The following is a 141283-nucleotide window of genomic DNA, read 5'->3' as shown; positions in this document are numbered from 1 at the left end:
CTTGTCAAAGTTTGGCCAAGAGGGGTGTGCTCAGTGTCCCAGAAACGAGAAATTAAGGAGAAGACCCCCCCTCCAACGAGGGAAAAAACCAGAAGGGGAACAGAATAGCTGGCTTGGGGGAGGAACACACACCTCTGATTTCCAACTTCCAGTGGATTTAGAAACCAAGAATCGTGAATGTTGGAACCGTATGGAAAGCAGTGTCGCAGAAATGATGTCAAATTCATCTGAGAAGAGTGAAAGGCGGCTCTGACGCAGCCCGAGGCATCTCGGCTTAGAAGAGGGCAGGGTGGAAAGGGTAACTGCAGGAATCAGACACGTAGGAGGTTTTTTAAATAGGCAGAGTAAAGACCACAGCACTGCCACTAGGTTTCAGCCTGCCTCAGCCCACACCAGCCACCGCCATTTGGCACAAAACTTTCAATTAGGTGTTGCGGAGAGGGGAAGGAGGTTGTGGCGTGAGCACTGCTGATTCCTCTAATAGCTAAGCCGCAAGCACACGTCAGTTCTCCTCCCTAAGGGGACTCTGAGTCAGACTTCCTTATCCTCCCTCCCTGCTAAAATCTGAGCTGAAGAAGACAGAGAGATGCAAACGTGGAGGCCCAGAGAGTGTGGCAGGAAAGATGGTGTCCTGTCGCCTTTGGAAAAGGCCAGTGTTCTACCCAGACCATCGTAGGAATTCCTTGACCCTGTTACCCATCCCCTGAGGTCTGACACCCTCAAAGGTCTGAAGCGGCAGCGCGCCCCCCTGAGGCCCACCGTGGCAGTTTTGCTGCGCGCAGAGGTTCGCGCCGCTGAACCAGGTCGCGCGGGCCCGCCGTGGGGCGGGGCACCGGGGGTGTGGACGAACCCCGCCAAATGTCCTTACCTCCGCGCGGGCATCCGTCCGACCAAGCGCAGTTTGCTGCTGGGACTGCGGAGCCCGGGAGGCTCCCACGGGCTCAGACCGCGCCTCCCCCGCCCCCCGCCCCCCGCCCCCCATCCCCCATCCCCACCCGGACCTCAGACCCTTCGGTGGCCCTGGGCAGGGTCGCTGGGACCCGGGCACGGGCGCCGCGCGGGCGGGAGGAGGCGGCTCCTGCGGGGCGCGGCGGGGCGGGGCGGGGGTATCTGCTGAGCCCCGCCCGGAAGGGGGACATGGGAGTGCTTATCCCGGAGAACAAAGGCAGCTGGGGATGGCTCCCCCCCCCCCCTTGCCCCTTCCTCCTGGGGCCTGCCCCTGAACTTGAACTTGTACTTGACACTTTGTCCGGAAGGTGGCGAGGAAGCCTGTCTGAGCCGGGACGGGACTCCACCGCCACCTTCGGTCTTGGAGACCTGGAGAGCACGCACACGGTTGAACCCCTAGGGAGTCCGACTCTCCAGGGCCGCGACTTGCCCCAAACTGCCCAGTTCTCCAGGGCTCTAGGGTTCAGGGGTCCCTAGATGCGGAGGCCCTGAGTGTCGGGGCCTCGAGCCACAGCAGGCGGAGCACCGCGCCCCGCCGCGCCCCTCCTCCCGATCCCGCGCCCAGCCCGCCGCCGAGCTGCGCGGGGCAGGCAGGATTCTCTGCACGTCGCGTCGGCAGCTACTATTCAGCCGCTAATTGAACGTTAATGGCAGGTGCGGATGAGGTCACTGGAGCTGGCTTTTCTCACACATTTTTCATGCAAATTCGCGAAACTCTAAACAAATTTAAATAAAAAGCTCTTTGTGCCGCCCGCCTCCTAGTCCTCTCCTCTAGGCCTAGGATTGTGGCTCCTCCCGGTGCCCTGGGGCTCCAGCCGGCAGACTCGGCCACAGGATCCGGGCGCCCCGGGGAGTGCCGCCTGGTAGTCCGTGGTTCTGGCTTTGACTACCCTGTTGGTTCCGGCTGCTGTGAGCCGGCGAGATAGTTTTCTCTTTGGAATCTTGGGGCCAAATCAGGCTGGCCAGCCACCGATATTTATGGAGTAAGCGCCTGGCATCTGGATAGACAAGCATTCCACTGCTGACGTGTCACATCTTTCACACCCACACTGACCACCTTAAGCAGCTTTCTTGGTCCTTACCCTCTCCGTAGCTTATTTGGGAATAAGGTTGGGTGGTGACCAGCTATACGCACCAACGTCTGAGGAGTAAATGCGATTTGGGACTGCGCACGCACTTAGAGCTGGGCTGGGATCAAGAAAGTGTTAATTATTGTCTCGGGTCCAAGGGCCTGTGAGAATGAAAACTGATGAGAGCATGGTTGTGATTTTGCGCATACATGAAAAAACTTGTCAAAGGCTTTCCGAGCCTCATGACCCACTGTTTCTCCCCACCCCCTTTCCCATTCCAACCATAGAGAGCCCCTCGCCCGGCCAGTTTCCTAACTGTAGGGCTCTGCCTGTTTCTAAGCCTCTCTGAGCCTTGAGTTTCCTAGTGTGGCAAATGTGATTGTCTCATGGGATCTTGGTGAACACGGAGAAGACTTTTCTGGAGGCTGGGGAGCGGACGGGGACCCGGGCCCCAGTTCAGAACCTCTTAGCACTTCTCTTATGATGGCAGGACACCTATGCTCCCCAGCTTCAAAACAAGATAGGTTTCTGGGGGCCCTGGTGACCCTAGGCCACATCAGAGAGACAGACTTCCTAAAGCTTACAATCTAATCTCACAATCACACCTCAATATACCATGAGCTGTCTTTGTTGGTGGCTGAACTTGCATTCCTCCTTCTCAGTCTACCCAGAATTGGGGGAAGGGTTGATTAAAGACATAGATTTTTTTTTCAAACTTTTATTTGTTGTGATCTGAGGTAAAAACAGCAGAGGATTCCCAGGGCTAGAAGAACCCTTTCTCTCTCTTGGAATTTGTCTTAACCCTCCCTCAGGGTTATCCTGAAAGAAACCTGAAGAGTTTCAGTGATTCACGAACCTGACTCTGGCCTCTCTTACCTGCTCCACCAGCCCCAGCCTTGCTGCAGCCCCCAGCAGGTCTACCTCAGAGAAGCATGAGTCTAGGCTCTGGAGCATCCTACACCCATCAGGCTTGACCCACTGGGCTCTCAGGTCAAGGACCCCTGAAGGAAGAGACAGCATCTACAGAATGCAGGTGACCAGCCTCCAGGAGGCAGATAGCACAGTCCTCAGTAGCAATCCCAGCTGAAGTCTGTATATGGCTCTGAATTCCTCCTCCATCTCTAAGCGCAACCTCCAAGGGTTGGCATACCCCAGAGATGAGACTAGATGAGACTAGACCCCAGAGAATTAGGGGAGGCTCCAAGAAATATCTTATATGAACCTTAAAGAGAGGTTAATGTTTCTGACATATGGGACTGGCCACGAAGAGTTGGGGCTTAGGAGACTTTTTTAAGTGGCCCAGGCAAACAGGATATATTTGGGGTTAGGAGTCCAGACTGCAACCAATGAGATAGGTACTAAGTCTCAGTTCTGGCACACTTTAGCTGTGATTTGGAACATGTAACAACATTTCTGAACTTCAGTGTTGTCTGTAAAATGAGCATCCCAGTGGTTCCCACAGTAGGAAACTAGGTAGGGCTCACTGGACCAAAGCCAGGAGACTGGGCACCTGACAAGCCCTACCCCCAGCTGCTTTCCTGACTTCCAAAGCTGCCATCCAAGTCCAGGGACCCCCATGGGTTTCCCAGCTCTGTCTGGTCAGCTCTACTACGAATCTTTCCTGCCCAGTCCCAGGCCCCAGGATCCAACGCAGAGCTCTATGAGATGTTGTGCCTGGACCTAGGTTGGATCCCAAGCCTCAGTGCTCAGCTCCATGTTGCTGTTTATACACATCCTCTAACAATTAATCTTTTTGAGGGTAAAGCCAGATCGGGTGGTGTCTCTCTGGACACACGCTGCGTATGCAGATAGAGCTTTTCAGAGCCAGTCCACTCCTTTTCAGAGCCAGCCTGTCCTCAGCAGGGCACCCCCACTGGGCTAAAGCAAGTAGAGGTGTGGGTACTCCTAATCAGTGCAGCCCATAAGCCTCCTCCCCCCCTCCCCTCTGAATAGCTCCTCCCGGAGGGAAATCAGAGGCCACACTTGCCTTACCTACTCTAGGATACTGACTCTGCCCTTCATTTGCCAGGCAGGTTGGAGAAACCTACTGATTTCCCTGCTCTGTCCCCTGCATAGGTGAGATTGAAATAATAGGATGCTCGCCTAAGCAAGAACCAGAGGACCTAAGGCCTGAGCCAAGTGGGCTTTTGACTAACAGTGGCAGCCATGATGATGACATGTGATTATTAGGGAGGAGAAACGCCAGTGGCCAGAGGCTGCCTGCACTGTCAAGACACTTCCCTGCCACATCACCACCTTGTCTTGGAGGTGCCTACCCTTCATGGCTTGAGAGACGTTAAGCCTATTAAGTGACTACTAGCCTTCTCTTTTTCAGTAAGAGCATTTCACAAACACAGAAACACAGGAAGAAATCCTTCCCACTGCCCAGCAGTTGCTGTGCAGAACTTACTTTCAGGACCATACAAACACAGGCACAGTGTGGCTGATATAGTTTTATTTGGCTCTAGGCCTCTTGTATGCTGTGTGTATTTTACCACTGAGCCTCACATACCCCTGACTCCATGAATGACTTTTAACTGTATACAAATAAGAACACATGACTGCTTTGTGGTTTATTCTACTCACTTAAGTACATTAGCAGCCTTCCACATCAGCCTGCACGCAGAGATCTACCACATTTTTACAGCTGTGTAGTATTCCATGGTATGAACTGACCTATTGTTCACAGTTTTTGTTTTGTTTTGTTTTGGTTTGGTTTGGTTTGGTTTTTTTGAGACAGGGTTTCTCTGTGTATAGACCAGGCTGGCCTCGAACTCACAGCAATCCGCCTGCCTCTGCCTCCGGAGTGCTGGGATTAAAGGTGTGAGCCACCACACCCGGCTAGTTCATGGTTCTTTGCCCATGCTTCTTAGCAAACTTCTCCAGTGTGTCTGGGGCAAATTCCTAGTCATGAAATTAGTAATCAAGTATATGTGCCTTTTACATTTTGACATTTCAGAAAAGTTTGTTGGTTCTATTCTCCAATGAACTGCACAAAAATATCCAGCCAGTGGGGACAGAGGCACCAAGGGCCCCACCGAGAATAGCCCTGCACTGGCCTGCTGTGTAGGGTAGTACTTAGTGGCCTGCTCCTGTCCAGGCATGTGCAATCTGGGGGTCCACAGGTGCCCTGAGTCACAGCAGAGAGGGCCACTGGGAGTAGAGAGCAGGCAAGTGTGGCTGGGGTCCCGCCTGAATGGTTTCTTGAAGCCATTGTCTCTGTCCTGCCTGGTCTTCCTAACAGGAGTTGATTCAGGGTTTGGGTGGAGGGGGCTGTGCAGGAGGGGGTGTGCTGTCCTCACCACAGGCACCCAGGAATGTGTCATAGGAGGGAGAGAAAGAGGAAGGGGGGAACCCATCCCTGGGAGAGACAGGACGTCAAGAACCCCTGACTAATGAATAGCGAGTGTGCCCTTGAACCTCACTGGGCTTCGCCCCGTTCTCAGGCACAGAACAAGAGCCGAGACGCATCTGAGCCCAGCTGCACAGGGATGGCGGTGGTTCATCTCAGACACTTTGACAGGCCGAGCCCTTTGCCTGCATAGCTCCGTTCTGCCTCCCAGCTCCCCTGGCAACAGCACAGCAGCATGGCTCCTGGTTCCAGGCCCTGCCTGCTGTGAGCAGGAGGAGGGAGGAAAAGGAGCACCAAGGGGAGGACAGCTGCAGGGAAGTGCTGTTAACTCCTGGGAGGCTGGAGTCCCTCCTTTGGCAGCTTCACAGTGTGCTGCCTACTTCTTTAGGGGTGGGAATGCTGGCTGCGATGACAACGGTTCCATTTCCCAAGTGCCCAGACAGAGTGTTCCACAGCACAGCAGACCCAGAACAGGCCTGAAAGGTGAGGAACAGGCAGGAACGGAGGAGGCCAGCGGGCCAGTGATGAAGACCCTCTAGAGGCTGTGGAGCACGTCCCCTGGTCTCTTGCCAATCCCTAAGTGGCAGGATTGCTTCCTGTACAGAAGCCTCAGGATGGTGGCTACTGCATTTTCCTCTCCTGCTCGACTCTTCTGGTTCTGGTTCTTGGCTCTGTGTTTGTCCTGTGACCTCGGCAGGAATGGCCACTTCTCTGTCTGGTTCCATAAAAGCGGAACAGAGCCTGTCCCGTCACTTCCCTCCACAGGGCAATCTAAGACAAGGAAAGGTCTGTAAGCAGCTTCTACTTGGAAGGCTGGCGTCCTATGAGCCCCATTCGGGTATTATGAGGGCTGAGACCGGGAAATGTTGCTCCCAGGGAAGTTAGAAAGGGGAGGGGAGAGGCTAGTCCAAGGGTGTCTTCAGACCTCCCCAGCAGGGAAGTCCTGAAGCTTGGGGAAAGGACTTAGTTACAAACCATGGCCTTTGGAACCTGTGGGTGCAGCTGGGCTCAGGAGATAAAAGAGACTGAACTTATTATCATTCCAAAGCATTTTTCTATATTATTTATATGTCTTTGTGTACAGTTATATGAAAGTATGGTTATTATGTTGTTATTATATTTTGAGTCTAAGGAGAGATCCCAAAGCCTTGAGCATGCTCAGAAAGCTCTGTATCACTGACGTATACCCCAGCCCCTTTCTCATTTTAGGAACATGGAAACAGTGGCTAGGAGAGGCTATGTAGGCACTGTCCCAGGGTCACCCTGGCATACCAGGATACTGGTTCTATGTCCTCTAGACTCCACAGCCACACTTGTTCCAGCTGTGTCTGTAGCAGAGTCACCTGGCTGGGGAAGCCAGGCGTAGGGACCGGACATCAAGAAGAAGTGGTGCCTTCATGGATGACTCAGGGTAGGAAGCCTTTGAGCCTGAGGGCTTTGATCTGGGGAAGGTCCCCAATATATGACAAACCATTCCTGAAGCCGCCAGGACACTGTTCAGAGCATTTGGAACTAGACAAGAAGGCAAAGGCTCCAGACTCAGGCTGGAAGCATACCCAGCCGGACACATGCTGCCCGGCCCAGGCCTTCACTCCAGGACAGGCCACTTCCCAGTCCAAGTCCCAGGTCAGCAGTGCTGCAAGCTTCTGCGTTTGTTGTTTGTTCATTTGGTCGCTTGGTTGTTTCATTGTAGGCTTTATGTAGAGGTGTCTACCTGTGTCCCAGGGCAGCTTGAAGGAGAAAACGCTCACCGAGTTTCCTGAAAGTCAGGGAGCAGGAGGTAGGGTGACTCACAGGTGATAAAACAGAAAAACAAAAAACAAAAACAAAAACAAAAAAACCAAGAATTCCCAAATTACAAAATGTAGGGGCTGAGTGACTGCACACAGCATCATATTCGGTGTTGCTTTTCCAGGCCCAGGGAGGGAAGAGGCCCGCCTAAGACCACTAAGCAGGACGGTGGGCTGCAGAGCCAAGTCTCTGACTTCCTAGTGTGTGGGGCTGGCCTTCTTATGGCCTTGCTTCTTTACCAGGCCATCTTGGACACTGAAAGGGAAAGAGTTCAGTAAGAAAAAGAGAAAACGCAGTAGAAGCCACTGCAGTCAAGGTGTACATGTCCTGGGGAGGGGACAGTCTCCAAAATCCTGGGGGTGTCCTGAGGCTAGAAGCTTTCTTCAGTGACATAATACTGATGCCCACCTCTGGCCTAGCCTTCTCAGATACCAGGAGCACTAACCTCCCCTAGAGAAACAGAGGAGGCATGAGGAGGAAGCCCAGAATGAGCACAGGCCTCTACTCCTTGGCCCACAGGGCTTCTGAAAAGGGGCACCGGGAAGGTGAGAGGTCCAAGAGAAGCCTCATCCCCACAGAAAGACTGGGCCAGGTTTTCAGCCAGGATGGAGCGTGGAGCTTGGATCTGATGGGGTGTGCCCCCTGGGAGGCGGGCCTGACTTGGCGAGAGAGAGAAGGAGACCCTGGGATTCCGAATCCTGCCATCTTGTCAGGAATTGGCCTCGGGGAGGTTTGTGTGCTTGATGAACAGACACCTATGTGATGGAACGGAGAGACAGAAAGACAAATGGATTGATTTGAGTCCAGCTGTGTCCTCTTCCCTGGGCTGCTGGCTCAGGCCAGTTGCCATACTGGTACCTAGGCCATACTGGTAGTTAACACTCTGAACATCATCTCTGTGGCCACCCCCAACCCCCACTCCCCACCTCCCAGCCCCCATACCCCCCACCCCTGCCAAATCATAGCCATATTAAATGATCTTCCTATCTGTCACACAGTCAAGAAGAAGAGCATGTGTGTCTGGCACCAGTCACAGCAACTCCACGCTATGGGATTTTTCCAACATCACAGATGAGACTTTATCAGCCTCAGGACATTCAGGCTCTAAGTGCCCATTAATCCAGGCCAGAGTGTCTGCCCACAGCATCTCTTCCTCTGCAGCCTCTCTCCGGCCAGGGTTTTGCCTGCCTCCTGGTGGCCACAAACTCCCAGAACTATCTGGGCCTATGGTCAGCATCCTGACTTCAATTTCTAAACTCTGAGTTTCCTCAGAGCCACTCAAACTAATATGGAGGGCGTACTGTCCAGGATGGTCACTCAGCTGTAGAGTAAATCTCTTCCCCTGGCCAGCTCTCATAGCACTCTCCTGGCTGACCAAGAGAATGCCTACCTGTAACATACAGAGACTACTTCTAATTAGGATTGGCAGCTGGGAGATCTAGGAGCTGGAACACACCCAAGAGCAGCTACTGAAAAATAAAAAGCCTAGCAATGTAGAGAGGATTAGAAAGGACCAGTCTTGGGAAGTTTCCTTCTCAGGAACAGAGAGCAAGGTGCTGTGTTGCCCCAGGCAGTGCCGATGCCCCAGCCTTCACTGGGAACCATCCTGGGTCCAGCCAAGCAAAGGCTGCAGCCTCTAGAGGAGCCGGAGCCAGAGCCGGAGCCAGAGGTGCGCTTGGAATGTGATTCCCCAGCTTTGCCATGACACTTGGTGATGCTCTATTAGCAGAGTGTGACTCCTAAGATCCCTTGTCACCTCCTAAAGCCCCTACCAGCCCGCCCTCCCAGCACCACACTGATCACCAGATTAAGGAGCTCAGAGACACAGCTGAGGCAGCAGCTGAGGCAGCTAAGAGAGGGATGGGGCAGGGAGGGCAGTAGGCAGCTCCCCCAAGGTCCTGCTATCTTTTCTCTCCCCTCACCCTACTGCGGGCAGTTGGCTCACTGCACCTGACTTCTGTAGCCTTCTTCACCAAGCTTTGGACTCCACCAGACTCCCAGCGAGACTGAGAAACACCTCAGGGAGGCAGGTGAAGGGCTATTGAGGTAGAGAGAGGTGGGAAGTGGGAAGCTGGCTAGAGAGAGCCCTGCCACAAGAGGAGAGAGGCCTGGGCTCACCTGTTGTCCTCAAGGCCATCTGAGGCCAATCATAGAGCTGCCTGCTCTGGATTGGGGAACATCCCACCTTGTCTGAGGAAAGAAGGTTGGCAAAGAAAGAATAAGAGAGGGAATTGGGCATTAGAACATTTCCCCCAAAGACACCCCAACTTATTTAAGACACACAGAGTGGCTGGACGTGGTGATATATGCTTTTAATCCCAGTACTTAGGAAAGAGAGGCAGGGAAATCTCTTTGAATTCAAGGCCAGCCTGGAGTACTCAGGGAATGAGGAGAGAGAGAGAGAGAGAGAGAGAGAGAGAGAGAGAGAGAGAGAGAGAGAGAGAGAGAGATCTTTCCTGTCTATAAAGAATGGCACAGGCTTGTCTTGTCTGTGACAGAATGAATCAGAAGGGATCAGGTAGTCGGGCCTGACTAGTCCTAGGCCGCATATGTCACAAGAGGGCAAGACTGGTGGCAGTGAATGGCGGGAAGAGACCAACAAAGAAAGAGCTCAGGTCAGATGTGCGGACACTTGTACATGAGTGAGAGCAGCAAGTCGCACCCCTGCCCCTCATTTCCTGGGGTTCCTGTGGGGCTCCAGGGGGTAGACACTCTGAAGGCATGACCTGCTAGGAGGCCTGGCTCAACTTAGCCTGGCAGGCAGGGATCCAGCCTGTCTGAGGCCTGTGCCCCATCCCTGGGTCTGCAGGGTGTGAATGGGACACACCCAGCAGCAGCTACCTTCCACCCAGCTTCTCCTGTGCTGGGCTGATGGCTCTCCACCACTGCAGCATGCAGGCCAGAGGGAGACTCAGGCTTGGGAGTGGGCTCTGTGAGGACAAGGGGAGACAGGACCTGGTGATTCCTGATTCTCCATCAGTTGCTCAAAAAGAGACACAATCACACTTGAGCCTATGCAGCCATCAAATTCTTCCTTTCATGTCCCCACCCACTGCTATTCAGAATTCACTGGTGTCATCCTCACCATTGTCCTAAAGGAGCACAAGCTGAAGTGGTCACCCCCCCAGCAAAGATTTCCTCAGCTAGGAGGGAGCCAGGAGTACTCGAAGCTCAGCTTCATCATTTTGCTGCTGGGATTAGGAGTCAAAGGGACTTGCGCTGTCCAAGGTCATACAGCAAGCCGGTGGTGGCAAGGCCATGACTGTACCCTGTCTACCACTCTACTTCAAGGTCCTAAAAAGAAGCTTCTCCATCATATCCTAAACGAGATGCTGACCTGCTATGGACGGCAGGGGTCTGGGGACAGAGGAGGCCAGTAATGCGATAAGCCGACCGGCCATCTGGCTCTGGGACAGAGGACAGCCCAGACTGGTCGCTTTTGCTGCCTGGTCCCAAGGGGCCCTGTGTCGCAAGAGACAGACTGCCAGATGGACAGGCAGTGGCCTAGGTCTGGGTAGAAGCCAATGAGTCCCCTGGAGTCAGAGCTCACAACTTTCCAGGGGTAGGGGAAGGAACGGAGAGAGTACAGAGAGCAAGGCCAGGCTCCCTACAGGCCAAAGAACAGCAGGACAGGGAAGGTGGGATTCCCCATCCAGAGCGGAGCCTAGCTCCCCAGGTAGGCCCATCCCATCCCTGCCAAGCTCAACTCCACAGCCTCCAGCCCACTGGCCAGCTACAAACAGGGCCCCCTCCTGGGGGAGGAGGAAGGCAAACACATCTCCCCTGGCACCTTCTCAGACATGCATGCAAAACTAATTAACATGGGGAGACATGCGAGCAGCCGGCCAGCTCCACACCCTTGAGTCCATGCAGACAAGGCGAGCCCTTGTCCGGGGGACCTGCACAAAGCTTTGTTGCTAATTTAGGCATCTGTCTCTGTCTGGTCTGGTCCTCCTGCCTGCACTGGGGTTTTTCCCAGCCCCTCGGACAATGCTGGGAACAGGCCCGCAGATCCCTTATTCAAATCACACCCGGGACAATAAGCTCATTGTGCAGGCCACAGAAAGGGGGATGCTGGGGGGGTGGGAGTGTGCAATGGGCATCGGGGAGTGGAGAAGGGTGGGGGGTGTGTGTGAAGAAAATAGGAAGCCAGTAAAGTGTTTACTAACATAGCCCCTGCAGCTGCCTTGGGCCCCTTGCCCCTCCCTTGCTAGGCTGGGAGCTGGGACTGAGCTGTGGGAGCCCCAGAGTGGATGAAGGACCTGGTGCCTATGGGCCCAGCAATAGCTACAAAGCCTGACTCAAGCCTTCATCCTGGTGGCTTCTCCTTCAACAATCTACTCCGCATGTGCAAGGGGCAGGCGTAATTTTTTTAAAAGCATAGTTTGGGGGGGGGGCTCTTTTCTTTCTCACCTCAGGCTTAGCAGAGCAGCCTGCAGACTCACTGCATAGGAGACAGGGTTAGGGATAGAGGCGCTGGCGGCTGTGCTGGGTGGGACGGGCTGTCTCGGCCATTGTCTTCCGGCAACATTTCATTTTCTCCTCCTTCCCATCTAATAAATTAGAGAGTAGATGGTAAACCGCCAAGAGGCATGCTCTCCACGGACATGGCGGACAGGAAGGCAACCCTGCGAGCTCGTGGCAGATGGGGCTCCCCCAGCCCAGCCACTGCTCAGGCCATACCTGGCCAGACACTTGAATGCATCCCCACACCATGAACAGCATGAGAGAGAGAGAGAGAGAGAGAGAGAGAGAGAGAGAGAGAGAGAGAGAGAGAGAGAGAGAGAAACCCTATATCTGTACGTGTACAAGTACGTATATACCAGCATCCTGATGTCCCTGAGGGGGAGAGCTGAGGCTTTGAAATGTCTTCCTTTTGCCAACACCGCCCCCAGCTCTCTGTCACACTGAGCACGCCTAGACAGGCCGACATAAATAGACACACACAGCCTGACACTGACACGGAGATACAAAAAGAAACACACACACCCAGAGGCGGCCACAGACCCACACTGACAATGGTAGAGTGAGCGCTGGATGGCAAGTGCATTCAGTCAGAAGCTTCCAGCCGCTGGGGTGGCCAAAAGGTTATGGTGTGGCTGCAAGGCAGCACTCCCGCACCCTCCTTCCTCTGCTGCATCTCAGGCTTCTATGATGGAGAAGTGAAATACAATGTCACCACCCAGAATCAAATGAAGCAAAGGACTCTTGAGAGAGGAAAGTTTGCAACTGGTCCAGCCCCCAGTCAGGGTTGGCCAGGCTATCTCAAGAGATAAAAGGAAAGGTAGTAAAAAGCCACTCTGTCCTTCCTTTTCTTCCTTTGTTTTCTGAGGCAGGATCTAATCTCGCCCCTGGGCTCCTTCTGAGCTGCCACCCATCCCCCAGGTACTAGGGCTAGAGGTGTGAATCACCATATTTGGGCTTCAAAAATTATCTTCATTGTCCTGCATCTCAAAACAGCATGGCCTGAAGCTGGGGCAAAGCAGAGCTCTGATGGGTTAGTTTTCTTTGCAGGGCTACTTCAGGCTCCGGTTTCTTGCCGTTACAGTAATTCTGAGAAGGGCATCGTAGGATGAAGAACATAAATTGGTTAATATGTACCATCCTGTGATGGAAAAACATTGGCTTGAACCAGTCAACAGTTGACTGGCCCCACAAGAAGGGAACATTCCATTTATTTATTTATTTAATATTACTGTATTATATTTTGAGATGGGGTCTTATTAGTTGTTCTAACTGACTGACCTTGAGCTCCTGGGCTGTCAACAGTTGACTGGCCCCACAAGAAGGGAACATTCCATTTATTTATTTATTTAATATTACTGTATTATATTTTGAGATGGGGTCTTATTAGTTGTTCTAACTGACTGACCTTGAGCTTCCTGCCTCAGCCTCCTGAGTACCCAGTACTGCAAGTGTATGTCCCCACACCTAGCTTTCCTATTTCAATATCTCACCCACATGGGCGGCTTTTGTCCCGGTGAAGGAAAACAGTAGCAACAACAGTAAAGAGTGGACCTGACCTGGACCTCTCTCTCATCTATAGCCACAGTACACATGGAGAAAGGAACAGCTGCTGGAAAGAGCTGTGAGCGTATATGTGGGGCCTATGGCCTGTGTTGGGAAGGAACCCACCTTTTTTGTCATCACCAAGCTGCCTTTTCTCCTTTCTCTTCTTCTGACTCTGGGGCATGTCCTGAAAGAAAGACAAGGCCAGTGAGAGGGAGAGCAGACAAGGAAACGAGACAACTGAGCACCTACTTCAGCACAGGGGTCTGTGAGCCACTCCGCCACAGAGGAGCCTTTCTCCACAGCCTCATGACTGAAGTGTGTGCTGTCAACTGGCTCCCATATTTAAACTCTTGGCAAGTCTCTGTGGATGTAACATTTACTCAGGAAACTGCCTCCAGAAATCTAAGCAAAGGGAGCTGCAAGGGAGCCGAGGCCACCCAGTGCAAGGAAGACCCACTTGCTGTTAGGCCCCGAGCATCCATCCGCTTGCTCTGTTGCTCACTTGTAAGAACATGCTGTCTTCCCAGGAAGGCATCCTCACTGACTTCCAGGTTTCCTAAGTGACAGGCAGAAGTTTCAGGAAGAATCCTGCACTGCCCTCTCACTAGCTACTACTCACCTGCGTCCATCGAAGAAAGCCTGTTTCCAGTGTGTTCACCTTGCCCACCAGCAACAGCTGGACTGAACATATGAAGCCGAGGGCAGGACATACCCCTCTAGTTCTCTGGTGGCTCAATCATTCAAAGATTTAGAAAGAATTTCCGTGCAACCAAAAGCGGCATGGACTCTCCTATGTGCTTTGATAACCACTATACAGTAACTAAGAGCTTTATACACACACACACACACACACACACACACACACACGCACATGCCCATGCCCATGCACACATGCACATGCACACACACACATACACACATGCTCATGGACACATGCATGCACACACACACATACACACATGCCCATGGACACATGCATACACACACACATACACACACACACACACACACACACACACACACACACACACACACCAGTAACAAGCCCACCAGAATAGAAGTAATCAGAAGAAACCCATTTGTCTTTCCTGTCCCTGGAAGGCAAGGGATATAAAAAGCCTGTAGTCAGCAACAGAGGATGAGGATTCCTTTGCAGGGCTGGGCCACAATCTAGCTGTGTGGGGAGGTGGTGGCCACGTGCTCACCACTGTCAGTTTATATGCACACCTAACTGCCAAAAAACGGTGCTCAGGATCCAGCCTGAGCGGAGCCAGGAGAGAATACTGAACCTGATGCTCCAGACAAGCTTCTGGTGCCTAAGGAGGAGAAAGCATGGACCCCAGGTGCCGTTTATTATTTTATTGCACTTAAGATGTTTCCTACTAAAAAAGTAAAACATTTTTTTCAAAAGGTGTTTCCTACTAGTTTCACACATAAATCTCAGTAAGTTATTGATATTCTGACTCTTTAAGATCCAGTTTGCTTTAAAAGGAGAAGAGGAAGCTATAGAACCAGTGGGATCTAGAGCATTGAAGTCTAGCTTGAAACTAAGTGACAGCTGATGGTCACCATGGGCAAAGCATGAGCTGGCCTCTGACCTTGCTCTCGCAGGTCCTTGAGGAATGGGGGGGTGGGGGGGGGGTGGCGATAGGGGCGGCTAGAAGCCACAGACTGATGATAACTGTCACACCCCATGCCTGCTAACTCAGCATCCCTCCCCTCAGCCTGACCTTCCTGTTGTGGATGGATATGTGAAGTTCCATATTACAGGAGCTATTGGGCTCCGTGGAGGACTGTGGTTTCTTCCCCTATGTCCCCAAGGCCTAGCTTGACACATAATGCGCAGTCAATAAATGTTGAATGAATAAATGATTGTGGTAGGGGAAAAAAAAATAATGTGGCATGGGAAGATGTCCAATTTCTGAGCTCCATAATTCCCTTGCAAACTTGGAAATGGTTCCATGAGCTACCAGAGTCCAAGCCAAGTGCTGTGAGGTGACAGGCACAGAGTGGGTATGCCTGCTCAGCTCCAGCTGGCCTAGGTGGCACAGGGCCTAACAGCCTCCATCTCACCCATCTTGTACCCATGGTGACCAGACCAGTTCCTTTAGCTGGCTCCCTGCCTTGTTATTCTCAGCTTCCTCCATAGGATGTGATGTTCCATGCCTAAATCTCAGGCCCTGTCCAGCACCACTCCCCCAGATTCTCTGAACCTCTGGCCAGAGAATATCACCCTCTGGCACAGTTACCCTGTCCTGCCCTCTTGGTGGTCTAAAAGACAAGTTTGGGCACAGGAAGCCTTCTCTGGTATTTCTATCTGCAGAAAAAAATTCCTCTTTTCTTAACTTCCTGGACCCCAAGTAAATCACATACCCCTGTATGTGTGCTCATATACCCGTACATCTGTGCCTGCTAGGAGTGTTCAAGGCATTCTTTCTGACCCAGACCAGGAAGCAGATCAGAGTTCTCCCTACACTATGGGGTTTACCAACCATCAGGAGACACACAATTAGTGCAGTGTCACTGACAGAGAGTAGGCTTGGTCCCTTGCTTGCCATCTTCCAGGAATTTTATTCATGAAATGTGTGACATGACATCAAGATGGGATAGAGTCTCTCTCTCTCTCTCTCTCTCTCTCTCTCTCTCTCTCTCTCTCTCTCTCTCATCACCTTCTCCTCTTCTCCCTTTCCTTTCTCTCCTTCTTTCTCAGATCAAGGGATTGAACTTGGGCCCTGGTCTTTCTTTTTTATCTTTTTTTCTTTTTCGGGAGGGGGTGCAGGGGAGGTTTAAGACAGGGTTTCTCTGTGCCACCTCGGCTGTCTTGGAACTCGCTTTGTAGTCTAGGCTGTCCTCGAACTCTGCCTGCCTCTGCCTCCTGAGTGCTGGGATTAAAGGCGTGTGCCACCACCACCTAGCTGTCCTGGTATTTCTTGAGCGCTATTCCCAAAGGCTGCAGATGATAATAGTAGCTCACAAAGAGGAAAAGCTGGATGCTCGTAGTTTCTGAGCTAGATCAGAAAGGCCCCAGAACCTGGGTCCTGTTGAGCCTTATGGCTTCTGCCTCTCTGCTGTACTCTAATGTAAGGGAGAAGTGGCAGTTGGAATGGAATCGAGAGGTTGGCTAGATGGCTCAGGGAGGCTGCCAAGCCTGGCAACCTGAGTTTGATCGCCAGGCTCACACAGTAGAGAGAACCAGCTCCTGCAAATTGTCCTCCGGTCTGGACACATGCGCACACACACCATACAAATGAACATACATAAGTGTTAGTATGTATTTGAATACACTCGGGTATCAGAGGTCGCAGGCTCATAAGGGTAGGTAAACTGAGACCTTATCCCTCTCTTTGCTGTCTTGTAGCACTAGGGAAGGAAACGACACTCTCAGGGGTGATGGCCACTCTCCTAGCCAGCAGGTTTTTGGTCTGCCAAACTGGCAGACAGAAGGAAGGCCTGGCATTCTCTGCCCTTCAGAGCCCTTCTTGCTCTTCCAGAGGACCAGGTAGAGATCTGCACACTCTTGTTGGACACCTTACAGCACCTGTAATTCCGTTTCCAGGGAACCTGAACCCTCTTTTGGGTTCTGCAGGCATCTATACACACACACAGCATCCATACACACACACCACACCACACCCTGCCCCCTGCAAAGACACAAATCTTAGAAAGAAAACAAGATTGAACAGAGGACACAGACCCTAGTCTTTCCCCATAGGAGTGTGTGCCACTTCTAGGAACGGAAACAAGGCCCGCGTTCACCCTGACCCGCTAGTCTCTTGCAATTGTGGGAGCTGGTGGAGTGGGGGCTACCTTGGTTTGTTTTGTTTTATTTTATTTTATTTATTTGAGACAGGGCTTCTCTGTGTAGCCTTGGCTGTCCTGGACTCACAGCAATCCACCTGCCTCTGCCTCCCAAGTGCTGGGATTAAAGGCATGCGCCCCCCACGCCCCGGCCCACCACCATGATTTTTATAAGCTGAAGCATAGCAAGGCTTTGGCTGACAGACAATATCAAGACAAGTCAGGACCGGATGAGGTGTTTCCCGAGTCTCTAATTCCTTACTGGGGTTCCTGGGGGCCTCGCACTGAGCTCTTCCGTGTGTGTTATCCAGATGTATTGCCCGATGAAGCAGGAGATGCTGCAGAGACATCTTCTGGAAGCCCAAACAACCCCTTGCTGCTTTCTAAGACCCAGTAGATTCCTTGGGAGACAAGGACCCTATGACAACCGAGACAGCTCCCCAAGAATGACAGCTTCTGCGACATACCTCATGCAGTTCCCCCACATGACATTTGCCTAAGAAAAGAAGGATGGACCTTGAATTATATTTACTCCTCTGAGCCACGTGTCAAAGATCCAGCATGCACAGATCGGCGTAGAACCTGGCCCAGTGCAAGTGCCCGATAAATGCTTGTGCCACCATCACCATGACTCATTAGGATTTCTAGGCCCCATCTCTCAGGCTCCTGTGAGGAGCTGCCTCTCAGACATTCCGAGAGTATGGAAATTGGAAGGCCCTTAACCCAGACCAGGTTTTCCCGGGGGGGGGGGGGGGAACAAGAAACAAAACAAAACAAAAACCAAAAACCTGAATATTCTGAAAGGTGGCAAGGCTGGCCAGCAGCCTGGAGTCTTCCAAGGTGAAAAGGCTGAGCAGGTCTCTACCCTCTGACAGCAGGATGAGCCTAGCACCTCCCCTGGGGTTGGGGGGGGGGGGCGGGAATCTCTCTGGAGACCAGAGTCCTGGCAGGGAGCCAAGGCAGGAGCCTCTCCAAGAAAATGCTGGCTTTGAGCCAAGGAGCATCCCATAAGCTCCAGCCTGAACATTGGCTGAGGGGGAGGAGGGACAGAGGCCCCAGCCATCTTCTAAAGGAACCTAGCCCAAAGCGGGTTTGACACAAACCTAGGACACACAGCTGTCTTTCCTTGTTTAGTGGTTTCTATGTATCTGGGAAAGATACAAAGATACACTGCCAGGTGTGGGCCCCACTTTTGGAACAACGACCCTGTCAGCTCCAGCTCTGCCCACACGAACCCTCTAGGGTCCTGCTGGCCCTTTATCTAAAGGTCCCTCCAGGTTATCCTCACCCTAAACACTGAAAACCACAATATTGCCTGTAGATTCAAGGCTCCAACCTCCATCTCCAAGGATGGAGGGGCAATCCCCACCCAACAGGCTCTTCTAGGCCTGAAATTCTCTACCTGGTTTTTCTACTATACTTTATGCATAGACCTCAGTGATTAGACACCTCCTGGGCAAGATCAGAACAATCAGTCACAAGTGTCAGGTCCGTAAGGGGGCTCCACCCTCTGATTTAGACCAGCCATTTCCAGCAGAACTGTAGGAGAGAGATCCCTGTGTAATCTTACATGTTCTCAAAGCCTCATTCCAAAGACAGAAGGAACCTGTCATTTTAATTATGTAGTTAGTTAGGTGTTACTTAAATGTGCCATGCTGCCCACATTTATGAGATTAACCATTTGTATCTATTGGGTATCACACTGGACAGGACAATATAGCTCTTGACTCCGGCAGCAGGTCCCCATTTTCAGACGAGGATCTGTGTGGCCAAAGAATCTATGGAGAGAGCACAAAGGATAGAAAGCAAAGCCACAGACTCCATCCTTACAGATGGGCCCACCAGCCTCTCCTTCCAGCCTCCAGATGCCTAGCCGTGGACTATTAGGTAGATGACTGTATGATCAAGCAAGTTCAGAGAGACTGCAATGCAAACCTATGTGAAAGAGGCAACCCAAGGAGGGCTAGAAATGGATACCGTTGGTGCTACAAGGCTGGGAAACAAAGACAGCAGAAAGGAACTGGACGGAGGCTCTGGGAGAGCTCTGTGTCAGACCCAAGTCTTGTTGAGCAGCTCTGTTTGTGCCATCCCGCTCAGGGCCACCTGGCTCCCATGGTGTGTCACTACCCATGCTCCATCCAGCAGAGGGTCTGGTGAATTTTCCACCACGTCTCACTGGAAGAACACCCACAAAAGCTCCTCTCTGCTTTAGAAGGCGAGAACAAGTCGTGCATTTACCCACTGCCTCTAGTCTTCTTACTCTGAGTCGCCATGCCAACACACAGTCATAATTACCAAGGAACGCGTCAATAGTGGCAGCATTGACAAAGACACTATATCAGGGCCTGTGAGCTAAGCAAGGTCAGGCTCTTCACAGCTCCCTAGCTTCCTGCCCACTTCCTTTATTCCAGTCGGATCCATCCCTTTCCTTCATTCTTTCTCTCCCACCCAGATGGTCTGATTTCATTTTCTCTGCAGAGAAAGGAGCTATGGCTCAGTGTATAAAACACTTTTATAGCAATTAGAAGACAGGTTCTTCTTTGAGTACTGATTTTTAACTTGTGGGAAAGAGTCACTTTAACATCCAGGCCTCAGGATTGTTGTTAGAATTTTTTGTTTGTTTGTTTTTGTTTTAGTTTAGGTTTTGTTTTTAGTTTTTTTCTTTTTCTGTGAATGGAGAGAACATTTCTGGACACTGCCTATTCAATAAGGGGGTGCCTGCATTTAATTTGCTTTCTAAATTCAGAGGCTGATTAAGTGTCATGTAGTCATCTCTAAAATCATCTTTATGATCAACAACAGAAGCTGGGGCAGGGTGGTGGGGGGGCGCATGACAAAAGAAGATCAGAGAGGGAGTTAGTCCTAAGGCCTGGGAACAGCAGGGCTTGCATCTCCCCCCCCCCCACCCCAGGAAGAGTGAACATCTCAGAAAAGGAGCCAGGAGCAGCTGAATGGTGGCCTCTATCAGATTATGAAAAGATGCAGCATGGGATGGGTGACAACTACCGGGCTAAGTGACAAGCGTCCTGAGGCCCCCAGTGAGAAACAGGACATGCACCCATTTAAAATGGGCGGTCAGAAAAGGAAGACAGACAGCCCCTCGCTGGAGCCCCACACAGGAGCGCCCCAATTTCAGAACACCCAGTGCACCAACATCTGAACTTACAAAGGAGATAAATTGGAGGCTGATGATTAGCATCACAAAAATGATTATTCCCTTTGTAAAAGGCTTCACTGCAGGACTGCTTTAAATAGTGCATTTAAAACCATGATCTGATTTGCTAAATTCCATTTATCCACATCTACTGCCTAGGCTGGCGTGCGGCTGTATTTACATGTCTTCCCTTGGCACAGAGGAGGGAGAAGCCAGCCATTATTTGGGGCCTTTAATCCTTGCAGACAGTAACTAATCTGGGGAGCTGAACCCTGTTTTTCTTCTGCAGCTGGGGCTTTAGCTGCAAACTGGCCCCAAGTTCTGCTGTTTTGCCCATGGAGACCCTGCTGGACCCAGACCCTTAGGACTGGGACAAGATCTGTGGGAGCCCTTCTGGAAATAGGGGCTCCCTACTAAGAAAAATACCCATCCCCGTGTTCAGGAGTGACACTTTTTGGTACAGGTTTCCGGGTTGTTAAACTATTTCGTACAGTCCTCAAGCCCAGGATTCAAATCCCACCTTTGGAGTTCTCTGACATTCACTAAGCTGAGGCACATAGAAAAGAAGCTGGCACTCCACCAAGGAAGACAAAAGATCCCCTGACACGACAGGGGAAACCTTCCTTGCTTCACCTAGAGGGATTTGTAGGCCTCGCTGACAAGTCCCCCTGAAAGACAAATGACCCTTTTCTGTGAGGGCTAGTGCATGTGACAGTGCAGCTAGGAGTCAGGCCCATCCTACAGGGAAACATGCTGCCCCCTCACACCATTGGCTGGGGGGGGGGGGCGAGGGCTCAGGGGAGGTTATATTACTAGGCACAGGAACTCTACACTGAGAAAACCAAACTGCCCCCACGCCTCTTAAGTCAGTGTGTCCACCCCCCACCCTCATCTCAGCACTAGGTTTAGCTTGTTTCCCACCTATTTACAGATTCCTACAACAATAAGTCCAGCTGAGCACTCTGAACCAGGGGAAAGTACGAGGCAGCACCCAGGTCGAAAGTACAGTAAGGAGGAGAGGTTCAGATGCCACCAGTAAATTACCTCCCCGTTGACAAGGCCAGTGAAGCCTAGTTTCTGGAAGATGGGGCCTGGACTTGGAGTCAGGATCCCTGGTCCTAATCCTTGTTTCACTAGTCTAGTGGCCTCTAGGAAAATCAAGTTTTGGGGGGAATTATATCCCGATCTGTGACATATGCATGCAACCTACACAATCACCAAGCTTTATTAATACTTTTTTTTTTTCTGGTGCTGGGTATTCAACCACTAGGCAAGAGAACTACCACTGAGCTACCTCGCCAGCTCACCAAGCTCTACATTTTATATAAATCATAAAAGGGGGGGGGGGCGGGACACACGTTTGTCTCTCACAGATCCTGACGAGCTTCCTTTTTGAGCAAGATTATAAAGTTATTGTGTTTTCTTTGTCTTGGCCGCCAGGAAGCTCAGAGCAACTGCAATAGTTCATCATAAGTTCTAGTCTAGGCCAGGGCATTGTGGGCAGACACTGGGGTGTGATGAGAGAGCCCTCAAATATGAGGTAGGGCTGAATAAGAAGGGACACGGGTTGGGGGCGGCAGGGGTGGGGGGGTGCTGGTGGCTATTGGAAAAGAGCACAGACAAGATAAACCTTTGTGCTTATGTTTGTGCACTTGCAGAGACATAAATTAAAAACAAAACAAAAACCCAAAGCCTCAGGCTTAACAGCTCTGGATCCCCACTCTACCATGTCAAAGGTCACTATTTAAGGAGGTCCAAGCTCATAAGAAGCACTTAGCCCTGGCAGAAGGCAGAATTCAACGAACATAAATTGATAACTGAAGTTTTGGGTGACTCTGCACACAAACACACAAGTGTAGGGCGGCCATAGCTTAAGACAGACAGACCAATGATTGATGGTTTAGGGGTGTGGGAAAAAGAAAAGCAGTTGTGACTCTTGGGCTGAAGTCTGGAGAGGGCAAGTCCAAAGATGGGGCCTATGGCTCCCATCCTGCCACCTTCATCCTTGGACTGACTCACCTCAGCCTGAGCGGTAAGGATGGGGTCTCTAGGTCACCCTCAGCACCAACCACACTTTCACTGGTCTTACATAGGGATGCTGGACTCTCTTTGCCTTAGGGTCATGCCAGGGGCTTGGATAATGCTCACCCACCTCCTATATCACAGTTTCAAGGAAATGTAGCCACTAGCCACACAGGTTAACACACTGCTTGGAAATAACTCTCCAAGAGCTTACTGGTCCAAACTACAAAAACCAAAAGCCCCATGTCAGCGTTGGTCAGCTAGGCTACATCTCAGCTTGGAGGAGATGGCCCTACCAGGACGCCCTGCTTTCTCCACATAGGCCAGGAAAGGCACCGTGGCCTCGGGGACAGGGTCCTGGGACCTCGGAATACTTGTTGAGGGGATGGCCCACAGCAGGCAGCTTTCCGGACTCCCAGGCCGGGTGCACTCTCTGTGCCTGCCGCTTCCGTGGGATGTGCAACAGGGCCGGAGCGAGGAAGAGCTAGGCGGACCCGGTGGCGGCGCGACCTACCTCGTGCCCACGTAGCCATCTTGCCGCCTCTCGTTCGCTCTCAAAATGGCCTCCCGGTCCTGTGGCGCGCCCCGCTGGAGGCTTGGTGCAGGCCCAGGGGACGCGGCTCATCCTCGGGTTCTTCTCTCCCGCACCAGACGTCATCGGGTGTTCGCTCCGCTCCAAGGCAATCTCCGCACGGTTTCGCCGCGGGCGCCCAGGACTTTCCGTTGGCTCAGGGTGAGCTGGAAGTCGAGGTGTGATGTCGCCAAAGGGGAGGGAGGGAGTGTCTTTGCTTAAGCTCTCACGGCATCGGTCTGAGGGTGACCAAGCCCTGAGCCCCACTGTGAGGCTAACCTGACCCACTCGCCTTTACCAGCTGAGACCCAGACTTGTCCACCTCGGAAGCCAGAATCATTCCACCATGCCTGTGTGCTCTGCACTCATGCAGTGAGCTCTCCGCAGCCAGCTCAGCGTTACAAAGCACAAGCCAGCAGGTGTATTATTAAAGCCATCGCACACTTGGGAGTGAGGGGGTGACTTGTACATTAGATTCTGGCCTAGAGAGGGAAAGGGTCGCCTTTCAGGGGACTCTGGTAGAAACACACTCGCCTTACCAACACGGTCCTGGAATCTTCCAACCTTCTTGATCTGTTTTGGAGACTCGCCAGGTCCTCTTTCCCTGGCTACAGCCACTCACCTCTTCCACAGCGGTGCTGCTCCCTCCTTCGTGCTGAGGGTGAGGAATTGCCAGAGAAGGGGACGAGGAGCCCAGGTAGGAAGAGCAGGAGTCTGGAGTACCTGCCAGTGAGCAACTGTAACACAGAGAGAAGACATCAGGTGCCCCTAGAAGTGTGCGCAGCTGATTAGAAACCTCAGGGCCCTGTAGCGCTGCCCTGGAGGTAAGGAAAAGTGTCCTCCAGGTCAAGATCCCAGCCTGGTTGGGAAATGCTGGATGCTCTGGGCTCCAACTTCCCTGCCGGGAATCTGGGATAGACATCTATCTGGTAGGGGGTACTGCTATGGAAGGGAGCGGATTCTGTCTAGTCCCCATAGTTGGTACTAGACAGGACACCTGGATGCGTGGCAGAAAGCCTGAGCTCAACCTAACCAAGGCACAAATGTGGTTTTTCCCAATGTCACAACTAGTGAGACTTCGACCCCAGGAGGTTTTCCTGAAGAGCAAATCCATGCACAGAGCTACCACCGCCCTCCAGGAGGTGCCACCTCAGGCTTTCAGCACCAACCCTCTTTGCTGGGGTAGTCAAAGTTGGTTTTCTGCTGACTGCAAATGTCTCAAGACAGATGTCCCTCTAAGCTCAGAACTTATACCTGTCTCTCCCTGATCTACCACACACAAGGTGTGGTTTGTGGCCCTTGGGACTCAGCAGATATGCTACACTCTGGGGGAGGTAGGCAGCCTGTGGGCCGTTTGGTGACACTTTGTGCATCAATTGGGGCTTTCATTCTGTCTTCAGGAGGAGAAGTTTTGGATTTTAGACTTAGATGAATGGGTACCCCTGCCATTTGAGCCACCATTCGATCCCTGCCCATTGTATGCCAGACACTGTATTTGTATGTTTTATATAAATTCGCATGGCCCCTGTAGGCACTATTGTCCCTACTTCACCCAGAGAGGAGAACGTCACACCTAAGGATTCTCGGAAGGTAGAGAAGGGTTAAAAGCCCTGGAAAGAACCCTGCATCACAGTAGATCACTCCCAGCTCCCAGCAGCTCAGCCTTTCTAAAATTTAGAATGTGAGGGTTTTTTTTGTGTGTGTGTTTGTTTGTCTGCTTGGTTTTGTTTTGTTTTGTCTCAATCCTGCATCTTGAACTCTAGAACTTCAAATGAGGAGTTATCGCTCTCAGGGGCAGGAAAAAGCCACACAACCACGCCAGTCCTACCTTCCTTATACCTGTAAGCAGGGGATTTCTGCACCGCCACCCACACGGCCCCAACGCTTCTTTAGTGTAGGTGCAAAACCTTGAGGGAATCTGGAAAAGCCCCTCAATGGCCACCAGTCTCCTCACAGTCAGCAAGGATATTATCAGGACAACCCAACCAGAACAAGATGAGATGCATTGGTATATGGGCGTGGTATTTTTGCACACAATCCCAAGGAGAGCTGAGCAGATACAGGAGTTAAAAGGAACATTCGTGGAAATGCCCCCCCACTCTTTCCCCTTGATATTTAGGCAAGAAGCTCTCTCAAGCTCCATTTGGAGAGCTGCTTTTTCTTTAAGTATGGTGACATTATATTAATGTTTTTTTCTTCAATGAAACCTTCATAGGAGGCAAAATATGCACTAGGCTTGAAGTGAAATAATACATTTTAAAAGTTTATTTTAAATCTCTTCTATTTATGAGGGGGTAAGAAACATGGCTCTCCGCCTTGGCTGTCTGGGGCAGCAAAGATTGGTTGGTTGTAGGGTAAGGTTAGGTGGGTAGGAACGATGACAAGACTAGATCAGACTGGATTTAAGAGAGATCCAGTAATAACAAGGGACAAGGGACTGGAGTCCCTTACAGAAGTCCTTTACAAAACAGTTTCAAACAGACACTGTACCATCAGTCTACCCTGGAGAGCGGCCTTGGTTCCCAAACCTCCACCTTGCAATCCAACTACTCCCTAACAAGAGGGAGAAGGTCCGAGAAATTCTACCCTGTGCATTTCTAAAATACATAAAGACTAGGGATCTGGCCTAAGCCAGAGAGAGCAGAGCAAGTCTGCTCACAGCACCTCCTAATTCATGGGGGGTAACAGAAACTAGGTTGCAAGCTGGGGTGGGAGTGGTGAGGCTGACCAGTGAGGGGGGGACGTGCTCCAATGTCTGCACAGATGGAAGCTGCAGAGTTCTAATTAGCACAAAGCCTGCACCTTCCATTAATAGCTCACCACCAGCTCCTGGATGCCGCTGAAGGCAGTCAAGTTGGAATGTGTGAGGCTCACCTGTCCCTAGCTCATTAACAGACCTAGGGTGAGAATAGGGCTCTCCTGTGGAAGGACTAGCCCAAACCAGGCCCCAACTCCATCTAATTACAGGTTTGACTTCTGGGTCCATCTGTGGGGGAGAGTGCCTGACCCAAGTCTTGGATACACGCTCAGCCAGTCCTCCAAGGACAACGTTTTCCCTCCAGACTTGAAATAAATTCTTTCTTTAAAAGTGCTGGCATACATTCCATTTATATGAAACCCTAGATAGGTAAAACTGACTGAGACCTCAAAAGGGGCGGGGGAGGGAGCAGGCAGGCTAGAAAGAAGCAAGAGGGAAGTTTCTGGAAAGGGGCAACAACTGCTGTCTTGGATGTAAATGCATTTGTCAGAATTCATAGAACTGTACACCTATAATCTCCTTCCAGATGAAAAGCATGCCTTTGGGAATTCTCCCCCCCCCTCTCTGTGCACGCTTGTGTGTGTGTGTGTGTGTGTGTGTGTGTGTGTGTGTGTGTGTCTCACATATTCACCTAAAGGTGTCGGCCCCTGACTGATCTCTCCAGAGCTTGCAATCTGCTTGACGTACAGGTTCACACCCTTTTCCAAGGGTCACAGTGGAGAAAGGGGCCACAGCAGATGGGGAAACAGGGCTGTGCACATCTCACAAACATGAGGCCTCCGCTGGCCAAGTGGGGAGGAGGAATGTCTGAATTGAATCAATTAGCTGCAGAAAACTTCAGAAAAGAAGTAAGGCCCTTCATAAAAACAAAGCCCACTCCTTAATCCCCAAAGGCAATCCTCTCCCCATTCCCATAGCCGTTCCTCAGTAAACAAAGAAATCCCCCCCTTCCACATCCACACCTCAATATTCATTATGAGCTGACGTCTGAGGCTGCATTCCAGCCTCCCAGAGTGCCCTAATGACTGGAAACCCAATGGCAGATGACTGAGGGGTTTCCCTCTCCTCTCCACAGCTCTGCCCTTCCCATGGCAGTCTGTTCTTTCTTTTCTCCTTCTCTTTCTTCTTTTCTTCAAATTAGTGAATAAGCAAACCCTTAGCAAGCAAATCAAAGCAAAGACATCACTAACTCTACTTTGTTCATTTATTTTGACAAGTGCAGTTTAATTTTAATTATTTATGATAATACTTCATAGTAGACGAGTAAATGTGCCAGGGTATATTTGGTAACATTAATGAAGTCTGCCTAATAGGGACCTTCAGTCCAGCACCCTGCCTGGAGAGCTGCCTGCTGAAGGAGCAGGGTGAGGCCACTGGTCTGTAGTAGGGTTTGCTTTTTTTTTTTTTTTTTTTTTTTTTTTTTGGTGGGGGTGGGGAGAGGAGAACTTAATGGGTCTGAGGATTAGCCAAGGGAAAATTAACCTGATTCTAGAGAACAGGCAAATAGTAAGCCCATAATCATGTGTCGATGTGGATTGTGTGTATTTAAACACCAAGAACACACGCTTGGTGATAAGAAGGCCCAGGCGTGCCCACATGCCACATGCATATTTACACATGAATCTCCAATGTGCAAATCAACAGAGGCCCAGAGAAATTAGGCTCTGGGCAATTAAAAGTAGAAATAAAAATAGAGAACGGAATAGATAGAGTTCTCTATCTCTCCAAAGTACCTTTCTCCTACTTATATGCGTTGAGTGGGCAAACACAGGGCAAAATTTAGAAGATTGGGGGAGGAATTTCTTCAGCTAGTGATCACACTGGAATGTTCTATCCAACACACAATGGAGATGATATACAGGTCTTTGTGGATGCAATGTCACTTTAAATAGGGCTGGACTAGGGCTGTGGCTCAGTGATAGAGCATTTGCCCAGCATTCAGCTGGTCTGGGGTTCCAGCCATAGCACTAATAAAATAAAATAAAATAAATAGGGCTAACCCTTCACCTCCCCCTGGCTTTGCCTTCCTACATAAGGACAGGATTCTACATATCAACAAAATATATACATATGCACACATAAGAATGGGTGTATTATACACCACTTGTGCACACACATAGGTATCTGAAACATTCTGAGATACAAACTGCAAAGCATTTACAATAAAGCTTTCTACAGTCATAATAGATTTAAGGCATATTACAATGAATGTAGTTCAAGGCCAGCCTGGTCTACAAAGTGAGTCTAGGACAGCCAAGGCTACACACAGAGAAACCCTGTCTTGAAAAAACAAAAACAAAACAAACAATTAATGCTTGATTTTTGAAACTGTAAAGAAATTATGGCCCTCCATTTATTTATTTACTTTTCCAAATACTGAGGAGTTCCTAGTTTGGTTTTCTTTTTCTTCCTTCCTTTTTTCTTTCTTAAAATTTCTGAAGTGTCTGCTAGTGCCCAAGGTAGTTTAAAGACATATCAAGGGACAGGTAGGTTTTCTTGAGACCAACTGTAGTACTGGCTCAGGACAAAGACCAGATTTAGCTTTCGAGACAGGGACAAGAACTATTAACTCCATCATCTCTGGGTTTGTGTTTTTGTTTGTTTGTTTTCTTTCTTTCTTTTCTGAATGAGCCCAGCAGGGAAAGGGGGCCCACTTCTCAAGGACGGTTAGCCAGAGGGTAAGAGGTGGAAGACTTTTCTTGGAACAGTCCAGGCACGCAGGGTCTCCAGGACCTACTTGTCCCTAAACACAGGTGCTCCTGAAATCCCTCATATTCCTTACTCTTCAAGCAGAGGGGCATTTTGGATAGCACAAGAGGATCAGCCATAGGCACCTGGCTCCCAGATTTCTCCCCTGGCCCCAAGCTCTTCCAACCTTTCTCCTTAAAGCTGTGACCTGGCTCTGGCGTGGGAAAGGCGGTTTGGAGCTTTTCACAAATCCAGTATCCCCTTGAACCAAAACCAATTAGCCTGGCCCAAGGTCCTGTCATTGAGGCCCTGGCCCTCTTTTCAAACCCCTGCGGCTCAATTGCGGTGAGGGGCTGGCCAGTGAATGCCGGGACCACTTAAAGTGGTGCTTAAGCCGGACCGGGGTGGAAGGATGGAGACAGCGCTGTAGGAGCTGTGGCCGCCCATTCTCGGAGCCACTGGCCAAGGTTTTGTTCCGGTCACAGCCCCCACCCTGGCTCTACTTTTAACGGCCCTCCCTTCTCTCTCCACTTCCCAGCTGTCTGGAGGAGAAATCAAAAGCTAGCTCTAGGAATTTGAGAGACACCCACATTTGGTTACCCTGGCTAGAAAGGGCACCCCAGCGTTTGAGTCTTACCCACACACAAGTCCTATCCTCGAATATGTTAAACACAATAAAGCACCCACTATATGTTTGATGTTTTTCTCGGATGCAGCTGAACAATTCATCTTCTGGATGAGAAAACTGACTGGCCTGAAATCACAGAACTTAACCTTAGGGCAGTTTTGGGGAAAGCTTTTTGGGACTCCTGAACACAACTCTCTTAGGAAGAGATGGGGAACTTCGGACTGAGAAAGACCGTGGAGAGCTCATCTTCAGTGAATGAAAAAACTGACTTTAAAAAAGCAGGAACAAGCTCAGATACCTATCGAGATAGGGTCTACATCTACATAGGGTCTAGAATGGGGTAAGTGTGAGGATAAAGTGTCAGAGCCTTCCTTCAGTCCTTTGCCTCTCCTTGTCCCCAATTTCCTTTCACACCCTTCCAGGTGGAGAGAAAACTCATCCTCCGCTGGGTAGCACTGCTAGGGGGCTCTGGCCGTCGCCATGGTAACGCGCATCCCACCCTAGGTTAGATCTGATTGGTCATTTAATCCAGGGTGGAGGAAGGTAGGGTGGGCGCGAGTCTGGGTGAAATAGGGGACAAGGACACCCCACCCCACTCGCGTGGGAGAAGCCAAGGGAGAAGAGAATGCGATTAAAATGGCGTCACAGCCTCCAAAGGGTTGCCGCTTTAGGTGTAGACTCCCGGGTGGGAGAAAGCCTAGCGGCTCTCCCGGCCGCGACGCCTTCCGGGGTCCTGGAGGGCGCATCAGTCTGGGCAAGGCTGTCCCGGGCCTCGCGGCTGAGCGCTCCCCGCCCGGCTCCGCAGGCCGGTCTGCACGCTCGGGCGGGCCAAACGAAGGTGGCGGCTTAGCGGGATCCGCGGACCCCGGGGCGCAGAGCTGCGCATTGGGGACGAGGGCGGGGCGGACGGCGGCCGCGCCTCTAATCCCGGCGCTGCGTGTGGGAGCGGCGGGATCAGGGAATTAGCGCTGTAACTTCGGATTAGTAACGCTCGCTAAATGAGCGCCTAATTCCGACCCTTCATGCTTTTCAGCGTCGCGCTGGGTCCTGGGAGGCCTCCTGGCCCGGCTGCTTCGTCCTCTGTTCCCATTTCCCGGGAGGTCCGACTGCGGTCGAGAACTCACGAACCAGTCTAGAGCCGGCCTCTGGCCTCGCAGCAGCCTGCGTTTCTGTGATGCCTGCTGATGCCAGCTTTTCATTGGTCGGGCTGAGGCCCATATGGCGGTACGGTTCAGTGTTGAAATTCCTTGGACAAGGGAGGAAGAAGCCCTCGAAGCCTCCTCATCAAGGAGAGCTGCTCGCAACCCTGCCCTGCCAAGTGGCCTGCAGTGCGACCTTCTGCGAAAGGCTCCGTGTTTCTAGTTGTAAAATGAAAGGTGTTGACATCTTTGAGATCTCAACCAATTCTGGCTTCCAACTGTACTTTCAGCGCGCTTTCAGGACCCGCAAGCCTTTTCTTATAGAAAGAGACTAGTTAGTGCAAGTTGAAACAGCATAGCCCAAACTTGGGCAGCCAGGACAGTGGAGACATAGGGAACAAATGGGAAGGGGGTGGGGTGGGGTGGGGAGCAAAGGCTTCCCAGTGCTAGGCTAGTTAGGAAGGTTGACAAGGGACACACTTTTGAACCTGTGTCTTAGACTCCAGTAACCGGGGGTGGGATTTGAACATCTATTAGGAGGAAATGGATAGGCTGGGCACTTCTGAAAGCCGGTTCTAATGGGTGTGTGTGTGTGTGTGTGTATGAAACTCTGTGAATTAGAATCAGTATACCCGTCCCATCACCACCACAACCTCCCTTGAAGCCTCCATCCTTTCCCTTAGGTGCAAGGTTTGTATCAGCACATTTTCCCTTCGTAGAAAGGAAGAAGTCCAGCACTTTCTCAGGCTCTGGCTCTTAATGCCCCAACAGCAAAGGAACCCAGAGCGACACACATTTGACCTGCACAGACACAGTCGTGAAGCTATAAAGCCACCCTGGCTTATGAAGGACTGGTGCTTGCAAAATAGCCAAACGGAGGCATAGGAGTGGTGGGAAAGAAGGGTCTAAGCCCTGGGGCAGGGTCTGTGGATGCCCCAGCCCAGCTGTGAGGTGTGGAGGCAGGGAGTGCTGGGCAAGCAGGCGGGGAGCTGCTCCGGTTTCCTCTGAAATGAGGTCACCACCAGCACACAGGCTCCCAGGTGCACCAGGAAGGGAGGGCAGGCCCAGGAGATGCAGTTGGGGGTAGGCGGGGGTGGGGGGGGGGCAGGGTGTGCTTCTGGGTCCCCCAAACATGTGTGTGACCCTTCACTGGCTGAGGAAAGAAGACTTGGCTTTTCAAAATGGAAAAGAATTACACAGAATCTTGAAGACCTCCCTTCCACCTCTGAGAACCTTTCTTCATCTCTGAGAACAGTGCAATAGAAATAGTTGCTTTCCTGTTCCTGCCTGCCTGCTCTTAATTTTGTCAATAGCTAAAATTCAAAAGGCTATATAGTGAAAAGTCTCCCTCTGCCATAAGAAGCCACACCTTGCCTTTCCCCAGAGCCAGTGGTTTCCCCTTTTGTACCATTGAAAAATTTTACTTTTACACATTTAACCTTTTTTTTTACGCTGTTGTTAAAATAATTTTGCTAAGCAAAGGAAAAAAACAGCTTATAGGCACAAAGATGGAAAATTATTTCTATTATTGCAAGGGGGCTGGGCAGGTTCTGGGTAGAGGCTGAGAGACCAATCTTATAAATAACTAAGGCAGAGGCTCTTGGGATTGAACTGGGCCAAGATGGAAGTAAGGTGACCTAGGTAATGCCCACCCCTGCACTTCTGAGCTGTGTGACCCTGAAGGAGTCGGTTCTCACCCTCCCCCCCAAAACCTGCTTCCTTATTTGTTCAAGGAGAGAGGGGTTGATGAGTCAAGTCAGGATGGTGGTGGCCCTAGTCTTTCCCAGGCAATGTGTTAAAGCATCCCTACGCTGGCGTTCCTCCCAAAGAACCTCAAGCCTTCAAGGAATGTGAACTGACTTTGGATCCTTTCTTCTCTACGGTTGATAGGGTCCCTAGCTGCGTCTGCATCCACCATGTGGGAGCCACAATGGTTTCCCAACTTGCAGGGGCCCCAAACTTCAATATAAGGAAAGAGAGTGGAGGGGGTGTCAGGAAGGAGAATGACTAGAAGGCAGATAAACCTCAAAGGGGGACCTTCCTCACCGAGTGGGGCTATGAACCTCATACACCGAGCAGCGGCACGCCCCACTCGCTGCGCCCAGCTAAGAGGGACCTGGAGCCTGAGTGGCCGGTGTGCAGCATTGGGTTGCCATGGGAACGGAATTCAGATTTTCCCCAATTGCTTTTTTATTTGCTAGACATTGTAATACATCTTATGTTGCCACTTATTGGGGCGGGAAGAAGAGGAGCTCCAGAAAGCCTGGCTGCCCCTTAACCAGTGGGGAAGTTGGGGAGGTTCCGGCTCCAGCAGTCGAACTAGGCAGGCTTAGAGGTTTAGAGGAACTGGGCTAGGTCTCTCCCGCCCACCAGCCTGCTCTTGGTTTGTATGCAGGGCAGGGCCGGTCGGTCGGGGCAGGAGGCCCCCGCCTAGGCCTCTTGCCATTGAGCACACTCCCCGCCAGTTCTGCTCCGCTTCACGCTGCACACAGACCCCCCAACCGCACACAAAGGCAGCTGCCAGAGCCGGTGAAAAGTGATCAAATTATCAAGAACTTGACCTCACCGAGGGGCGAAGCTCCAGCAACCCCCCAGCCGTATGCTAATGGCGCTCAGGGGCTGACTCGTCGAATAATTCGATAAAGGCCGCATTGTTAGCGGCAGGGCAGCCCCCTGCCCACCCTTTTACTCCCCCCACCTCCTCCCGCCTACCAGTCTCTCTCTCTCTCTCTCTCTCTCTCTCTCTCTCTCTCTCTCTCTCTCTCTCTCTCTCTCCTCTCTCTCCTCTCTCTCCCTCCCTTTCCCTCTCTCACCCCCTCTCCTTCTCTTTCTCATCGCATTTGCATCCCAAAATCCCCGTCCGCAGCTCCGGGCGTGGATTGTTCTTGCCTGATTTATGGGGTGAAGGCAATGGCTGGCGCCTTCCCCGCCAGCGACCCCTCTGCAACCCCAGCCTGCTCCCCGCCCCCAGCATACTCCACTTCGGGGTTCCAGCCCTGGGAGCTGGGGAGTGGGGATGTGAGGCAGGGGGAAAGGAGGAGGTGAAGGGAGTGCCTCCTGGACACTGCAAGTGTCTCCCGGAGAGCCGAGGTCGGATACCTGGTCCGGGCGCGGCCGCTCCGTCGAGCTGGAGTTCCTGAGTGGCGTGGGCTTCCCTGGGCTCCTCTGGCTCCTGCGGCCAGGGCGGCCGGCCGGGCGATCGCTCGCAGAAGTTGTGAGAGTCATTTCTACTTTCGGTTATCTAGCTTTATGACGGCTCTGTGGCACTCATACAGCTAGATAACCAAAGAGAGAAACGGGCCTCCCTTCGCCGGCACCGCTACCGCGCTGTGGGCCCCCACGTGCCGCTGCCGACCCGGCGCGGGGGCCTGAGCGGGCGCCGCTCCCGCAGCCCTCCCGGGCGCACGCGGAGAGCCAGAGGGGACCGACAGACACACAAGACACACGGACTCCCGCTACCCGGGTCGCCCAGCTTTCTTCCTCCCTCGCCCTCCGGGTTTCTCCATCCCCAGTTTCCCGTTCAGTGCGTCCGCTGCCAGCTTCGACGGCATCCCGGGGCGCACTCGGGGCACGGGCGCTCAGTGCTTGGGCAGCCTCAGGCGCCCCGGCGGCCCCCAGCGCACTGGACCGTCAACCCTCCTCTCGCAGGCTAATCGCCCCGCGGGGAAGTGACGTCAATCCAGAGATTAGCCTATCACTGGCTTCCATTCAAATCCCAGCCCCCTTCCCGCGCTCGGCACCACCCAGCCTTACAATGGCCTCGCGTTCACAGCTTCTGCGCCGCGAGGACTGGGGAGCGCCCCTTCTGCCCTCAGAAGCATTAGGCCTGCTTCCCTAGTTGCACACAGTCTGGTCTTTCTCTCGAGCCTCTCTAATCTCCTCCCAAGGTCTCGAGTGCCCGGCAGCCACCGCAATCCACCAGAGTTAAGAGTTTGAGGGAAGAGGTTTATGGTCGTGGTCTCGCCAGGGCAACCAAGTGAGCGCACAAGAAGCTGCGAACCAGTCACTTCATCTTTAACGTCCCTCTTCCTTTTCCTTTACCCAGCACTGTGCATACTACGCGGAAAAGTCTGAGGATTCAGGGAGGGGATGGGTGTCCTCCTGTGTCTAGATCGGTGTGTCCCATACATAAGTGCCTGACTTATAGAGATTCCTGAGGCATGCAACGCTCAAACCAGGCCCTAGATGTCCGCACCGGCCTGCTGGGTCCCTTCTCTCCGACTGGTCCTAGACACAGCCAAGAATATGCCATCGATTGTGCCCCAGTGTCTTGAAGATATCCAATGCCGAAGTTGGGCTCCTATTCACCTATCACAAAATAACCAGCACCTGCCACTTCCTGCTCCCAGCACACAACTGGTCCACTCACTCCAAGCGGCTTCACAGGGCATAAAGATTGCCACCTTAGGTTTCCCAGAGCCACGGTAGAATTGAGCCTGACTACTAAATTGATGGCCCCATCTCAGTCTCCCAAAAGTGAGTGCTTCGTAGGTATCCACCTGAAATCCCTCCCTCCTTTGCCCCTGTGCCTACCCTTCCACTCTGGGCCCTTTGATTCACCTTGGTCATCCATTCCTGGGAGGCAAATTATTAAATAGGAAAAATTCGAAATAGTTTCCCCAGATATCCCTAAAAAGATTTTTAAAATCTAAGAGCTAGGGAGAGATTCAACAATGGAGTATGCTAGCAGGTTCTAGGGTTCCAGCAGTGACTATACAGGTCTGTGTAAGGTATTCCTGGGACCACCATAGGCCTAGGTGGGGCTATTCATTTAGATTTGTTTTAGTGAGGCTAAGACAGCCCCCCCCACACACACACATACACACACACTCCATCAGCAAATCCTTGGAGGTTGGGTTCAAAGAATAGACCCAAAGCGGATGATTTGGAAGGGATTTTCGGGATTTTCCTAAGTACATCTACAACATTCTCCTTTAAAACGACACATCTGAATTTGGATCAAGTATCAGATTTTACCCTGCACCGTTTACCCCATGCTTGCTTTGGATTTGTCCCTATTTCCATCTTGACCCAAAAAAATCCAAGGTGGGCTGCATTCCCCGCTGCCGTGTCTGTCACCCAGCGAACGAGCCAGCCAGCATTTACACTCCTCTCTTCAAATCCCACCTCACAGACACATCCTTGTCTCAGAAAAGGGGGGACCCAGGCTAGACTGAGATGAAGCCTCAGAGAAACAGAAAGAGGCAGGCTGCAAGGTTCAGGAAGAAACCTTGAATTTGGGCCTGCGTGGCTAATTCTAAAGGATTTTTCAGAATTAGGAGGTGCCCCTTTCTCCTCCTCCAGCTTCTTGAATCTATACCCTCTTCCTTTCAGCAGAGTGTCTGTCAGTGTGGGCGGCCTCCTGAGCGCCCAGTCCTTTTTGGCCACCCTGAGCTGAGAATAGGTGCAACTGCAGAGGCAGAGGGAGGTGTGCAAACACAATTCACCTGAGAGAGGGAGAGGGAGAGGAGAGAGGGGGAGTGAGGAGCAGGAGAGAGGGGGAAAAAGAGAGAAGGTGCATTCTCAGAGTGTGATTTAAGCAGGATGCTGCACAAAATGGCTCCTCAGCGAGACTCATGGTAACAGCACGCTGGCGCCCTGGCCTGAAAGCCTAGGGCTGGTTAGGGCTCTGGGAGAAAGATTAAAAAGCTTGATTTCGCATTCAGTTCAGGTGCGGCAGGTCAATGCCACCAAAGCCACATTTCTGTTGTCCTTTAGGAAACCAAGTCCCTTGCCAAAGCAGGTAGGGCCAGCCAGGCAGAGGCTCCCACATCATGCTGGAGTAAGACCTGTCCTGGAATGAAGACTCCTTCATTCCCACCCTCCAGGGTCCAGGTGCATGAAGGCATTTTCAGCTTACTCTCAGGAAGAGGGCTACTGTAAGTGTGGGCCTCAAGCCATCGCTTGCCTGCCTTTTGGAGGCTGTTCTGACGGGGCAGGACAGTGGGTAGTCTCTTTGGGCTAGCAGCTAGCAGCCACACCCATGTACGGGAGGGGAAGCCCCCAGGTCAGCACCTAACCTAACAGAGACACGTTGTTTGGGGCTGAGCCTACCCAAGGAGGACTCCACTGACGTTGGCTCTGATTGTCTAATCTGCACTCTGGTCTGGGTCTAAGTTCAATGCACTTCCTCCCACACCAATTCCTTGCCTCTAGCCTACTGTCCTAGGCCAGTCCCTAAGTCCTAAGAAGAGCAGGCAGGCACTGGATCTAAGGGTGGCCCAGCTAGAAAACTGGTGGCGTCTTATGGGCCCTGGCCATGGTGCTGAGGGCTGCTCCCCTGACTCCCCACCCCTTTTTTCTTTTCTTTTCTTTTTCTTAGCTGTTCCACTTGCTCAGAACTTCCTCAGCCTTCTAGCTGTGGTTTGAAACCTGAGCTCTAGGGGTGCCTACAGCTGCTTAGAAAACCAAACACTTAGGGGGGCATCCAGCACATAGATATTGCCACCAAAGGTAAGAGATTCCATTTTTCCCCCTACTCAAACCGGCACAAAAATCCTTGACTGAGTTCCCATATCTGAATAAACAGAAAACTACACATGTACCCTAGAGCCCGTTGACTCAGGAAACCTACTTTCTCCCACAGTCAGCTTATAAGGTGGCCCCTAAGGCTGGCGTGTTACTTGTGCACACTGGCGGGCTCTTGCACTTACTGGCAGGCCTCTACTGCTTGACCCCCCCCCCACACACACACACACACTTGCCTCTGGCCGGTGTTTCTATTTCCTATCAGTAATTATTCAGCTCAATGTAGGACAGAGAAAGGCACCTTCCACTTCAGGACACAAAAGAGTTAAGGGGTTCTGAGAAGGACCTGGGACAATTCACATCCTCAATCACGGGGGTGGTGGGTGGTGGGGGAGGCACCCTTCTCCTGTGACCAGACTTGCCCAGATCCTGAGGCTGGGACCCTGAAGCTGATGAGCACAGCACTTGTCCTGCCATTCAGTCTGGAATGGGCGCTCCTTTTGATTCCCTCTGGGCTGTAATTAGGACACAGCATCTCTAGCCACAACCCAGGCCAAGTCCAGGTGCCTTTTCCCCACTACTGTATTTCTCTTTCCTTCCTTCCTTAGGCCCAAGCTTTGATTAAGCTGGTCTTCCTATTGTCTGTAGTCTTGAAGGGCTGTTCATTGGGAGATTTAGCTCTGGGCTTCCTTAGATGGAGGCAGCTTATTGTACCCAGAGGGTACAGAGGCCTCCACACCTACCCTCAAATACACATGGCCAATTGGGCTGCGGTTCCCTCTCTGGCTTTTAATCTGTCTATTTCCTCAGCAGCGGAGGTGAAGGCAGGCAGCAGGGTGTGGGCTTTTCTAAACAGGGACCTCAAACACCTCCTCCAATAGGCCAGGCCTTTCCTTGTGACATCTAGCAGCCAGCATTGCTGCTGAAGGCTCCTGAGCTGCACTTAGCCTACCTCTGGCCTCCCTTGATTTAAAGCCAGACCCTCAAACTCCACCCTCCCCCCACACAACGCTTAAGAATCCACCACCTCCCAAATATGAGGTTAAAAGAGGTTCTCTCCCCTTGAAGCTCAGCACCAATATCATCACCCCTCTGCCACAATGGTTCAGAGATTTTGTGGGGGTTTTTTGTTTTGTTTTGTTTTTGTATTTTGGATGCTTTTACTGCTCCAAAGATCTGGCCTGGAGCTTCTTTTTGCTAGATTCGGCTACCTCCTTGCTCTGTCACCCCATCACCCACGCTTCTCCTAGAGAAGCCCCTAAATAGCCTCAGCCTCCCAGATCCACTCGTTCTTCTAAGCTCAAAGGAGGCCTTCCCAAAAGCACAGAGTGGGGCGCCGAACAGAAAGGCTTTCCAACTTCCCCTTCCAGAAGGGAAAAAAAAGACATCATAAATCTTGTTTAGAGTGGGTGCTGTGTGTTGCATTTTTCTCAACATATTTTTTTCCAGGAAGCCACTTTATAGGTTATTTGTGTGTGTTGGGGGTGGGGTGGGGGTGAGGGATAATAAGGAAGAGAGGAGTCACGGGTAGGAGTTAAGGAGGAGGCTTCCCTGGAACCTCTTTCAGAAACACTCACTCTCTCAAACCTCTCTGCCTCCCCACAACTTCTATCGGACCCCTCACACTGTTCTTTCTGAATACTGCGGGCACATCCCAAGACCCTTGACCTTGGTCTTGATAATTTGCAGGAAATGCCTGAGTTCTGACCCACAATCAGAGCGTAACTCCCATCCCCTCCAGTAGTCAAGAAAAGCCCTGAGCCCTGTGAGATGTCCAAGAGGGACTCACAGGGATACCCCAGGCCCCTTAACCAGTCCACCCGGCTCCCTGACACTGTCTTAGCGGAGACAACCGCCCTGCCGTCCTAGACCCTCTCTCCTAGACTGGCCAAGACGCAGAAGGCAGTGGCACTTACGGACCCGGGAGGGTGCCGGAGCCCCACGAGGCGACGGAGGGGGTGGGGCGGCTGTGGTGATGGTGGTTCAACCGCCAGGCGAGTCCCCAGGCTCAGGCCCAGCTCCGGCCGCCCTCCAGGCGCCGCTGCCCGCACGGTCGCGTGGCCCAGAGCTAGCTGTTGGAGGCAGGCGCAGCGGCGGTGGCGCGGGGGCTCCTGGCGGCGCGCCGCTTCTCCGGGCTCTGAGCCGCTCAGCGCCGCCTTCTCGGGCGGGCACGGCCCGCAGTGACGTCAGCGCGACTCCCCCCCCTCCCGCACCCCCCCTCCCCGCTTCACCAGGACCAGTGCGGAACCGTGAGGCGGAGGCAGGAAGCGAGGGGCGCCTGCCCTGCGACCCGGCCCGGCTTGCCAGCGTCCAGCTTGCTTCTGAGCAGCCCTCCCCGCAAACGGCGGTACGGCGGGGCTCACCCAGAGCCACCAACCACCTTGGAAGTGGTGACAAGCCAAGGGCTGGAAGCCTCTCTAGCAGCTCCAAGCCCTGGTATCTAGGATGCTCGAGGAAGAAAAGAGAGTCTAGGGCTTGAAGGGAAGGGAGTCTACTCTCTAAGTGCCAAGGGGGCGTTTGATCTTTTCGCTCACACAAGTGACGGCTAAGGGGACCCACGAGGGATTGGCCAGTCCTGGGGTTCCAATGTGGGCATGGAAGGAAATCTTTATCTCGCAGGATCATGTCTCCTTGACAGCCTGGGTTGTGTTCTAGGCTGGATCGAGACCCAGTGCCTCCCCTACCCTGCCTCACCCGGGGGCGTTGCACCAGCAAACTCCTTGGGTCGCTGACCGCCCCCGAGCCGCTGTCCAAATGCTGAATCCCGTCTCCCCGGGGCGGGCTCCAGAGCCAGGCTGCGCGGCGCTCAGCATTGTCCGCACGGTGGGTACGGGGTCCTCGGTCTCAGAGACAGAGCCCCCTGGAAATTCTAGTGCCCCGAGATGATATTGGGAAGCTACAAGGAAGAGGGCGAGAGGTCAAGAGGGGGCGGGAACAGACAGGGCAGACAGACCCGAGTACCTGACCTGAGGAACCGTCTCTTCCTCTTGCGCCCCGGCGGCTCGCTCAAGGTCCCTTCTGCTAGTGAGTGTTTCTCTGGCCACCACAGCAGGGGAGGTCCCTGTGGCCGGCCGAACTTGTCAGCGGGTCTCACCATTCATCACTAGCCAGTCAGACAGGCCAAGTTCATGAACAACGTTGTTAACCCCTTGCAAACTGATCGCCTCCCAAAGGAGGCCTTTTGAATCGGGGAATACTCTCCCGAATTCCTGGGACACCACCTCCCGGAAGCTGCGCCTGCCGCCACTTCTTCTTCCTAGTCTTGCCCCAGTTTTGTTTTGTTTTGTTTCCCTCTCTTAATTACTTACTGTTTGGTCTGCACTATTTTCCTAGATTCTTCCTCTTATAAATTAGTTTGAGAAAACCAGTATAGCTGGTGGTTTTCTCGACGTCGTCTCTTGCCAGGTTGTGGTGATGGTGTTCATCGTGGAAAATATAGTCCAGAAAAATTCGAGATAGGACACCAACTGGCCTTAATCTCTACACTTGGAGGCCTGATCGTAAAAGGAAAAAAGTGGGGAAATTATTATCAGAAGAATCTAGATTGCTGGTTGTGCAGAGCAAGAGGAGAGAATGCAGAAGAAAGCAGAGGCGGGGAGGAGGGCCGACAGGGTGGATGCGGATGAACCAGAGTTTCGGAACTGGATGGGGACAGGAAACCAGAAACAAGCTTCCAGAAAAGGGTCTGAGAGACCAGAAACCTGACCGAGCATCCTCAGAGACCTGGGAGATGGTCATCTAGATACAGGGACCTAGAGAGAGGGGGTAGGGGGGGTAGTAGCCTCTTGACGAGGAACTTCTTTGAAGGGCCCAAACATTTTGCCTCACATTATCCACCGGCATCTGAGGTAGTCTCTAAAGTTGAAGATAGTCTTCCCTTGGCCTCTTTGCTCACACTAACCTGAAGGCTTGATCTAGAGCGTGGTGGGGGATGTCCTTGCCTGAGGTAAAGGCTATGCCTTGTTTTGGAACCCCAGCATTCCCCTAACTTTCTCAGCCTCTCCTTGCAGTCTGGCAGACTGGCCCACTCTGGCCCTTCCCCCACTTCCTATTGAATTCCTGGCGTCTGGTAGCTGGCGGCAACCAGGGCGACCTACCAACTTTTCCCCTGGGCATTTTCTCACCGCCTTCACCCCCCGGTGCTTTCTTTTCTTCTCCCAGCGCTCCTTTTGAAAGGAGGCACCCAGGCCCAGAACGTGTTCTGCAGTTTAACTACTTCCAAATTCTTTGTTCGGGTCACTCCGGGACTCCATTGTCCGCTATTGAGAGCGCGGGCAAGCCGGCGGGTGCGCCTCGGCCTGAGCAGGCCTTGAATCCATTAGGCCTCTGCGACTCTGGCCCCTGCGTCAATGCTAGTCCCCAATGCTCCCGCCTTCGGCTGCCTTTTTTTGGATGAAGTCACTGAAAAGGGCAAGTTCGCTTTGAGGTTACACTGGTCTCACCCAAGAGAGAGTGAACGGGAGAATGGATCCGGCCCACTCACCGCAGCCTGCGAGGTCCTGCCCGTTGGCTTGCCTTGGCGCTGGGCCCTTGGTCCTAGCGCTTGGTTTTTTGTTTGTTTTTTTTTTTTTAGGGGACTGGATCAGGAATGGGATGGGGAAGAGGCAACCAGCACAGATCTTCCATTTGTACTCTCACAGCCGGTGGTATTCCCCTTTGCTTTCCCTCTGGGCCTCAAAGGCGCTTCTGAACCGAAAGAATGGGGGAAAGAGTACAGCACCAGTAGAAATCAACCCTGGGAGCACCAGCGGTCCCTGTGCCCAAACTGCCTCCCTGGATCGACTTTCCCAGGCTCCCTGAGAAGTGGCTAAGCGCGGCCTTGCTGTGCCTTCCCAGATCCATGAGTATGACTGAAGGAGAATCCCATTTTCCTCCCACGGGGGACCAGGGCTGCAGAGAGTTGTGAATCTCGTGGGGGAACTGAGCTCTGAGGTGGCTATTCTGGAAAGGGTTCTGAGGCCCCGTGTCCCAGAAACACCCTAGACAGGCCGGGAGCCTGACACTGTCTAAGAGCCTGAATGTTGGCCTTGAACTCATGAAACAAGAAAAAAGTTCGGAAGGTCAGTGGTCCAGAAATGCCCAAGAAAGGCTGGCCACCACTTTTCCCAGAGCAAGGTCCCTGAAGCCTGGCCTTCTTTGCTCTGGACTTACCAGGTCATCAAGTTCAGGGCCAACCCTGATGCACAGGGCTTCTAGAAGTTGATCAGGCCTCTGGAAGGCAGAGAGAGAGAGAGAGAGAGAGAGAGAGAGAGAGAGAGAGAGAGAGAGAGAGAGAGAGAGAGAGAGAGAGAGAGAGAGAATATCACAGGAGTAGAATGGCACCAGACCAGACCCTCGTGGCTGCCAGCTCTGCAGCTTAAAGGATCCCTCCCACCTCTCTGGGCTGCAGAACTGCAGCTGGCGAAACCTACAGAGCTCCGAGATCTGGCCAGACTAAGTGAAAGCTCTGGCAGACACAAAATTTCTTAAGGGTCTCTCGCACTCCTATCCGTATTTTCTTCCTTTCGTTCTGGCAGGGGGAACCCGGGTCCTCCTGTACGCTGTCCTGACCCAGCGGCTCTGGCGTGCTGACGCGGCTCTGCACGTTGTCCAACAGCGCTCTCTGCCGGACTTCCTGCTCGAATGCAAGCGCGAACCGAGCTTGGCCCGGCGGCGGGAAAGGCACCGCTAGAGTGAAGTGGGCGGTGCCATGCCCGCTTCTGGGTGGTTAGCGGCGCCGGAGACACTGCAGTACGGGGTGACCTGGACATCTCTCTCTCTCCTCCTGGCTCCTCTTTACCTTTCAAATTCTGCCCGTGGCTCAAGGGCATCATTTGCATTGCTGGGAATATCAGGGCAGTTGGATGCGAGCCTGGGGACTTCAGACCCTTGCCCGGTTTGTTTCTGCACCCGTCCTTACTGAAGCGTCAGTCTCTTCCCAGCTGTGCCTCTCCATCTCAGTGGCTTCCTTTCAGCCAGGGTTCTCCTTCTCCTCTCTACCGACTTCAGAAAATGAAAATAAGAAAGCTATTTCTCTTTGGGCAGGGGGTGGGGCTGGGGGCAGCTAATGCTCGGAGGCACAAGCAATGATTGGGTTTGGAGACTCTTTCTTCAGAACCTTGCCCAAGCCTCCCAGCTGCAGCCTGGAACACCTCCGAAGGCCCAGACGTGATGTTCCCAGTGGCCACAGTGTGGGCGGATTCTTGACGTTCATTCACTCAACAAATATGTGCTGAGTTCTGAGCCCACACTGCTAGAGGCTTAGCTCAGAAAAGGTAATTAGCTTTCCAAAGACTATAATCGAGCACATGGCTCTGCCTTAAATTGAGGACGTTCATGCCTGAGATGAAAAATGAAAAAAAAAAATTTTCCCCCTAAGATAGAATTTCTCCGTGTACCTTTGGCTGTCCTGGGACTCACTATGTAGATCAGGCTGGCCTCGAACTCACAATAACCCACCTGCCTATGCCTCTGGAGTGCTGAGATTAAAGGCGTGCACATCCCAGCAAAAATGAATTCTACTTAGGCAAGCGATGTGGTAATGTGTATAAAGCAAAAACAGCACAGCGACTCCTGGAGGCAGACAGAACAAAACCAGAGTGGTCTGCAGAAAGGTAACTCAGGCCCATGGAAAGGGAGGCTCAGTTCCTTGCTAAAGTCCAAAGCAACCTTCCTGCAAAGGCTGTTGCATGCGTAAGTCACATGATGCTGTACATCACATGGCTTTAAACTAATGAAATGTAAACTTAGTTCTTGTTAAAATGAAGAAGAAGAAGAAGAAGAAGAAGAAGAAGAAGAAGAAGAAGAAGAAGAGAGGTGGAGGAAGAGGAGGAGGAAGAAAAGGAGGAGGAGCCTAGCCAGGTGGTGGTGGTGCACACCTTTAATCCCAGCACTCAGGAGGCAGAGGTATGTGATCTCTGTGAGTTCAAGGCCAGCCTGGTCTACAGAGAGTGATTTCCAGGACAGCCAGGACTACACAGAGATACCCTATCTCTAAAAAACAAAATAAAACAAAAACAAACAAACAAACAAAAAACAAGACAAACCAAACAAACAAACTGAAAAAGAGCCTAAGATGAAATCATCTCTGTGACCCAGAGATGTCCGTTATGACCTCTATCAAGGTTAAGTGAGATGGGCTTATGGGCCTTGTTTACAGGCCTGTGTCCTCCCTTCTTCCTGACACCCAACTGAGTGAATCTGGTGTGGTCACATCCTTAGGAGGACTAAGGTCCAGCTTGGCCTGGGTCTACCACATCCCTACTGAGCACTGGAGCAAGGCCCAGGATGGAGCCTTGCAGGGAAGCTCAGTGGCCTGGGAGAGCCAGTGAGAACACAAGCAACTCCAGGAGAATGGTGTGCAGGGTTGAGGGGGGGCATCAGAGGACAGGCCCCCGAGGCTCAAGGAAGAAAGAATGTCTAACTCTTCCTTCATGCTGTGTCTTGCCTTTGGCTGCTTTAGCAAGATTCTGTCCTGTCACTGCCAGTTCTCTGACTCAAAGATGCTCCTGCCAAGCCCAGCTCTCTTTCTCCGTGTGTCTTTCCCGTCAGGCAGCTCCCGACTCACACTGCAGCACAGTCAAGGGCACACGTTCTGGAGGCCAGTCTCCTGAAGATCTGGCACTTGAAACCGGCGTGGTGGCGCAAGCCTGTCATCTCATCCCTTAGGAGAGCGAGTCGGGGTGATCGTAGCGAGTTTGAGGCTGTGCAGTGAGTTCCGAGCAAGGCAGGGCTTCAGAAAGAAAGGGGAGAGGGGGCGAGGGAAGTCCCGTCATCCCTCTAGAGTTTCCTCGGAGGCAAGGGCAGGTGCGCCACCGTGTGGCAACTGTGACAATTTACAACACACTTGCATGCCAGCATAGCGCATCGGGCTTGTTGATTAAAACTGAAAATGGTGCAGAATTTGCTGCATTCGGATTTGTTCAGAGCATGAGATCTGCCAGGGGTTAACAACTGACTGAGTGCCTATGTAGTGCCGGACACTGAGGTCAGCACACCATTACTTATGCCCACCAGCTGTTTTGATGCAGTGTCGCTCCACCTTGGCTAGTCAGCGGCTGACCCAGCATGAGCCCCCAGAGTAGCTGTTTATTTCTCTTCTCTCTTTGAGGTGGGGTGTCACTATGTAGTCCAAGGACTGGGAACTTGAGCTGAGCTCACCATCATCTTGGCTCTGAGGGATGGGCTTCAGATGTGGACTAGTAACCTGACTGGAAAGGGTGTTTGTGTGTGTGTGTGTGTGTGTGTTATGGTGTGTGATTGATGTGTGTGTGGTGTTTGTAGTATGTGAGGGATGTATGGTGCATGTGTGTTGTGTGTGTGCTGTGTGTAGTATGTGTGTGTGTGGTGTATGGTGTGTGTAGTGTGTATGGTGTGTGTGTGTGTGTGTGGTGTGTAATGTGTGAATGGTGTATGGTGCATGTGTAATGTGTGTGTATTGTGTGGTGTATGGTGAGTATATTCTGTGGTGTGTGGTGTATGATGTGTGTGTGTGGTGTGTAGAGTGTGTGGTATATGTGTGTGTGTGTTTGTAGTGTGTGATGTATTGTGTTTGTGGTGTATGGTGTGTGTGTGGTGTGTGTGATGTATGGTGTGTATGTGTGTATTTGTATGTGTGTATGGTGTGTGTGTGATGTGTGTGTGGTGTGTGTAGTGTGTGTGTGGTGTGTGTAGTATGTCTGGTGTGTGTGTGTGGTGTCTGGTGTGCTGTGTGTGTGTTTGTGTGTGTATGGTGTGTGTGTAGTATGTATGGTGTGTGTGTTGTGTATGGTGTATGTGTGATGTATGGTGTCTATGTGTGGTGTGTGTGTGGTGTATGGTGTGTGTGTGGTGTATAGTGTATGGTGTGCATGTGTTTGTGTGTGTATGGTGTGTATGTGGTGTATAGTGTATGGTATGCATGTGTTTGTGTATATGTTGTGTGTGTGTTGTGTATGTACTGTGTGTAGTATGTATGGTGTGTGTTGTGTATGGTGTGTGTGTGATGTATGGTGTCTATGTGTGGTGTGTGCTGTGCTGTATGGTGTGTATGTGGTGTATAGTGTATGGTGTGCATGTGTTTGTGTGTGTATGGTGTGTGTATGGTGTGTGTATGGTGTGTGTGTGGTGTGTGTGTAGTGTGTGATATATGTATAGTGTATGTAGTATGTATGGGTGTGGTATGTGTGTCTGTGTAGTGTGTGGTGTGGTATGTGTGTAGTGTGTGTGGTGTTTGTGTGTAGTATGTGCTGTGTGGTGTATGGTGGTGTGTGTACACACGCGCGTGCGCACTCAGGGATTGAAGCTGAGGCTTGAGCATACTAGGTAAGTGCTGTGCCGCTAGCTCCATAGTCTAGTTTGTACAAAGGTCTTTCTTTGTACCCCAGGCTATCCTAGATAATTATGGAGACCAAGGTGGCCTCACTACCCTGCTGCTTTAGGCCAGGAATGCAGTTTGGTTTGTATTTTGAAGGCAGGGTCACAATCCATAGCCCAGGCTGGCATGGAACTGTGTAGGCTTCTCCGATAATCCTTGCTCACGACATACAAACTGAAGCTGGCCTCAAGTTTGTGAGTGATGCTCTTACCCTAGCCTCCCAAATGCAGACTATAGGCATGAGCCACAATGCCCAGCTCTTTTCAGCACAGTCTTGATATGTGTACCAGGCCCTCTGGAACCTGATTTACAGGACAAACTATCCTGAATTCATGATCCTCCTGCCTCTGCCTCCCATATTCTGGGATTACAAGTATATACTCACATGCCTGGCTCTTGTACTACTTCTTCAGAATAGTTTGTAGTTTTGTGCAGGTGCACATGACTACAGAGGTCAGAGGTTAGTCTCAAGCGACATTCATCAGGAGCCACCCCCTCCAATGATCAGGCTAGGCTGACTGGTCAGCAAGTCCAGGAATTAAGCTGTCCATGCATGCCCAGCCCTGGGATTACAAGAGAGCCATCATGCCTGGCTTTTAACATGGGTGCTGTAGACCAAGCTCAGGCCCTCATTTTTCATGCTGAGAATTTACCAGCTGAGCCATCTCCTCAGTCTCATGTTTTTAGCTGTTGACACAGAATGCATCAAAAAGCTATACCTTCCAGACACCAGAAGCTGTGGAAAGACAATATATTTCTGTATATTCTCTTTACTACCATGAAAAATTATATTTTTGAAATTATTTATTTATCTTTTTTTAAAAATGTTTTTATTTAATTTATGTGCATTGGTGTGAGGGTGTCAGATCTTGGAGTTACAGACAGTTGTGAGCTGCCATGTGGGTGCTGGGAATTGAACTCTGGACCTTTGGAAGAGCAGACAGTGCTCTTAACCACTGAGCCATCTCTCCAGCCCCAATTATTTATTTATCATATATACACAGTGTTTTGCCTATATGTACACCAGAAGAGGGCACCAGATCTTATTACAGATGGTTATGAGCCACTATGTGGTTGCTGGGACTCAGAACCTTTAGAAGAGCAGGCAGTGCTCTTAACCTCTGAGCCATCTCTCCAGCCCAAAAATTTATTTTTAAAGGTTTCTTTTGATTTCTTTTGTTTGTTTGTTTGTTTGTTTGTTTTTGAGACAAGATTTATCTGTGCCCTGGCTGTCCTGGAACTCACTTTGTAGACCAGACTGGCCTTGAACTCATGGAAATCTGCCTGACTCTGTCTCTCAAACGCTGGGATTAAAGGTATGTACCACCATGCCTGGCTTTATTCTGATTTTTAAGTGTGTGTGTGTGTGTGTGTGTGTGTGTGTGTGTGTGTGTGTGTGTGTATACACATGAGTACAGCTTCCCTTAGAAGCCAGAGGTGTTGGATCCCTGGACTTGGAGTTACAAGCTGTCCTGATCAGTTTTATGTCAAGTTGACACAAGCTAGAGTCATCTGAGAGGAAGGAGCCTGGAGGAAATGCCTCCAGAAGACTGGGCTATAGGCAGCTGTAGAGCATTTTCTCTATCAGTAATTGATGTGGGACAGCCAAGCCTACTGTGGGTGGGGGCCACCCCCTTGGTAGATAGTCCTGGCTTCTATAAGAAAGCAGGCTGAGCAAGCCATGGGAACCAGTAAGCAGCACCGTACCATGGCCTCTACATCAGCCCCCGCCTCCAGGATTCTGCCCCATTTGGGTTCTTGTCCTGACTTCCTTCCACGATGAACTGGGATATGGAAGCTTCTTTGCTCATGGTGTTTCATCATAGCAGTAGTAACCCTAACTAAGACACGGGCAGCTGTGAGCCACCCGACATGGGTTCTGGGACTTGAACTTGGGTCCTCTGCAAGAGCAGTATTTGTTCTTAACCCCTAAGCCATCTCTCCAGCACCACACTTTTTTTTTTTTAAGTTAATTATTTGCACAGGTCTGTAATCCTAGCACTCAGGAGGTGATGGCAGGAGGATCAGAGGTCAAGGTCCTTCTTGAAAAACATCAAGTTTGGGACTGGAGAGATGGCACAGAGGTTAAGAACACTGGCTGCCCTTCTAAAGGTCCTGGGTTCAATCCCCAGCACCCACATGGTAGCTCACAGCCATCTATAATGAGATCTTATGCCCTCTTCTGGTGTGCAAGTGTCCGTGCAGGCAGAGCACTTATACATAATAAATAAATAAAGCCTAGACTGCTTGAGGCTGTCTCTCCCTCCTGCCCCAAAATATCTCAAACAAGGTTTCAGGTGGACTGGGCTGGCCTGGCCTCAAACTCCCTACGCAGCTGAGGATGACCCTGAACTTCTGATCCTCTTGCGTCTGCCTCTCAGATGATGGGATTTCACCTGAGTGAAATCAGAGCTGTGTTCTTGACCCCAGCAGACCTTTGGGCCTCCCAGTCTTCTGCCTCCCTACAGAAAGGGATGCAGTGGCTGCATGCCCCAGCAGACCAGCCCTGCAGTGCCTGGGAGTCTGTCCTACAGGCCTGAACGGAGGGCATCTCGGGTCCTTCCTTCAGTAGACCGCCAGTCTGATCATATCAGATCCCTTTCTGCTTAAAACATCTGCATGGGGGCTGGAGAGATGGCTCAGAAGGTTAACAGTACTGTCTGCTCTTCCAAAGGTCCCGAGTTCAATTCCCAGCAACCCCATGGTGGCTCACAACCATCTATAATGAGATCTGATGCCCTCTTCTGGCCTGCAGGTGTACGTGCAGGCAGAGCACTGTGTACATAATACATTTTTTAAAAAAAATCTGCATGGTTCCATTGCCTCATGTTGGGCTCGCAGACTGGAGTAGTGTTTTCCTGTTGGGTGTCATTGAGGACCCTGTTGGTTTTCCACCCAAATCTCTACACAGACTTCTTTCTAGATGTGTCCATCCACCTCCCAGCAGACCTGGGCATCATCAGTTGCTGGAGAAAGTCTGAAGTACCTTGGTGTCAAGCTGATATTCTGATCCCCGTTAGCTGGCTAGCAGCCTGAAGCCTGGAAAATGCCTTGTGCTGCAGAAGGCTCTACTCCCTCGCTGGGCAGTTTGCTCCGCTCTGAGATTCACTTTCTGGGTTAGCCTGAATCTGGGGCTTTGTTGGAAACCCGTCTTTTCCAAGCTCCAAGCTCCTACTTCCTCCACCCTCTTCTTGGTCTTCAGTGGACAGCTTCAATTCCTTATGCGGGACATTGCCGGCCCTTGAATCCTTTGGGGGGGAGCTGACCCTGCACAGGCTCCATAGTTTACAAAGGGCATTGCGAGCAATCAGGCCATCAGGGACCTTCGTCGTTGGGCCATGTGAGTAGAAAAGGTCAGGAGAGGGGGGTTGACCTTGGGAGGAAAAGAGCTAGGCAATGCTTGTCTATTATTCTGTACTCTCTGCTTAGCCTCTGCCTCTGCCTCTCTCTCTCTCTCTCTCTCTCTCTCTCTCTCTCTCTCTCTCTCTCTCTCTCTCTGGCCAGCCAGAGCCAAGAGTAGGCAGGCAACGAAAGCATTCGTGTTCTGCTGTCTGACAGTTCTACATCAGGAAGGACCTGGGGACAAATCTAAGCCATGTTCCCAGCAGCCTGTGAGGGTGGCACTGTGGGTGTTGTGTCTCAGCTAAATCAAGACTCAGCGATGCCACCCTTCTGCACCACCGAGGTGGCTGCCAGCTCTGCAAAAGAGTTAGTCACCGCCTCGGGAGAGAGCGCACAGACACCCCCACCCCCGACACACACACACACACACACACACACACACACACACACGCACACACACACACACACACGACTGGGGTGAGAGAGACAGTGGACAGCAAGACACAGATAGAAGGCTGCTGACTGCCCAGGCAAGTCGCAAACACTGCTGTGTAAAAGGGCCCTGTGTTCCCAACAGAAAAGCAGTTGCTGCCCAGTGCATAGCGGTGATGAGGGTTACAAATAGCAGCGCCACAAAGGGTTCTCAAAAGCATCCTCACCAAAATGCTAGCAGAGAGGATCTTGGGGTGAGGGGCTTAGGGAAGGTTTCAGTTATCTCTCCTTTATTACTATGGGAGACAGATCATGGAGAGCGCCAGCCTGTCCTCTAGATCCCCTCTCCAACACGAAGATAAGAACATGGAGGACTCCCCAACACACACCTTCCTTCCCTTCCCAAATGTGGGATCATCTACACTCGATACTCTACTGCTCGCGGAGTTCATTCAGCTGACGATTGTGAGCCACCCTTACACACGATCAGCTTTCATTACTTGCTGCCATTATGTGCTATAAAGTCATCATGAGCAGAGGGAGCCACAGGTCCTAGGGGCAAACACAGGAGTAGGTTCCTGTGAGCCTCGGTCAAGGGGGAAGGGGGATCATGTGGAGGCTCGATCCTCAAGCATTGTTCCTCCACTTTTTTTTTCTTTCCTTCTTTTTCTTTTTTTTTCTTTTTATTGATTCTTTGTGAATTTCATATCATTTACCCCAACCCCACACATCAGTCCTTCTCATACCTGCCCTCCACCCTTGCAACTTCCTCCCAACAGAGAAAAGTCTCCTTGTCCCACAGTCTGCTCTTTTGTTGTTTTTGTTTTGTTTTTTGAGACAGGATTTCTCTGTGTAGCCTTGGCTGTCCTGGACTCACTTTGTAGACCAGGCTGGCCTCGAACTCACAGTGATCCATCTGCCTCTGCCTCCCAAGTGCTGGGATTAAAGGCGTGCGCCACCATGCCTGGCCCAGTCTGCTCTTTTGTCCACATTTCTTTGCTTGCAAATGCTCACTGCAATGACTCGTTAGTCTGGTACGAGGCCTCTGGCTTCTGATACTCTGTCAGTACTGGAACCTCCCCGGGCCTCCTCTCAGGTATCCTGTTGTTGCCCTGGGTCATGGAGATCCTGCAGCTTTGGATCTGCGGGATCGACCCCTTCACACACTCCAGCAGTTCACTGAGGGGGTAGATGTTGGAGTGGGCCAATTCCGAGCCCTGAATCTGGGTCTGAGAGGTATGTGAGCTGGTCAGCCCACTGGCTCTCCCACTCTCATGTCCCAAATAAGAGCCAGCTCTACCCTGCTGCCCTGGTGAGGTTCAGGGCCCTCTCTCCTGAGTGATGCAGCTGGTGAGGTGCAGGCCAGTTCTCCCACCTGCCATACCAGGGTGAGGGATTAGAAAGTGAAGGAGGATGTCTCTCCCTCATCTTCAACACTACCCAGTAGACAAGAGGCATTCTCCCATGCTCCCAAGACAAGACCATTCTCCCATGCTCACACCCTCAGGGCTGGCTCACCTGCAACCCAGATATCAGCTCTACTGTGCTGCCCAGGTGAGGTACAGGGCCTGTTCTCCTGAGTGCTGCAGCAGATGAAGGGCAGGGCCAGCTCTCCCGCTGTCATGACCCTGTAGGGGTCAGCTCTCCCAGGTGCCAGTGGATAGGGCAAAAAGAAGGAGAGCAGTCCATTTTTTGTTTCTTTTTCTTTTTGTTTTTTGAGACAGAGTTTCTCTATGTAATAGCCCTGGCTGTCCTGACTCACTTTATACACCAGACTGGCCTGGAACTGAAAGAGACCCACCTCCCTCTCCCTCACAAATGCTAGGATTACAGATATGCATCAAATCCTCTGGCTTTTTTTTTTTTTTTTTTTAAAGACAGGGTCTCTTCACTGGATAAGTAGGCTAGTCTGGCTAGCCAGGGAGCTGGAGGATCCTGTTGGTTTGTTGGTTGTTGTTGTTTTGTTTGAGACAGGGTTTTCTGTGTAGCCCTGGCTGTCTTGACCTCATTTTGTAGACCAGACTGGCCTCAAACTCACAGAGATCCGGTTGCCTCTGCCTCCCAAGTGCTGGCATTAAAGGCATGCGCCACCACCAGTAAGCTATCTTTTGACAAATGCTTCAAGCAACCATTCAAACAAACTTCTGACATCTGTTTTATTTTATTTTTAACTGTGTGAACGTCCATACTAAACCTAGAATCTCCACTCAGTGGGCCCATATCAACAAACTCAGCCTGACCAAGTTCTATGTTTCTTCTGCCATGATCTCACACCCTTAAAATCCATCCCCAAATACACACCCCCATATTTCTGTTTGGATGAATTAGCAAACTCGCTAAGCGATTTAGTGATAAAGAGCAACCTCCTCATGAGCCACACTTTCTGCTTCCCCTCTAGGGAACCTGCTTAGACATAAATCTATAGATTTATTTATTTGTTATGTTTATAATGTTTTGCCTGTGTGTATACCTCCACACCAGAAGATCTCAGTATAGGTGGTTGGGAGCCACCATGTGGGTGCTGGGAATTGAGCTCAGGACCTTTGGAAGAGCAGCCAGTGCTCTTAACCTCTGAGCCATCTCTCTAGCCCCCTTAGACGTACATCTAGAGGGAACTACTGGTGAGTCCGGAGGGACCTCAGTATTGTTGTGTCTGCCATTTTCCTTCAGGGAAAATCACTGCTGGTTCAGCAGACAATGAAGCATCAATTTCCTCAGGCAAAGGTGGAAAAGGCAATGTTTCAGGGGTCAGGGTGGGAGTACATCTGCTGTGGGTGAAGATTTTACTCACACAGGTGAAATCCTTGAGAATCTGAGGGTTCAGAGGTCTCAGCCTCAATAGGGTCCCCACATATCTCTACCCTAAGTTATAGGAGCCGATTCTTTAACTAATTAATGCCTTTACACCCTCTGAGGCTGGAATCTGATTTTTCTTTGTAATTCAGCTTATCACTTTGTTTGTTTGTTTGGTTGGTTGATTTGGTTTTTTGCTTTTGTTTTTGTTTCTTGATACAAGGTTTCTCTGTATATCTATGACTTGACATCTCCCAAGTCCTATAGGAGGGCTGACTGAGCTCTCCAGGTGGGTGTGGCCTTCAGGCTTCTCCCACACATGAGTGCCACACAACCCTGGTGTCCCAAGCTCCGCCTTTCAGAAGATAATGGCCTTTCTTACATTTCCACATCACCCACCACTGCTGGACGTCAGAGCAGGTACTGCTAGCCAGGCGGTAGTGGCTCACGCCTTTAATCCCAGCACTCGTGAGGCAAAGGCAGGTAGATCGCTGTGAGTTCGAGGCCAGCCTGGTCTACAAAGGGAGTCTAGAACAGCCAAGATTACAAAGAGCAATCCTGTCTCAAAAAATAAAAACGAAACAAAACAAACAAACAAACAAAAACCAAAGGAGTGCTGCTTACTGGCTTGCTCTCCTTGGCTTGTTTTCTTTTATCATCTAAGATTACCTGCTTAGAGGTGGCACCACCCACAGTGGGTTGGGCTTTCCTCTATCAATCACTAATTAAGGCTTGCTTATAGGCCAATCTTTTTGTTTGTTTGGTTGGCTGGTGTGTTTTGTTTTTTGTTTCGAGACAGGGTTTCTCTGTGTTAGCCTTTGCTGTCCTGGACTCACTTTGTAGACCAGGCTCTCCTTGAATTCAAATCAATCATCAGCCTGCCTCTGCCTCCCGAATGCTGGCATTAAAGGCATGTGCCACCGAGGCCGGCTTTATAGGCCAATCTTATGGAAACAGTTTCACAATGGAGAGTCCCTTTTCTTAAACGAGATTCTAGCTTGTGATACGCTGGCAGCAGAGAGTTCTGTCCTTCTGTCTAGAAAGACAATGCTGCTCTGATGGCTTAGCTCCCAGGATGGGTCCTTGCCTTTTAGTGTCCAGCGTTGTGGGGACCTTTCCTCAATAGTGGATAGAAATGGCTCTTATACAAGTCAGCATTTGCTGAGTATGTCCAATGTCTGTAAGTATACAAAACTATATCAGACACAGCACTTTGCTAGTCTTTATCTTTAAAAGAGAATTTTATTTTTGTTTTTGCCCTGCATGCAGTACCAGAAGTTACCAGAAGAGGGAGACAGATCCCCATGGAAAGGGAGTTTATAGAAGGTTGTGAACCATCATGTGGGTGCTGGAAACCAACCCTGGGTCCTTTGCAAGAGCATCAAGTGCTCTTAACTACTGAACAGCTCTCCAACCCTCTTTCAGCATTTTAAAAAAATACAATTTCATAGCCATGCGGTGGTGGCACACACCTTTAACTCCAGCACTCTGGAGGCAGAGGCAGGAGAATCTCTGAGTTCGAGGCCAGCCTGGTCTATAGAACAAGTTCCAGGACAGCCAGGGCTACACAGAGAAACCCTGTCTCAAAAAACCAAAAAGCAAAACATACAATTTCATACATGTGTATAATATCTTCTCCTCCCTTTTTCCTTCTTACTACCCTTCCAAGTCCTGCTCACACTGTCATTTTTGTTTTGTTTTGTTTTGTTCTCAGCTGCACTAAGTTTAACCAGGCCCTTTGTATGGACTGCAGTTTTTTAACATGTTAAGTTACATATTTAAAATGAGCTATACGTTTAATTAGAAAATTACTAGTTTATTTTTTGTGTGTGAATGTTTGCCTGCATCTGTGTCTGTGCACCACAGGCATGCCTGGTTCCCGAGGACGCCAGAAGGGGGCGTTTGAGCCCTTGGGACTGAAGTTACAGTGGTCCAGGGCCTCTGTGTAGATGCTGAAAGTCAAATCCAGGTCCTCTGGAAGTGCAGCCAGTGCCCCCTCTCTCCCGCCCCATGTGTTATAGATTTTAATACATACATTATATATTACACACTAATATGTAGTTGTATTTGTTAAACTCGTATGTGTATGTGCTGCTAGCAATGCAGCTGAGGTGCATAAATCCTTGCCTAGTGTATTAGCTGGTTCTCTAGGGGAGCGGAAACTGTTAGCGTAAATGTCTTACAAAGGGAATTTATCTTGCTTTACACAAAATCGGCTGGGTGCTTAGTAGCTGCTCAACCCATGAGGCTGGATGCCTCAGCAGCCACAGTCCGGTTCTCAAGGCCTGGAGAAATCCTGAAGGACCCTCTGGTGTCCGGTCCATGTTGGAAGGCGGAAGAAGCTGGGCTCCGACATCAGTGAATGGCGGTGGCAGCCGCGCAGGTGTGCGGCGGCAGCAGCAACGTGGTGGAGCTTGATCTGGTGCTCTGTATTCTAATGCTAATTACTGCTCCCCCTCCCGCCCGATCCCCCACATATGGTTGCCACCCCAGGAGCACATTGTTTAGAGGTGATTGGTTGCTGAGGCCTGTGAGTCGGCAGAAGAGAGGGAGGCGGAGCTTAGTCTCCCACTTGGGCTCCAGAGAGGACCTGGAGGAGGGGCAGAAGATGGAGAAAGAGGACATGGCCTGATGAAGCAGATCCTGCGCAGAAAGGATGACTTATTGGCAAGTAACTTAGGTTGTTTAGCTAAGAGACAGCTAAATAGCTTAGAGAGTTGGTATCAGCCCAGCTCCAGTGCTTTAAGCTTGTAAAATGGATCATAGGCTTTCTGTGTCAATTATTTTGGAAGCTAGCAGGGTGTTTTTTTTTAAACCCTGTTGCTTCAATAATTAGTATCTTTTTTAAAAAAAGATTTATTTATTTATCATGTATACAGTGTTCTGCCTGCATGTATGCTTAGCCGCCAGAAGAGGGCACCAGATCTCATTATAGATGGCTAGGAACCATCATGTGGTTGCTGGCTATTGAACTCAGGAACAGGCAGAGCTCTTAACCTCTGCCCCATCTCTTCAGCCCCGTTAATTAGTACCTTACAGGAAGAAATGAAGGCAGATAGGCTAAAAGCAGTACTGCTTCCCCGTGGCATCTCCTAGCCTCTGGGCTTCCGCAGGAAGGTTCTTCCAGCTCTGGAGAGGGACTCCCCTCACGTAATCCTTCCAGGAAGTAACCTCACAGACATCCCTGACACCTTTCTTAGCGGCTCATGGATCCGATCGAGTCGAGAAGATTAATCATTACTGTTAGCATTCTGCTTCAGTCTGCCCGCCAACTTGTGATGTCATTGCTTACCTTGGGGCGGGGGGTGGGGGGGGGGAGGGGCTTGGGGGGCGTGACCCTGCCCAGGTCCACATAAAAGGAGAGACTCTCGCTGTGGTCTCTTTATCCCTCTCTCTCTCTCTCTCTCTCTCTCTCTCTCTCTCTCTCTCTCTCTCTCTCTCTCTCTCTCTCTCTCTCTTTCCCCCCTCCCCTCTTACTTTCTCTCTACCTCCTCTTCCTGCTCTACCGTCTTCCTCTCTCTTATTCACACTCTTCCTGTCTCTGTCTCTATCTCTGGGGTACCCCTCCCAGCTTTTCCTTCTCCTCCCCCTCCCCCGCATGCTCATTTAATAAACTCCCCTACAACATATCTGAGCCTTATATCTATCATTATCTAATTATTGATCATAACAATTACACCCAGCACAAGCCAAACACCAACCTCCACGCGCAGGTGAGCCTGCACACCCCCTCACCCCTTTACATCCCCAGTACAGTCGGTCCTGGGCCTGCGCTTGGACCCAAGTTCTGGCTAGTCCCTGACAAAGCAACCAGGCACTTCAACAAGCCCTCTAGGCAGAGAGGAAGTTTGGAAGCATAAAGTTGACCTTACCATTGTTTTTCCTCTGTTCCACACTGGGAGAGTCTGCAGAAGGCTCCGGGAGCCCTGACTCCCCCAGGTCTCAGAAGGCAAAGTGGAAACTTATATTTGCACATTTAATCTCCCCCCACCCAGGGCTTCTCTGTGTAGCCTTGGCTGTCTTGGACTGCTCTGTAGACCAGGCTAGCCTCAAACTCAAAGAGATCTGACTGCCTCTGCCTCTGGAGTGCTGGGATTAAAAGTGTGTCCCACCATGCCTGTTTTTTTTTTGTTTTTTTTTTTGTTTTGTTTTGTTTTTAAGATTTATTTTATTACGTATACAGTATGCATCAGATCACATTATAGATGGTTGTGAGCCACCATGTGGTTGCTGGGAATTGAACTCAGGACCTCTGGAAGAGTAGTCAGTGCTCTTAACCACTGAGCCATCTCTCCAGCCCTCATGCCTGGTTTAATCTCCATCTCTCGTGGAAGAAGTTGCCCACTGTCATAGTATGTGATATTGGGATGAGAGACCTATTTTCAAAATCAGTTTTCTACTACATGTGAGTAATTAGTTACAACACTCACCTAGGTTAGGCCTGCTCCCATATTGGAAACCAAGCTCAAAACGGAGTCAAAAATTCTCCTTCCATAAGTTTCCTGAGGAGCAGAGACTGGCCCATAACCCATTGTGTGTGTTTCCTTGCATGGAACCTGGGTACAGAGATGACATTTATTGTTCTTATCACCAGCCGTCTCTTCCTGGTTCCTGGACATGGCTAAGGGGTTCACTCTGGCCTTAGGATTGGGGTCAGAATTTGCGAACTAAATTGAGTGGACAGTCCACATGAGCACCCTTCCTTCCTGTCATCAGTGGGGCTGGTTCCTGTGGAAACACTTGCCAGCTCTCGCTCTGGACAATGTCAGCCAGTACCTGGATATGGGGCAAAAGGCTGAGAAAATAAAAAGATATAGGAAAAGAGATAACAAAGAAAGACAAGTATTTGGGAGGACTAAGTTTATTTCTCTCACAGCTTTTATCCAGTATTCATCCGTGTGAACCAGAAGTTTCTTGGAACAGAAACAAAAGCTACCAATTACTTTAGTTATCTATAGGCTTGGACTTCTTTCATCTCAAGGCTGAAGGAGTCCATCAAGCTCACATCCACACCTGGAAATAATAAATAACTTTCTTATCTAAGAAGTCAGCCAACAAAGTATCTTGTCAAATCCTTAAAGCTGTGTGAGAGTCTTCAAGCCCAGGTTGTAAGTTCTCTGCCTTGCTTCTGTTATGCACTTCAAAGAAATGGCTCCCGACAAACACTAGAGGGAAAAGTGTCTGCTCGGGACTCCCAAGGCCAGGTTCTCAGCACAAAGGAGATTTATTTGTCCCACAGGGACAGAGGGCAGGAAATAAGAGACAAAGACAGGAGACAGAGGAGGAGGAAGAAGGGGAAGGGAACAAAGGGGAGGGAAGGCGGACCAAGGACTGTCTCTGGACAGAGAGGAGACAGACGTGGCCCATAGGGAAATGTCACTTTATGAGGGACCAAGGAGAAGCCCTGGGTTAGCATGAGCTGTTTAATTTTAGTTGGGTGTGTTTATTAGGTGAGCCAAAGGGGGCTTTTGATTGCTAGACCCCAAGAGCTGGATGGCTGGGCCTTGGGAGTCAGCCTCAGGAGGAGGAAGTGGCCAAACGAGGGAACAGACCTTGGGGGCTAGCTTTAGGAATGGAATCCAACAGTTTAGCAAGGCAGAGGGGATGAGGGAGAAGGGCCAGGCCTGCCAGAGCCTTCCTCACACCTCAAACTGGCCAGCGGCTCTTCAGATATCCTCTTTTGTGTTAGTAGATTAGAGCTCGAAGGTTCTTCTTCTTCTTCTTCTTCTTCTTCTTCTTCTTCTTCTTCTTCTTCTTCTTCTCCTCCTCCTCCTCCTCCTCCTCCTCCTCCTCCTTTTCCTCCTCCTCCTCCTCCTTCTTCTTCTTCTCCTTCTCCTTCTTCCTTTCTTGAGACAAGGCCTCACTATACAACCCTGGCTGGCCTGGAACTCACTATGTAGACCTAGAATTCACAGAGATCCATTTGCCTCTGACTCTTAGGTGCTGAGATTAAAGGTAGGTGCCACCACCTACTGCCTGTTTATTCCTTTATTTAAAAATTTAAAAAATTATTTATGTATGTGTGAGCACACATATAAAGCATTAGGTGCCGATTAGCAACGGGACTTTCTTTGGAGAACCAGCTCCCAAATAATGACACAGAGACTTTTTTTTTTTTGACACGGAGACTTTTTATATTTATTATTAAAGTTTTACCATAGCTTGGGCTTGTTCCCAACTAGCTCTTAGTTTAATTTGTCCCATTTATATCAATCTACTTCCTGCCGTGTGGCTTGCTACCCTTCCTCAGTCCTTAGTCCTGGCTCCATTTCTTCTTCTGTGTCCTGCTGGTGAGTCTTCTGCCATGCCTGAGTTCCCGTCTCCTGCCTCTCTTCACTGGCTCAGCTATTGGCTGCTCAGCTCTTTATTAAACCAATCAGACAGCGTTGGAGGGAGTGTTTGCAACATGTGATGCAGCCAAAGTCTGGCCTGTACTCAGATCTCTGCCAGTGCAGAAATCAGCACTTGAATAGTACAGAGAAAATTTTACACAGTGCACAGAAAAGATGACCCCTACACATGTGTGCCACAGTGTGTTACACAGAGGACATCCAGGAGCTAGCTCTTCCTCTCTACCACGTGAGTCCTGGGCATCAGACTGGGATGTTCAGTATTGGGAGCAAGTACCTTTATCTGCTGAGCTATATTGCTGGCCCCCAGACTTTATCCATCTATCCATTTACTTATTTGGGGGGGGGGAGGAAAGGAAGGCGTGTGGGAGAGAATAGTAGTTTCAGTTTTGTTGTTTTGAAACAGGGTTTCACTATGTAGCTCTGGCTGTCCTGGAACTCACTATGTAGACCAGGCTGGCCTCCAACTCACAGAGCTCTGCCTGCCTCTGCCTCCTGACCTGGGACTGGAGGCTTGTGCCACCACACCCAGCTGAAGAGTGGCTTTGACACATGGTCTCTTGTAGCCCAGGTTGAGATGGGGCTGGGCATGGATTGTCACAATCGGAGAGTGTGATCCCCTGTAGGCTCTGTTTCTTAACAATTAAACTTTATTATACAACCCAACTAGCTTACACAGAGGGAAAAAAGGTTAAAGGGAAAAAAGAGTGAACCTTCCGGTGTCTGTTCAATGGGAAGGGCCCCTAGGTGTCTCTGGCCTGTGTGTTGGTCCAGTCTGTTCGCTGATCCTCCTTCTGATCCACGTGTGCTCAAGCCTGGTCTGACCCTGTTGCTGCTCTCTCCTCTCCACCTGCCTGTCTCCTTCTCCCATTGAGGGTTGATTAGAAAAACCATAGTCAGCCGGGCGGTGGTGGCACAGGCCTTTAATCCCAGCACTCGGGAGGCAGAGGCAGGCTGATCACTGTAAGTTCGAGGCCAGCCTGGTCTACAAAGTTAGTCCAGGACAGCCAAAGCTACACAGAGAAACCCTGTCTCATAAACTCATAAAGAAAAGAAAAGAAAAAAAGAGCCAAAAAAACGCCCCCAAAACTCTTATAGATTGAAAATTCCTTTTTACTTACTTGCATACCAATTTATTTTCTTTTAAAGATTTATTTATTCATTATTTATACAGTGTTCTACCTGCATGTGTGCCAAAAGAGAGGACCAGATCTCATGATAGATGGTTGTGAGCCACCATGTGGCTGCTGGGAATTGAACTCAGGACCTCTGGAAGAGCAGCCAGTGCTTTTAACCTCTGAGCCATTTCTCCAGGCCCCATTTTCTTATTTTCTTTTTCTTTTCTTTCTTTCTTTTTTGAGGCAGAGTCTGATGTATTTCAGGTTGGCTTTGAATCCATTACGCAGCGTGAATGACTCTGAGCTTCCGACTCTCCCACCTTTACCTCCCGAGTGCTTGGAGTACATACACTCTTGCTCTCTCTGTTTTGAGACATCTGAGGAATTTTCCTCCTTGCTCCCCTACTACTGTGCATAGCTAACCAGACATGGCTCTTCTGTGATCTCAGGATACAGCCCAGCCGGCCTAGCAGAACTGCTGAGTTCTGGGTTCAGCGAGAGAGCCTGGCTGGGCCTTGAACCCAAGAGAGAACAGTACCTCACTAAGTCACTGTGCAGTACTTAATGACTCATCCTCAGCTCTGCTTGCTGCCCAGCTCCATCTGGTACTGAGGAGGCCACCAGGCAAGGCTTTGTGTCACTCCACAATGACCAAGGAGCCCTCCTCCCCAGCCTGCTCTTCCTGCATTCCTGATATTTGCTAACTTCCTGATGACTTTACGAGTTACTGAGTTACTGTTTCCTGAGGCTCTTAAGCAACACCCACCCCTCCACCCATCCCCTGTCTTCTCACCCTTGCTCCCCTCATTCCCTGCCCCCCCCCCACTCCACTAAGGAAGAAAACTGTCGCTGCTCTTAGTCTGTAGGGCTGGGGGTGTAGCTCAGTTGGTAGTGGTTGCCTAGCATGCATGGGGTCCTGGGGTTCATCTTCATAAAGCAGGTGTGGTAGTGCAGGCTGTGATCCCAGCACTCTGGAGGTGGACAGAGATGGACCACAAGTTCCAAGTTGGGGGTGGGGGTGGGGGGAATGGCTTTCAAAAGAACCAGACTGACAACACTATACCACGTCACCATGCAGTCAATCCTTGTAATAAGTCTGGCAGGTTCGCACTCCCATGGCTTTCACAGAGGCTCAAAGACCCAAGCTGGCAGATCTCTGTGATGAAAGTTGACCCGGCTCTACTTAATGAGCTCCAGGCCAGTCAGGGCTACATAGTGATGCCTCAAAACTAAGCAAGCAAACAGAAAACTCTCCAGCCCTCCCCGCTGTCAGCTCCACCACCCCTAGCCCCCTCAGCAGGAGCTGCAGGCTGGAGAGAGAGTTGTTGAGGAATGCTGCGGGTGGAACAGATGGATCAGTTGATAGGGTGTTTTGTTTCTCTGTGGATATGGGTCAGATGTCAACTGTACTGAGGTATGTGTACGTGGGGGCCAGAGGTCAACCTCAGGCGTTGTTTCTCAGGACTTGTTTATCTTGCTTTCAGAAACTAGGTCTTTTGTTGGGCCCCAGGGTTTGCTGATTAGATCAGGTCAGCTGGGGTCTGTGGGTCTCTGGAGCCCAGGAGCCCACGCCACACCCAGCTTTTTACGGCCCCGGTGTTGGAGACAGGACTCAGGTGCACGTGCTTGTAGTCAAGCTCTTCGCCCCCTGAGCTATTACCTCAGCTCAGGCGGGGTGGGGTGGGGTGAGGGCTCAAATGCAGAATTCTGACTGCCTCTGCTGGGACTGAAGACGCCCGTGCATCACCACTCCCTGCCTACCTGTGTCTTGTTGATCCATCAGATCACAGTTCCTGGCTGCCTCCTTGCAACCACTGCTGTTTGAAGCACTGCGCCAACAGCTGTGAGCAAAGTTTTGAGAAATTTGCAGCAAGCATAATGTGCTATGAAAAGTCTGTGATCACCATTGATAACAAGACCCAGTTATGATGGCTAGTGTTGCCTAAGCCCACAGGTTGTGGGGCTGGTTCAGTAGGAGACTACATGAGATACAATTGAAGTTGCCTTTCCTCCCTGGGTTAAGACCCCCTCTCTCCTTTTGTCACTTTATAGAACCGCCAACCATGCAAAGTTATGTAAGAAACAAGAAGGGATCTTCAGTTCATTCTGGTTTGTGTATGTAGGACCGGTAACAAAACACAGAAACCACTTTGTATCTGTTAAGTACACCTAGAAAAATGTTTAAGGATATCTCAAGCGGAAAGCAAGAGGAAGTCAAGATGGTGGATGCCTGCAGCCTCAGCTTTGAGGCAGGAGATCAGCCAGGGCTACAAGTAAGTTCCAAGCCAGTTTATGCTACATACCGGGTGAGACCTCACCCGCTTAAAATGATGATGACGAAGACGACGACGATGATGATGATGATGCTAGGGAAAAGACGGGAAAGACCTGAAAAGGAAAGGAGAAAAGGGAAGGGGTCTGTACAAGGGTTGATGGCCTAGCTGTCTCCCAGCCCCTGCTGGTGACAGGAAAGCAGCTAGAGTCTCCGCACCAGCCCCTGAAAAAAAGTCGAAGATGCTTTCTTCTGTCAGTTTTCAGCGTGCTGGTCATGGCACTGGCTGGAAGTGGGGGCTGTCTTTCAGCGAGGTCTACTCCCCTAATCAGCTGCGTGTGACCCCTAGTCTGTCTGTAACATCTCTCATCTTTTATGGACTCTTGACTGGAGTCTCCGGGTCCCTGCTTTTCAACTAGGCAGCTTTGCAGCTGATTCATCTGGGAAAGCTGGGAACAGAAACACCTGGAACACAGGCGGAAGAGGGTCAGCTGTGCTCCGGGTAGCACCACAGCCCTGGTGGGCGCTGGGTTAGAAGGGCTCCATTCCGAAACCCACCATCGTGGTGACCATCAAGTGCTCCTTTCCATTCTCTACCTGGGCAGGATTCTGGCACCGCGGCCACATTTTAGAAATGTGACCCCCTACTCTCAATTGTTTGCTCAGATTTTAGCGCACTGTTGAAGTTGGCCACTACCGCCAGTCACTTCGCCTCACTTCCGAAGGGAACATGGAAAGACGAATGGGGTAAAATAAAGCAAACCCACGCTCGACCGCGGCAGGACTCGAACCTGCAATCTTCTGATCCGAAGTCAGACGCCTTATCCATTAGGCCACGCGGCCGCTAGCTAGAAGTTTCCTCTACTTGGCTTAAAGCGTCAAGCCGCCTGCAGGCTGGCTTCAGACCGATCCATCTTCCCCAGGGAGAGGGGGTTATTGGAGAGCCTCACCCGGAAGTCCCTCTCCCACCCCCCCGCGGGCGGGCGGCTCCATTGGCGGCGCTCCTATTGGGCGCTCGGGGGAGTCGCCCGCCTGCCTCTGGGTAGCCGCGGGACCCTGTTCCCGCAGACGGGAAGTTGCGGCCGCCAGCAAGAGGACCGCACGCCACCGGGAGGCTGCGTGGGCCGCGCGGAGCGGACACCGCGCCGTCGCCAGGGCTGTGGGCTGCCGCCGATCTCGAGGCGCGGAGCAGACCGAGGTTTCCGACGGGTTCAGCGGGGTAGGGAGGCCCGGCCCGGCGGCGGCGGCTGCAGCGCGGCTGTTCCATCTCCCGTCCCGGAGCGCGGCCCGGAGCAGGGCGGCGGCCGGCCCCAGGGCGCGCCGCGGTGGCGTCGGCTGCAGCGGCGACCCTGAGTCCCGGCGCACGGGGGTGGTGGCTACCGATGTCCCCAGCCAGGGTGCCCTGGGCCGGGCCGTGGTGTGGGTATGGGGAACCCCGGGGCCGTCCGTGGGTCACCCGGCGGGTTCCAGCGGCGCGCTAGGCCCGCGGTGTGGCACTCTTGCTGCGACCTGCCCAGCGCCTGCTGGGGTCAGGGCCGCGCGACCAACGGCGGCGCCCCGTGGCCATAGAGGTTCCTTAGCCCCATTCTACAGACGAGGAGCTCGGGGCCCGAGGAGCTCGCCCCAAGGTCACGCAGTTGGAGAGCCAGAGGTCTGGTCTGCGTCTCCCTAGTCCAGCGGCTTCTCCAAGTTCACTGACGAGCCTGTGTGGCTCCTTTCCCCAGTGCCATTTCTTTAAGGCTGTTGGAGGGCGTAACAGCATAGTGTCCCCACACCACTCTGGCCTTTCGGCCGAGATCAAGTGAGGAAAATGCCTGGTACGCAGCAACTGTGTTTAACGGCGGATAAGCTGTTTGTACAAGTATGTATGTGACACATGTATTAACACTTTCTCATCCATCTCCTTTAGGATTTGTGTGAGGAAGGCAGGCATGGTGAGACCTATTTCACTGACAGGAACACAGAGAGGGGACGCGTCTCTCTCTGAGTCTCTCAGCCAGTAAAAACAGTCAAGCTGGAGCCCAAGGCCAGGTGTCCCGACTCACAGCGGGGGGCTCCCTGCACCAACCATGAGCCGCCTGCTCTGGAAGAAGGTGGCCGGCGCCAAGGTCGCCTCAGGGCCAGTCCCAGCCACAGGACGCTGGGTCTCCAGCTCCGTCCACGCCCCCGTGCCCGTCCCCAGCGACGGGCAGCCGCCATCGCAAGTGCCCTCCTCAGAGAACAGGCAGCTGCGGCTCAACCCCTTGCTCATCCAGATGCTGTCGAGAGGGCTGCACGAGCAAATCTTCGGGTGCGGAGGGGAGGCCCCCGACGAGGCCGCGGTGCAGCGCAGCATCCAGCACCTGCAGAAGCACGGGCTCTGGGGCCAGCCGGCAACGCCCCTGCCAGACGTGGAGCTGCGCCTGCCCCGGCTCTTCGGGGGCAACCTGGACCAGCACTTCCGCCTCGTGGCCCAGAAGCAGAGCCTCCCTTACTTGGAGGCGGCCGCCTCGTTATTGGAGGCCCAATTGCCCCCCCAGCCCAGGAGCTGGGCCTGGGCGGAGGGCTGGACCCGGTACGGCCCCGAGGGGGAGGCCGAACCCGTGGCCATCCCCGAGGAGCGGGCCCTGGTGTTCGACGTGGAGGTCTGCTTGTCAGAGGGAACCTGCCCCACTTTGGCGGTGGCCATATCCCCCTCGGCCTGGTAAGTCAGGGTTAGGAACAGGGGACTGCCATTTGTAGGGGGCCCCCGACTTAATGGTTCCGTTCAGTGAACCGTTTTCAGGTTTTCTGCCATGTGCTGGGTGCTCATTTAAGGACTGCAGGTGTCTTGAACTAAACGTGATTAAACCTGCTTCTGTGGGGCTCACTCTGGTGGGAAGATACACAACGGGCTCTAGACAACACCCAAGCGAATGTCAGGAGCCATGTTTGGGTTGTGTTTGAGACAGGCGGAGAGACCGTTTAAGATGACCACAGTTTGTGCCTCAACCCCTAGCCCCAAGCAGCTTCCGTGAGAAGTTAGTCTGAAAAGACGTTTGAAAAGTGTTTGGTTTTGGGAATGCCAGTGGCTATTTTAGACAGGAAGATGTTCCTTTGGTGGGATTGTTCAGGCAGTTTAAAATGCTTAGCGTCTTCCATAAATGCCAGATCAAATCCTGTCCAACCTTTCCAAGTGCCCCTGGAGGTGGCCTAGTCTTGTCTACCCTCAGCTGAGAAAAACTACTTCCTTCCAAGTGAATAGTTTGGTCCCAAGCAGGTATATTCAGTCTCTTTCTTTTCTTTTTAAACAGCTTTCTAAGTACTACCCAAGTTTGTTTTTCAAGCAATGATGGCAGTACTGTTTCTCCCTTTTTTTTTTTTTATTCTTCATTCCAGGATTAAAATACTATTTACAACCTTAATGCTTTCAGGCATGGCCAGCAAAAAAAAAAAAAAAAAAGTTGGCAGTTTCTTTATTCCTATTGGAAGCTACATCTTTGTAAAGAAAGCTGCGAAATGTTATATATACAATTGAAAATGGTGAAAGCATGGCTAAATAGATAAGGTAGGCATTATTGGCTAAAAAGAGCAAATCTACATGATTTTGCGTTGACTTAGTTGAACTTAAGATAAGAACCACAGTGCTTGTGTAACTGGATGGCCACAGTCAAGGGGAAGGCCGGCCATCATTTGAAAAGATAAAGTAGGCTTTGGCGGCTGAAAGGAAACCAGTGGCAGAGTTTTTGGTCAGTTGGCCATTTTTGGACAAGTCGAGTTCGTTTTCTCTCTTTCTGCCTTCCTCACTTCTTCCTCTTTCCCGTCCCATTCTGCCTTCATTCTCATCCATTCTGTTAGTGGTACTGGGGGCCTTGCTTAGTCTGCCTGATGGCAGAGGCCAGTGCTGAGGCCTGCGTTTAGGAGAAGACCTTTCTCTTAGTTGTTGGCCATTGTGGTTGTGGCTGGGCCTCAGGAGCAGCCCACATTTGGCGTGGCGTGCCTCTGCCACACAGCTGCGTAGCCTGACCTGCACACAACTGTAGGAGCTGAGTGGAAGCCTGGGCAGCCCGGTCTCCCATAAGGTCGCTTCCTAAAGACTGTTGGTAAGGACTGTGATACTTGCCTGAAAGGGTCTATCATGTAGGCTCTTGGCATTTGAGAGACCAAGGAGAGCTTTAGTATTGATAGCACGGATTCCAGCTCATCGTAGTTTTGGCTGTTTGTTGTTTGTTGTTGTTGTTGTTTTAAGTCACAGATAAGCTTATATTAAGATGACTTCACACATAGCTGCAAGGCCTGTGTCTAGACACCAGTATGACTTTTGTTAACTTAAGTCCTTCATAGCTTCATAGCAAGTATTTAACATTCTTGAGCCCTTGTTTCTGTTGTTTCAAAGGGCTTGGACGGGCTAGGTTCCAGCCTGAGTGCCTTATGTAGTCCCCCAAGGAGTATGTGTTAGAGTTTGCCAGGTGTAAAGCAACTAGTTTTGCAGTTGGAAACTTGAGCGTGTCGCTCCCGTGTTCCTAAAGGCTGCAGGGAGCTCCGTCAGAGCCTGTTTGTCCACTGTGTGGCCTCAGTCCTTTGACGTATGTGTGGCTTCTAGCAGGCTTTTTGTTGGTGGCCATCCTCCCCACTGTTCCTTGGGATCTTGAGTAGACTAGCCTTTCCTGATCAGGGTCAGGCCCCTGCAGGTAACACTCATCTGTCTCTTCCACACCCACTCCAGCACATGCACATATTCTCTCATCCTGCCGCGTTCTGGTATCTCACCGAGGGTGGATGCTCCTGTAAAGTGCATGACTTATTTTGTCCTTCAGAATCTTTGCAGCTGTTCGACAATTCACCTTACATGTGTATACAGCATTTGTCTTTTGTTTTTGCTTTTGTTTTTTTCCCCTCGTCACTATCAATGAAAAGGTTTTCTACTTTGGGTCGTGTCCCCAACTCCTTTATTAGCACTTGGAACACAAGCTGTTTTGTGCTTAAAGACACAAGGGGTTGGTCATGTTCATAAAGGCCTCAGCTAGCTTTAGACTTAGCCTTAGGCCCGCACACCATCCTGCACATGGCACCCAATAGTGTAGCATTTAGCTCCTTGTTAATCTGTGGGAGCTGAATAGTAAAAAAGCTTTGTGATTATTGTCCTCATTGATCCCCTGACTTCTGTGAGAGTGAGTAGCACCCCTTGGGGACCTGGCATGCGTGGGTGGTATGGAACAGAAGTCTAGTCCTTCGTGGTAAGCCTCCCCACCTCTCCCCTCCTGCAGGTATTCCTGGTGCAGCCGGCGGCTGGTGGAAGAGCGTTACTCTTGGACCAGCCGGCTATCGCCGGCTGACCTAATCCCCTTGGAGGTCTCTGCTAGTGCCAGCAGCTCCACCCAGCAGGACTGGCAGGAACAGTTAGTGGTGGGGCACAATGTTTCCTTTGACCGAGCCCATATCAGAGAGCAGTATCTGATTCAGGTAAGGTTTGTGGGAATGGCATGCCAATGCATAAGATGGGCCAAGAGCCCTGTCTCCTTTTCTAGAGAGAACATTGCTTTCTTGGCCACTGTTTCCACGGCCTTTGCAGCATCTTCAGAGACTTCTTTTGACCAGCCTTGCCTTGTCTCTGCTTCTTGGATCTCCAGAACAGAGTTAAAAACACTAGTATGGTGTTTGAAACTGTTGTGGCTTATGACCCCTCTGTTCCTGAAAGGTTGCAAGAAGCTCCAGCACAGCACAAGACTGGGAGTTGTTCAGGATAAAATGGCTCTTTGTATGGCATTTAAGGGCTTTTGAGGGCTCTGAGTTACAGCCTGGGCCACATCCTGCCTCAGTCGTTGGTAGGCAGTGTGATCCCCTTAACATCGCTAAGCCTCAGTTTCTTATTCTGTAAAGAGCTAGGAAAAGCTCCCTCAGTGGACTCTGAGGAGATTTGAATAGTACACAGATCAGAACTGCCTGGCATGTGGTAGTTCATAGATTGTAAAAAACACTTTTTCTTTGACTCTTCACAGCAGGCTAAGGTGAAGAGCAGGGCAAGGGAGTACCTAGCCACACCCTTAGCCTGGCATTTAGATGCCGACTTGCCAGGAGGGGCCACAGCTTGTGAAGGCTGGAGCTGGGGGGCCTGGCTCACAGCTCTGAAGGTCTTGTTTAGTTCAGCTACCTAGAGTTGCCCAGAGCTGTTGCTGGAAGCTGGGAAATACTTGCCCATTGGGACTGAGCCAGTTCTGCACATTTAGGAATTGGGCAGGTCCCTCACAAGTGTTAGGGCAGCATGGGGCTCCTGGGTTTTGTGCTGGGGGTAGAGGCTGGGTGAGGAGCTGAGGTGGCATTGGGATCAACAGCACGGAAGCGGTGGCCAGCTAGCCCCTCTGTTGCAGCCTTTCCTCTCCTGCCCTTCCCTCAGGGCTCCCGCATGCGCTTTCTGGACACTATGAGCATGCACATGGCCATCTCAGGGCTGAGCAGCTTCCAGCGCAGTCTGTGGATGGGAGCCAAGCAGGGCAAGCACAAGACCCAAGGCCTCACACAGCGAGGTCAGAAGTCCCAGAGGAAAGCCAATGGTCCAGCGGTGAGAACGCATTTGGGACTGCCTCTGCTTAGCATCCTGTCACTGGTCCGCCTGTTGGGCTTAAGACCAAGCTGACCTCCCTTTGGTGTCTCAGATTTCATCCTGGGACTGGATGGACATCAGTAGTGCCAATAACCTTGCAGACGTGCACAGCCTTTACGTGGGGGGACCTCCCTTAGAGAAGGAGCCTCGGGAACTGTTCATCAGAGGAACCATGAGGGATGTCCGGGAGAACTTCCAGGTATGCTGTTGGCACAGACTTCTGTATGCGGTCTGTGAGACATAGCCATTGGGTCTGCCCCTGAGCCATGGCAGTGGTAGTAGGTGGTTGTCCCTGGCCTGCTCCCCACCCCCAACAAGCTCTTGTCACCTTGTGCTAGGATCTGATGCAGTACTGTGCCCGTGATGTGTGGGCCACCTATGAGGTTTTCCAGCAGCAGCTGCCACTCTTCTTAGAGAGGTGAGGGGGAGCCAGGTGGAATCCCGGGGGGTGGGTAGGCTCTGGTATGCGATCCTGCTGTATCAGGTGTGCTCACTCAGCTTTTATGGGCTGGAAGAATGGAGCCCCTCTATTCAGTGGTATCCATGTGGGCCCTGTTCTCTTGGGTTTCTGGAGTCCTAGGGGCTTGTCTTGTGTGTGTGTGTGTGTGTGTGTGTGTGTGTGTGTGTGTGTGTGTGTGTGTGTGTTTTAATTTTTAAAATTTTTTATTTTGGTTTTTTGAGATAGGGTTTCTTTGAGTAATAGCCCTGGCTGTCCTGGAACTCTGTTTGTAGACAGGCTGACCTCGAACTCACAGCAATCTGCCTGCCTCTGCCTCTTGAGTGCTGGGATTAAAGGCATGCGCCACCATGCCCGGTTTGTCTTGTGATTTTTATTGGGTTTTGGTTTTTTGGGTTTTTTGGGGGGGGGGGGATCAGTCTGATGAAGTTGTCTGTGATGGTTGTTATTCAGACTTCATTCAAACCCTGGCTGCTGTAGCCTCATTGACCTTAGACAAGTGACTTGGTTTCTGTGAGTCTTGGTGGTTTCATCAAGAAATACACACAGGTCTACTTTTTTATTGGCTGTGAGGTCCATAGGGAGTCACTGGCATATATGAGATTGTTAGCACAGTGCCTGGCACAGACTTGTAGTGGCCCTTATTCTTTTTTTGTCATCCGTCATTTTCATCACCCCTGAAGAGGGGATGTTGTTTCCATGTTACAGATGAAGAGCCTGAGGCCCAGAGAAGTGAGGTAGCTAACGCAGGACTGGGTAGCAGTAGAGCTGAGTGCAAGCCTCCCTGACTTTAGAGCTGTGCCATGTGGCTGCTTGGGTTGTACTTGTCAAATTGTCTTAGGAAGTGGGCCCAAGCCTTGTCTCCTGTGGTCATTTATGGCAGCCCTTGGTGTCTGTCCCTAAGGTGTCCCCACCCAGTGACTCTGGCTGGCATGCTAGAGATGGGTGTCTCGTACCTGCCTGTCAACCAGAACTGGGAGCGTTACCTGGCAGAGGCACAGAGCACATATGAGGAGCTGCAGCGGGAGATGAAGAAGTCGCTGATGGATCTGGCTAATGACGCCTGCCAGTTGCTCTCTGGAGAGAGGTAGTCAGGTCTTGGGCAGGCTGGGTCAGGGCAGGGGACGGGCAGGTGGGAGGCCTGGGTTTTATCAGCCTTAACTCTAGCCTGATGGACTGACTGGCTCTACAGGTACAAAGAAGATCCTTGGCTCTGGGACCTAGAGTGGGATTTGCAGGAGTTTAAGCAGAAAAAGGCAAAGAAGGTGAAGAAGCCAGCCTCAGCCAGCAAGTTGCCCATCGAGGGAGCTGGGCCTTTTGGGGATCCCACGGATCAGGAAGGTGGGGAGCTTAGGTGGGAGATGGGGCAGGGTATTTCTGGGACAGTACTAGGACCCAGGGGGGCCTTGAAGGGGTTGTAGAATCTTTGAGACCTGTGAGTCGTGTCTGGCTCTAACCTCCTGAGCCCCCACACAGATCCTGGACCACTCAGTGAGGAGGAGGAGCTTCAGCAAGATGTAATGGCCTGTGCCCGCTTACAACAGCTGAAGAGCACCACAGACCTCCTGCCTAAGCGGCCACAGCACCTTCCAGGACACCCTGGGTGAGACTGCTTCTGTCTCTCTCTGACCACACTGTCTTGTTCGGGCCTCAGCAAATCTTAGACCTGCGTTGGTGTGCGTTCATTATTCACTTTCCATTTCTGTTCACTTGTGCTTACTCTGACCCCAGTGGCTTTCTGGGTACATTCAGCACAATGCATTGGGTGCTGTGTGTGTGCCACCAGTGGCAGCTACAGGGCACAGATGGAACTCATCTCCCGTCTAGGGGCAGCAGGTGTGCAGGCCTGCCAATGAAGCTGACCGGTAATGAGACATAAGAGTATATAGTCTTGAGGCAGTTCTGTTCTGCCTGTGGAAATAAGGGGCCGTTTCCTTGAGGTGCCCTTCATTGCTGTCTTAGAGATAGAAATGAGAAAAAGGGTAGCCATAGTGACCAGTGCTGTGGCCTCATTGTGCTTATATGACCCTGGGTGCAAATGCCTTGTGTGTCCTGCTAGCCTCACGTTGGTCTCTGGTGACCAGCCTGTGAGGGACAGCTGTGGGAGTTGTGTGTAGGAAGGGAAGGGAGGTCGGAGTCTGCAGTGAGGCTTGGAAAGGAGATTTGACTGAAAGGTGCCACTGAGGCATGTAGGGTTTTGCCTTCTGAGAGAACTGGAATAATTCTAGCAGACACCATATTGGTCCACAGCCCCGCCCCCACCAGAGGACTGATACTTGAACACCTGGAGGTCTTGGCAGGGTTGGGGGTGGGGTGCATCATAGAAGAGAGACTCTTCCTTACTCCCTAGTGTGATACTTTTTTTCCTCCTGGGGGGGTGAATAGGTGGTACCGGAAGCTCTGCCCTCGGCTCGATGACCCTGCATGGACTCCAGGCCCCAGCCTCCTCAGCCTGCAGATGCGGGTCACTCCTAAGCTCATGGCACTGACCTGGGATGGTTTTCCTCTACACTACTCAGACTCCCATGGTTGGGGCTACCTGGTGCCTGGGCGGCGGGATAATGTGACTGAGCTGCCAATGAACCCCGCCGCAGAGCCGGCTGGAGTAGCGTGCCCCTACAGGTAAGAGCCAGGTTCTGCCTGACAAACAAGGTCAGCTCCTGCTGCCTTCACAGTGGCACAGAGGGAAGGAAGGGGCCGGCTTGCTGCTTTTCTTGAGTAGAATTTAAGCGTTCTTTACGTGCCAGCCACTGTGTTACTGAGCATTTTGCAGTGTAAGTCACACTTGGCATCTAAGCAGTTCCATGAGGAAAGATTTTTACTTTAAAAGTTTTTATTTATATGTTTGTTTTTGAAATAGGGGCTCACTTTGAAGCCTAGGTTAGCCTGGAATTTGTTATATAGCCTAGGGTGTCCTCAATCTCAAGGCACTTTTACTGCCTCAGCTTTTGTTTTCTTAAATTACTGGTATTTGTTTTTTTAAAATTTTTTACTTATATGACAGAGGTCAGAAGAGGGTGTCTGATCCCCTGGAACTGGAGTTATGGATGGTTGGGAACCACCACGTGGGTGCTGGGAACTGAACCTGTGTCCTCAAGAAGAGCAGCAGGTGCCCTTAACCACTGAGCCAGCTTTCTAGCCCCTTGCCTCCACTTCTCAGCTACTGAGATAATAGGTGTGAGAGTTAGCACACCTGGCCTATTGCTTTGTTTGTTTATGTATTTGTTTGTTTTAAATTTTATGGTGCTGGAGATTGACATACCAGGCCTAGTATACACATTTATAATTGACAAGAGCCTAGAGAAGTTGGCTGACCTGTTTGAGGCCCCAATCCTGAACATTGGACAGACAGGTCTTATGGAGAGGTCAAGGTATTAAACATGGCTCAGAGTCCTGGTTCCAAGGGCAGCCAGCTGGAGTCACTTGTCAGGCCTTGCTCCACTGAGCCCACACATGGGTGAGTGGACAGGAGCTAGCTCCACAGGGTGGCTTTCAGTCCCCCGTCCCCTGCTTTGCTTCCAGAGCTCTCAATCATAGAGGAGCTTGGATTTGAGCCAGATTAGTTATCAACCCCAGCCTGTTACCATTGTGATAAGTCATTTGGGTTGGCATCTCCCTCTTTAAAAGCTTTCCTCACAGCTAACATGACATCTAAGGAAAGGGACAGTAGAAACTCCAGCAAGCTGCCTGGCCTGAGCAGGCCCAGTAATCAGCAGTTCCTTCTCTGCCCAGAGCCATCGAGTCCTTGTATAGGAAGCACTGCCTTGAACAGGGGAAGCAGCAGTTGGAGACCCAGGAGATAGAGCTGGCTGAGGAGTTCTTACTCACTGACAGCGCCATGTGGCAGACGGTGAGGTCGTGCTCTGAATGTGAGCCTCTTGAATGAGGGGTGTTTTCCCAGGAAAACGGGGCCCTTTTGCATGGGAGCCACCTGGTTGCTTACCCTGGGCTGGTCTGAGTTGTGTGGAGGGGAGGGCTGGTGGGGTCAGGCCTACAGCTGCCCATCTCTCACACCCTGATTCCTGGGCCCATCCAGGTAGAAGAGCTGGGCTGCTTAGATGTGGAGGCTGAGGCCAAGATGGAGAATTCAGGGCCGGGTCAATCCCTCGCTCCGGTGAGCAAGACACCCGTTTGGGCTCTCTGGGTGGGTAGTGGGCGGCTGGGACTTCCTCTAGCTCACATAGCTCTTTCCTACCAGAGTTCACTAGGTCTTGGGAGGCTAGGCGATGCTGCCCTGCTCCCCTGTGGTCCTGTTGGTATAGGGAGACCAAGAAGGAAACCTATGGCCATGCCTTCCTTCACTTTCCAGTTTGCCTGCTCGGTTTCAGGCCCTTTCCCCACTCCTACCCCCACCCCCTGGCCCTTGCTAAATGCAGGTGCTGGAGCAGGGCCTGATCTGGGTGTGTGGCCCCCACAGCCTGCTGTTTGTGCCCCCAAATCCAGCCAGCCCACTTACCACCATGGCAACGGACCGTATAATGATGTGGATATCCCCGGTTGCTGGTTTTTCAAGCTGCCTCACAAGGTATAGTTGGTGCCTACCTCCTTTTCTCATTGTGGTCATGGTGCACAGTAGGACTTCATTGTTAATTCAGACCAGGAGACTGCTTTTCTGTGGGACTGACAGTAGTGGTAGAGCCGGGTATGACTAGGGCAAGCTTTGTCTCTCATCGCTTTTGACTTTCCTTTGAAAATTGAATGGTGAGAGGCATCCTGGTGGGATTAACTGACATGGACGTAGACCAAGTGTCTAACACACTGTATCTGTTGTCTGGTAGCTTCTATTGGCTACTGTTACTAACTTCATCTGACCATCTTAGCATATGCACATGAGCATTTGTGTATGTGCAAGATACCAATGTGGATGCCCCCTGCTGGAGTTTGTAGGTTCTGCTGGAAGAAGGCCCAGTGTCCATGTCAGTTCCCTACCAGGTGGTTGGCCACCTGTCTACAACCCCTGCTTTCTTTGTCCTCTACAGGATGGCAACAACTACAATGTGGGAAGTCCCTTTGCCAAAGATTTCCTGCCTAAGATGGAAGATGGTACCCTGCAGGCTGGCCCAGGAGGTGCCAGTGGACCCCGTGCCCTCGAAATAAATAAAATGATTTCTTTTTGGAGGAATGCTCATAAACGTATCAGGTAAGCCAAAGTCGGGGGTAGCAGGAAGCCTGTCTGCCTGGTGTCAGGTGTCTGCAGCCCCAGGCTTCCTTTCCTCCCATTCAACTCCGATGTTCCCAACTAGCCTGGGCTATCCCAGAGAAGCAGCCTAGCTACAGTGGAGAGGCTTAGCTGGTTTTCCGAGTGACATGGATCTTGGACCTGGTTGTTTCTCCCACTCCAGCTTGCTTCTCTGTTATGTAGAGTGCTGTGGCAGGACTTGGATGGCTCTCCCCAGAGCCCATTAAATCCCCTGACTTAACCACTGGAGCCATGGGTTGTCAGTAAGGACCTTGGAGGGCTGGTTGTCTGTAACCTATATTAGAGACTGAGAGCTGACTCTTTCTGCAGTGGCAAATGAACTTATCTCAAAGGCTGTTTCCATGATGGTTGTGATCACAACCTTTGTGAGGGGATTGGTACAGTCTACCCTGATCTTCTATGGGGCCCAGATCCTCTTGTGGGGTCCAGGCTTTGGCCGAGCCAGAGCCCACCCTGAGTAAGGTTAGTGAGAAGAGAGTTGGTGCCAGGCTTCAAAGAGACACAGCATCCTTGAAGCTGGTGAGGTGCACATGCTGGTGACAGCACATTGAGGTAGATTCTGCTTGCCATGGCTGTGCTGTTTTAGCCTTCTTCTCCCACAGCTCTCAGATGGTGGTGTGGCTCCCCAGGTCAGCTCTGCCCCGTGCTGTAACCAGGTATGGCCTGAGTGCTTGTGGGGATCAAGAACTGAGTGGTGTGGGTCTTAGGGCCAGAACAAGCTGCTGACACTTCTCTGCTTCTCCCCATTACAGACACCTTAACTTCGATGAGGAAGGCCGCTATGGGGCCATCCTGCCCCAGGTGGTAACTGCTGGTACCATCACCCGCCGAGCTGTGGAGCCCACATGGCTCACTGCCAGCAATGCGCGGGTATGTGTCCTCTCTGTTGCTGTTCTTGTAGGGCTCTACAAACTATCTCAGGGCCTTTGGAGTTTTAGCAGGAGACATGGGAGGGAAACTAAAGTCTGGGCTGCACAGCGCTCGAGTTCAAGTCTGGCATTCCTTTAGCAAATGTGTTTCAGGTGCTGCTGCTGGCTAGACAATGCAGGCATAGTGATTGTAGGTACCATGGGGTTCAGATGAGCCAGGTCGGGGGGTGGGGGTGGGGGCGCTGGCATATGCTTTGTAGTGTTTCTTCTTTGCCAGCCTACTGCTGACAGGGGCCATCTCTGAGCGTAGAAGCTGGATCAGGGCTGTAGAGCATTCTCCACAGTATCCCTCAGGAAAGATCCCAAGTATCTTGTCAGCACTGGTCCCAGAACTCCAGGTAGCAGTTGCCTTGGGCTTCTAGGTGGGCCTCACCTCACTCTTTCTGCAGTCTGACCGAGTAGGCAGCGAGTTGAAAGCCATGGTGCAGGCTCCACCTGGCTATGTCCTCGTGGGTGCTGATGTGGACTCACAGGAGCTGTGGATTGCAGCAGTACTTGGAGATGCTCACTTTGCTGGTATGCATGGTAAGCAGGGCCTGTGCCTTGGGCAAAGGTGGGGGGGCAGGACCACTGGCCCAGGAGTCTGGGCCAAATATTTCTGAGCTTCTCATTGTTTGTTCTCTTTCTCCAGGCTGCACGGCCTTTGGCTGGATGACACTGCAGGGCAGGAAGAGCAGGGGCACCGATCTACACAGTAAGACAGCCACCACTGTAGGCATCAGCCGAGAGCATGCTAAAGTCTTCAACTACGGCCGTATCTATGGGGCTGGGCAGTCCTTTGCTGAGCGCCTACTGATGCAGTTCAACCACAGGCTCACAAGGCAGGAGGCAGCTGAGAAGGCCCAGCAGATGTATGCCATCACAAAGGGTCTCCGCCGGTGAGGGCCCCTTTTCCACCCACATTAGCATCTGGGATCACAGGCCTGCTTTACAGCTCTCTTCTATCTCTGTGCTGTCTGTCCCTCTAAACATGGCTGCAGGATGGTTTAATCTTTGGAGTTGTAACATTGTCTAGTGTTAGTGTTTTCCTCACAGGGTAAAGCTGTACTTGGAGTCTGTTGAGCGCATCAGTGGTCATCTATTGCTATAATCATGTAACACCTACAGGAGCTTAGGGGCCCTATGCTTACGGCTCGAGGAGTAGAAATATGCAGACTGGAGTGTGGGCTAGTCCTGACAGGAGAAGAAAGCCTTCCCGTTTACTCTGATCTGTTCGTCTAGCCGTGCTACACGCTGTGTGTTCGGGGCCTTCACAGGCTTTCTGGCAGGGTCAAGTGCAGGGGAGGGGAGGTAGCAGTACATGGGTGGCTTTTTTAAGGTATGCTATGTAGTGTCCACATTTTGGTAGCTGATTACCTGTGGAAACTGTCTTAGGTTTCTGTTTCTGAGTAACACCACGAGCAAAAGCAGGTTGGGGAGGAAAGGGTTTATTTCATCTTACAACCCTCAGGTTCTTTCTACTTCATCACTGAAGGAAACTGAGGCAGAACCTGAAGCATAGTGAAATACTGTATATTGGCTTGCTAACTCTGCTTTCTTACACACTCTGGGGCCTCCCACAGTCGGCTGGGTTGTTCATTCATTAAGCAAGAAAGGGTAGAAGAAGAAGAAAAAAAAGCTCCACAGACTTGCCTGTAGGCTAGGTGATGGAAGGCATTTTCTCAATTGAGATTTCTGCTTTCCAAATGGCCCTAGTTTTTTGTGAACTTGATACAAGCTGTTCAGCATACTCACTTTGGGAAAGCCCAAAGGCTGAGTGACTAATGCAGGTGTTGTGGTAACTGTATTGGGACCAGGAGCTGAGTGTGCGCAGCAGGCAGGTTGGTAGGATTCATTTTGTGGGCAGTGTGTGCTGGTAAGAGTGATGAGAAGGAGGTTGGGCCTCAGTTGTAGAAGCAAACTGAATTGGAACTGCAGGCCTAGACTGTGAGGAAGCCCCGATGTTCCTTCCAATGAGTGGCATGGCTCTGGAAACCCTTAGGAACCTAGGGATGCCTGAGACTGAGAGTCTGGGGCAGCAGGAGGTTAGCTGCGCTTGGCTGTCATGGTTTTGGCTTCTCCAGGTTCCTTCCCCCCTCAGGGGTCACCACTTTCATTCCTTGCTGTCTCCTGAACTAGCAGAAGGCTGCTGTTGGTCAATGGGCAGTTCAGTGTCGGGCAAGCAGTGGGTCAACGTGACCAGGATGGTTTGTGTTGGAGTCTGCCTTTTACTGGGCTAACATGATACAGCCGAGGCCTTTAGGGACACAGAAGCCTGAGTTTCTTTCTGTGTTGCGTCACCTCCTGGCTGCTCACCCCTTCTAGTCTTTCAGCCTGCTTTCCCTGCTGAAGCTACCCTTAGAGGAGAGGCAGGACAAGGGGCTGATTGGGAAGTTGGGTGTGCCACAGAGGAGGCCATCTAGTGGGAATGACATGGTGCCACCACCCACAGGTATCGGCTGTCAGAGGAGGGCGAGTGGCTGGTGAGACAGTTGGCCCTCCCTGTGGACAAGACTGAGGATGGCTGGGTTTCCCTCCAGGATCTTCGAATGATCCGAAGAGAAGCTTCAAGGAAGTGAGAATCTTTTGTGTTCAAGATGTGGGGTCTTGTGGGCTGGTCCCAAAGGGCTGACATACTAACTTTTTTAGCGCTAAGATGCTAACAGACCTCATGGCTTCTTTTCCCCCAGGTCACGCTGGAAGAAGTGGGAGGTGGCTGCTGAGCGAGCATGGACAGGGGGCACAGAGTCAGAAATGTTTAATAAGCTGGAGAGCATTGCCATGTCTGACACCCCACGTACCCCAGTGCTGGGCTGCTGCATCAGCAGAGCCCTGGAGCCCTCAGTTGTCCAGGGAGAGGTGAGGTATCTCGCCACCCTTGAGCACGGAGAGAAGGGGCAAGGTCCCTGGGCTAGAACTAAATGTTGAGTGGCACAGCCCCTTGCTGACACCCGCCGTCTTCCCTAGTTTATGACTAGCCGTGTGAACTGGGTGGTGCAGAGCTCTGCTGTGGACTACTTACACCTCATGCTTGTGGCCATGAAGTGGCTGTTTGAGGAATTTGCCATTGATGGGCGCTTCTGCATCAGCATCCATGATGAGGTTCGTTACCTGGTGCGAGAGGAGGACCGCTACCGTGCTGCCCTGGCACTGCAGATCACCAACCTCCTGACCAGGTCTGAGTTTTCAATATGGAACTGGCTGGTTTAGTTTATTATTTTTAGAGTTTAGGGGAAGTCCTAAAAAGGACCCCAAGTTTTAAAAGGGATTTGTTAGGTCTGCAGGTGGCATGTACCAGTACTGAGTCATTCAGGTGGAGGCAAGGTCAAGGGAGTTGTTACTGCTCCCCCAGTAATATGCCTGGAATCAATGGCAGAAGACATTTTGATTCAGAAAAGTGAGGTGTTTAAAGTACCGAAGCTGTTATTCTGCTAGCAGGAAACCTCATTAACAAAGAAACTCAAATGCAACTTTTATTTATTGAGTTTTTATGAGACAGGGTCTTTCTATGTAGTCCTTGTGTCAGTGGGACTAAAGGTGTGCATCACCATACCTGTTGAATTGTATACTAAAATCCTAGTTCATATTGATGTGTCAAATATTACTATTTCCTGTTGATCTGCCACTCAGAACCAACCTGGGAACCATGGTCTATCCTGTAAACGGGCAAATATCAAATACACAGTTCAATATTGTTACCCATGTTCTCTTATCTTCTGGGCTTGGGGGGTGTTATGTTTAAAAGTCTGCATCTGTTTCTCATATTTAGGTCCAATAATTGAAATAAATTCTTTGAGTATCAACAAAGTATTCCAAACTGGAGAAGTGTGTTGAGCCTCTAATTATATTTCAATATCTCAGAGGCATTAGTATAGCCTCTACTAAGTGTGGGTGATTGACAGTGAGGTTTCTGGCCATTGCTCCTGGAGTGAGGAGCCTAAGTGAAGACTGGTTTCTTTCAGGTGCATGTTTGCCTACAAGCTGGGTCTGAATGATCTGCCCCAGTCAGTCGCCTTTTTCAGTGCAGTAGATATTGACCAGTGCCTCAGGAAGGAAGTGACCATGGACTGTAAAACTCCTTCTAACCCAACTGGGCTGGAAAGGAGATACGGGATTCCCCAGGGTGAGCACAGTCTTTGTTCCTCATATACAGAGTGGGAGGTGGCTTAGAACCTTGGGGCTCTCGGGAAGAAATCGACTTTTAACCATCTTCCAAAATCACAAAGGGGCTGTCGCAGAAAGTGGTTCATAGTAAGTAAATGAAAAGGATGCTAGAATTTCAAATGTTCCATCTACACTGACCCATATTCAAAACCACACCAGAAATGTTTAAACATTTATTGTATACGTCAAAGTGCATTATTTGATGGGAAAAAAGATGTATAAGTGGGCCAGAAATCTTATTTTATGTTAAAAATGTAGCAAAGACAAACAGCCATTCCTGGCAGTTACTCTCGGTGCTCCCACTCCCACCCACCATCTTTTTGACCCTAACACTCGGGTCTCATTTCTGAGGCATCCTAACCAATGTCCACTGTCTTGCAGGTGAAGCACTGGATATTTACCAGATAATTGAACTCACCAAAGGCTCCTTGGAAAAACGAAGCCAGCCTGGACCCTAGCTCTGCCTGGAGACTGTATTTGCTCCTGTGGAGCTTCATTGGAGCGTTGCTGGTTCCTAAACTCAGGCTTTCAGATGTGCTTTAGCAGAAGGGCATGCCTCCTAGGGCAGCCATTCTCTGTAACAGGCCTGTCCAGAAGAGTTGTCCTGACTGATGGCACAGTCAGTGTGTGCAGTCCCAGGACACCAAAATCAGTGCAGGCCGAATGACAAGGGGCGCTGTTGGGCACAAACGAAGCAGATGCCCCAAAGGTCACATTAACTCAGGCATTTCTTCCTTTTCTTCTTGGCTGGTTCTCTGTCCTGCTGTGTGTGTGCTGATGCAGTACCCTAGAAGGGGAGAGTAGAAGCTCTGATACCCTGGCCTAAGGTGATGGGAATAAAAGCAAACACCAAAACTCCTGTGTCTGTCATGCTTTCCTTCTCTGCCTCCCCAGTGGTGATTTAGAACCCTCTTAGTACCCAATTCCTATTTTGGACAAGATGACGGGAGCCTCAAGTATCACAATTCTACATAAGGCCTTTCTGTGCTTAAATGCCAAGGAGACAAAGAGCTGGGAGAGATACACATTAGGGCCTGGAGGGCGATGACCTAAAAGGGAATGATCAAATCTTACATAAACTTCTCATTTTGACCAGGTCTGTGTAGCTGCGACTAACCTGTGATGAGACCCTGCCCAAGGCAACGGTGAATAATGGGAAGATTCAGAATGGGTCTGCCTTGAGCGGGTGTGAAAGCCAGCCAGAAAGCTGTAGAAGGAGGACCCCAGGGCAGGGTGGTTTGTCTAGAAATAAATATGGACCAAAGCATATACAGAAGTAGGCACTGACCTCTTCGTTTTCATCATCCCCATCCTCTCGGAGAACCATGTCTAGGATGTTGCCTTTGATCTTGAAGTCCCGAGAAGTACTTAGCTTCATGTGCTGCATCAGGTTTACCTGGCACGGACAGGCTTGTCAGGCATTTAGGATAGCTTACGATGCTTTCAGTGTGTGCCCGGAAGACCCTTCAGTTCCATCATACACGGCAAACACTGATCACAGTTCACCCTTGACCTGTGCTGCCTGCCGCCTCAGCTTGCTAGACCCCTTCCAACAGGAGATGAGAGTGGTGGTGAAGAGTATATTTACCTTGGACTTCTTAGACAGCTGGATAAGAAATTTTTCATACTGCTCAATGGCAAAGACCAGGTTAGGGATCGGCTTGGTTTCACGAAGAACCTTGGCCTAAGGGCAAAGGAAGACACGACGTACATTTCAAGTACGATAGCTTTTAAATTTTTCTGTAGCATCTCTCAAACTTACATTATTAGAAGTGAAAATCCACTCTGGTACCTGCTGTATTTTTTCTGATAGGCAACTGACTTTGCATTGCTGGGATTAGTCCCTGAAATGGGGATACTATATAGTGTTTCTGCACTCAGGCTAGCCGCCTATTCTTCGTCCCTGGGCTTCCAATACAGTTGCGGGAGGCAACTTTCCAGCTGCTCATCGAGACCCTCTGCCCAGTGTTTCCCTGTATGATACATTCTGTAACGTATTTTATTTCTTTTAATGAACAAAGTAGCGAGAACCATCCTGTACCTAGGCTTTTCTAAAAGCAACTGAGGCTGGGTGTGGGGTGTGGTGGCGCATGCCTTTAATCCCAGCACTCGGGAGGCAGAGGCAGGTGGATCGCTGTGAGTTCAAGGCCAGCCTGGTCTACAAAGTGAGTCCAGGACAGCCAAGGCTACACAGAGAAACCTCGTCTCGAAAAACAAAACAAAACAGCAACTGTCACAGCTGTTTTTCCTAAAATACAGGAACTTCCCCCTTTCCTGCATTCACCATTTCTTAGATCCTTTCTGGACCTTTTAAGCTTTTGCTTTTCCTAAAAACGATTTTAATGTCCAACAACTAAGGACCCATGGATCTGAATGGCTAGGTAAGCTTACCATGATTGTGCCAACCGCAGCCTTCTCCTTTTCTGGGCACTTTGGGATGTTATTCCTCTTATTCTAAAACAGAAACATTGTCTCATTAAGATTCCTCTAGACCTAAAGCAGAAAACTGATGCATTATACCCTTGGATGTCTGCCTCCTTGGGGCATGTATGATTTTGGAGGTACCATATAGAATTTGAGGGCAATATAATCATCACTGTATTGAGCTAGTACACAAACAGTTAAAATAGAACACTGTCAGGATAGCAGAACAGGCACTTTCCTGCTGGGAGCTGAAAAAGGCTCTACAGTCTACAGTCAGTCTTGGAGGTAATCTGTACAATATGGTCTCCATGCTTGCGAAGTGTGTAAAGGGTCATTACACACTTCACAGGTTGTATAGATTAGTGTGTAAAGCTGGACAGGAAGAACTGGTAGTGGTGTACACCTTTAGTCCTAACACTCTTAAGAGGTAGAGGCAAGTGGATCTCCTTGATTTTAAGGCCAGTCTGTTCCACATAATTGGGGGGCATGTGACGGACTGGCCTCAAAATCAAGGAGATCCACCTGCCGCTGGAGGACCGGCCTGTTGAACCAGCAATAGTAAGGCTCCCTCACTCCCTGTTCTAGTGCACGTAGTGTCACGTAGCCAGTGGCCAGGTTTCAGGTTTCCTTATAAGGACATACCCAGCTAGTACCTGGAATTCCTCTCCATGCAAATGAAGCTCACACAGCCACCCCCAAAATCCCTACCTACAACCCCAAAGTTTATATCCCCACCCCAATAAAGAGCTGTGTCACTGAAAGGGCTGTATCTAAGACCCACCCCCAACCCCTGCCGGACTAATATCTGCTACCCCACCCTCCGCCAAGGCCAAGCTTCATTCCTTCAGGTCCAGCATCTAGATGATGAGAGGGGAAGAAGCCAGACCCTGCTCCAGATCAGCAGTGGTGAGCTCTAGGGCAGCCAGAGGAAGCTGCACAGGAAACCCCTTCTGAAACAATAACAACATCGAAATAACTTAACAGAGCAGAAGAAAGTCAAGACCTAAGCGAGCTAAGAGAGAGAGAGATGGGGAAAACCACAAAAGAGAGTGAGACAGGAGCCTTCATCTCAAAAGAGAGGCCTCCATTTTAGTCTTCCAGCGAGGGAGCACGGCAGAAAAGTGCTCTGCCAGCACAGCGAAGCTATTCCAGTGGAGCTATACAAGAGAAAGCGTGATCCTCATGCTATGCTCTGAAAGATCTGAGGCGCTGGGGGTTAAAGCCAGGGAAAACAGGGTGAGGCCCCTATTAAGGAAGGGGAGGAAGGAAAGCAGCCACGGAGGGACTTCACCTGACCTCGTGGGCCGTGACCTATCTTCTCCAAGGTTGAGAGTCCACAAGTAAACCCTGTGCACTGCCTATAGCTACTGACTAAACAGGACTAAGACTTACAGCTGGGAAACAAAGGCATGCATAGCTTTGAGCAGAACGCTAATGGGTTTGCAGCACTGCTTTTTACTGCTTTCCATAAAGGTCTAAGGCAAAGTGTACACGAAACGCATCTTTGTATGATTTTAGGAAACTATCAAGCAACAGCAGATGATTCTAGAGCAGGCGGCTGGCACACCATGCACAAGCCATGGGACAGATCCACTACCTATTTGGAATAACTTTTCAAAAGGGAACACGGCCATATACATTTACTTATGTACTCTGGGTGTTTTTACAACAGGAGAGCTGAGTGAGCATGACAGGGCCCACAAAGCCTAAAATATTTACAGTTTTACCCTGTGTTACAGAAAACTTGCTGACTGCTGATGTAGGAATCAAAGTTGCTAGGGTCAAGTCTCAGTCTGGCTTTCACTAGCTGGTCTGCTCTCAACCTCCCAAACAAAATATATTGAGGACAAAGGCTGGTGCTTAAAAAGAGTGTTAAGGGGTAAAGAAAGGCTCTCTAAGTGGTAGCTATCCTAAAATAAAAGGCTTGGACTGTAGTAAAGAAGGTTGGTTAAAAATATAGTCTGACAGCAGGATTTCTCCAGCTCCATTCTGGAACACTATTCTGCTCAGTAATGTTACTTTAAAATGTTCTTTAGTAGGTTTGAAAAGCAGTATTTAGCATACTGTTGGAACTCTCGGAACTTAAAAATGCTAGTAAAACAATATGAATCTCTTAAAACAGGGACATGTGAGGAGTTTCCTAGGATCCCCTTTTGGAGGCTTTTTCAGTCTCTACAGGATATTAATGAAATCTGTATGGCTAGATGAACATCGTATAAAAGTGATATGCTGGGGGTGGTGGCGCGCACACTTAATCCCAGCACTCTGGAGGCAGAGGCAGGTGGATCTTATGAGTTTGAGGCCAGCCTGGTCTACAAAGTGATTTCCAGGACAACCAAGGCTGGTAGACAGAGAAAACCCTGTATTGGAAAATAAATCAAAAAACAAAAAAGAGTGAGCCGGGCATGGCAGCACATACCTTTAATCCCAACACTGGAGAGGCAGAGGCAAGAGACTCTGAATTCAAGGCCTTGTCTACAGAGCATCATCTACACAGTGAATTTCCAGGGCTACAAAGTGAGACCCTGTCTCAGCAGTGGGAGGAGCTGGGTTTGAGAGCATGCTTATAATCCCAGAATTTGAGCTGAGGTAGGCAGATCTTAAGTTCAAGGCTAGCCTACACTATACAGGAAGACCATCTTAAAAGCAAAACTGGGGGGAAAAATGGAAGGACCTCAGTTCAAAACCTCAGTTAAGGAGTGGAAGGATAGATCCTACAGATAGGACAGATTTGGAAGAATGCTATCCGCATGAGAATATACACAATCGAGTTACAGAGGGCATGTCTGCAAGCATTTAAGAGAGAAAAGGACCAGGAGTAATTAGTGATGCTGAGTATGACCGTACACTCCTGTAATCCCCAGGCACATACAAGAGGAAGATCAGGAGTCCAAAGCCAGCCTGGGCTATACCATACATGCAGGCAAATGCGTATGCATAAAAATAAAAGATCTCTACTCCCTGAGAATCTATAACTAGAAAGAGGGTCTGGATAAACGATCCAGCAAGCCCCATGCTCCAGCTCTTCGAGGCGCTGTGGCCCTCGCACTACTCCAGCACCCGATCCCAGCCCTCCCGTGTGTTGGTTGCTGTTACTCACACTGAAGAAAGGACTAATGCATGGACTTGCAGGCACCCAGAAATGAACCAGGGCTGCCTTGTTCCTTCTGGACTCCAAATACAAGCATATCAAATGCGTCCTATCTCTAAAAGCGGTTCCTTGTTGCGCTGGCTAGTTCTTGTGTCAACTTGACGCACGAACTAGAGTCATCTGAAAGCAGGGAACCTTAACTGAGAAAATGCCTCTGGAAATCCCAGCTGTAGGGCATTTTTCTCAATTAGTAATTGATGTAGGAGGGGCCAGCCTATTGAGGATGGTGCCATCCCAAGGCTGGTGATCCTGGATTCTGTAAGAAAGCAGGCTGAGCAAGCCATGTGAGACAAGCCAGTAAATAGCAGTCTTTCATAGCTGCTGCGTCAGCTCCTGGCCCCAGGTTCCTGCCCTGATGTCCTCCAGTAAAGGACTGAGCTGGAAGTGGGAGCTGCACACACTTTCCTCTGCAGCTTGCGTCTTGGTCATGGTGTTTTAATGTAGCAATAGAAACCCTCACCGAGACACATTGTACATAAAGATCTGTCAGGCTCTCAAGTCTTGGTTTGTTCATTGGGCACCTCTGACTTATCACATGTAGGGGAGACTTTTGTTTATTTCTCTGTGTAGCCTGGGCTGTCCTGGACTTACTTTGTAGACCAGGCTGGCCTCGAACTCACAACAATCTGCCTGCATCTACCTTGTGTGGGCCACTGCATCTGGCTCTAGGGATAATTTTACATACACTTAGCCCAGGTACCCAAGCTCCTGGGACATGCAGTGTTGCTTTTTTTTTTTTTTTTTTAAACAGAGTTTCTTAGCCAGGTGGTGGTGGCGGCACACGCCTTTAGTCCCAGCACTTGGGAGGCAGAGGCAGGTGGATCGCTGTGAGTTCCAGGCCAGCCTGGTCTACAAAGCAAGTCCAGGACAGCCAAGGCTACACAGAGAAACCCTGTCTCAAAAAACAAAAAAACAAAAAAAACAAAAAAAACAAAAGAGAGAGAGAGAGTTTCTCTATGCAGCTCTGGCTATCCTGGAACTCACTCTGTAGACCAGCCTGGCCTCCAACTTGCAGAGATCTTCCTGCCTCTGTCTCCCAAGTACTAGATTAAAGGCCACTACCAACCGGCCTTTTTCTTTTTTAGAGACTGATTTTTTAAATTTTTATTTTAAATATTCTCATATTCCCTCTTCCATCGAAGTACTGACTCTCGGGCAGGAGAAATGGTTCAGTGGTTAAGAGCACTGACTGCTCTTCCAGAGGACCCAGCAACCACATGACTGCTCACAACTGTCTGCAACTCTAAGGTATAAAATCTTCACACAGATATACGTGCAAACAAAACACAAAAGCACATAAAATAAAGATAAATAATTAAAAAAAAAAAAAAGAAGTACTGACTGGGAGCTGGGGTCACAGGCAGTTGTGAGGCATCTGATGTGGGTGCTGGAAACCCAACTTGGGTCCCACTAACTCATCTCTCCAGCCCCCCACTAATCTCTCGTTTGAAGATTATTTTGGTTCTGTCTCTAAATCACTTACTTGTACGTAAGAAATGAAAGAGTAGCACACAGGGGTCAGATGAGAGCCGGACAGCTTCACCTACAGCAAAGGAGAAAGAGGTGACTAACTGCAGCAGCGAGATACCACCCCATCCTAGAGGAAGCAGGTTTCAACTCACCAGCTTCTCTACCGTGTTTGGAATTCCTCTGGAGCTCTGACATACCTGGAGATACTAACAAAAAATTCCTAGATTTATCCATCAGGATAATGGATCACGTCTCATTGTTCCTACTACAGAGGAAGACGCATCACAGCAAAGCAAGGCACAGCCTCCCTCCCTTTGTCCTCTGAGCACGTCAGTGTCCCAGGTAAGAGGCAACGATAGGTCTGTGTTATACTAGCTCAGGGCTTTAAGACTCCTTCAGACGGAGCCTTTGCATCTAGGAGAGAAGTCCATCCTAAGTGCCTTTTAGGAAGCCAGTGAAGAGGACAGGCTCTTAGTCTGCACCAGTGGCCGCAGCAGGCAACTGGAGAGCCCTACTAACTCCTGATCAACCGAAAGCAAAACGGTGACGGTGACGGTGACGTGGCAAGAGCTGTGTGCTAGCGGGAAAAGAAGGTGGGGTGAGACTTGATTATCTTCTTAAAAAACTCACGTATTTGACAAACGCTGTTAGGGTGCTGTATATTTTGGACAGGTCCTTTAATAAGGTGTCTACACAGCTGCCCGACGGCAGGGCTGTCTGCACTAGTTCATGGAAGAAAGTAACCAGTGTTCCCAGCTGCATGATGACAGCTTTCTCAATGAGAAGATGTGATGGGACCGCCTGAGAAGAGGCATCTTCTGAAGAGAAATGAAATTGATGCGGCTCAGTTTTATTTCTAGTGAACAGTGAGAGAGAGTGAAAGCAATGCACCGGGGTACACGTGGTCAAGACCTGCACGCATTGGCTCACGCTAGAGTTCTGGTGGACTCTGCCGGCATTACAATCCCCACCTGGAGTGACTTCATCTGACGGAGTTTCTTGGCTCGCTGAACCCTTAATCTTGGTGATTAACCAGTCCACTTCTTCTAGGACTTTCTCAGCCTGGCTCAGAACAAGTAACTGTGCAAAGAAAAGAATAGGTGGCCCGGTTCACATTGCCGGGGGCAATAACAAGCATCGCTTCTACGGGGACCTTACCGGCCTGAGGACAGAAGCCACTGTACCAGGCCCTGCAGACGCAGATGGAACTGTGTGGAAGGAATGGCAAGGCCTATTCCCCCATGGGCTACATCAACACTTACGCAGACAGTGGGGGCAGCCGTCCTCACGGTCACCATTGCGAAGTGGTCTGTCTTCTCTATCTCTACATCCTGGAAAGGAAGAGGTAAGGCCTGAGGCCGGCAGGCCCTTCCCCTGGCCTCACTCCCCACATAGGATGCCATGCTATACTTGCTGCGCTACCTGGTCTATGTCTCCCAGCTGCCCGTGGATATCCTGGGACAAGTCACGGAGCAGGGTGACAGGACTCTTGTATAAGACATGCAGGCTGAAGAACAGGCTCATCAGACTCTTGCAGAATGAGGCATCCTCTAGGAGGGGGGAGGAAGGAAAGTTTTACTCACCGTGGTGCAGCTTGGACGCTGGCGATGGTGTAATGGGACTCCCTCCCTAAGAGACTTTGGTGCTGGTGGTTCTGTGTAAAGCCTTCAGGAAGGGAGGTGGCCACTCACCCCGGCTGTATTCCTTGCAAATCTTAGACGTCCAGGATAACATCTGCACAAACTAAACAAAAGATGTTCAGTTGTTAAAGAAAAAGGGCCTGGGTATGGTGGCACTTGGGAGGCAGAAGCAGGCAGATCTCTGTGAGCTGGAGGCCAGCCTGATCTACATAGTGGGTTCTAGATCAGCCAGGGACTCAAAGTCAGACTCTCTTTAAAAAAAAACAAAAAAACAAAAAAACCCACAAGTTTTGTCAGAACAGAAGATCTTAGACCTTTCCAGGCCTAAGCAAATCACCTACCAAAATCTGTGCCTGGACTTAACTATGTACGAGGAGCATAAAGAGGAGCCCAGGTGACGAGAAGTGTGGACACGTCTCAGAGCACATGGCTGAACACTCACCGTCTGTGTCACTACGGACTGCATGTGCTGACCTCTGGATCTGAGTTCTCATGCCTGAGCTTCCACTGCTGCCACCATGGTGGTCTGGGGCTACATATCCTATGTGCTGATATTTCAGATATTTTAAAGGCCATTTGCCTAACAGAGTGGAGTGGGAAGAAAAATCCTGGCCATAAGGACATAGAGGTGAAGAGGGAGGGAGGGAAAGGAGGAAGAAATACATGCATACATGTGCGCGTGTACACACACACACACACACACAGAGTCTTCTTAGGCGAAGGAGACCTGAGATTTTGGGGTAACAGGCTAGCAAGCACAAAGGCACGGAGATGCAGTGACAGTTAAGTACAGATGACTAAAGATTTAGTTTTGGTTTGCTGGAGGGAAAAGGTCAATTATAAAGCTAATAAGTAAAAGGCCAATAAGTCAATAACTAAAGGTCTTTGTGAACTGATAATAAAAGAGCTCCAGGACCCCGTGTCAATGAAGTAGCGAGGACACAGAAGTGCTCTATTGTGGTGAGAGTGGTGGATCTGGGGCAAGAATCTACGTTTGAATCTGCTTCCACAGGAAACTCTTGAAAGACCCCGACAAGATGAAGTGTTTGCTTATTTAAGAACACATGGAGGGGATGAAGAGGGAGGGCAGACACGCAATAACACAACAAAAACAAGCTTGACAGGAGCTGGGGCTGTGGCGCACTGAACAGTGCTTGTGATGCATGCCTGTAAGACTAGCCCTTGGGAGACGGAGGCAGAGGGAGCAGGAGCTCAAGGTCACATGTCCTACTTTGGTCTCAATTGCTGTGGAAAACATCCAGCCTGAAAGTAACTCGAGGAGGAGAAGTCCTTTGTTTGTTTGGTTGTTTGTTGTCTAACAGCTCGAGGTCCATCACTGAGGGAAGTCAGGGCAGGAACACAAGGCCCATGGAGAAGCACTGCTCCCAAGCTTGGTCCCCATGGAGAAGCACTGCTCCCAAGCTTGGTCCCCATGGAGAAGCACTGCTCCTGGGCTTGGTCCCCATGGCTGTGCTCGGCCAGTTTCCAGGGGTGGCTAGGGCTCACACACATCAACCATTAACCAAGAAAATGCCCACAGACCTGCCCTCAGGCAACCTGACGAAGGTGATCCCTCACTACGTCTTCTTCCCAGATGACTCTAGTTTGTGTCAAGTTAAGAAACTAACCAGCAGTTACCCTTAGCTACATAGCGAATTCAAAGCCAGACTGGGCTACACGACACCCTGTCTCAAAACCAAGCAAACAAAACATACACACAAAAAAGTAGATATTTAACCTGAAGTTAAATGGGAAAGGTCGTGGTGAAAAGCAAATAATTTTCATTGAGTTTTTCCAAAACTCATCTATTTTTTTCCTCAAATTCCCCCAACCACACAACACCGTCTCTTCCCCAGTTCTTGTTTCTTCTCTATAGCAAAGGCAGCAGTATGAATGAATGAGGCTGTGTCAGCATGGGGAGCCGGAGCCAGGACATTAGGAGCCGTCCTCCAATGGTCAAACACCCTGCCGCCACAGGTGTCAGCCTCTCAGGGCCCACATGAGGAGCCTCGCCTGCCTGGGGCTTCGACAGGACAGGGGTAGCTATGGGAGGGTTGCTAGCTCCTAGGGAACCCTTTAGCATCCTATGGAGATACTACTGTTGAACTGAACAGACCTACCAAAATGGCCCTTCTCCCATTCTTTTTATGTGTGAAAGCTCATATGGTAATCTAAATATACATACACACACCCACACATTTATACGTACACTCCATCTCTGCAGCTATTTCTACTTTGGGATTGTGGTCATACTCGATGACTTTATCATTTGTTAAGGTCTCCTCAAACTTCATTTTTCCCTACAACATCTAGTTCAGCCACTGTTATAATTAAAGCTCTGTCATTTCAGAAAAAGCAAAAACATCAATAAGTACAAGACTGGAGAACCACTACGGAAAAGCCGACGTCACCTTAAAAAACCTGCCTGCTATAAACAATGTTTATAGTTGACCAAACCAACAAAACCAGTGTGTTCCTGACCTTATGTGCCTGCAAATGCTCTGACAGAAACACTGTAGAGGCCGGGCAGTGGTAGTGCAAGCCTTTAATCCCAGCAGAAGCAGGCAGATCTCAGTGAGTTTGAGGCCAGCCAGAGCTACAAAGTGAAAAATCTGTCTCAAAAAACAAAACAAGCACTATATAGGAAAACGCTTATCCTACAGCTCCTTCAAAACGATACTGAGATAGATCTTTTCGTTTGAATCTTTGAAGTAGGCTGGCCCACACTTGTCATGTAGCCAAGGATGGCTCTGAGCTTCTGGTCTCCACGGCTTACGGGCACGTGCCACCACACCCAGTGTATGTGGTGCTGGGGACCAAATGCAGGGCCTTGTACATGGTAAGCACGTCCCAGCCCTACAGACACTTCCATGATGACGCACTTCTTGCCTTCCGAGGCGTGGGGAATGAGACTGAGCGGGTGCTGTGGTTACCTGAGGAGAGCCGGGCTCCAGCAGCCTGGACAAGGAGGAGAGAATCGTGACGAGCAGGAGGGCCTCTTTGCTGTTAAAGTCTTCCTCTTCACTGCTCAGCAAATTCAACAAGGACCTCTGCGGAAGGAACGGAGGGACATGCTTGCCTCAGTGAAGAGGAACCATGGCTCATGGCAGAGGCGGGACAAATTCCAAGCTATGTAATTCTGAGAGGATGAAATCTGAAAAGCCCTGGGTTGAACAGCAGTTTTCTGTTTCAACTACGAAAACTGGGGTGGTTTCTAGTCGCACTCCCTGTGACACACACGAGGGACAAGCTGCGTGTGTTGTTGCCACTGACATGAGGCTCTGCTCCTGTGATGCCTGGGCCGCGATCTGAGGAGCCGGTTGGCAGTCTTCCTGACTAGAGCGGAGCTCCCTGCGGGAGCGTTTTGCCTCTTTCTGTTCCTGCTCTAAGTGTTCTGGCAACTTGGTAGGGATGCTAACCATTACTTGCTAAGGAAATCCTTGCACATGGAACATACTGATGCTCTAACAATTACTAGTGAGAAACTTAACGGGCTTCACTTTTCCAGTCCATGTATCTGTTAGGCAAGGCCAAATTATACCGTACAATCAAACCCAGAAAGCCTGCCCTGAGAACTGGCTTCCTCTTTGTCACCTTGAAGGACAGTGCCCAGAGGACATCAGCCCTGCCTGCTGGATCCTCACTAGGCTCCTTTCACTGGCAGAGCAGCCCCACTTCCTGTATGACTCCTCTCTGCACTTTGCACAGTGGCCTCCCAAGGCTTCTCACCTGAAATTGCCGGATCTGGAACGAAGCTCTCTGAGTGACAGTGACACCTGCTTCCTCTCCCTCTTCTGTGCCCATGACATCTGGAAATGGAAACAATCTTATTTTCTTTCAAACTGACTTTTGTTGCTGTTGTTGTTTTTTCCTTTTTTGAGACAGGTCAAATTAAACCCAATCCAGCCTGAAACTTCCCATGTAGCCCTGAATCTGCAATCCCCGTCTTAGCTTCCTGAATGCCAAGTAACAGCCTGCACCACCACACTCAGTTCTTTTTTGATCCCCTATACCCCCTAATGTTGGTTCTAGGGAGTGAAACCAGCCCTCATCCATGCTAGGCAAGCACTCTAGCACTAAACTGGCGTCTGAGTCCTTCTTACTTAAAGATCTTTTCCCTTTATTTCTACTGTATGTGTACCATGTTTAAACTGCATGTATGTCTGTGCACATGCATGCAGTGTCCACGTAACTAGAGGGGGTGTCGGATCCCCTTGGAACTGGAATTACAGATGGATGTGAGGCACCATGAGGGTACTGGGAATCAAACCTAGCTCCTCTGGAAAAGCAGCAAGTGTTTTTGACCACTATGCTATCTCTCTAGGCCAGGCACTTTTTGTTTTGTTTTTAATTAAAAAATCAATCAATAAATAAAACTTTTTTGGTAGGGTCTCACTTTATAACCTTTACCACTCTAGAAATTGCTATGTAACCCAGTTTGTCCTCAAATTTGTGGCACTCTTCTTACCTTCCCCCCTCAAATGCTGGTTTACCACCACACCTCAACTAATACTTAAAATTATATTATTTTGAGACAAGGTCTCATAGTCCAGGTACTCACTGTGTGCCAAGTCTGGCTTCAAACTTGTAATCCTGACTCGGTTTCCCAAGTGTGGGAATTACAGGTTTGAGCCATCATGTCTGGGAATAGCTAAAATTTTAAAAAGCCCTCCCCCCCCCCAAAAAAGTCTAGAGGCTTGACATAAATGTGTATTTGTTTTCTTTTTCTTTTTCTTTTCTTTTCTTTTCTTTCTTTTTTTTTTTTTTTGAGGGTTTGGCAGGGGTTGAGACAGGGTCTATTATGTTGTCCTGGCTATCCTAAAACTCACTTTGTAGACCAGGCTGGCCTCACAGCGATCCATCTGCCTCTGCCTCCCGAGTGCTGGGATTAAAGGCATGCGCCACTACTGCCTGGCTTTAAATTTTACTTTCTTAATGCTGTATTCCTCTTCCAGTCACTATTTGTGGTTAAATGCAATGTGTTGAGTGCCAATCCTGAATCCACTAGATGTCACTCCTTAGCAGCACTGGGGCTCTCCTCGGCGTCCTTGAGTAGGGGAACAAGGGGTCTGTCACAGAGAGACCCAGAGCAAGCTATTTAGGACACTGCAGTGCCTACCCAGAGCCTTGAGGAACTGCTGCATCTTGGGCTGATAGAACTGTTGCATGGCGCTGAACGTCTTCTGTAAACCCTCCAGGCACAGCAGGGAGATGCTCTTCCCTTTCTCTTTCTTCCCTGACTCTTCCACCGAGGTCGGAATTGACGTGTATCTCCATAGCAAGACCCTAAAGTGGAGGAAAGGTTTGTTTGTCAACATAGACCTTTGATGTCAATCTATATATAGTAAATTTTATCCCATATTAACGAAGGTTCTGTGAAGTTTTAGAAACTCACACGTGTGGAACTACCCTGCAATGAAGGTGTTTCTATATCTCCTTGATAGTCAACTCTCCTCCCTTGATTTATAAGCAACTACTAGTCTCATTTCTGTTCTCACAAATGCCTGTTTTTAAGTTACCATATGCAGTGCTGCCATTGAGTATAAGGCTAGAACTGTTGGGGTCCCCCCCTCCCCTCAGCACGTCTGTCAGATTTACCTCTTGCTGCAAATATTAGTAGATGGTGTCCCTTTGTCTTTTGTTAAACGGGGTCTCATTACCCAGGCTGGTCTTTTAATTTTTCTTTTTTTCTTTTTTAAATTGTATGTGTATGAACGCTTTGCCAGATTGCTTGTCTGTGGACCATGTGTGCACAATGCCCACAGAAGGTGTCAGATCCCATGTGACTGAGTTACGGTCAGTTTTGAGGCACTGTGTGGGTACTGGGCATAGAATCAGGTCTTCTGGAAGAGCAGCCTTAACCTCAGCGCCATCTCCAGCGCCGCTCAGGCTTGTCTTGCACTTGCTGTGCAGCTGAGAGTGAGTTTGAACCTCTGACCCTCCTAGTGCTGGGTTACAGGCTTGTGCCGCCACAGCTGGCCTTATGGACTGCTGGAGATCAAACCCAGGACCTCACGCATGCGGGACAAGCTTTCTTAACCGAGCTACATCCCAACTCCTATTCTGTTTCTATAGCTGAGTAGTATTCAATCCATTGTAGGGATGCAAAAGTCTATCCATTCACCTTTTTCTTTAAAATTAAAAACCAAACCAAACCAAAACAAACAAACCACGGGATATGTATGTGGGAGGTATATAGTAGTGTACCAGTTGAATGCCAGGAAGGCCAGAAGAGGGCACTGGGTCTCCTGGAACTGGAGTCAGCAGGCAGCTGTGAGCAACTCAACACAGGTGCTGGGAACCAAACTCCAGCGCTCTGCAGAGCCACCAGTGCTCATAACTGCAGAGCCTAGGTCCCCGCCTACCTTTTTTACTTCACGTTAGCAGTGTTTTAATTTTCTCATATCCTTCTCCCCTTTGTGCATTTACATGCTCTTTTTATATGTTTTCTTCACTATTGGGTACTTCTTTTTTTTCTCTTTTCCTGACCCCCTTCCCTTTGATGAAGTGTCTCCTTCCCCTCGTGTGTATATGCCAAAAAACAAAACAAACAAACAAACAAACAAAAACCCACAACGACAACAACAACAAAACCCCACTTTTTTATGTTACTTATTTATTTATTTATTCCTTTTCTTAAGTTTACCTCATCTTGTTTGGACTTTCTCATTACTGGGAAATCATTTATTATTCATCATTTTATATTATTCACCCCTACCTTTCCCTAATTCCTTGTTCTTTCCCCCTTTCTATGTCTTCTCTTCTTACCTTGCTTCCTTTTTTTTTTAAACCTTCCTTCTCTATTTCCCCCTCTCCTCTTCCTTCTCTCTCAATCACTATTCTATATTTGCCATATATAATTTTTAACTTGGTAGCACATCCTACGTTAGTTTTTTGCCACTTGCTGGTCTATGGTCTCTGGTTACATGAGTGAACGGGCTTCAGTGGATTTTAAATGTATTTCTTTCTCTCATACATTTCAATGTTGTTGATGCTGGAACCACTTGTTTTCTCCTCTTTGAACAGAGGTGGAGACAGCTGCTTGATGTGGGTACTGAGATCTGAACTTGGGTTCTCTGTAAGAACAGTGCATGCCCTTTAGACTACTGGGCCCCTACACCAACCCTTTAAAAAGGTTTATTTCTTTTAAATATTATACGTATGAGTGTTTTGCCTGAATGTGTGTACATGTACCATGTGTGCTTGGTGCCCGGTGCCTGTGGAGGAGTTGGGTAGCCTGGAACTGGAGACACGGATGGCTGTGAGGCACCATGTTGACGCAAGCAACTGAACTTAGGTCCTCGGCCAGAGCGGCAAATGAGCCTTTTCTTTCACTCACTCTTTTCCTTTTTGAACGAGGACCACACACTATAGCTTAGGCTGGCTTGAAATCCATTGTGCAGCGCAGGTTGGCCTCAGATTTTTGGTAATCATATTTTAGCCTTCTGAGTACCAAGATTACAGGTGTGAGCCACTACATACAGTCTGAAACTTTTCCCCCCTCCAAGACAAGGTTTCTCTGTGTAGCCCTGGCTGTCCTGCTCTTGCTTTGTAGACCAGGCTGGCCTCGAACTCAAGAAATCGGCCTGCCTCTGCCTCCCTAAGCGCTGGGATTACAGTTGTGCACCACTGCACCCAGCCACAGTCCTAAACTTATCTTGTAAAACATTTGCTTTGTGGTGTGTATGTGTATTTGTTTGTATGTATGTATGTATGTATGTATGTATGTATGTATGTATGTATATATGTGTATATGTATGCATGCGTATGAACATGCATTGTACCAGTACTGGTGTGTGGAAATAGGAGGACAACTTGAAGGAATTGGGTACAGGGACCAAGCTCATGTCTTGAGGTTTGGTGACAAGTGACTTTACCCACTGTGCTACTAGTCAGCCTCTAAACTTTGTAATTGTATAAATTATTAATTATGATTATTATTATTGAAGGGACTGCCTGACCATGGTGAACATAGCACTGGCAGGCCTTCTGGAAGGCCTTCCCTCTGCCTTGCTAAAAACTGTTGGATTCCATTCCTAAAGCTGGCCTCTAAGGCCCATTCCCTTATTTGGCCACTTCCTCCTCCTGAGGCTGAGTACCAAGGGCCCCTTAGTACACTCTGATCAAAGAACTGTGTGCTCATGAAAAGAATAGTTGGGAGCTGGTGCTGAGTGTTCTACAGCTGCCAGCTCAGTCAAGATGGATGAGTGCAAGTGTCTTCTGGGTTCAGAAAAGGACATCAGCTCCCTGTACTGTGAACCGCCTGGTAAAGGTGTGAGGGACTGAGCTCTACAAGAGCAGTACACACTCTTAACTGCTGAGTTGTCTCCCTGGGCTATTTATTTATTATATTCACTTGCTATTAAGCATTTTTAATCTGTTGTCAGGTTACATTTAGGATGGCCATGCTCACTTTATGCACAATGCAATCACTACGTGATAGTATCCTTTTCCTTCCTGGGAATGTAGTAAGATTTTATATGAGACAAAGAACCCACACAGAACAATGAGAAGACTGCCTGTGAAACTACTCTCCTAACACATGCCCAGAGGTACCGTCGCCAATCTCCTCTTGGAGAACTGACAACACACAAGCCAGCAAGCAGCCTGACGGGGAGAGTGGCTTACCGAGTTATGTCACAGAGGTTCTGGAAGATCTTGTCTGGATTCTGGCCGTCAGGACCACTCATGTGTCCTCTCCGTGTAAGCTGCTGTACCTTCTGCAGTGCTACGTTCACTGCGTAGTGCATAAAATCGCTGCTGGACCGCAGCACAGACAGGCTTTCTTCGTGACTCTGGATGCTATCTCTAGGAAGAGGGTAAGAAAAGAAGGAAGGCGCTGAGGCTGTGCTGTGGTCTGTAAACCCAGACACGGAGAGGTTGAAACAGGAGGATTACAAGTTCCAGACCTGGCTAGGCAACTGAGCATGACCCTGTCCAAAAGGAAAAGAAAAATGGGGATGGGGATACAGCTGAGTGGTGGGGGCCTGCCCACCACACTCAAGGCTTGTGTTCAATCCCCAGGGCCACATACAAGGTAAGGGTAGAGGCTTCCCTCCTGCTGCTAGGGTCTGAAATTAGGCTTTCTAGAGCCTTCAGGACAGTAGCACCCAGTAAGCTTTGAATAGGAGACTCTGCAGATGGCACAGTCTGAGTCACTGCTGCAGCTGCTCTAACTCATTCTGCCTGCTGTTTCCTCGGTTCCTTCCTCTCCTCATTAATCCCTCAACTTTAAGGAAATCAAAGCATCGGCCTTAGTCTTTTGTTTTTAATTTATTATGTATACAATGTTTTGCCTGCAAGTACACCTGCACACCAGATCTCATCATAGATGGTTGTAAGCCACTATGTGGTTGCTGGGAATTGAACTCAGGACCTTTGGAAGAGCAGCCATTGCTCTGAGCAACCTCTCCAGCCAGGTCTTTTAGATTTCTGATTGTCCCATTACTACTTAGTTCACTTTTCTCCTTTCATCCCCTTTCAGCCTTTGTGGAAATGCTACTTAAGATTTTCTTATAACACTAAAATTCATCCTTCTTATTCATTAGTCCATGGCTTCTCATTTGCTTTAATAATTTTGAGGTACAGTCAGGCATGGTGGCACACGCCCTTAAACCCAGCCTTTGGGAGGCAGAGGCAGGCAGGTTTCTGTGAGTTCAAGGACAGCCTGGTTTACAAAGTAAGACTAGGACAGCCAAGGCTACACAGAGAAATCCTGTCTTGAGAAAACAAAACAAAAGAAACAACAACGACAAATAATAATAATAATAATTTTTAGGTACACTCTCCTTCTTTAAAATGCCTACCTTGGGTTATGCAACTTTCATGTTAAGAAAATTACAACCTCCTAACATATTTCCTATTGTATATATAATACAGCAAGAATTGTGAATTGAAGCCAGGCAACATAGAAGACTGGGCACACGTCCTCTTTACGACACAGGTACATCTTACCTGAAAAGAGCAGTGAGAAGATCAGATACAAATTTCATGGACAAGAGGCTATCGTGGGCCTTACTGGCCATTTTAGTTTTGCCTTTACCAGCCTTTTCAGTTAGGATGTCAGAGAACTTCTTGTAACACATAAACAGGCTCAGGATCTCCTCAGACTTACTCTTGCTGCGGAAAAGGAAGGAGACAAGATCAGTACCTCATGGTTTGGTGTCACAGACAGTAAGGAGATCACAACACATCTTCTTTTTTTTTTTTTTGGTTTTTCGAGACAGGGTTTCTCTGTGTAGCCTTGGCTATCCTAGACTCGCTTTGTAGACCAGGCTGGCCTCGAACTCACAGCGATCCGCCTGCCTCTGCCTCCCAAGTGCTGGGATTAAAGGCGTGCGCCACCACACCCAGCTCACAACACATCTTCAAATGTCCTAGTCCAGACGCAGCCTAGTGCTCCCAAGTCACAGCGATCTGTGTGAGCCTTTTTTCCTTTTCCCTCAATGGTTACAGCTAAAGAAGACCACGGAAACCCAGTATTACCATTAATACAGTTTTACATTAGTCAGTAGTACTTGAATTCAGGGCCTGGGAACTATGAGTAAATAAAAGCTTGCAGGGAGACAAAATTCACAGCCTGGTCGGCAGAACATAGTTTGGACTTATTAAGAGATAGTATTAGCTGGGTTTGGTAGCACACGTCTTTAATCCCAGCACTTGGGAGGCAGAGGCAGGTGGACTGCTGGGAGTTCAAGGCCAGCCTGGTCAACATGGAGAGTTCTAGGCCTGCCAGGGCTATGTAATGGGACCCTATCTCAAAAAAGAGAGAGAGAGAGAGAGAGAGAGAGAGAGAGAGAGAGAGAGAGAGAGAGAGAGAAAGACATAATATTATTGTCTTTGGTCTTTCGTGTCTAACGTAATGCTAAAGAAAACCAGCAAAAAGTAAAACTCTTTGAAGGGTCATAGTCAGCCTTACCTGAAATTACTTATGGAGAAATTATATTCTATTAGGACTTCACACACTCCCATGATGAGACATGCACAGATATTATTCTTGATGCCGACATTAGTGCTCTGAGAAAAATCTGCTGATTTATCCTAAGAGACAAATACAAATGAACACGCTACTAAAGCCCCCATCGGCCCTTATGTCCGCGGACTTAGCAGTTACCAGCTCAAAGTCTTCTAGCCCACTCTTAATCATCCTGACAGTCATGGACTCCAGCATGTCATCCAGCTCATGGTACAACTCCTCCTCCTCCTCCTCTCCTTCATCTCCCTGGCGCAGGGGGATCACTCTGCTCTTATACCAGGCCAAGCAGTGCTGAATGCAGGACAGCAGATGATCCTGCAGAAGAAAACAAACCATGATAATGTATCAAACTGGTATGAGACTCGTGTTGATTGCTGGCACCGCACAGCAGGCCCATCTGAGGGAGCAAAGCTAGAAAGCGAGCTAATGGAGGCATTTCTTAAGTCCTTCCCACGCACTGGCCCCATGAAGAGCTAACGCTTCAGACTGAACTCCACATGTGCTCCCCTGGTGGATATCAACGTTGGTAGAGCTCCTCTATCAAGTTAAATGGCCTCCAGCTCCCAAGCCCTGAAAGCCAGTCTAAAGGCGGGGGCTAATGCTGAGGGAATCTTTGGGACCAAACACAGCACCTTAGGTCGAAGCTCGGACCATCTCATGGTACTGGAGCTATACTAATGAAGGCCAACAGGACAGCGCATCCTCTTCCCGGCCTTGCCCTGTAGACTCAATTTTCTTAACAAATTATATTTTATTATGAACTCACTAACAGCGTACCTCCCTTACAACCCGACTGACCCAAACAATAGGAAAAGGAGATTAAAGAACACAATAATGAAACCTTAAGGATATCAGTTCCGAGGAACAATTCTCCTGGCATAGTCAGCAGGACCTCAGCAAACCTACAATTCAACCAAAGTTGCTGCTGGAACCTGGAACAGCAGCGGAGGCCCAGAGCCACGGCCGGAGCCCAAAGCCTTGAAGCCTTCCCTGGAGCAGTTCTCTCTAGGAGGTCTCCTGAAGTGTTGATGAACAGTCACAACAATCCCAAGTCCTCTCTAAGCCTCTTGTTTTGGGCTCATATATATATCTCCTCTCAGAGTCTCTACTAGGATGTTTTCAGCTGGCAACATCCAAGCTCCCCAACGAAGTGGTTCGACTTCTAAGTAGAGAAGCAACCTGCTCTCTCACTAGTCTGCTCCCCATCCCACACTTGGAATCAACACAAAACCATGGCTATCTCCTCTTTATCGCCCTGAGTTCTAAGTCACCTGTGGGCACCTCACTTTTTGCCATCCCGTCCCACCTTTATGAACCTAGGTAAGGACAGGGAATTGCCCAGGCTCCTCTAGAGCGCACCAGAGTGAACACTGCCTGCGGCCTAAGGAAACATCAGCTTTACTGACTCCTCTGCACCCCTTAGCAAAAGGTGGTTGTCAGGATTGGTGAAGTATTAACAGACCAAGAGACCCAAAGCAGAGTCTGGACAGATGGCTGAGCAGGGGCACTTGCTGCTCTTGTAGAGGATCTGGGTCCCAGTTTCAGCAACCACACTGGGGTTCACAACTGGTTGTAACTCCAGTTCCAGGGGATTCAATGCTCTCTCCTGGCCTCTAGGCACCAGGCACATACTCACACACATAAAATACAACAAATAAATCTAAAAATGGGTCACAAATAACAGACATGGAAAAGCTGTGAGTAAAAATTCCTTAAAAGAACTAGAAAAACTTCAGGGAGAACGGGACCGTCTGTAGATCAACCTTACCACTGCAGGGGGTAACGAGTCTTACCAGCGGCTCTTGTAGAAAGGTCTGACTTCCTTGGGTCAGAACACAAGCTCCTAGTTTCAGAGGAGGTAGCAGATCAGGTTCTGGCTCATAGAACTGTTTTAACTGTGGATAGTCAGACAGAAAAATCGTGACTCGTGACTATTTGAGTTTTGAACTGTTCAAGCTGATGGCACTTAGCCTTTGAAGACACGTTTCCCAAAGAATGACGGAACAAATGCGTACTGCTTGGCCCACCTGCATCCTTTCACAGTGTGGTGGCAGATCAAGGTAACTTTCTAATTCTACTTTTACTGCCTTCATAGCAGCCCCTAAACCTGCAAAGGCAATCGGCATTTTCAGGAAAGTCCGATGAAGCAAACAGGCTGCAAATCGGTGTCAGTGCACTCGGTGGGTTACAAAAAGAAAGAGGAAGACATGAAGGTGGGAAGGATGTGTTGGGGGGTGCTCAGGGAAATGGGGGTGTGCAGATGTGATCAAGATATATTATATACACGTATGAAGCTGTCAACGAATAAAAGATTCTAATTTTGTTGGTATTTTGAGGCAGGGTTTCTCTGTGTAGCCTTGGCTGTCTTGGACTCGCTTTGTACACAAGGCTGGCATCAAACTCACAGCGATCCACCTGCCTCTGCCTCCCAAGTGCTAGGATTAAAGGCGTGTGCCACCACGCCCAGCAACATTCTAATTTTTAATAAGAGTATATTCTTCTTGCTCTATGTAGTTTATCTTATATATGTATAATAATATAAAAGTATATGTTAAAAATATTTATTAGGGCTGGAGAGATGGCTCAGAGGTTAAGAGCACTGGCTCCTCTTCTAAAGGTCTTGAGTTCAATTCTCAGCAACCACATGGTGGCTCACAACCATCTGCCTCCTTCTGGTATGCAGTTGTGCTTGCAGACAGAACACTGTATACATAATAAGGAAATCTTAAAAAAAAAAAAAAAGATTAAGAGTATAGCCGGGCAGTGATGGTTTAATCCCAGCACTCGGAAGACAGAGACAGGCAGATCTCTGTGAGTTCAAGGCAAGCCTGGTCCTGGTCTACAGAGCTAGTTCCAGGACAGCCAAGACTACACAGAGAAATCTTGTCTCAAAACAAAACAAAACAAAAACCAAAAAACCCAATAGTAAGAGTATAAAGCAGGGCGTGTAATCCCAACACCTGGGGAGGCAGAGGCAGGCGGATCACTGTGAGTTTGAGGCCAGCCTGGTCTACAAAGCAAGTCCAGGACAGCCAAGGCTACACAGAGAAACCCTGTCTTGCGGAGAAAAAAAAAAAAACACCAACTAAACAAAAAGAATAAGAGTACAGACATCTGCAGGCTAAAACAGTACTATCTCTTATGACTGACTTCAATAATTATCCAAATCTTGGGTTCTCACTTGAAAACCTAGTCTACTGATAAAATTAAAGCAACATAATTATTAACCATCACAGTAAATAAAGGACCTCACACATTACTTGGCACACAGCAAAACCTAAAAAAGATGTTGGCTGTTTCTTCTGTCCTTTTCACTTCTGAACCCTGAAGAATGTCACTGGTCCATGCATTAGCTTATGTTGGAAAGTATTGCTCTATGCCTTCACAAGTTTTCTTGATTTAGGGTTTTGTTTTGTTTTTTTCTGAGTCAGGAATTCTCTGTGTAGTCTTGGCTGTCCTAGACTCACTTTGTAGACCAGGCTGGCCTCGAACTCATGGAGATCTGACTGACTCTGCCTCCTAGAGTGCTGGGATTACAGGTGTGTGCCACCACGCCTGGCTCACACATGGTTTTTCATTCTTGTTAACAGTATGAAGATGCTTGAAAGATACGCTTTAGCTCTCAGGGTACACATTTTACAGAGGATCATGCCAGACCCCGTGAGAAGCTTTTCAGATAGCGAAGACCTTCCAAGGCCTTAATTTCAAATGGAGCCTTTTCAGAATCACCATGAAGCAATGGGGAGGGCAGGGGTGTTTAAGGCTGTATCAGTTCATATCTATTTGCAGGAAAGTGATGGACTGGAGGCCTACCTGAGCCCTCCCAATGGAAAATAAACATAGCTGGTTAAAAAATGATTTTGATAATGCTTAATGAATGAATGTTGAGAATTTATTTATTTATTTCTGATGTCTCCATCTGAACACCTCTCATCTTGATGGTCCTCTGAAATGTTTCATTAATTTAAAACACATTTAGAGCTGAGTATGGTGGCACACTCCTTTAATCCCAGTACTTGGAAGGCAGAGACAGAAGGGTTGTCTGTGAGCTCAAGGCCAGCCCGGACTATATATATATATTGAATTCTAGGATAGCCAAGAATATATAGTGAGACCCTACCTGAAAGAACCAAACAAACAAAACCTTTTTTTTAAAAAACAGGAAGCTCCAAGCCTGAAATGATGGTGCATATTTGAAACCGCAGCACTTGGGAGTTAAAATCAGAAGTTCAAGACAGCTTCGACTACATAATGCACTTGAGTGCAGCCTGGACTATATGAGACCATGCCTCAAATGGTCATAAATACAGAAGATGAAACTGAAATGGTTCACAGTGTCCTTCTGACTTAAGGAGAAGACTGAGAACTCAAGGAAAAGTTAGACAATAACAATACGGTAGCTGGTAAGTGACAATTCAAACAAAACAACCTGAGCAGCATGGCAGCCCATGGCATGTCTACAACGTGCTAGCATTCTAGCTGTGACTTATTTTATATTTACAAAAGTCTAGAAAGCATCACCCACATCCCCACTCCTCCTCCGATTTCCTTAGATAATCCATAAAAATATATTTTACCTGGGAGAAGAGCGTCTGCATGATCGCATTAGCCAGCTGAGAGTTCCGTCGAAGAACGTCATAGAAGCCCTAGGAGTGACACGGAGACAGCTCACTCTTTTTTACCCTACTCTCAGTTCTTTTGTTGTTGTTGTTGTTGTTGTTGTTGTTGTTGTTTTGTTTTTTGAGACAGGGTTTCTCTGTATAGCCTTGGCTGTCCTGGACTCACTTTGTAGACCAGGCTAGCCTTGAACTCACAGCGATCTGCCTGCCTCTGACCCCTAAGTGCTGGGATTAAAGGTGTGGGCCACCACTGCCCGGCCATTTTTTTTTTAAGATTTATTTATTTATTTATTATGTATACAGTGCTCTACCTGCATGTACACCTGCAGGCTAGAAGAGGGCATCAGACCCCAGTATAGATGGTTGTGAGCCACCGTGTGGTTGCTGGGAATTGAACTCAGGACCTCTGGAAGAGCTGACAGTGCTCTTAACCTCTGAGCCATCTCTCCAGCCCTACTCTCAGTTCTTTTTAAATCTATTGCTTGTGTGCAGGATGGAACTGAAGGGTGGAGGTTGTGCCACATATGTGTGGGCGCCTGTGGAGGCCAGAAGAGGGCAGTTCCTGGAGCTAAAATAAGAGGCACCTATGAGCCACTAAATAGGGCTGGGAACCTCAGGTCCTCTGCAAGAGCTAAGCGCTCTTTAATTGCTGAGCCATTCTCCAGCCGCTTAGATTTTCTTACTATTCCCTACTCCCACCCCAACCCCCACACATTAAAACAGCATTCTGAGCTTCTGTTAGGGTTGCACTGCACCTACAGATGTGAGATTTAAAGTACCACTGATACTGAGTAGCCTGTAAGCATGTCTTATCTTTTTTACTTTATTCTTTAACTTCTCTCATAACATTTGGAGGTTTAAGTGTTTCCTTTCGATTTGCTTTAAAGACTGTATTTTAGTTTCTAGCTATTCCATATTGGGATGTGTAATTATAATAAGCCTTCACATTGCTATTGACATCCTCACAGCTCACACTGATATCTATCTTACTAACCACTTTTAATAGATCATTTGGGTAACACTGCATAAATCAGCACAGCTTTAGTTTTCCCTGTTTAATCTGTATGCCTTTGACTCTTTTCCCTGCTGTTGTATCGGATAGCATCTCAGCCATGACAGTGCATACAGTACTAAGAACAAACACCTCCATTCCTCATAAGGGAAAGCATTCATTCTGTTCCATCTTAAGCTTCATAGATCCCTTTTCTAGGATGGAGTGTGCCTGTGTGCACGTGTGTGCATGCGTGCATTTGCGCCAAAGCCTTGAAGCTTTATGGCCCATCCACCTCAGTCTTCCCAGTGCTGGCCATTATGCCCAGCTCCCTCCAGTGAATAGCTCAGTGATTAAGAGCACTTCTGCTCTTGCAGAGGACCTAAGTCCATTCCCAGGTCCAACAGTAGAACTCCAGCTCCAGGGAGATCCAGGGAGCCTTCTTCAGACACCTGTACTCAGGTGCACAAACCAACACACACACACACACACACATGCTCGAGCGCAGACAATTAAAAATAAACCTGAAAAAAATTAGGGGATAGAGGTGTGGGTCCCTGGTAGCATGAAGAAGATCCTGGCTTCATCTGATATCCAAGACCAAGATTAAGACTAATATCAAGAGCAATAGAAACAGAGAGAGAGAGAGAGAGAGAGAGAGAGAGAGAGAGAGAGAGAGAGAAGGAGGGAGGGAGGGATGGAAGGGGAGAGGGAGAGAGGGAGAAAAAGAATGAATGAGTGTTTGCAAAGGCATGCCAAGAACTGTATAGTTAGATTACTACACAATGTATCCAAAATTTCATTTGGCTTTAAAAATCATGTTGCCAAAGAAAATTTAATGAAATGAGCAAATATTACAACATAAAGTTATAACAAGCCCATGTAAAATTTACATAAATATGTATATATGAACAGTAGAATTAGCAATGCTACTAAACAAATGTGCGTGTGCCTGTGTACATATGTAGGCCAAAGGTCAGTACTGGGGCATCTTCCTTGCTCTCTCTACCTTAGTGTTTGAGACAGAATTGCTCAGGGAACCTGGACTGGCCAGTCAGCCCCGAACTCTCCTGTTTTCACACCTCAGAAACAAGCCATTTACTCTCCCAGCCACCTTCCTAGCCTAAGACAATTTAAAAAAATTCTACCTATTTTCTATTATAAACCTGAAAAGTCCAGTATCTACCAACTTCTATTGCTCAGTAAATACTGTTCTAGGATGTCAAGTGAGTGCCAGGTGTGACAGCACTCCCTTGTGATCCTACCACTTGGGAGGCAGAGGCAAGAACTTCAGGAATTCAAGGTCATCAGCTGCATAGAGAGTTTAAGGCCAACATGGGCCACATGAGCTCCTGTTGGAGGAGGGGGGGAAAAGCTGTTTTCTGAAATAACTCTGACCTATCCTCCTTGTTGAGAGAACCAGATACTCTCCATTCTTTCAGGAAACATCTACACTGAACGCTGGACAACCCGAATACCTCAAATACAAGAAATAGCAGTGCATCGTGCACAAGCGTTGGGCATTGTTTGGACTGGCTGAGCTATGTATTTAATTTACTTACTGCTTATGGCTACCTATTCTGTCATTATGTGGCTGAATCTGAGCTGTACCTAAAAAAACAAGTACAGAGGGAGGGAGGGAGGGAGGGAGGGAGGGAGGGAGGGTGTGCTGGTGGGCGAGCTGCCTTCTTACTAAGCTAAGTGTATTGGAGAGATTAGAGATTTAAGGAAGGCAACTCTTTAATGTCTGACAATCCCAGATAAGACCACGGTAAGGGGGAGAGCTGAACCTTGAACTCTCTCAGTGATGTCTATACTCACGTATCTTAAACATTTCTTGCTTCCCCACCACCCCCTATAGTTCTGGCTGGCCTGGAGCTCACAGATCCAGCTGCCTCTGTGTTGTGGCTTCAGTGAGCATGACCCCTACAGGATCATGTGTGAATACTTGGTCCCCAGTTGGTAGAAGTGTTGGGAAGGATTATGTGTTATGTGTGTCTAGAGATGGGCTTTATGGTTTCAGAGCACCCCCCTTCTCCAAGTGCTCTCTGCCTCCAGTTTGTGGGCCATGACGGATGGGGGCAGTTGTTGCTCGCTCTGGAGCGGTAGGCCCCAATTACACGCTTCTTCCTAGAAGTTGTCTGAGGCATGGTGTTAGCATGGAACAGAAAAGTGCCTGACCAGGACCGGGACTGAAGGCGTGTGCTACCACATGCAGCTCTTGGAAGTCTTTATCTAGTCAAGGCACACAAAAACTTGAAATCTGAGGCAATGAGGTAAGGGCATGTTGTGTATGAGGGACAGAACTCACAAACGACAAATTTGGTGTTAAATCCAGACTGGTAAAATTAGCAGTATATCGAAATACTTCAAATTAAAATAAAATGGTTAAGACATATTAATTATTTACAATTTCACAACTTAACTTCTGGACTCACGATTATTACCTACTGACTCTAACTGCATAAAACCACATCTACTATGCTTCAGATGCAGGAAAAGTCAACAGGGGTTTTCTGGGGGATGGGGGATCGGCACATGTCTTCCACCTTCCTGACTTACCTCATAAAGCATGAGCCGGATGTCAGCCTGCTGCCCTAAGCATCTTTTCAAACTGTCTATGATCTCAAGGCAGAAAGTCTCATTGGCAACAGAATTGTACCGGCTGTGAACGTCCACGTGCACCTGAAAGGGAGGGTGGTGGCTTGCATCCAGCCTTGTGACGGTAGTTCCGGTTAAGGAGGATGGACTGTTCGTTAGGGAAACACACTAGGCCAGGCTCTCCCTGAGCTGAAACCACAGGGTGGGTGCTGACGTGGTCACCACCACCACGAGTCCCATGTCATGCATTTTGTCTTGAAATGATTAACTCCTGCTCCCTCGAACCAGCTATTCAGGAAGGCAACTGCCTCCCCAGGCCCTGGTGATCCAGTCGTCACATTATACATGATTTCATTAAATACCTAAGACTTCCATTAAAAAAGAAGACGAGCTCTTACACTCCAAAGAAAGAGCTTCAGAGGTAGATAGTCCTGGTTAGTTGTGCACACACAAACAGGCAGGCAAAAACTGACATATAAATAAAATCTTTAAAAGTAAATTTACATAGCTATACTAAAAAGCAAAATGAAGTAGATAAGTTAATTTTTTGTTTTGTTTTGTTTTGTTTTGTTTTTCGAGACAGGGCTTCTCTGTGTAGCCTTGGCTGTCCTGTACTCGCTTTGTAGACTAGGCTGGCCTCGAACTCACATCGATCCGCCTACCTCTGCCTCCCAAGTGCTGGGATTAAAGGCGTGCGCCACTACGCCCGGCCGATAAGTTAGTATTTTATTTAACCCAACATAATCAAACTGTCAACATGTATGTAATTCAATATAAAATGATTGATGTTATTATTTTTTTTAATTTCACTCTAAATCTTGAAAATAGGCCTGAATTATATATGTACAGCACAACTCAATTTGGACTAGTCACGTGTCAATCAAGTGTCTAGTCCAGCAGGTACTGGAAGGCTGCTGTCTACCTACCACAGAGTACACCACAGCTGATAAGGACAGGATGGAGAGACAGTCCTGGCACGTACAATTCCAGCACCCGGATGCCTGAGGCATGAGGATTACTGTGAGCTCAGGGCCAGCCTGTCTCAGAACATGGAGGAATGAAAGAGACGGTTCCCATGTTACTGGTGTTGAAGCAACAGTCAGTGAGAGTGACCCTTACCTGAGTGACCCCGATGGACTGGCTGCACTGAGAGGATGACAGGCTGCCTAAGACTTTAAAGTTTTTTAAGAGCAGCAAGAACCCAGCAACTGCAGACTTCCGGGCATCCAGTTGGCTAGCTCAGGAGGACAGAGAAGATGTTAGCAGTGCAGGAATACACATTGAAAAACACAACAAAACGAGCCAGCTTCATACGGAAGGAACATGGAGACTATGTTTGGGCACAATCCAGGTCTAACTGAATTCACGATCAAAACAGGCCCCAGGTGCTTGGAGCACCTAACAGTGTGGGATCCCAGCGGAGTGTTTACATTATCTGTTGAACCTTGTGACTAGCTGCACTTTTTCCTCTGCTTGCAAGACTGCAGGGCAATCAGAAGACTCCTGAGAGGCTACAAACTGGGCTGGAACCTGAATCTTCGTACTGAACAGCAAAGGGAATTGCTGGGTTTTGTTGTGTCTGAATGAGTATGTTCTTCCACAGCGTCCTTTGCTCACACAGGAGCACAGCACATGATGCCATGTAAAGCTTCCATCCAGAAAAATGACAGCCGCTGCCTCAACTCAGTGATCGATGCATGTTACAGACGGCATGACATGTAATCCTGTTGAGCAGGCATGCTTTTGGGTGAGGAGTAATAAACAGCAGCTACTTGCTGCTCGTTCCTCTGGACATGTGTGTGTCACTAACTTGATAACCGGGTAGTCTACCCTCAAAGAATCAAATGCCTTCCACACATCGCTGCACTACATTTCTAGGAGACAGTGTTAATCATCTCCAGCTTGTATAATATGCTAAATAATAAAGGAAGAGGGGTCAGGTGGCCCTGGATGGGCTCCAAGGAGAACACAGGCCCCTCAATATTCACTAGCGACTGGGCCACAGTGCTGCTGCCTACTGACGTGAGATACTCCTCTCCCCCGGGCACGGTGGTCAGCTCATGTTTTCAAGCCTTTAGTGAAAGTCCCTACAGGGAGGAAGAGCAGGGTCCTGGAGGTCACCAACACTCATGGAAGACTATTCCCACTGTCACATGCTGTCTGATCTAAGCCTAATTGTCCTTATGTGAAATGAGAATTGTACTAATTTACACCTCCCGAGGTTGCCTGAAGACTAACTGGAAAGCACATAAAACCCTCGGAATAACGCCTCACCTGCCGAGAGATACGCACTGAGTTAGGGATCCGCATGACTGCGGTCAGCAGAGGCAAGCGTGAGGTAGCAGAGATAACTTACATTAGAAGGGATGGTGCCCTGTGGCCTCAAGGAATGCGACATACCTGGCAAACATAGCTTTCCGCAAGACGAGGATCAGGGAGTCTCTCATGGACATGCTGACTTTGAGAAGTGGCTGAAGAACAGAGCGGGTCATCTCACATTAGCTTAGCGTCTTCCCATCAACGCCATTAGAGTTCTGTGTGCTTTGGGTCTGTTCTCTCTATATATGGTTTTAATGTATGTTTTATATGTGCTTTATATATATATATGGTTGATGCTGATTATGTTTAATCATAAAGACAACAGTATACTCTGAAACAGCGACTTCAAAGTTGTTCCTATAGGGCACAGTGACGCAGGCCGGTAGTCTCAGTGGCTCAGAGGACTAGTACAGGAAGGCTGCAACAATTTGAAGTCTGCCTTGACTACACAATGGGCTCCAGGCTAGCCTGGGCTATAGAGTGAGATCTTATTTCAAAAATCAAACAGACACACACACACACACACACACATACACACACACACACACACACACAAATGTAATTTAAATGCCCTCGTGAACCCACTGTGCTCACAAATTTCCCAAGACTCTTTCAAGTACTTGACTAACCTGAAAATGAGCTGAAGGAAAGCAGCTATAAAGAGGGGCACTTGGGAAGCAGTGGCTCTCAATATGAAACTGCATTAGACTCCAGGAAAACACGAGTTCCAACGTCCATTTTTATAAAAGGTGTGCCAGACTCTCCCAACTAGACAGTTAAAAAGGTCAGGCTTGGGCAGCTAGCTGGCCTGTCAGCTGACTTACCTGCACGGCCTTGAGCAGCCCTTGCACAGTCTGAAGGGGCAGGAAGGACAAATAGTCAAACGTCTCTGTGACTTTAGAACCACTCTGAAGAATCAACGGTGCATATGTGATGATATCAGAAAGCAAGTCTGGAAACAGAGTCTATAATTACTCACCGCACATAAACTACAAAGTAAAGATAAGGAAGTAGCTAAAATCTTATGAGGAAAGAAATATCAAGTGTTTTGTTTTTTTTTCTTAAAATATAAATTTCTACTGGTCATACGTAATTTTCCTCAGTGTTACCAGGATACTTTTAAAATCATTTTTGTATCATTTACCATATTTTGATAATACAAAACAACAAAAGTAAAATGGCTAAAAAAAAAAAAAAAAAAAGAAAGAAAACTCATTACATTGATTGCACATGTCACATGTCTTCATATCTCTAAGAAAATGATTTTTATTTTTGGAAGACATATGGTCCTATCAGGGATATATAAAGCATATTCTTTCAAAGATTTTAGTAATTTAGTCAGAACACAAGCAAAAATATCTCAAAAGAGACAAATAGTAAAGAGAATTTAAATAGGAAACAGACAAGGGGTCATTGTAAGCATTTGAGAAGACCAAGAGAAAGAGTTATTTGAAGTTCTGATGTATTAGTACTATTTAAGAATACAGAAACCCAGAATGGCTGACTGCACAAATGTCTAAGAAAGATAAAAATGACGCAGAATTGGAGAGTGATGGGAGGTCAGTGGACAGGACAAAGGACTCAGGACTGTAAAGCCAGTGTAGGAGAAAGGAGGTGTAAAGTAGGTTAGGGCCGAAGCGCCAGGCACATGAAATACCAGGATAAAAAGCTGAGGCCAGGCCGGCTTCAAACTTGCAGTCCTTCGGCCTCAGCCTCTAGAGCACTGAATTACATGGTGAGAGGTGCTAAGTCAGAAAGGAACAGACTGATTCTAGAGTGCCACAGTTACTAACATTGTGAGAATGCTAATCTGGTGGTAAAATGCAGGGGTGGGGGAGGGGGGATTGCTACAGGAGGAAGAAGTCAACTCAGAAACCAACCACCAAGTTGTGACTGAAAAACTATGAGAAGTAATTTCATGCAAAGTGTGTTCTATGGTCGAGTTAGAATCCAGTAAAAGATGACACTTGAAAAAAGTAGTTAAAAGGCAACTTTGAACCAGGCGGTCGTGTCGCATGCCTCTAATCCCAGCACTTGGGAGGCAAAGGCAGGTGATCTCTGTGAGTTCTAGGCCAGCCTGGTCTACAAAGTGATTCCAGGACAGCCAGGACTGTTATACAGAGAAATCCTGTCTTGAAAAACAAAACAAAACAAAACAAAAAAAGAGTTAAAAAATGACTTTGAGCTGGGTGGTGGTTGGTGAGCACAGGTAATCTAGTGCTCAGGAGGCAGAGGCAGGCGGATCTACGCTCAAGGCTAGCCTTGTCTACAGAGTTCCAGGAGCCTCTAGCTGATGCAGGAAGGACCCAGTGGTGAGCTTTACATACATTTTCACCCAACCTTAGGTTTGACATCAGATTTTGTAGTAATAGCACACAGAAAGAAAATTTTATAATTTGATGGAGTCTATTTTATTTTTTAACATTACCTATTTTACATACTTAAAAAAAAAATACCCTCTACCTTTTTCCAACAGCTTTTAGTTATTTGACACTATCCCCAACATTTGGTGTGGTCATTCTCTCTTTTTGGAGTCAGGGTCTGAGTATGTAGCCTTTATAAGCCTGTTTCTTGAATTCACAGAGATCCTCCTGCCTCAGCCTCTCAAATCCTGGGATGAAAGGCACGTGCCTGGCATACTCATTCTTTTTAATCTTGTGCATTCTAATAGGTGTACAGCGTATCTAGTTATGCTGCTCAGGTTCATTTCTCCAGCCTACAGTGACTACGGTAATAGCTTCACAGTGTATACACATGTTAAAAAATCACTAAATTCTCATTAAATGTGGAGATTATATCGAGTAGACATCATAATGTTGTAAGACATAATATTAATTATTGAACCTTACAAAACTCTAAAATTTAAAAGGTTAAACAGAAGTTACCAATCAAAAAAGGGGAGGAGGAGACTGGTCATAAGCATGATAAGAAACAAACAGTTACAGTTCTGAGGACTTCAAGTCTCGGAGAAGCTGTAACAGGTCAAACGGCAGAGTGTTTCTTAGTAAAATTGGTGGGTAAGAAAAAGGCAGTGGATTCACACATTAGAAGATACCTATACACTGTCTTATGTCACTATTAAGTTTTGTTATTTTCTTTTTCCCACTTCTCCTGTATGTGCGCACACGTGTATATGCGTGTGGTGTGCATGAGTGTATATGCATGTGTGGGTGGATGTTTGTGTGTGTGTGTGTGCGTGCATATGGAGACTGGCATTGATTCACCTGATTCACCAAGGCAAGGTCTCCCAGTCACCCCCCGGCCCATCACTGTGGCTAGTTATGCCAGCCCGCCCGGGGAATTCCGTCTTCACTTCTTGGGGCTGAAATTACAAACAGGCTACCCTGCTGACCTGGCACTTATGCGGGTTCTAAGGTCCTGAACTCAAACTCTAGTCCAACATGGCAAACGGTTTAAGCACTGAGCCATCTCTTGAACTCATAGATGCCCCAACCTCCTGACCCCAGGCCTGAATCACTGTAACATTTAACAGGAAACATTCTTAAAAAGTCCATCTTTTTTGTTTAAGAAGTCCATCTTTTTTAAGTTAAATACCTAAGAAATGATTGATGGGAGAAGACGTCCGAGTAACAACTCTATTGAGGACTTGCTCCAGAATTTCTTGTCTGATCATCTCGTGGATCTAAGAATAATAAAGTTAACAAAGCATGCCTGAGTGAATTTCAGCTTGCTAGAGCATCCATGCATGTTAGGCAGAACAACCATAATTTGAATATGTATAAAACTCAACTTTTCAGACAAATCAGGATATAATATGATCATCTAGAAAACCGAATCACGACTCTCCTCATTCTCGCCCAAATGATGGGTTAGGTGTGGGAAATACTTACTGTATTAGCCTAAAAGTACACAGACTACTTTCACGTGAGGCATCCAGTACAGTCAACAGCCAAGCTTCTAACAGAACCCATAACTTTTCTTCCAAAACATAAAATGTCAAAGCCCGTGGAAAGTTTCAGAGACAAGATCTTATCCGATGTTTTCTCAGCTCCAAGATGCAGAGCATGAGGGGGTGGGGCTCTGAAATTTAACTTGTATTTTATCAGAACTTTTTACGTGAATTTGATTACCTTGACAGTGTAATTTTTTTGAGACACAGTTTCTCTGTGTAGTCAAGGCTGTCCTAGACTAGCTTTGTAGGACAGGCTAACTTCAAACTCAGAGATCCACCCGCCTCTGCCTGGTGTGTGCCACCACACCCAGCTGACCTTCTGAGTTTTTCAGACTCACACTTCTGAAATCAAATGGATCTTGCTTTTAAAAAATATAGATTTAAGACAAAAGCATATCCTATGTTGTTAGCCATATTTCCTTTTGAACGATTCACTTATTTTCATGCGCGTGAGTGTTTTGTCTGCATGCACATGTATGTGCACCATGGGCATGCCTGGTTCCCAAGGAGGCCCGGAGAGTGCACTGGACACCCTGTAACTAGGATTACAGAGGGCTGCAGCCACCATGGGATGCTGAAAACAGCTCTTACATGCTGAACGACCTCTTCGGGAACACTATGGTTCTTCTTCACTGTCAACTTAATTTTGGTTTGGTTTGGTATGTAGCTCTGGCTGTCCTGGATCTCACTATGTAGACCAGGCTGGCCTTGAATTTGCAAAGAGCTCACGGAGATCTGCCTGGTTTTGCTTCCTGAGCGCTGGGATGCTGGGATTAAAGTCGTGGTCGTCAACCTGATTTTGTTAGATTAGTATGGAATACTTCTGGCGCTACTGGCACGTGGGACAGCACTTGAGGAAAGACAGACCACCCTGAACCTGGACAGAAATAAGCAGTAGGCTATGGGCCGGATGGGAAAAGACAGAAAGAAGGAACAAACCAGCTAGTACGAGCTTGACCTGGTGTCTGTCTGTCTGTCTGTCTGTCTATCTGTCTGTCTCCCCTACCCCCGGCCCCATTTGTTTCTTTGACTCTTTGGTGCACTCTGTGTCTATGTATCTCCACGGTCCAGCCGCTGTCAGGTAAGTGGCCTCCCCCGGCCTGCTCCTGCTGCCAGGAATGATCCACCTAGGCCCAAAGCATTGAGCCAGTCAAGCACAGACTGAAACAGCTGAAGTTAGGAGCCAAAATAATTCCCCCTTTCTAATGTGTTTCTCCCATGTCCTTGTCAGAGACAAAAAGCTAGAAGGAAAGAAAGCTACCTTCCATTTAAACTTAAGGTTCAGTGGAAAATCCTGTCTCAAGGCAGTAACTATAGAGGAAGATGCCCAACATTCTGCTCTGGCCTCTACACACATGCGCACATAAGGACAAGTGTTTTTACTCACTCACATTTGTGGGATATACCTTTCCCTCTCCCAACACAAATAAAAAGGAAAGAAAAATGAGAGTGTATTCATCAACCTAGATCTGTAATATTTCAAAACCATCCCAAGCTGTCACATACACTCTGCCAATTGTCAGACTTCCTTATCTGCCAAACTCCCAGACAACATCTTGCTCTATTTATACTGTTTAGGTACAATTTGGAGACGGCAGTCAAATGAGACTCTTACTTAGTTAGGATTGCTGTTGCTGTGATGAAACATCACAACCAGAGCAACTTGGAAAAGAAAGGGTTTATTCTGCTTCTGCCTCCACATCACAGCTCATCATCACAGGAAGTCAGGGCAGGAGCTCAAGCAGGGCAGGAACCCAGGACCATCAGCCCAGGGATGGCACCACCCACAGTGGGCTGGGCGCTCACTATCACTAATGAGAAAATGCCCCATAGGCTGGCCTACAGCCTGATCTTACGGAGGCATTTCTCAACTGAGGCTCCCTTCTCTCTGATGATTTTAGCTTGTGTCAAGTTGATGTAAAACTAGCCAGTTCACTTACTTTAAAGGTTTCCAACAAGATATCAGCTCCCAGTTTACATGCATGCTGGTTTGTCATTTTAGAAAGAGTAGAGCCAACTTCAATAGCTTTCCCATCAAGAATCTTCTTTGGCCCATATGAATCCATTAAGATGAAACCAAGTTCTATCAGACCTTGAGTTACATGATCCCAACTGTGAACACTGCAAGGAAGCAAAGCGTAGTTAAGAATCGTAGTAAATACCCATCCTCATACTCAATGCCATTTGTTCATTTCTTAACGCAGATCTTCCTTTGCATACACTGATATTTGACAGGATTCTTATGCAGTCACGGAAATGTAGGCCAGAGGCTTGCAAGGGCAGATAGAGTACCTACTAAGGAGAGTCCAGACATGATGGGCTAGGGTGTGGCTTAGTGGTAGAATGCTTATCTAGCATGTACAAGGCCCTGGATTCAATCCTCAGTCAAAAATAAAAGCATCTAAAACACCTTTTTTAAAAAATGGAAACTGCGGGGGCGGTGGTGGCGCACGCCTTTAATCCCAGCACTTGGGAGGCAGAAGCAGGCAGATCACTGTGAGTTCGAGGCCAGCCTGGTCTACAAAGCGAGTCCAGGACAGCCAAGGATACACAGAGAAACCCGGTCTCAAAAACAAAAACAAAAACAAACAAAAATATGTAAAAGAAATATATAGCATTTTAGTGCAATGATCATTTTTCAATCTCCACTCAAGATTTCATTATCAGTTGTTCTTCAGTTCTCCCTCCCACACAGCGCTGTGTGCACACTTACGCAGCTGGCCGTCTCTCTAGGCTGAGACAGATGCTCAGGGTTTTACCCATGCAGCCTAAGCACAAAGCACTCGGTAAGTATTTGCAGCACAGATGGATGAATGACGTGGTTTTAACAGCATGAGCTAAGTACAAATAGCTTTGTAAGCAATAGACCCTTGGTGATTACCACTTGATGTCACCCTTTACAGTGGAAGGGATAAGCTTAGATTGGTTTTTTATATCACTATATCTACCTATTAAAACACAGGCAAAGTACAACACAGCACTAAAGAACAAAGCGGACAGCTGTGTATTTTCACAGATTTAACAACATCCACTCTGGAGAGAAAGGATCAAGGTAAACCAAGTATATGTTCCATTCTTCCCACACTAGTATCTATGCATACAGAGCTGAGGATGTAGCTCAGTTGATAGCGTGCTTGCCAAGCATGCAGGAAGTTCTCGGTTCAATCCCCAGCACTGCATAAAACCAGGCATGGTGACACATACCTGTATCCCAGCATTTGGGAAGCAGAGGCTGGGAGATCATAAGGTCAAAGTCATCCTTGCTATATAAGTTCCAAGGTCAGCCTGGGATACATCAGACCCTGTACACACACACACACACACACACACACGGAACAATGTATATATAAAGTAGGTATGTGTAATGTATAATATAACCTATATATGTATATGACATGTGTATACATATAACTATATAAATGGTACATATACACACATAATCTATAAACTGTGAGAAATAAGAGGCTGGTTTTCTGGTCAATCAAAAACCTCTTATCTCTTTGAGAGTTTCATAAAATGTATTTTGATCACATTCATCCTCAACTTCTCCTCTTATTAGCTTTATTATTTTAAAACTTTTTTTGTACCACCCAGAGGCAGTCATTCACTCAACCTGAACTTCTGGATTCAGCTAGACTGGCTGGCCAGCAAGGCCCGGGCTCTCGCATCTCCACCTCGCCAGCACGGGGCTCACAGGCACATATCATAATGCCTGGCTTTTCACATGCACAATACAGACTGAATTCAGGGCCTTGGGCTTCCAAGGCAAACACTTTACCAACAGAGCCACCTCCCCAGTCACACAAAACCAGATTATCCCAGTGTTTGGGAAAGATACTCACTATAAAGAGTACAACCCTAAGTCACAGGTAGCATGAAAAAGGAAAGTTACATAAACATAAACTGTTAAATTTCAGAACAGCAAAGATTAGACAAAGTTGTAAAAGTTTCTATGAAGAAAAACAAAAAACAAAAAATAGGCTATCTACGGTAACACAAAAATCAGACAATCACCACTTTCCACCAGCAGTTCTAGATGAAAGAGATAATGAAAAGTCATCATGGACTTAGAATTTTATACTTGGTGAAACAATTCTTCAACTAGGAGAGCAAAATAAAAATTTCAGTTATCAAAAACTTCAAAGTTTATCATCCACAAGCAGTATCAGAAAGAATTACTACAAAAGTTACATGTTCAGGGCATTTTTTTCCCCAAGAGAAAGGTATGTAGCTCAGAAAACAGGCGAATGAAGAGATAGTGAAACTTATCATGAAGTTCAAATAAGTAGCGTTAGCTCTAACAAGGAGGCAACAGGAGGACAGGGCTGGGGTGTGGCCCAGGGCACGCCTTGCCCAGCATGCACAAAGCTCTGAGTTTCATCTCCAGCTCTGCACAAAAGAAAGAAAAAGAGGAGGGAAAGGAGCAGGGAGCAGGGACAGCTAAGTGCTGTCCGAGTTCCTCATCACGGAGACCAGGGCTGTGGCCCTCCACTGGTTATCATGGAGGAGAGCCCACATTTGCCAAGCGGGCAAGTTATAAACTGAAACTTTTACTGGCTTATCAATTTTTTTTTTGTACATTAATGCTTTACATTTCAAAACACAACAGGGAACCACAGCCAGTTAAACTACTAAACATGGCAAATCGTGTAAGGCACAATCCTGTTGAGTCTGTTACCTCATTTGCTCCCTTCTGGCTTAAGTCACAAGCATAAGTCAGTATGCCTGAAGAGTTTTTTTTACATGGTTCTTGCCAGTGTTTACACATTTTGTCCCTTCCACAGAATTCATCAGTTTTGAAATGCCCTTTCTAAGATAGTACTTAAGCTTGATGCTCAAGGTAAGGTCCAGGAGCTATTATAGAACTTTATGTGAACAACATAAACCACAGTAGTGCTTAGAGTGCAAAACCAAATACATTTTAACTTTGTTCCATCTTATTTTCCCCATGGGGCCTCCTGCTCTGAGAGCACAGCTTTCTAGAACAAAGGGTGTTTAGGGGGTATATCATGGTAGAGCAGAAATGCCTCTATCCAGGGCCTCTCTCCATGCTAATCAGCAGACAGAAGTCTAAATAAAATAAAATACTACCAAAATACAAGTTGGGGTACCCAAAAGTCAATCATGTAATATATATGTTATTTTGAGGTTAATTAACAGATTGAAGAAACCATGTATAACCAACCAGCACATTATTTAAGGAGATTATAATGGTGTCAGCTACATGTTTCCCTGCAGAGGCCTGGCCTGATCTGATAGCAAGAGCCTACTTCGCTAGATTGTAAATGTAGACAATTCTAGATCCTGTGGCTGGTAGGGACTTCCAGAAGATGGGCAGAGCTCCCACTTCTTGGTCATGCGCTGCCTGAGTCTTTGACCTAAGTTGCAGAGATTCTGTTGGGAGAACACCTGAGAGACACCATTGACTTTGGGGAAAAGGAAAGCTGGATAGAGCTGGGTGTGGTGGCAAAGCCTGCATGGAAAAGCAGAGGCAGGACTGGCAGAAGCTCAAGGTCAGCCGGGGCTGCATAGTAGCCTCTGTCTCCAACAGGCCCAGCAAACAAACTCTATCCAGATGCAGGGCAGACAGACATTGCAGAGCCTGTTTAGCAGATAGAACACTCTGAAGCGAGGACTCGTCTCTCTACTCTGCCTGACGTGCTGAGTTCATATAGAAATCTGAGTCAGAGTCCAGCACATGAAAGAGACTGACCTGAAATTATGGCTTGGAATGTAAAACCTTATATCTAATCCATAGACAAAAGTATGGCATGATGAAGATTATTAGAACAATTCATCTTTATCCTGAAATTAATAAAACAAAATACCCATGATGGTCACTGATATTTTCCTTAGCATTTTAAATAGATTTGTTGCTGGGCATGGTGGCACACTCCTTTAATCCCAGCACTCAGGAGGCAGAGGCAGGTGGATCGTTGTGAGTTTGAGGCCAGCCTGGTCTACAAAGAGAGTCCAGGACAGCCAAGGCTAACCCTGTCTTGAAACACCTCTCCCCCCCAAAATAGATTTGTCTAAAATTGCTAAGTCAAGTCAATCAATAATTAACTTCTGACCTCTGTCCCAGATTTCAATGGTCAAATAAAAATAACAGTATTTTCTCCACCACTACCCCCTTGGTTGACCTGAAACTCAATCTGTAGACCAGGCTAGCCTCGAACTCACAGAGTTCTGACTGCCTCTGCCTCCTGAGTACTGGGATTAAAGGTGTAGCCATCAACCTGATTTTGTTAAAGGTGTGGGAGACCACTGCCAAGCTAACTTGGTATTTTTACTCACATAACAACACGTTGATAAAGACTTAGGCTAACAGTTGTAGTGTCAAGGAAAGAGGAAAGACAATGCTTAATATTCTTGTTATACGGCAGGTAAATAGGAAATTAGGGCCCAAGATGGAAGGCTTTTATTTCCTTCAATATAGAAATGTTTTCTTTTACCAATTTGAAGTGAGGGAAACTTTAATCTTACAAAGTCATTAGCTACAGTTGTCAGTCTTCGAGGGTCCCTAAGCATGGGTCCACACTGCACCTTCTACCCAGACTCCTCAAGCCCTTCTGGAATACGGCTCAGCAACTCACCTATTCTTTACCACGTCTAAGATCATGGCTGAAACACACGCTCGCTGGGGGACAAGACTCTGAAGAAATTTTGAGCCTTGGCGGAGCTGAAGATCCTTAAAGCTTTTCACAACTGAAGTTTTTAAAAGGTCAAACACCTAATATAGTTGAAGAAATAAGAAAATGAGCCAAACCCAGAGTTTCTGATCCGAGATCACACACAACCCTACACCAACTGTTTAAGGAGATTAAAATGGCACAAAAGCTGTGAGCTTCAGTGGGAACTTAAGAGAGTTCGAGACAGGCCTTTCTTCATGAGAAATGTCTAAACGTCAGTATAAACCTTCCTAGGTCAGGTCGTGGGGCATGCGTATAATCTCAGATCCTCAGAAGGCTGAGGCAGGAGGACCCACTTAGGCAACTTAGACCCTGTCTCAACCCTGAAACTTTTTTTGAACATTTATTTATCATGTGCATTTTGGGGAGTGCATGCCACGGTGCACACAGAAAGGTCAGAGAACACTTTCGGGGGTTGGTGCTCTCCTCCTGCCATGTGGTTCCCGGGGACTGAACTAATGTCATCAGGCTTGGTATCAAGCATTCTCAGCTGCTGAGCCATCTCACCAGCTCCTTTGTCTCAACTTGTGTAGTAAGTCATGTATGTGTAACTGTGAAGGCGGGTGTGTAACTCACCGCTCTGCCACCTGCTGCCAAGGGTATGTATCGCTGTTCTACACCAGAAACCAAAAAAAGCAAGATGAAGACAAACGCTTCACTCACAGTCCTGGAACCCATGAAGGACAGAGGGCAAGGACTGTACGCTTCCAGCCCTGGGTGTCAGGGGTAGTTCTTAGACTGCTGCCACGCAGCCAGCTAGCCTGGCTCTCTTGGCACTAGAGCATGTAACACAAGTCTCTTACTCCACTCTACCATCTGGCCTTCTCAACAGGAAATGGAGGCATATGCCAGGAGTCTGAAGTTTTCCAGCAGGCACACTACAGTGGTCTTTGTTGCTGGCAGGATAGGAAAAGATTCTAACAATAGGTTCTTGTATGCTTTCCTGTCAACTACAAAAGGATCAAAGTATTGTTAAAACAAACAAACAAACAAACAAAAAACCATACCTGTTCCTCAAATCTCTGTATTCTTGTTAGAGAGAGAAGAAGAGCAATGCTGAAAGGACATAAGCATTTACTGGAATCCCCTTGCTGTCCGGCCTGGAATAAACCACACAGTCATTATGCTACAACAGCCTGATTAAAAACAAGTTCTTTGATGGATCTGAGACTTCAATGGAAGAGGTAATGCTATAAAGCTTTTAGAACATAGAAAATAGGAATAGATTTCTTAGATATAATACCCAAAGCATAACTTATATAATAAAATTGACTTAAAAAACAGGCAAAAAAGCTAGGTATGGTGGCACATGCCTTTAATCCCAGCACTCGGGAGGCAGAGGCAGGTGGATCACTGAGAGTTTGAGGCCAGCCTGCTCTACAAAGCAAGTCCAGGACAGCCAGGACTACACAAAGAAACCATGTCTCCACAAACAAACAAACAGGCAAAAGATTTAAAGACACTTCACCAAAAATATTAGAGCTAATAAGCACATGAAAAAAACACTCATTGACAATTAACAAAATGCAAAGTAAAAGCTCAAAGAGCCACCATTTCACAGGCATCAGAGTGAGAACAGAAGACAGACAGTGGTAACGAATGTCAGCCAAGACGTAAAAGGATAGGAGCCCTTGCTGATGATGGGAACGCACAATATCATGGTACTTTGGAAGTCAGTCACAGCTCAAGTACAATTGCATCCCATAGGCAAGTGCGGTTTGTGTTTCTATAACCCTCCCTCTGAGCAGGCTGAGGCAGGAGGATTAGGAGTTTAAGGACAGTATTAGCTATATCGTGATTTCAAGGCCAACCTGGGCTATGTAAGATCAGCATCTTAAAAAGAAAAAAAAGGTATAAACTAGCACTTTGAAAATAGAAATAAAAACGATTACTTGGAACACATAAAAACTGAACAATGAACTAACAAACAGCTAGGAGGAGCTTTCAAGCCTAACTCAGAGTCCCGGTCCCACTCAGGGCTTCCTCCTAGGGGAAGTGGCTTCTGCTGCTGTGTCAAGGAAAGTACAAGTAAACTTTGACTACCTTGTGCCACAGAAATGCTCAAAGGCTGATGCCACCACATCGAAAGGACACACAACCCACCTCGAGGGATCCAAATGGCCAAACTCAGGTAACTGAACTCAAACCAGATGATGGCTGAGAGAAGCCTGACCCAGGCATGAGGCACGCCTGGACACAGAACAAGCACCAGGTCAGCTAGGACTACATAGCAAGACCTAGCACTCCAAAAGTAAAAGAATTCTCCTTTCAATTCTACCACTTTGCAATTCCCAGCTTAATTATTGATTTAGGCTAAGAATTATTAACATATGGAAAAACAATTATTATATGGTTATTGCACAAAGGATTTTCACAGGCTAATAAATTAGGACATATTTGTAAAGATTTAATTATGTATATGCCTGCAGAGGCCAAAAGAGGGTATCTGATTCCCTAAAAGTGGAATTAATGGTGACCGAGAAGCCCAACGTAGGTGCTGAGAATAGAACTCTCATGCTCTTAACCACTGAGCCATTTCTCCAGCTTATACATTGTTTTTTGTTTAATTACAAGGGGAATATGTGTCTTTATAAATGAAGAAAGCTGCAGTCATTATTTTAATCAATGATTCAACATCACTGGAAGAGATCATTGACACTGTATGCCTGCCGGGCTCAGCACAGCTTCCCAGTCAGCTTTCTCCTTCTACCACCCTGGTTCCAGGGACTGAGCTCAGGTGGTCAGAGTTGGTGCTCTTACCCACAGAGCCATTTGACTGGCCCCTAAAGGAAGCCCCACCCCCACTTTTTTTTTTTTTAAATTCAAAGGCAATTTTATTAAAATTTAAAGGCAAAAGTGCCAGGTCAGGCAAGCTGTAGTTCTCATCAGCTGACTAGAGTAGGAGAATGGAGAGAAGAAAAAACAAAACCCAGCAATGGCACAGATGTCTGACACATGGAGGCCAAACAGAAAAAGACACAGCGGGATGGAGGCTTTAGAGAAATAGGAAGGTGCCCAAGGCCCCAGAGTACACAGCGTAGGTCTGACCGGCATAAGGAAGGTTTTGTAATGGAGCTTGTTGGCTTAAGGGTTCCAACAGCATATATCTTCGTCTTTCAAAGACAAAAAGATCTTCCGGCCCATGCATGTCCTGTATTTGTGCTCTAGTCATTAGCTGACTCAAAAGAGACTTCAGTCTAAACCCGTATCTCATAAAAACCTGAAAGCATGTGTGCGCGTATGTGTGAGAGAGTGTGAGTGTGTGTGTGTGTGTGTGCATGTGTGTATGTGTAAACCGTGTATATAAGCTTTACAATAATATATAAATATATTTTATTAACTAAATTTCATTGTAAAAATAGATGAACTTCAATTTTTTTTTGTTCTCAAAGTTGCTTGGAAGATACTGTACAGGAAATTTTACTTTTTTATTCTTCTCTCATACAGTACATCCTGAGCAGAGTTCCCACTCCTCCCAGCCTCACTCTCCACCTCCCCTCTCCCCAAATGCACCGTTCCTCTGTTTCCCTTCAGAAAGGAGCAGTCCTCCCAGGGACATCAACCCCACACTGCATAACGAGTTACAATAGGAGTAGGCACAAACCCCCATATCAAGGCTGGATGAGGCAACCCCAGGAGGAGGAAAAGGGTCCTGAGAGCAGGAAAAAAGAGATAGAATTTTTTTTTCTCTTGAAAGCATCTTAAGAGCTGGGTGCTACCTTCAAGTGTTTCAGAAGTTCTCTGCCTAATTCACAGTCCAGCTTGATGGCAAACACAATGTGCAGGATAACGGTGCCTTCCACATGACGGAGTTCGTCTGCTGGGGCAGTAACAAGCTCCAACAGCCTAGAGGAGTCAACGGCAATGGCCAGGTTAGGGCTAGCGAATGAACCGTGCTGGGACACAAGCAGCCCATGCTTCTCCTTGCAGAACTTCCCCGCCCTCCAGGACACCGCCACTGATCTCACCTCCCCCATCGCTGGATCTTGAAGTCAGCGTGTTTCAGACCTGCTAGGTTTCTTCCTCTTCGCATCTTCCCTAGTGAGTCCCTTGGCTTTAGGCCCTTCCCTTTTACATGTATGTGTGTGCTCACATTCCAATACTTATTAAATAACAATCTATATTTTTGGTTCAGATTTACCCTTCAACTCCTACAATTCCTACCTGCTCAATGTTCCATCCGGGTTCCTAACATGCGCTGCAGTCCAGTGTGGTCAGAACCGAGCTCCTTCCCCTCTCTGAACCCTGCTGTCAACATAGGGAACCACCTTCTCCTCTACAAAGGTTATTACAGACTGGAAGCAGCTGACTACAGCAGGCTCGACAGCGTGAACTCCTGACCCGGCTACTTGGATTCAAAGCTTTGCTGTTATTTTCTGGCTATACAACATAGAATAGCACCTTAATTTGTTTGTTTCTTGGTTTTCATAAGTACAAAAAGCTTGCAAGGTGTACAATAGATGTACCTGGCACAGAGAAGCACTCTGCACTTGTGTTAAAAAGAAGACACCCCCTTTCTCACACATGCCACCCTGTGCTCTGCCTTTGTACTATGCCCCACCTGAAAATGCTCTCCTCATCAACATGTGGTGGTTCTTTTCTGTGTGTGTGTGTGATTTCTTTTTAAAGATTTATTACATATACAGTGCTCTGCCTACATGTACACCTGCAGGCCAGAAGAGGGCACCAGATCACATTATAGATGGTTGTGAGCCACCATGCGGTTGCTGAGAATTGAACTCAGGACCTCTGAGTCCTGAGCAGTCAGTGATCTTAACCTCTGAGCCATCTCTCCAGGCCCCATATGGTGGTTATCAGTCAATCTCTGGTTAAAACAGAACCTTCCCAGAGACGGTTCTCTCTGACCCAGTCTAAAGTAGCTGTGGTATTGCTGAGAGACATACCATCCCTCTGACGGATATTCACACTCTAAGGTTCTGTAACAGCAGGCGTCTCGCCTGAGTGGCTCATCACTATAGTGCCGAGGCCAAAGCTACCCACACAACGCAGACACTTAGTTGTCTGTTAATTTCTTCTAATAAATAGATGTTAAACCTGCATCCGGCAAGACAGTTGCTGGTACTTTCCCGGAAGGGTGTGAATAAGGGTAAAGGGACTGCATTATTCTCCTACCTTCGTGACAGAGCAGCTAGGGGAGGGCTACAGCTCTGTACTGAGGGGGAGAAAGACACGGAAGCGAAGCTGGCTCCATGAGGAAGCGCTGGGCGTCTACACCATATTACTCACCCGTCACTGTCCTGCTCCTTGCTGTGCTGCTTATCTAGCTCACTGAAGAAGGCTACTATTCCATCCAGAACACGCCTTCTGCTCCCCTATGAAGAAAATAGTAACCATTATTATAATATGAGAACGGCCACCCAGCTGAAGGTAAAATAACCAAGTACAAATTTAAATAAATAGGTTACAACCTGGCGCCATGGTGATAATGTATAAGTTACAACAGAGTCGGGCGTGGTGGCGCACGCCTTTAATCCCAGCACTCGGGAGGCAGAGGCAGGCGGATCTCTGTGAGTTCAAAGCCAACCTGGTCTACAAAGCAAGTCCAGAATAGGCAAGGCTACACAGAGAAACCCTGTCTCGAAAAGGAAAAAAAAAAAAAAAAAAAAAAAAGGTTGCAACGGAGTTTGAAATACTTCACAACACCAGAGAAACAGCTTGGTTATAGGGTACACGCCTTGGGTTCCCAACCCTAACCTGAAACACCATTGTGTTGTGATTTTCTCCTAGATGCAACGTTCCATCCTGCAGGGAAGCTCCTTAAGCTTAGGTAGTAGCGATGGGCAGAGGCTTCAGGAAGTCCCTGCAACTGAAGAGATGCGCTAGGCCCCATCATCCTGTCCTCACGCACACATACGCAGTGAGGACTGTTAAACGCTGAGCCCGGCCGGAAGAGACACTCTCCAACGTGCTGAGCTGCCTCTCCAACTGTGCAGGACACTCCAGGGTTCTGGTTTTTGTGAGCTGTCACCCAGGCTGGTGTGGGCTTTTGATAATGTAGTCTTTGAGTCACTTCTGCTCCTGCAAGTTAACTCTCACCCACACTCCTAAAAGCAGGCGCAGTAGATCTTACTGGTTCACCTAGGTGGACTTTGTGGTAGCCTTACTTGCATCTGCTGTTGGTTCTCTGTCTGGTCTGAATAGATATTTGCTCATATCTCTCCAAGAACAGTGTCTCACAACAAACATACTAGCAGCAAACTTTCCGTGGCCTTAGTTTATACCCTTTCTGAGGTCTTCATTCCCTTTTTTTTTTTTACAAAGAAAAAAATACTTTTTCCTTAGCTAGAAAGCATGATCAAATCACCACAGATGAAATAAAAACATGTATGTCTTAGAATGGAAACCAGAAATCTGAAAAAGCTGACCTGAAATAGCTGCTTAAGCATCAAGACTTAAGAAGTAAATGCTTTATTTGTACCTTAGAAGAAAGAACCAGGAGCTGATAGACCAAAGGTGGTATTTCTTGAAGATTCAACTTTGGAAACATCATCAGCACCTTTGCCACTACAAGATCCATCTCTTCTGTTGTTAGATGGACGTCCCTGTGGAGCAGAGATTTTCAAGTCTAGCCAGAGCCCAACTGTTTTCTTTTTACAAATTAAATTTTGCAAATTAAAGAATAATCACAATTTTATCAATCTTTTTTTAGGAAATAAGATGTAGGGACTAGAGAGTTATCTCAGGAGGCACAGCATTTTCTGTGCAGGCGTGGGGACCAGGGCTGGGATCCCAGGACCCAAAGCTTCTGATTTTAGCCAAGACAGGCTCTCTGCAAAAGCTGGCCAGCTATAATAGCAGAACAGGCAAGCTGTGGGGTCAAGTGAGATACTATGTCTCAGTACACAAGGCAGAGGGTCCCAACATCATCCTTTGGCTCCCTCGTAAACCGACACTCACAAACATATGCACCTGCACAGTAGCAAAGATACACACACACACACACACACACACACACACACACACACACACAAATGAATGACTATGTAAATGGCTGAAAAGTGGTGGTGAACACATGCTGATCTTCCAGGGGCCTGAAGCTTGCTTCTTAATACCCACAATGAGCATCTCATAACCACTTGGAACTCCAGCTCCAGTGGACCTGACACCCACATCTGGCCTCTGCAGGTACTCGCACACACATGTACGCATAAAGAAATAATAAAACAAGTCTTTAAATAAATTTTTTGTTTGTTTGTTTTTGTTTTTGTGAGATAGGGTTTCTCTGTGTAGCCTTGGCTGTCCTGGACTCACTCGGAAGACCAGGCTGGCCTCGAACTCACAGCGATCCACCTGCCTCTGCCTCCCGAGTGCTGGGATTAAAGGCGTGAGCCACCAAGTCCGGCTTTTAAATAAAATTTTAAATTAAAGAATAAAGTAGATATTAGACTGTACTTGTCCTCTTATAAATAATCTTTTAAGATAACCAATAAAGCTGACAGGCATAGTGGCACACACCTTTAATCCCACCGCTTGGGAGGCAGAGGCAGGTGGATCTCTGTGAGTCTAGGCCAGCCTGGTCTACAAAGCAAGTTGAGGACAGCCAGGGCTACAAGAGAAACCCTGTCTTGAAAAACCAAAAATAAATAAATAAATAAATAAAATAAAAGAAGAAGAAGGAATCAATAAATTCCTCAGTTATGTATTTAATAAACTAATCTAAAAACAGAAGGAGGGGAGCAAATTCCATAACAGAAAATTGAGGTACCATTGCTTTTACTCAGAAAAGGTGGAATTTGAGCTGGCTGTGCTTCAGTTTCTCATAGGCGTGTTGACAGAGCTTGATGCAAAGACAAACAAACAAACAAGCAATGCTTACTTGAACAGAGAAGTGAGCTGGATCACAAATCGCTGGGCCCATCTGGTAAAAGACAGTGAGGAAAGGTAAGCGCTTATTTTATTTTCACTTTTACATGTAATTTCATAAAACTAATGAAGAAGAAAACGGGGGGGGGGGGGGGGGGGGGAGAAAACAGGGGGGGGGGGCATTTCAAGTTTGATGTTCAATACTGAGAAGGAAGACAAAACAAATACAATGTAAAACAATAGCTGGGCATGGTGGCCTTAGGGTCTTGGCACTTCAGAAGTAGTATGAAGTTCAAGGTCCCCGCCCTACACAACAGGCTTGAAGGCTATGTGAGACCTTGCCTTTTGGTTTGGCTTGGTTTGGGTTTTTTTTGGTTTTTCGAGACAGGGTTTCTCTGTGTAGCTTTGACTGTCCTGGACTAACTTGGTAGACCAGGCTGGCCTTGAACTCACAGTGATTGCCTGCCTCTGCCTCCCAAGTGCTGGGATTAAAGGCATGCGCCACCACGCCCGGTGAGACCTTGCCTTTTAAAGAAACACAAACATGAAGAAACAGGACCAATAATTAGTCTTAAATTCATGAGATTAGAAAATCAAAACAGATGATGAGGTTTATGCCCTAGCACCAAAAACCAAACAAACCACTCTGATAGTACCCAATACTGGTAAAGTCATGGGAGCAAACACACTTTATATATATTTTACAGAGTGTACGAGGTATAACTTTTAAAAAGCACATACTCACAAATACCAATTTAATTCTCAAAACACAGTTGGCATACATACTTACAAAATATTACTTGGGTATATTAACACGTTACTGTGAACATTTTTTTACCAGGGAAAATATTTAAACCAGGACTGCTGACACAGACCTATTTTGGCAGCACTCCAGAGGCTAAAGCTGCAGGATGGTAAGTCTGGGGGCTACATATTAAGAGCCTGTCTTTAAAAAATAAGAGTTAGCTAGGCCTGATGGTGCACACCTGTAATCCTAGCACTTGGGAGGCAGAGACAGGAAGAATGCCACAAAGCTCACGCTAGCCTGAGCTACACAACGAGACCTCATCTCTAAAACTAAGAGAACTAAAGTGTTTTAAAAACAAAGAAAGAAAGCCAGGCGTGGTGGCACACGCCTTTAGTCCCAGCACTTGGGAGGCAGGGGCAGGTGGATCGATGTGAGTTCGAGGCCAGCCTGGTCTACAAAGCGAGTCCAGGACAGCCAAGCCTACACAGAGAAACCCTGCCTCAAAAGTAAGTAAATAAATAAATAAAACTAAGAAAGAAATAAAACACAAACACACTAGACAACTCTTCTGCCTTAAGGATATCACGACTATCCAGATCACAGAGTACGCTGCAGCTGTGTTTTTAAACAAAGAGTCAAATAAACTGGAAGCGTGTGCAGTTTTAGTATCCTAAAACATCTATTTCCCATACTCTTACTGCAAACCAAAGGTTAAGTTATGACAGTATTACTTTTTCTTTTCAAACTCAAGGACAATCTGATTAGCATTTAAGAGAGGACAAAAAAAAAAAAAAAAAACAGAGCAAGCAAGCTAAATCTTGGCAACTTCCTGGGGGAGGGAAAATAGAGGAGGAAGAGAAAAGCAGTGCCTTTTGAGGTAAGCATAGCATTCAGTGGGAGAGACATGGTGGGGAGCTTGAGGGAGTGAGAAAGGCCAGAGTGTCTGGAAAAGCACGGACAGGATTTGGTGGCAGCATGTGCACATAGGAGTGTATACATGTATACACACACACACACACACACACACACACACACACACACACACACACACACAAATAGAACTCAGAAAAATGGGCAAGCTGCAGCACTCATGGTGGACACAAGACAACTGAGACAGGGTCAAATGTCTCTGGCTACACACCTGAGATGACTTTTGAGTTCCTGATCCTCCTGCCTCTACTCCCACGTGCTGGGATTGTAGGCACAAGCCACCACACCTGGCTCTTATGGTGGTATATTATAAACAACAATCAACAAAACAGACAAAAAGTTTCACAAATATAGCCAGGATGAGCCAGGATGCACATGAGAGAGAGAGAGGGGGGGTGGGGGTGGGGGGTGGGGGGGGTGGGGCGGAGGAGACTGTATCTGAGCGTGGCGGCAAGCACGGGAAATGCAGAGCACAATGGAGGATGGGTTTAAAGTATAGTTAACTAAAGCATAATGACATATGCATGAAAATGCCATAATGAAGATCATTACTTTGCATCCTAGTTTTTAAAAATTAGTAAAAACAAAAAACCTATTAATTCATATAATTAAGAAAAAGGGGGGGGGGCCTGGAGAGATTGTTTAGAGGTTAAGAGCACTGGTTGCTCTTCCAAAGGTCTTGAGTTCAATTCCCAGCAACCACATGGTGGCTCACAACCATCTATAATGTGATCTGGTGTCCTCTTCTGGCACGCAGATGTACATGCAAACAGAGCACTGTATATATAAAAAATAGATTTTTTTTTAGTTGTTAAAAACTAAACAAAAGAAAATTCCTGAAGAGCAACAACAACAAGAACAAAAACTTTACAGATATCAATTCCTGAAAGGAACCATTGTCTGGCTTTGGCCGTGTGTAGTCCTGAGATATACCTACAGAACCCACCTGACAGAACACAGGCTGCCAATCAACTGCTTCTTACTTTCTTCCCCATTCAAATTACCTAAAACACAAAATGGATAGAGAAACTGAATTCATAATATGAAGAAAGAAGAGTCACTAGAACTGAAAGAAATTTACCTTCCTCACAAGCCGAGTCTTCCTTTTTGGTAGCCACTGCAGTAAGAATAATGGGTAATAACTCCAAAGATTTCCCATTCACTAGGCTGTCCTCTCTGATAGCTCCAACAAACTCACTGGCTAACTCAACAAGCAGCGGTCCTGGAAAATGGTGAACCTAAAAGTTCAAGGACATAAAAAAAATTTAACCTAATGTTTGAAACTTTTCTGTGAAATAAGTCTATTGCTGAACTACTGAACAGACATGACCTCCTAAACAGGCTCTGTAAGGGATTCATGGAGTCGTGCTGTCCTGGTCCATATTTGTAACTGTAAAGGACTTCAAAGGCTAGAACCTTCCATCAACCCCTTAATGCTTTCAAGACCCACAGGAGATCTACATCCACGGTACCAGAAGGCAAGCACCACCTCAGTGGCTTATACCTTCCTGGCCCACGTCCTGGCCACAGCTCTCACTCCCATGTATTAGGTTTGACAGCCGTCCTTTCCTCTCCTCTCTTACCTCCAGCATCAGTAATCCTATGATCTCAGATGCTACTTCTTGCTGCAAGTCTCCCGACTCAACCAACTGGATACAGCAAGAATAGATCCGGTATCTCCTGTGGGCTCCGTCTTCCTCAGAGCAGGGGGAGCCTTGATGTTTTAAAGAGGTGTACAGAACAAAGGAAGAGGAAAGAAAGCTTAAGGATACATAGGAAAATCAAACAAGTCTGTAATGTAATCCCGAAGCAGAAATGTGGTGTTGTAACAGCCGTATTGAGGGGTTTGGAAGAAGTAGTTTAGCCAAAGCAAAAGGCCTGGAGTGTCACCTGCTTCGCTAGTTTATTTTATCGCACTGTATCATTCATTCAGGAGAGCAATTTGGGAATGGGCTTTCACTTACCCAAGCTTAATGATGTATGTCAGAACATTATCGCTAGCTTTTGTCAAGAGAATAATAAAGGCAGTGAAAATCCACTTTTTCCATAAGTAATACAAGAATACTGACAAAAAGTAGCCAAACTCAGTTCCAGAAATGAGCAAAAGACTCAACCAAAGGAGCATCTATATAAGAAAAACAACCTGGCCGGGCGGTGGTGGAGCATGCCTTTAATCCTAGCACTCGGGAGGCAGAGGCAGGTGAATCTCTGAGGTCGAGGCCAGCCTGGTCTACAGAGTGAGCTCCAAGACAGCCAGGGCTACACAGAGAAACCTTGTCTCAAAAAAACAAAAAGAAAACAAAACCATATACTTTAAAAGGGTGAATTATCTTGGTATATGGATTATATCTCAGTCACACACCTAGTCAACTTTCTTTGTTTCTCTCTTTTTCAAGAGAGGGTTTCTGTGTGTAGACTTGGCTAACCTGGATCTTACTCTGTACACCATGCTGGACTCAAACTCAGAGATCAGCCTGCATCTGCCTCCCAGGTGCTGGGATTAAAGGCATGCACCACCCACCTGGCTATGCCTCATCAACTTAACAAGATTGAAATGACTGCAAGTTGGTTTCCATGACTACGTGATAACTCAGGGCACTGTAATCTAGGCTTTCCATACTTATGTTTTTAAATACAAGTTAGTCACAAAAGTGGGAGCCACAGTAATCTACTCAGGTGTGTCTGGCCAAGAAAGAAGCTGTCCACATCTCTCGTATTTGTAAATATAAACAGGCAGCGGCTGTTAACTGTTTATTTCTTTTTCTCTGATATTTCCACAAAATACTCAGTTTCCAAAAAGGCTGACTCGACTAGATGAATCGTATGGTTTGTTTTCATGTCCTTGCAGTGGAAAATATTTTTGAGGAAAAAATAAAAATAAGCCAACTAAAAGCAACTGTCTTGAGACTAAAGCCACTTTTTTTTCCCTCCTGACACAGGGTTTCTCTGTGTAGCCCTGGCTGTCCTGGACTCACTCTGTAGAGCAGGCCGGCCTCAAATTCACAGAGATTCACCTGCCTCTGCCTCCTGAGTGGACTAAAGCTACTTTTAATGTTTGCCTTGTACACTTTTCTTCTACCACACTTGGGCTGGCAGCTTATATCTATACCCCAGTAGGTAGGGAGCTAAGAATTATAATTCAAGGCCAGCCTAAGCTGTGTAATGAGAGCCTGTCTCAAAATCTAAAAACAAACCCTTGGAGACAGGCACAGTAGTGTACACCTGCAATCCCAGCACCCAGGAAGCTAAGGCAGGATAATGGCTGTGATATTGAGTCCAGCCGACCCTACAGAGACCTGTGTCAAAAACCAGGCTGAGGATGGGCTTGGAGAGATGGCTCAGCAGTCAAGAGTGTGCACTGCTCTCTTACAGACAATCTGAGTTCAGCTCCTAGCACCCTCTTCTAGCCTCTGTGGGTGCTACACACACATACGCACATACCCACACACATACATAAAACCAAAAATATTTAAGGCTGGGCATACTGGTGCATACTTTTAATCCCAGCACCCAAAATGCAGAGGCAGGTGTATTTCTGTGAGTTCAAGGCCAGCCTGGTCTTCAGAGCAAGTTCCAGACCAGTTGGGGCTACCAAGTGAGATCCTGTCTGTAGGTAAATATTTTTAATTCTACCACAGTTTATGAACCCACTGTGGGTCACAATCTGAACAGAGAGCCATTGCTCCAGATAGAGAAGGCAACATGCCAGCCTGGGAGCTAAGGCTCTGTACGAGGCATGCAAGATACGCCACTCCACTCAGACCCAGAGCTCCCTAGGTCCTCGTGAGTGCTAGACACGCCCTGTTCTGTTCTCCACAGTCCTAAGACTGAGTAAACCAACACAGAGTATACTCTTTACAGGCCCCGAACCAGCAACGCAATCCCAGGTTGCCATTCCACTTCCCTTCAGTCTAACGACCCAGGACAGCACTGTTTTAGTTGATTCTGTAGAATCTCCTGAACAAAGAGAACGCTCCAGCGGGCCTTCAAACAGTAAGAAAGACAGCCATGACACCCAAAGCGAAGCAATCTCCCCGCGGGGACACTGAGAGGGCCGTGCATCACCTTTGAAGAGGGCTCTCAGGAATGCTCCAACAGCTCTTCCTTTCACCGCTTGATTCTGGAGGAGGTTAGTCAACTGCAGCCAAAGGAAGAAAACAATTACAGGTCTCAGGCGATGCTCCTCTACCTAACTGGCCTCAGTGTGCAGGATGAAAACCCGTGCGTGCCGCCAGGTTCCGGTCAGACTCTAAAACGCGCAAGTACTCCTTTCTTACTTAGACAGAGCAGGAAGATCTCAACAGAATCCCGGACTGCTAAGGCTAGAAGCCAGCACTGGGCACACTGACCTGAAATCCCAGCACTCCAGGATGAAGCAGGGAGGACGCTCATGAGTTCTAAGCCAGCCTGGGATATATAGCAACTGTAAGGACAGCAAGAGCCACAGAGTAAAGCTTCTCAAAAGAATAGAGACTAGGGCTGGGATGTTGGTAAAGCTCTTGCCTAGTATGCACAAGACTCTGGCTTCAAACTCTTGCACTCCAAAAAGTGGGTGTAGTGGCACACGCCTGTAATCCCAGTGCTCTTGAGAGGGAGGCAAGGTCATTATTGGGTACACAGGAGTTTGATACCAGCTTGGGCTAGAGACTCTGTCCCGCCCCCCTCCACCCCCTCAAAAGGACTAATAGCTATTCTAAAATGTACAGATGATATAGCAGTTCATGTCTGTAGCCCCAGTATTTGGGAGGCTGAGGTAGGGGGGAGCTCGAGGTCCATAAACATCTCAACTGGGGAACAACTCACGATACAAACATTAACACTTTCATTAGCACTAGGTACCGTGGCATGATTTAGAGACATCCACTCATCAGCAAATACTTCCGATGCATGTGCTTTTTCAGAGAACAATATAAGGCTGAACAAAATGGACATGGTAATTTGACTCAGAGTTTATAAGAAAGGGAGGAAATGACCAAAAAAAAAAAAAAAACCACAAACCTCATAAAAATACCAAACAAGTGACTAAGATAGACAATAACTCAAGGGAAGAGAGGCAAGGGCAGGTGGAACAGTTAAACCTCCTCTGAGGTAGGAGACGTCTAAGCAGAGGCTGCGCAGGTAAGAAAGTGTTTGCTATGCCTGAACACCTTAGAAGAGACGAGTGTCAGGTGAATGGTAAGGAGGGGAAGGAGTAGCAGAAAGTTAGGCTGCAGTGACAGACAAGAACCAGATTAAGAAGAACCGCATAGCAGTTTAGTTTTCATCTATGTGCAAGAGGGACTGCTGAAGAAAAACAAGTAGTAAGCCGGTGGCGTGGCACACACCTTTCATCCCAGCACTCAGGAGGCAGGGTCAAGGCCAGCCTGGTTTACAAACCGAGTCCAGGACAGCCAGAACTACACAGAGAAACCCTGTCTCAAAAAAACAAAACAAAACAAAACAAAAGCCAAGTGGTGGTGGAGCACACCTTTAATCCAAACACTTAGGAGGCAGAGGCAGGCGGATCACTGTGAGTGTGAAGCCAGCCTGGTCTACAAAGTAAGTCCAGGACAGCCAGGGCTATACAGAGAAACCCTGTTTTGAAACTAAATAAGAAAAATTAAAAATTAAAAATTAAAAAATTAAAAACAATAAAACTAAATAAGAAAAAAAAAGACAAAATGACTTTCAATTGTCCTTTTTAGTCTTAGCACTTCTTTCTTTCTTTCTTTCTTTCTTTCTTTCTTTCTTTCTTTCTTTCTTTCTTTTTGGAGACAGGGTCTCTCTGTGTATCTTTGGCTGTCCTGGACTCAATTTGTAGACCAGGCTGGCATTGAACTTACAGTGACCCACCTGCCTCTGCCTCCCAAGTACTGGGACTAAAGGCGTGCGCTACCATGTCCAGCTTTAGTTTCTTCCTTTCTTTTGTTTGTTTGTTTTGAATTTTATAGTGCTGGGAACTGAAGCCAGGCCTTCTGCATGCTGAGAGAGACTTTTACCACTGAGCTGCCCTTCTGCTCTCTTTCTACTTTTTATTTAGTCTAGGCAGGACATGAACTTGCAATCTTGCCAGCTTCCCCAATAGCACGATGGCAGCTTACAGCTCAGTGTTTATCTCCGTGTATCAAGTAAATCCCCGCCTCCTAGCACTGGTGAGAGGACAAGGAGGAGCATCCCGGTGGGCTCCGCCCTTCCCGCTCACACATCCTTCGAAGCTGTTGAGCTGGCCTTTTAGCGGCACTCACATCATCAGTTTTCAGGGTCTGAAGACATTCCTGCAGCTTATCTGTTGTTTTATCTGTTGCTAGAGATAAAATTTTCAGATCCATTGTTGCTCATATCAGAGAACTGTAAAGGAAAAAAAAAAAAGTCACAGCTGGAGGCTTCTAGAAGTAAACCTGTTGTAATTCAAACCCTTACAGACAATGCAGTGTCAGCAGATAGAGACCTAGCATAAGAAGATGATGCTTATCCTAATTAAGTATTAATTCTATAAGTGATTTCACAGCTTTCATACATTTTCACTATCTACTCAACATAATGCTTAAAACCAAAATAGCACTTAGCTATATATATCAAATATACTGCAGAACTGGGCATGGTGGCACACGCCTTTAATCTCAGCACTTGGGAGGCAGAGGCAGGCGGATCTCTGTGAGTTTGAGGCCAACCTGGTCTACAAAAGTGAGTGCAGGACAGCCAGGACTGTTACACAGAGAAATTCTGTCTCGAAAAACCAAGCCAAACAAACAAATATATTGTAAATATATATAGGACTATAGAAGTATACAATGAAATACTGTTCAACAAATGAATAAACCAATAGCATCAGAAATGTTAAGAGCCACTGGAATGGTATAAAAAAAAAAATAAGAAAGTGAGGCTGAGGGTGTGGCTCAGTGGTACAATGCTTTACCTAGCATGCACAAGGAAGGCCCTGGGATCAATTCCCACACAGAGAGGAGAAAGAAAGAGAGAGAGAGAGAGAGAGAGAGAGAGAGAGAAAATGACAACAGGGAAGTGGGGGTGATTCGTGGAGGGTGATCCATTCACTAACTGGTTAGCTCATACCAAGAGAGGGAAAGGTAAGTAGCACTCAATTACATAGTGAGTTCGAGGCCAGCCAAGGCTACAAGAGACTCTGTCTCAACAAACCAAAAAAACAAAAACAGAACAAGTGAGAAAAGCTTGTAACACTAAAAATGTTTTCAGAAGAAAAGCCTGAACTGGAAATTAAAGAGACTGAATTTAGGTAGCAAGGACAACCAGATGGTCTACAGTATTGGGAGGGAGGGTATTGTAAACCAAGGCAGGCACGTCTGAATTGAAAAACACATTTGACTATGAAGCACTCAGTGGGTGCTTTAATGTTATAAAATGAAAAAGTAAATTGCAGTCCTTATGAATACATTTCAAATTTCTTCAGCTCACTATTAATCTTAATAAACTAATCAAGACAATGATAAGTAGTCCTGAGGAACAAGGTTTTACTGGCATATTTTTTTCATGTACTGCTTATTCTACTTAGCACCAATAAAGGACCCCGTGTAAAAAAGAAAAAAGAGTCAGGCGTGGTGGCACACATCTTTAATCCCAGCACTCAGGAGGCAGAGGCAGGCGGACTGCTGTCAGTTCGAGGCCAGCCTGGTCTAGAAAGTGACTCAAGGACAGCCAAGGCTACACAGAGAAACCCTGGAGAGAGAGAGGGGGGGGGCGAAGAAAAACACATTTGGGAACATAAGATTGGCTGAGCTGGAGTCCAAGTGGAGCAGTAAGGAGGCAGAAAGAGAGGCTGGGAAGAAACAAGATCTCAGTGTCAGTTAAGGAACTTAGATTTCACCAACAACTATCAAAAGTTTGTGAGCAAGAGAGGCTTTCAAGACTGAAAACAGCCTTGGAGGAAACCGAACATCAAACTAACATGCAAATCAAAGTGGAAAGGGAATGTGGAGAAAGAAGAAACTGAGAGGCGGCCTGGAGCTATTTTAGTGGTGAGGCTAAAGGCAATGGGAGAGGTGAGTGGAGGAGCAGTGGGCGCAGTACTGAGTAATGCGGGGGTAAACACAGATGCAGGAGGAACCGCCACCTGGTCCTCCTCTCCCTCCTGCGTCCCATCCCCAGATGCAGCGCCATCACCACTCAGCTGCTATCACCCTCCATATGCACCCCAGGTCCTACCAAGCACCTCTCAAATCTGACTCTGGCTGCATCTCTCCACTTCTTCCTACCTTACCTCAAAGGCACCATCGTATGTCCCCAAACCACAGCAAAAGCATTTCCTTAACTTGCTCCCCTCTACACAGCAAGAAGATATTTTTGAAAACAAAACCAAATTGTGTATTTTCTTTCCAACCTATCTTTACCTTAAAAGGGATTTTCCATTGCTTTCTTATTAGGCCAAAATCAAAAAGGAGGAAGAGAAAGGGAGCAAAAATAAAAAGGAATCTTAAAAAAAAAAAAAAAGGCGGGCTGGAGAAATGGCTCAGTGGCTAAGAGCCCTGTGTGCTCTTGAAAAGGTCCTGAGTTCAATTCCCAGCAACTACATGATGGATTACAACCACCTATACTGAAATCTGGTGCCCTCTTCTGGTGTGCAAGCTCACAATGCAGGCAGAACACTGTATAAATAATAAATAAATAAATCTTTAAAAAATAAAAAAAGTCCTGTAGGGTTTAAGCCCATGCCTAACTTCCTTTCTATTCTTTTTACATTAAAACTTATAATAAAAACTAGCAAAAAACAAACAAACAAACAAACAAACAAAGAGCAAAAACAGGGCTGGAGAGATGGCTTAGTGGTTAAGAGCGCCACCTGCTCTTCCAGAGGTCCTGAGTTCAATTCCCAGCAACCACGTGGTGGCTCACAACCATCTAATGTAATCTGATACCCTCCTGCAGATAAAGCACTCATATGCAATAAATAAAATGAATAAATCTTTTTTTTTAAAGCAAAAACAATAAAAACACACTGGGATTAACCAGCCCCAAAGCGTACACATCTCCGTGAACTTCTATAATTTTCACAGCCATTCTGAAGCTGTGGAGCCTCATATAGGGTTTTATAAATTCCCTATCCAATATGTTCTTATGCACTTACCACCAAAACCAGAAAAATGTATGAGTTCAAAGCAGGAGATGAGAAAGGACTGAAAACATACATATCATTGTTTTTCTGGTTTTATCACTCTATTCTAAGGACAATGAATAGTCTTCTGTCCTTCAGATCCCCAGGGTCCTCCTATTATTGGCCCTTATAAATGATTTCTCAACCAATAAATAAATAAATAAATAAATAAATAAATAGATGCCCACCCTTCCATCCTTGCTCTCTCGTCATTCAATTTCTTCAAAGGCTCCAGACCTCAGCTCAACCCACACTCTTAGATGCTCGGCTTAAATGCTCTCTATACATCCTCCACAGACAGCAGTAAAATTCCTTCCACAAATGTACAAACTTTTTAATATGTTTTAAACAGCTGGGTCTCTCACTGGTCTACAATTCCGTGAATGAATCCAGGTTTGTCTATCGTTGTTATCTTGAGCATAGTAAGGAGTTTATATTAAAAACCTAGCAAACGCCAGGCGCGGTGGGTGAGTTCGAGGCCAGCCTAGTCTAGAAAGCGATTCCAAGACAGCCATTGCTGTTACACAGAAAACCTGTCTAGAGGGAAGGGAAAAAAACAAACAAACAAAAAAAAACAAAAAACACCTAGCAAATATCTGATGTGGGCTAGAAGGCTTGCCTAGCAGGCCTGAAGCCCTGGGTTTGATGACATCACCACCCTAGGACTGTGTACATCTAGCATGGTGATGAACTCCTGTAATTCCAGAACTCAGGTGGAGACAAGATCAGAAGTTCAAGGCTACACAAGAGTTGTAGCCAATATGAGACCCTGACTCAAAAACTAAACGAAAGGAAAAAGAAACAAACTATGAAATGAGTCAGCTAACGTGGATTTTTCTATGCCAACTTCTAAATACAGTGCTGAAAATACACTAAGCATTTAGTGAGACCTGGATGATGCTTTGTATGTTAGAATAACCTCTATGTAAATGGAAAACGAAACAAAACACCCAGTGGGGTAGTTAGCTTTTGGAGCTCCATTCTGCTCAAGGGTGCACGTCCTGAGCTCGCTGCCTATCCTATGCAGTGCCACTGGCCCGTCTTCCCATTGGCACTGGGCTCCACGCGCGAAACTGGACTCCGAGACATCGGAAAAGCAGGCGCTGATCCTGCAAGGCAGGACCAATAGCGAGGGCTAAGCGGGGCGCGCCCCAAAGAAACCCGCCAAAGCAAAGGGACCCGGCTCCTGGCGCAGGCACCTTGCCCGACGGGACGCCACATCGCAAGCGGAAGCTAGCCTGTCCTCACCGGCCCACGTCCTCCCGCCCTGTAATGCAGAGACCCTGGACAAGTCACCTCAACCTCCGTGTAGCCTCCTTCCAAAATTCCCGCTCAACTCCACGCAGCCGCACTTCCGTCGCCTAGAGCAACAGGTCCCGCCCCCGCGGCTCACTTCCGACTTCCTAGCTCGGTGGGGCGTACCATTATGGCTGACACGGGGGTGGTGGTGGAAATCTTTGTGAAGTTCAAGGTCTAAGTTCTCAGGCCAGGCAAGTGTGACCTGCTTACTTGCTTTGGGGAGGGACCCCAGAGTGCGCATGCGCGTTATGGTCTGCCCTAGCTAAGCTTTCCTGAGCTCTCTACTTGAAACCAGTGTGGAAGGGATTGATCAATTGATGGCTTTGCAGGGCTTTGTATTGGAAGCACCTGAAAAGCACCCATATCTCACCTTGTCCTTGAGAAGAAGAGCGGTACTAACTTCTACCCCTGTGCATAATGTTTAGCTGATACTTTCCCAGAAGCAACGAATGTTCAATACATTTTGTTAATAAACACCTGATTGTAGAGTCAAGATCAATGGAGCGGCGACCCCGGGATTCTGCTTTAGATTGAGGGCGCAACTGGTGCACAGTGCCCAGAATCAACAAGCTCCTGGCTAGCTAAGCGTGTGAAGGCGCTTGCAGTGGTAGAAAGGAAGCAGCAGCCTGTGTGTGTCCTTAATATTGGAAGCAGTTGGGGGGAAGGGCATGGATGCATTCACTTTGTCCTTGTCAGATGAACGCCCCCAGAGACTGTTCAAAAGGGATGAGCTGAGTACGGAGACCTGAAGGAGGATCCCTTATGAACTGCACGTTGTCTATGCTCCTGGTCTAGACTATGGCGGTGGGGACCAAAGGGGTGGGTGACAGCTAGGCTTCAGATCTGAAGGACATCAGTGGGTCATCTTGAGAAAGACCAGATCTTGAGAAACAGCTGCGGGGGCGGAAAGCGATGCGATGCGTCTCAGCTGCCTTCCCATGCTCCTTGCTGGGACTCCTCCTACGTTTCTGTCTCAACATTGAACTGTGGGATGTAGCTAAAACCCAGCAGCTGAGGCTGAGGACGGTTCCTAAGAGCAATCATTTACTTTCACTAAAGAAACAGATGACTTCACCGCATCTTCCTACCAAAACCTTTCTTCCATCCTACAAAACCTTGCCCAATGCAAACTCCTTCTAGGACTGAACCATTCACCTGTAAAAACTTGTTGGCAGTCTATGTTGCTCGTTGGCATCCCTGAGTTTCCATTTGTGCATCTCAGAGCACCTACTGAATTGTTTGTGTGAATGTCTATC

At 48.4% G+C, this 141283-nt stretch overlaps 3 protein-coding genes across 12 annotated transcripts; 1 reads left to right on the top strand and 2 right to left on the bottom strand.

Annotated features, from left to right (window-relative positions):
* Nucleotides 1-4183: 4183 nt before the first annotated feature.
* On the bottom strand, nt 4184-36762 carry LOC311580431 (uncharacterized protein). Of its 6 annotated transcripts, none has more exons than XR_014773462.1 (6): nt 33031-36762; nt 23341-23455; nt 22662-22885; nt 13297-13357; nt 6714-7916; nt 4184-6141 (listed from the first exon to the last, which is right to left on the bottom strand). XR_014773462.1 is itself a non-coding variant. In XM_084752018.1 (6 exons), exons 1-5 carry the CDS (start codon nt 33154-33156, stop codon nt 11623-11625), a joined length of 618 nt encoding a protein of 205 aa, XP_084608144.1. In that variant the 5' UTR covers nt 33157-36762; the 3' UTR covers nt 6151-7916; nt 11575-11622. The 6 variants fall into 6 exon arrangements, 5 of the variants coding, with proteins under 5 accessions (XP_084608144.1, XP_084608145.1, XP_084608146.1 ...); XM_084752018.1 differs by lacking the exon at nt 4184-6141 and adding an exon at nt 11575-11714 and having other exon boundaries at nt 6151-7916; XM_084752019.1 differs by lacking the exon at nt 4184-6141 and adding an exon at nt 11575-11714 and having other exon boundaries at nt 6151-7416.
* A 26297-nt stretch (nt 36763-63059) lies between these two features.
* On the top strand, nt 63060-80183 carry POLG (DNA polymerase gamma, catalytic subunit). 3 transcript variants are annotated; one of them, XM_084773593.1, is made up of 23 exons: nt 63060-63238; nt 63950-64723; nt 67266-67461; nt 68393-68557; nt 68652-68798; nt 68938-69017; nt 69961-70143; nt 70249-70397; nt 70533-70659; nt 71442-71678; nt 72789-72906; nt 73093-73170; nt 73474-73581; nt 74036-74196; nt 74859-74912; nt 75009-75126; nt 75575-75710; nt 75817-76063; nt 77617-77739; nt 77855-78023; nt 78132-78340; nt 79127-79287; nt 79710-80183. In XM_084773593.1, exons 2-23 carry the CDS (start codon nt 64110-64112, stop codon nt 79784-79786), a joined length of 3657 nt encoding a protein of 1218 aa, XP_084629719.1. In that variant the 5' UTR covers nt 63060-63238; nt 63950-64109; the 3' UTR covers nt 79787-80183. The 3 variants fall into 3 exon arrangements, with proteins under 3 accessions (XP_084629719.1, XP_084629720.1, XP_084629721.1); XM_084773594.1 differs by having other exon boundaries at nt 63060-63259; XM_084773595.1 differs by lacking the exon at nt 63060-63238 and adding an exon at nt 63337-63841.
* FANCI (FA complementation group I) lies at nt 79986-140113 on the bottom strand. Of its 3 annotated transcripts, XM_084773591.1 has the most exons (38): nt 140025-140112; nt 135850-135952; nt 133691-133763; nt 131209-131339; nt 130707-130863; nt 130572-130629; nt 127961-128002; nt 126563-126686; nt 125371-125456; nt 123843-123969; nt 121131-121223; nt 120028-120164; nt 115372-115552; nt 113074-113161; nt 110343-110470; nt 109600-109670; nt 108319-108433; nt 107161-107283; nt 103566-103634; nt 100782-100883; nt 99127-99303; nt 98932-99053; nt 97968-98132; nt 96642-96821; nt 93133-93299; nt 91743-91822; nt 90947-91063; nt 88065-88116; nt 87796-87923; nt 87636-87704; nt 87345-87453; nt 87004-87191; nt 86526-86579; nt 86387-86446; nt 81720-81782; nt 80917-81012; nt 80617-80724; nt 79986-80115 (listed from the first exon to the last, which is right to left on the bottom strand). In XM_084773591.1, the coding sequence occupies exons 2-38, from the start codon at nt 135931-135933 to the stop codon at nt 80044-80046; spliced, it is 3996 nt and encodes a 1331-aa protein (XP_084629717.1). In that variant the 5' UTR covers nt 135934-135952; nt 140025-140112; the 3' UTR covers nt 79986-80043. The 3 variants fall into 3 exon arrangements, 2 of the variants coding, with proteins under 2 accessions (XP_084629717.1, XP_084629718.1); XM_084773592.1 differs by lacking the exons at nt 131209-131339; nt 133691-133763 and having other exon boundaries at nt 140025-140113; XR_014777518.1 differs by lacking the exons at nt 79986-80115; nt 80617-80724; nt 87004-87191 and having other exon boundaries at nt 80935-81012; nt 140025-140113.
* Nucleotides 140114-141283: the final 1170 nt, after the last annotated feature.

Source organism: Acomys minous (genome assembly GCF_964271855.1).
Source record: "Acomys minous genome assembly, chromosome: 2".
Lineage (NCBI taxonomy): Eukaryota > Metazoa > Chordata > Mammalia > Rodentia > Muridae > Acomys > Acomys minous.
This window is presented reverse-complemented; position numbering and strand designations above follow the sequence as displayed.

Coding starts and splice junctions, on each gene's coding strand:
- POLG (XM_084773593.1), top strand. CDS start 64,110: ATGAGCCGCCTGCTCTGGAAGAAGGTGGCCGGCGCCAAGGTCGCCTCA. Junction 73,582..74,035: donor TTTTCAAGCTGCCTCACAAG/GTATAGTTGGTG, acceptor TGTCCTCTACAG/GATGGCAACAACTACAATGT. Junction 78,341..79,126: donor ATCACCAACCTCCTGACCAG/GTCTGAGTTTTC, acceptor GGTTTCTTTCAG/GTGCATGTTTGCCTACAAGC.
- FANCI (XM_084773591.1), bottom strand. CDS start 135,933: ATGGATCTGAAAATTTTATCTCTAGCAACAGATAAAACAACAGATAAG. Junction 98,133..98,931: donor TTCTCCATAAGTAATTTCAG/GTAAGGCTGACT, acceptor CCTTTTCCGCAG/CAAGAGTAAGTCTGAGGAGA. Junction 87,454..87,635: donor CGGCTGCCCCCACTGTCTGC/GTAAGTGTTGAT, acceptor TTCTTTGCACAG/TTACTTGTTCTGAGCCAGGC.
- LOC311580431 (XM_084752017.1), bottom strand. CDS start 33,156: ATGACTCTCACAACTTCTGCGAGCGATCGCCCGGCCGGCCGCCCTGGC. Junction 23,456..33,030: donor AGCGGCCGCGCCCGGACCAG/GTATCCGACCTC, acceptor TCTGTGTTACAG/TTGCTCACTGGCAGGTACTC. Junction 13,358..22,661: donor GATGGCTACGTGGGCACGAG/GTAGGTCGCGCC, acceptor TCTTTCTTTCAG/GACATGCCCCAGAGTCAGAA.